At 37.9% G+C, this 144,179-nt stretch overlaps 9 protein-coding genes across 16 annotated transcripts; 3 read left to right on the forward strand and 6 right to left on the reverse strand.

The window, feature by feature from the left end:
• The first annotated feature begins 28,561 nt into the window (after nucleotides 1–28,561).
• LOC103405450 (EPIDERMAL PATTERNING FACTOR-like protein 2) lies at nucleotides 28,562–29,486 on the forward strand. Its single transcript, XM_008344456.4, has 2 exons — nucleotides 28,562–28,915; nucleotides 29,037–29,486. Exons 1-2 carry the CDS (start codon nucleotides 28,790–28,792, stop codon nucleotides 29,295–29,297), a joined length of 387 nt encoding a protein of 128 aa, XP_008342678.2. The 5' UTR covers nucleotides 28,562–28,789; the 3' UTR covers nucleotides 29,298–29,486.
• Nucleotides 29,487–48,021: 18,535 nt separating this feature from the next.
• On the forward strand, nucleotides 48,022–55,063 carry LOC103418389 (ankyrin repeat-containing protein At5g02620-like). The gene is made up of 5 exons (XM_070812084.1): nucleotides 48,022–48,595; nucleotides 51,954–51,991; nucleotides 52,729–52,851; nucleotides 53,953–54,470; nucleotides 54,632–55,063. The coding sequence occupies exons 1-5, from the start codon at nucleotides 48,357–48,359 to the stop codon at nucleotides 55,061–55,063; spliced, it is 1,350 nt and encodes a 449-aa protein (XP_070668185.1). The 5' UTR covers nucleotides 48,022–48,356.
• Nucleotides 55,064–56,208: 1,145 nt separating this feature from the next.
• LOC103405440 (cysteine desulfurase, mitochondrial) lies at nucleotides 56,209–58,026 on the reverse strand. Its single transcript, XM_008344446.4, has one exon. The coding sequence runs from the start codon at nucleotides 57,934–57,936 to the stop codon at nucleotides 56,566–56,568; it is 1,371 nt and encodes a 456-aa protein (XP_008342668.2). The 5' UTR covers nucleotides 57,937–58,026; the 3' UTR covers nucleotides 56,209–56,565.
• A 129-nt stretch (nucleotides 58,027–58,155) lies between these two features.
• Nucleotides 58,156–61,754, forward strand: LOC103405565 (uncharacterized). Of its 7 annotated transcripts, none has more exons than XM_029092678.2 (3): nucleotides 58,196–58,476; nucleotides 58,624–58,736; nucleotides 58,977–61,754. In XM_029092678.2, the coding sequence occupies exon 3, from the start codon at nucleotides 59,031–59,033 to the stop codon at nucleotides 61,605–61,607; it is 2,577 nt and encodes an 858-aa protein (XP_028948511.1). In that variant the 5' UTR covers nucleotides 58,196–58,476; nucleotides 58,624–58,736; nucleotides 58,977–59,030; the 3' UTR covers nucleotides 61,608–61,754. The 7 variants fall into 7 exon arrangements, with proteins under 7 accessions (XP_028948505.1, XP_028948511.1, XP_017191587.2 ...); XM_017336098.3 differs by having other exon boundaries at nucleotides 58,206–58,476; nucleotides 58,637–58,736; XM_029092683.2 differs by having other exon boundaries at nucleotides 58,208–58,476; nucleotides 58,620–58,736.
• A 924-nt stretch (nucleotides 61,755–62,678) lies between these two features.
• LOC103405422 (cytochrome c oxidase subunit 6a, mitochondrial) lies at nucleotides 62,679–65,183 on the reverse strand. The gene is made up of 4 exons (XM_008344423.4): nucleotides 64,891–65,183; nucleotides 64,303–64,409; nucleotides 64,143–64,185; nucleotides 62,679–62,954 (listed from the first exon to the last, which is right to left on the reverse strand). The coding sequence occupies exons 1-4, from the start codon at nucleotides 65,003–65,005 to the stop codon at nucleotides 62,917–62,919; spliced, it is 303 nt and encodes a 100-aa protein (XP_008342645.1). The 5' UTR covers nucleotides 65,006–65,183; the 3' UTR covers nucleotides 62,679–62,916.
• Nucleotides 65,184–71,486: 6,303 nt separating this feature from the next.
• On the reverse strand, nucleotides 71,487–73,084 carry LOC103405414 (uncharacterized). Its single transcript, XM_008344416.4, has one exon. The coding sequence runs from the start codon at nucleotides 72,709–72,711 to the stop codon at nucleotides 71,752–71,754; it is 960 nt and encodes a 319-aa protein (XP_008342638.1). The 5' UTR covers nucleotides 72,712–73,084; the 3' UTR covers nucleotides 71,487–71,751.
• Nucleotides 73,085–78,117: 5,033 nt separating this feature from the next.
• On the reverse strand, nucleotides 78,118–78,623 carry LOC139191345 (uncharacterized mitochondrial protein AtMg00810-like). The gene is made up of 2 exons (XM_070812088.1): nucleotides 78,279–78,623; nucleotides 78,118–78,159 (listed from the first exon to the last, which is right to left on the reverse strand). The coding sequence occupies exons 1-2, from the start codon at nucleotides 78,621–78,623 to the stop codon at nucleotides 78,118–78,120; spliced, it is 387 nt and encodes a 128-aa protein (XP_070668189.1).
• Nucleotides 78,624–97,136: 18,513 nt separating this feature from the next.
• On the reverse strand, nucleotides 97,137–99,187 carry LOC114821030 (DNA damage-binding protein 1-like). Of its 2 annotated transcripts, none has more exons than XM_029092726.2 (5): nucleotides 98,740–99,187; nucleotides 98,369–98,471; nucleotides 98,045–98,224; nucleotides 97,738–97,947; nucleotides 97,137–97,505 (listed from the first exon to the last, which is right to left on the reverse strand). In XM_029092726.2, exons 1-4 carry the CDS (start codon nucleotides 98,814–98,816, stop codon nucleotides 97,831–97,833), a joined length of 477 nt encoding a protein of 158 aa, XP_028948559.1. In that variant the 5' UTR covers nucleotides 98,817–99,187; the 3' UTR covers nucleotides 97,137–97,505; nucleotides 97,738–97,830. The 2 variants fall into 2 exon arrangements, with proteins under 2 accessions (XP_028948559.1, XP_028948565.1); XM_029092732.2 differs by having other exon boundaries at nucleotides 98,057–98,224; nucleotides 98,740–99,043.
• A 3,980-nt stretch (nucleotides 99,188–103,167) lies between these two features.
• Nucleotides 103,168–107,728, reverse strand: LOC103431407 (LRR receptor-like serine/threonine-protein kinase HSL2). Its single transcript, XM_029092740.2, has 2 exons — nucleotides 104,658–107,728; nucleotides 103,168–103,956 (listed from the first exon to the last, which is right to left on the reverse strand). Exons 1-2 carry the CDS (start codon nucleotides 107,239–107,241, stop codon nucleotides 103,577–103,579), a joined length of 2,964 nt encoding a protein of 987 aa, XP_028948573.1. The 5' UTR covers nucleotides 107,242–107,728; the 3' UTR covers nucleotides 103,168–103,576.
• Between the last annotated feature and the right edge of the window lie 36,451 nt (nucleotides 107,729–144,179).

Here is a 144,179-nt window from a genome sequence, read left to right on the forward strand (position 1 = left end):
TTCATAGCCCTCTTTATTTTTAGTCTTTAAATAAGTACTGGTTTGGTATTGAGCTGCTTTTATAAAAAATGGGTATAAAAAAAGCTGAGCTCAAAAAGTTGTTTGGTAAATACTTAAAAACAACTTATTTTCACATTTTTGGATGAAAAAAAAAAGCTGAAAACGTGAAGCAGCAAAAATGAGTTTCTTCTCACAGTACAGTAGAAGCAATTTTTTTTTCAAAGCACAGCAATACCAAACCAGCCCGAACAACAGACAAAATTAAGCAGGAATTAGTAGTATCCTAAAAAGATGTATGTTTATCATTTTTTGGATTGTGATTTCTCTTGAAGAAAAAATGGATTTAAAGGCCTCTTTCAAGAGAGTGAGAGCAACTCACATAGAACATGTTCACCTCCACATAAAGTTCTAGTCCAGGAATATCATTTGATTTCATCGTAAAAAAAACTTACGCATAACAATGATGTTACCGAAACGCCACAAAAGTAGTAATTTAGTTTTATGTATATCATTCTCCTTAATCGAGTTTTTGTTTGTTAACAAACGATATTATCACACGAGGGGAGTGAAGGAGTTGGTTAAGCCTTATAATAGGGTCATAATAATATGGTTCAAATTCACCTTTAACGTGAATCAAACTCAATACCTCTCACTTACAAATCAAGTTTTTTATTTTGTTTTCGAGAGCACCTGGTTCTGCAGTGGTGATTGGTTGGGATTGGGAGGGACTCTTTAGGTGTTTAGGTGGGTAAACAAGAATACGGTTTTGTGCGTGCTTGTTTATAAGTCCCTTAGGCTAACCATTTCCATTTGGGCCTTGGATCTTTTCATTTGGGCTACATCGAGGGTTTATGAGTGCAAACAATCCCCTCCATGACTTCAAATCAGCTCAAGATAAACTAATTGATTGTGAGATTTTGTACTATTCTAAACGACTCTAATGTACGAGGAGATTGATTTGAGTTTTAAGTCTAACAGAGAGAGTGCATTTACATTGCCCATATTCCATGTTGTATTGAGATTTGAGCATACAGGAAACTTTTAAAGATAACAAATTGTTTGGGACGAAGTGCGACCAACTTTTATCAATGGAGAAATATGAACTCACGATGAGTTGACCACATTGATTATTTAAGGAAAAAAAAAACTTGTATGTAACAAATTCTTATTCACTCTCTTTACATCGCTTATTTGTGACAGTATGTGCAGAGAAAGAAGATAATGAACCCGTTACAAGTAAATTTTTTCTTTACCCAAGGCATTCGTATATTATAATACCTCTAATCATGCAATCTATTTTATAGCAAAGTTAGCTAAAACAATAAAAAATTATTAAAGGACCTCTCTGACAAAGTTGTGCTCCAACCATACTTCATACTTTAGAGAGTTATAATTACCATGACTCAATAATTAGCCAATAGAAACTAGTTATTTATTAAAATAATAGTAGAAGTAGTTAGCATTAATTGCAGATAGCCACTAGGAGCTCATGTCTCCCTTCGTACATTTAGGAGCTTCCTAGATGTATCCATATCTTAGCAGGTGGATTAGGGAGCATGATTGGAGTTGATTTTTATTTTAAATCGTTTCAAAATTCTAGTTATGAAATTGGTAACAAGTGCATTACCCTACAATAAAAACTTTGAAACCAACTGCACTGACTAGTCAAACGTGTTAGTCAATGGAGGACAGATTATTAGGTGCTCACAAGTATATAAACCAAGAAAACTTATAAAGCTAAAACAAGGCAGTGTGATCGTCAATTATGTTTTAGCCTTAATTCTTGAGTTATGTTTACTTGGTTAACAAAGTGTCAATACTAGCAAACCCTAAAATGTTTACCTCTAACAATGGTTATTTGGTCATAAAGGATGCTTTGTAAAGTATTGAACACAAGAAAGTTTTTGGCCAGAAAAAACCCACCTCTAGGTTAAAAAACTGGGGACTCTCCACTGAATCCAATCCACTAGTGCAAACAAAGTTCATACAAAGACCACACAAGCTCAATTCCCAAATTCCATCTACAGAGCAGCTTTACCTTTGTATAACCTTGTCTTACACGAGATGAACTCTTTCGGTCTTCACGAAGTGACAGCTTCTCTTGAGCTCTTCACCTTGTGGCACTGAGATCAACATGATCGATGATAAGATGTTATGTTATGTTTATGAAATCTAGATTCAAATGACCAGTCAGATTCTCTAGTCAAACAGTTGAAGGAAGAATCTAACTTGAATCCAAATGTTTGGTCTACGAAGGATATGAAACTTAAATTTAGACCAAAACTTAATGCAAAACCATTAAAACAATGCAACCCTAATATGCAGTGATTGGGTGTTTGTGCGTGAGATGGTTTTGTGGCTAGGGTTTCGGTTTGGAAGCTTAAGAGGTAGCTCTACGCTAAGTGCACTTTTTTTTTTCTTCTGAAATGTAAAAATCCTAACTAAGAAACAAATGAAACCTCTTTTAATAGAAGGGCTGGATGTTTCAGACTAGAGGAACAAGGAGACACGTGTCACAAGCCAAGAGACCTTTTTAGATCAAGGGTGAGAAATCCACGCACGAGATAAGGTGTCAAATGGCCCATATGGGCTTTCTTAATTTGCTTGCCTAGACAGCTGGACAACAGATGAAATTTCTAACTAGACAACTGCATTAAACTAAAGGAATCTGGAAACATAAACTTGATATGGAAATGCAAATGTATGATTCAAACCTTTTGTAGTGTAGAAGGCTGATGCTTTGACAAGTTCAATCCCAGTAAAAATCCAGATCAACATTGTACTCTAACTCTAAATTATGAGCATGTGTGGTAGCATTTACAAATTTTGACAAGGGAAGCCAAACAATAAACCTAGTACTTAACAAGTTAGACTGTCTCCAACACAGGGGTGAAAATAACACCCAGATTGGGTCCAAATCATCTCCAAATGATGTACTTTGGGGGTGGGAAAAACAAGAATTGGGATTGGGGTTAGGGTTGGGTATTTGGGTCTCTTTTGGCATCCAGGTGGATAAGAAAGTGGGTGAAATAGGGGCTCTAGCAAGTAGGCAGCAGTGTGAAGACCCGTATTTAAAGTGCATATCTCTAATATTAGAAAAACAGAAGTCAATTTTAGTGTCTAAAGGCTTCACCAAAAACAATTGGATCCAAAAGCCCTTGAAAAAAAAAATCCACAAGACACAAAGAAATAAGGAACATAATTCCTACTGTATTTTTGTAAAATAAAACAAAAAAAAAAAGATTTTCTATTTCTTTTAATAAAAACACATGTCAGTTACTATTAAGAATCAACTGTTTGGAGATCGAGAAGTCAGTTACCCCCACACACCCCATATTTACGTCCTCCAAAACCCATTACATAGCAGTTTCTTAATAAAAATCCATCTCATTCTTTCATAAAAGAACGGTATCGTTCATCTCATTTCTCTAATTGCAGTCCACTAAACAATTACGACTGTTAATGTTTCGAATTTGTAATCAATTATTTGGCTTTGTGAAACTTTACAGGGAGTTAATTCCCATTCAAATGGATGGTTAGTGTTTTTATACGATGACTAAACCAAATTGCAAATTCAATTCCATGACAATTATCTTCTCTCGACAAGGATATATGATATTTATTGGATCATATCCCTGATTATACGATTAATCATAATACATTTCAAATTTCGGATTCTCCAAAATTCGGTCTTTGAGGTCAAAGAGCACCAACATATGTGTCCATAAACCAATAGCAATAGTGCAGCAACTAAGTTTCTATATGTGCCCCCTACGGGCGTCACCTTTGATCAAAGAGCACAATAAGGTATGCTGTGCTGAAAAGTGTAAGCACAAATAAATGTCCTTTTGTGCCCAGTTCTGACAAAGTTGTCAGATGACTGTTGCCACCCATGTTAGCACATTTATTATTATTGTGCCCAATATGTCAAGTATTTTAAAAAAAATTAAAAAAATTAAAAAACCAAAATCACCTACAAATTGAGATTGAGGCTAAACAAAAAATTATTTTTTTCATAAAATTAAAACAGCCAACAACCACAAACATCTATAATATTACAATTTACAAAGATATTCACAACCATTATATATAAAAACAACTATAATTTTACATGTTCTATCCCCAACTAAAATAAAACTAAAATTATAAAGGTTTTAAGTGAATATCGGTTCTCTTAAGAATAAGAACATCAAATATTAAGGTTTTAAGTGAATCTGCATAGTTCTTTTCTCATCTTCTAGTTCCAAAATTTTCTTTCCCAAATGCTGTTTGAGTGCCACAATATCGGACCCTTCAAAATTTACATAGAGCAACAAGAAATGAGTATGTAGTAGCTTCCAAATTTTCAAATTATGATTATTTATCTTTATCTCATGAGCTGTTGTATATCCTTCCTCCCACAGATTAATTGGTGTAATTCTGCTATGTATACATGCACTTGTTTGTGATTGAAACATAAAGACTTTTGCCTAACACTTTAGTAACATTCTTATATGGATGGCAAACAATCCTCACACAAATTAGGACATAAAAATAGAATCCAAAGTCCCAACAATATAATTCTCACTCTTTCAAATGTAAAGAACTAAAGAAAGAAAGATGCATAATATCTCAAAATATGCCATTTCCTACAACATATAACAAACCCGAATTTAAAGAACCTAGGAGATTAGAAGTTGGTTTGGAGTTTAATTGATAGAACACATAAGTGTAATGGAAACAAAAAATTATACACCTTGCGATGGGCATCAAAATTAACTATAAGATATAATCAAACTTTACCTTAATCTGAAAGTGCAAAGCTTTATTTAATACTCATGCCTGCAAAGGAAAGTAATCCCAAACCACGTAAGCACACATCAAGAAAAACTCAAACTTAGAAAGCTACAAAAAGGTCTACACATGGACATGCACATGGGAATAAGAAAAAGAGATTTGGTACAACTATCAAGCCCCAAACCATTACAGTGGATGTTTACAAATTTAAAATGCAGCCCTTGTTCAATAATTAACACTCAAAATTTAATGTTTTGCATGTTCTATATTTAATGTAGTATCGAAAAGGTAGTGCAATATCTTTAATTTGGCAACTCAACATAACAAAGTCAAATATAATTGAGGAAATAAAGATATGCAGAGATGTACTTACACTGAGAGAATGGAGCAATCCGATACCTGCACTTACAGAGTCAAAACTCCTCTTCTTAGAATTAAGATGTATTGCACCCAAAAAATCAATGACCTCATCCCACGTGCATATAAACATATATGCATATATATTTTAAACTTGTATGTACAAAGGGGTTCACAACACCAAACTTCAAAATGAGATACAATACCATTTGACATCTATTGTCACGCACCGGTCCCCCTGATACTCCACGCAATTAACCTAATCACAAGTACAAACCATCACTAAAAGGCATGAGTACACATAATACTAAAAGACCAATTCCGTCCTTTAAACAAATTGCTTTTATACATGTGGAGTAATTTGGCAATTGTACGTTTTCTTAAAAAAGAATTTGCAAACAGTATTTCAAAGAGTATAAGACTAACGACCAACACCTCAATCCAAAAAAGGGTTTTGCATGATATTCAGTAGTATATGGTGAACATCATATAGCCAATTCTACTTTTAAACCAAAATAGGCATGAACTATGTAGATATACATGTTAAATATATATCATTTTGAGCTATGAGAGATCTAATTCCCTTAAAGAGATCTAGTACCATAATTTTGAACTGCGAGAAAGACGGTAGCAGCAGCCTCATTCCAAGCCAATCCCAAGGCAAAGGCAGCAGGAAAACAAACCACCTTCCAGCAATAGTGGCACTAGAATCCTCTATAATACTCCCATCTCTGCTAATCAAAGTTATATTAACCAGTCCCGTACTACTAGTAAGTAATTACATCAAACTAGGCCAGTATCCATTCCATCCGGTGTCAGCTGCTCCTCAGAGAAGAGAGCCACTCTGAATTTCATGTTGATGACTTCTTAGAAAAATAGAAAGAAAAAATAACAGGCGAAAAAGGGGTCTTACTATTTTGCTTACGTCGGCTTATGATTTATGAATTATGGTTCTCTAATAAATTCGAGAAAATTCTTCACATTTAGGCTAAATGTATTGTTTTTTCTTCTTATATATTAATTTTGACTTTTGATTCAACTGGAGGAATGACAGAAAAGTGTTGTTGATTGCATTAACAACATCAAACCAAATTAGTGTCTTTAAAGTGTTCCTTGTGTTGTAGGCCTATTTGATTGAACAAATCTAGAGGATTAGAGAGAGAAGGGGCCGACAACAATTAGAGAGAAGAGAAAGTAATTTAATTGTGAGGTGTGTTTGTATCACCCCCATTGTGCCTTTATTTATAGTAGTAGGATAGGCAAAAACCTTTCCCTTTAGGATTACAACTCTTAATAGGTAAACAACTCCTAATAGGAATATAAGATACATTCCCAAAACTACTAGGATTTACACAATCACATTCATATTCTAAATATGACTGCAACACTCCCCCTTGAGTGTGGAAATACTCAACAAACCATCACATCAGATCTTCAGCAGATAAAGTAGAATAGTTGATGAAATCATCGGCACAACGGGTGAACGCGTGTCTTAAATTTAAGAAAGCATGCATTGGTAGTAAAACTCACAAAACTTTACTATGGTAAAACCCAAGGTATGCGAAAACCCCATAGACTAAGGAGAAAAGTGAGAAGTATGCATAATTTCTAAAACAAAAGTCAAACAGGACGAAGGTAGTGAACTCAACAGAGTATGATCATCCCAGGATGGGTGCCTCATCAAAACCTCGTTAGGTAGTAAAAATCCAGTGGGAAAAATGCTCCTAATCATAGGAAAAAAAGTACATTAAGATTAAGTGAGTATGCTTCAAGATACTCCTCCTGAGTTAGACATAATTTATAAATAAGAGAACTACAAGCGATTCAACTCAGATAATTTACGCATACCGATTCCTTGGACGAGCTTTTGAAAAGTAGACTTGGGCAATGCCTTGGTGAAGAGATAAGCCAGGTTGTCCTGGGAACGGATTTGCTTGACTTCAAAGTTCTAATGCTGCTACTGGTGTGAGTAAAAGAACTTCGGCGCTATGTGCTTGGTGTTGTCTCCCTTGATATATCCATTCTTTAACTACTCGATACATGCTGCATTGTCTTTAAAGATCATCGTAGGAAGGTCAACGACGGAAGTAAGACCACTAGAGCTTCGAATATGTTCCATAACTGCTCTTAGCCAAAAGCACTCACGTAATGCTTCATGCAGGGCGAGAATCTCAACATCGTTCGAAAAAGTCGCAACTAGCGTTTGCTTGGTAAACATCCAAGATATAGCGGTGTCTCCAACGGTAAAGACATAACCTGTTTGAGAACAAGCCCAATGTGGGTCAGACAGATATCCAACATCTGCATAACCAATAAGGTGAGAATCAATCTGAGAACCATAGGGGGCGAGAATCAATCTGAGAACCATAAGGGGTGGCAACAATCGGAGATTCGCAGGTATAGAACAAGCCCAAATTCGTTTTACCCTTAAGGTAGCGAAAAATGTCTTTAACACCATTCCAGTGTTTGCGTGTAGGTGTATTGCTGTATCTAGCCAAAAGATTAACAGCGAAGAAGATGTTGGGTCTAGTGCACTGAGCCAAGTACAATAAAGCCCATCTTCCTCATCCTCCTTAGGACGGAAGGGATCTCGTTTAGCATCTAGAGTCCGAACGACCATAAGAGTACTCGAAGGCTTTGCTTTATCCTCATTAACACGTCACAACACCTTTTGGGAGTAGTTCGATTGATGTACTAGAATTCTATCCGAACAATGCTCGATCTTCAGGCTGAGGAAGTATCGAGTTTTCCCAATATCTTTCATCTTAAATTCTGATTTCAAGTGTGCAGCAATTTCCTTAAGCTCTGTGAGAGTTTCAATGAGGTTCATGTCATCTACATAAACTACAACGATTGCAAATCTGGAATGTGACTTCTTTAGAACTATTTGAACCAATCAATGGAAGTCCTTCTGGAACTTTCATGTATATTTTCATATCTAGATCCCCATAGAGATATGTGGTTACCACGTGAGGCAGCGGAACTTTATAACGTCCATTACTGGGAATACATCTCTTTGTAATCAATCCTAAGGCCCTGAGAAAAGCCTTGCGCTATATGCGTGGTGGTGTAGGAACAATAGGCCCAAACATTTTACGTTTTGCGAGCGAATTGAGTTCGACCTGGATTGCTTATTTCCAGTTTGACCAATCAGTTCTACCTTGGCATTCATCGACAGAACGTGGTTCAATGTCATCGCTAAGTATGATGTTAGTAGCTATTGTGTACGCAAATGCATTGTCGATAATCATCTCATTCCTATTCCAAACCTCATCTAATACTGCATAGTGGACCGCAATCTCACGATTCTTGGAAGGCCAGGTTGTCTCGTCTAAGACATCGTTGTAATCTAGAATAAACTCATGCGTTGGAACGGATAAGTGAGCGATGGTCGGATTTAAACTAGGATCACTAGTTAGTGCCATTTTCCTCTTCCGGGGTTGTGAATCCTTTGAACCAAGGGATCTGCCACACTTCAGGGTCGGAGCAGATGATTGGCTAGCCGCCAATGTACGTTGTCGAGTGCAAAGTGCCGCCTCCCCACCTTCGGGGACTATCTGGCCTTCCCAGGCGGGTTGTGGATGTACACGGGGTACATCTATCCTTACAGGTGCATTTGTAGCCGGTATATGTGATCTTGTCACCTTTGCTAGATCATTAAAACCATCCGACATGCTTTGACCAATGCTCTGAAGATCTATAATTCGTCGTACCTCAGTTTCAAACTGGGCAATGCGAGGATTTAAATGAGACATAGTGGGAGCATACCACGACAATTCGCGGTGTTCTACAAGAACTTTAGCATGCATATCTCCCCCTAACGACGGGAACATAACATAGGGTGGTAACTGATGCCCATGTGATGATTAATGGCGATCTCATGTCAAGGGATCTAAATAGCAAATAATTAATGGCGAATCATAACCGACATAGATCCCCATTTTTCTCTGAGGACCCATTTTGGTACGTAGCGGCGACGCTATTAGCGTATAAATGGCGCACCCAAACACCTGTAAATGCGAGACGTCAGGCTCATATCCAATGACCAACTATAACGGTGAATGTGGTTGAGTAGTGATGGGCCTTAGGTGGACCAACATAGCTGCGTGCAATATTGCATAGCCCCAGGCAGATACCGGTAATTTGGTTCTCATAACCAAAGTACGAGCTATCAATTGAAAGTGCTTTTATGAAAGCTTCTGGCAGGCCATTTTAGGTGTGAACATAGGGTACAGAATGTTCCACATCAATCCCTACTGACATGCAATAATTGTCAAAAGTCTACGACGTAAACTCTCTAATGTTATCCAGTCGAATCGACTTAATCAGATAATCAGGGTGATGAGCCCTTAGCTTAATGATTTGTGCTAGGAGTTTAGCAAACGCAGGGTTATGTGTGGACAACAGGAAAACATATGACCATCGTGTCGATGCATCAACCAACACAATAAAGTATCTAAATGGTCCGCATGTTGGTTGGATAGGTCCACAAATGTCCCCTTGAATCATCTGAAGAAACTTAAGGGGGTCATGAATAATCTTTGTACGTGAGGGTTAAGTGTTCAACTTCCCTATAGAACACGCTTTGCATGGTGGGAATATAGCATATGAAGGTAACCAATGCCCATGTGATGATTTGAGGATACGGCGCATCATGTCACGTCCAAGATGTCCCAAACAGCCATGCCCAAAGTAACAAAGTGTCTTAGAACTCAGGTATAGGGTCGGCCACATTGTGGGCTTGTATGTTGCGAATGGTTATGATGTATAACCCACTCAGGAGATGTGCCAACTTCTCATGAATATGCGTGCAATATTGCATAGCCCCAGGCAGATACTGGTAGTTTGGTTCTTATAACCAAAGTCCGAGCTATCAATTGAAAGCGCTTTTATGAAAGCTTCTGCCATGCCATTTTAGGTGTGAACATAGGGTACAAGATGTTCCACATCAATCCTTACTGACATGCAATAATCGTCAAAAGTTTGCGACGTAAACTCTCCAACGTTATCCAGTCGAATCTACTTAATCGAATAATCAGGGTGATGAGCCCTTAGCTTAAGTGCTAAGAGTTTAGCAAATGCAGCGTTGTGTGTGGACAATAGGAAAACATATAACCATCGTGTCGATGCATCAACCAACATAATAAAGTATCTAAATGGTCGGCATGTTGGTTGGATAGGTCCACAAATGTCCCCTTGAATCCTCTGAAGAAACTTAGGGGGGTCGTGAATAATCTTTGTATGTGAGGGTTGAGAGGGTTGAGTATTCAACTTCCCTATAGAACACGCTTTGCATGGTGGGATGTGATGTGATGATTTGAGGATACGGCGCATCATGTCATGTCCAAGATGTCCCAAACGGCCATTCCAAAGCAACAAAGTGTCCTGGAACTCAGGTATAGGGCCAGCTACATTGTGGGCTTCTATGTCGCGAATGGTTATGATGTACAACCCACTCGGGAGACATGCCAACTTCTCGTGAATACGCTTCTGGCCATATTCATACAAAGTTATACAAAGAAATTCAGAACCATTATCTTTAGTAGTTTCAATATGATATTGATTATCTTGAATATCTCTAAAACTCAACAATGCTCTTCCGGAACGTGGAGAATAGAGTGCCTCCTTAATGGTTAAAATAGTACCATTGGACAATATGATACGAGCCTTTTCGTATCCTTCAATCAGGTTAGATGGGCCTAAGAGAGTTGTCAGAGGAGATTTATTGGGTATTAAGTTAGTAAAATAGTGTCGTTCACATAAGATGGTGTGCGTGGTTGCACTACCTACCAGACAACTAACTTTCCCACTAGACATACCTAGAAATAAATTGATTGAATTGGTCACATGCATAAATATAAGTCCATTCATTCAATTAAGTAATTCGAGAAATAATATCCATCAAATAATCAGTCCATAATTCAAGATAAACCAAAACCAAACAAATTATTCCAAAAACTTAGAAAAATTGTTCAAAATTAAACCATAAACCTAGAAAAATAGGAGAGAAGGGCCGGCCATTCCTAGTGGGTTTGGCCACTAGGGGTAAACACCCTAAAAACATGTCTAATTTATTCATCCATAAGAGCTGACGCCCCCTGAAAATCCAATATCTCCATTATGTAGTCGCATCTTCCGGATGATCCACACGTGCAAAGTTAAACTCATGACGGGAATGATACTTAGCAATAGCCTCAAGGGATACTCGGCATACGCGTGACCAATAATCCTTTGATCCATAGTGGTAGCACATGTCCATTTCAGTAGAAGCTGACTGAACGGGGAGCTTTGCCCTTATTCTTGAAGTTCGAGGCCTTAAGTGGTGGATGCTGCTAGGTCACATTTCCTCTCTTAGGTGTGGCACTCTGTTGACCTTGGGCCCGTGGTTGGGCTTGCCGCCCATTGCCACAGCCACGACGGTTCTTTCATCGTTTGTGGCTGCTAGAATTGGTAGCATGCGGTTTAGGCTCGTCGTTCTAGCCAGTGGATCGAGCTTGATAATTCTTCATCAAAAGCTAGTTCTGCTTTTTAGCGAGAAGTAAAATAGAGATTAAATCTGAAAACTTGGTGAATTTATGTGCCCTATATTACTGCTGCAGGACAATATTGGTGGCATGGAAGGTTGAATAAGTCTTTTCCAAGAGATCTGATTTGGTTAGCTCCACTTTATAGAATTTCAACAGTGAACGAATTCTACAAACTTCATAGTTGTATTCATTCACATACTTAAAGTCTTGGAAGTGAAAATACTACCAGTCGTGTCTTACTTCAAGCAAGAAGATGTCTTTCTGGTGATCGAAACGGTCGGCCAGAGCAAGCCAGAGGGTGCGTGGGTCATCTTCAGCGAGGTATTCAGTCTGCAATGCATCATGGATGTGTCTTCGAATGAAGATCATTGTGAAGGAATATTTTGAGAAAACATGTTCATTTGAATAACATCTATAGCATGCATTTAACAATTAAAAGGCGGAATCATGCTTGCATGCATTCAAAAACAAAACATTACCCATGAAATTCAAAGCCTAGTAGATTGGTGAACCAAAACTCAACTTAAAACAAAGTGAGTTGAAATCATACCTTTGTAGATTCCTCTTAGCATAAGCAAAGGCTAATCACCCAAAGAGAGGGCCTTCATTCCTTGCATCTAAAATCTATGGATTTAGATGGATGAAAAGGTTTCTCCAAGTTCCCAAAATTGAGAACCTCTAAGTATCTTCACCAAGGTTAGATTGGAGAAGAAATGAGTGACCTTGGAGTAGTAGTATGGCTAGATACACCCTCCAAGGGGCCAGCCTCTTTAGAGAGAAATGGAGAGACATGTTCTCTCCAATTTTCTCCAAAACAAACCCTAAATGAATTTTGGCTATAAAGTCATATTTATACCTTTATTCATTTGAGTGGCAAACTTGTAATTAACGCAAGTTCACTACCCTTCCTCTAAATGGCCGGCCATGGGGTTTTGTTTGGGCTTTTGGGCCTTTGTGAATTAAGTTGTCATACAACTTAAGTCAATGGACTTGACGTTCGAAGCCCATTGGGCCTTGAGGCCCAAAACTAACCCGTGGTCTTTTAACGAACTTTATTCGTTTGACTAATTAACATATTAATTAATCATTGCCATAAATAAATAATTAAACCATTTAATCATTCTTACTCATCATACACATCAAACATTTTGGAGAGCATGTGGTTTATTGTTCACTACATAGTTTACAATAAACTTAGTGAACTATAAGGATAGGGAAACAAAGGTGAAGTCCTTGCCTAATTTCCGTCTCGTTAAGTGGTTTATCACTTCAACACTCAATGATTCAAAATCATCATAAGTCCATGTTAATGGACTATTTTTGTCAACCAACCATTATGTTCTAAACATAATTACAAACTTTCAAGAGTTGTACAAGGCAACTCTCATTTCTTCATACAACAATTTGTAAGTGAAGAATCATGGCACATTAAGTGTCCATGCCTTTGTGCTTTCTTCTCAAGTTCTTTGTTCATTTAACAAAGAAACAAGCACTAGTGTTTGCATTGACTAAGGGTTGTTCAAAGCAACTCTTATTTCTTCATACAACGATTTGTAAGTGAAGAACTAATACATTAAAAGTGTTGTCCTCTTTATGATAGACTTTATCTAACATGTTCTTCCAATGATACATTATCAATAGGAAGATTGTGATGATGAGACTACTTAGGTACATTTACAAGCCATTTAAAGACAATCTATGGTTTTGTAGTACCAAGTCCAGAAACTAAACTTTCGGCTTTTATTTGTCAAGTGTGGGATAGCGTTTGCAAATATATTGGTAAATAAATACATAACGAATATAAATTGATTGATTTTAAGCCATTTGATTCGGGTCTTTAAATCAAATAGCACCACCCACTATTTTTGGCAAATTCCATATCCCTCATTGGAATTCGAGAGTTTTGGATGAAACTCTTAGTATGGTATGGGAGACTCACTACTACCAAGCCCACCTCACAATGATATGATATTGGCTAGCATTAATAATAATGAGAGAGTACACTTACTCATTTGCATCTCTTGCAAGTACCCATCTTATTTGGCCTCTAGAGAATGTAACCTCACAATGATATGATATTGGCTCCATTGCACTTAGTTAAGTCATTCCCACCATGCTTAGTTCATGAAGGGGTTCAAGAATAGCCTCACAATGATATGATATTGGCCATCCTCGTTGCCTACACTCACCTCATCAAGTATGTATATAGACTCCTCCTGAGTATAAGCATGCACTTTGCACTCCCCCATGATAGGGTGAAGGCGGTGTACAAGTCATAAACGATTGGAGCTACCATGGTGGAAGGCCACGAAAGAGTGTTCAAAGCACTCTCACGCTTATCAACTTAATAATGGTTTGGTTGAGGGTTTTAGGTCTCATCACATATAAACATTCATTTTAATCTATATTAAAACAATTTTGGTCCTATTACAACTATTGGTCCATTTGATTGTTTTAGTTGTATATAATACTCCCACTATGCTTATAAAACGGTTTTTAAAGCAAGAGTATATGATACTACTAACATAAGGTTTGCATTCATTGATGGACTATATAGTTGCCTTAGGGCCTTAGGATGACTATGAACCTTTGTTTAGATTCAACACGAGCCTTGTGTTGAATCTCGGTCTAGGGATGGAGATTGATTTTAGTTACGCGTTTAATCACATTAAGGCGTGTTGTCTTAGGGGCGTTGGACCCAACTACTTCATTTTCATGCATATCATATAAAGCAAGAAAGAAGTACTTCAAAGTAAAGGTGAGCTTATGCTCATTACAACAATTGCATAAAACAAATTACCTTAAAGTAAAGAAGGGCTTATGCCCTTTTACAACATTTGATCAAATCAAATTACAACCAAAATCTAATCTACACATTCCCATGGTTCAAACAAATTTGAAACGGCCTATCACATAGCTCAATTATCGTAGGCTTAGGTTCATAATCACCCTTTAATTAATTAACACTTTAACTAATTAAATTGAATGCAACATTTTCATTTGGTTTTTGTATCTATAAAATTGATTTAAATGGAGCTAAACAAAATGAAAATCCAATTCTCATTTAAAGAGACAAAACAATTTTGTTCTCTATCTAATTTGGGCCAATATGCAATAACCACAACTTATTTGGGCTATCTTGCAATTAACCTCAACTTTTGGGCTATATTGCAAAAACAAAAACTTTTGGGGTCACTTTGTAAAATCACAAAAGTCCACTACTTCATGAAATTACACTAGAACCCAAACTTTTAATAATGTAAAAACTTCATTAAAGGAGCAAAACAATTTGTCCTTTAGCGTTTTTGGACCTAAACGTAAAAACGTAAACTTTTGGGCCAAAGTGCAAATACACAAAAGTATCAAAACTTTATGTAATTGCATAAAAGGCCCCAAAAGTACCCCCACTAGAGGGTGGCCGGTTTTGGAAGAAGAAAGGGAGTGATGTGTGTGTTGATTTGTGAGTTTTGACATAAAGCATGCAAGTGGTGCAAGTGGTGTGTGTCAAAGGAAATTAATCCTTACACACCCACCATAATATCTCTTACATCTCTTACACCAATTAAACAAATATCTAAAACAATTAAACATTTGAAAAAACATAAAACATAAACTTTATGAAATAAATCAAAACTTTGAATCAAAACACAAACCTTTTTGTTCTTGGCAAAAATGTCAAGAACAATGAAGAACATTCATGAAAAACCCAAAAAATTTCCATGAACATTTTTCATCCAAAAACATTCCAAAACCATTCAAACTTTAGGGAAATAACATCTAACCAAACTAGGGTACATAGGAGTTCCAAAAGTCACTTGAAAACACTTTTAACAAGTCAAACAAGAACCCAAAATTTCACCCTATGTATTTGGCCGAAAATCCCCAAAATCATGGCACCAAATTTTAGCTCCAATATTCATGCTCATATGAACTACATCTACAACATTTGAGATGGCAAATTTTCAAACAAAATTTACATTCAAAGAAGCAAGAATAAAGCTTGTAACAATTACAACTTTTAAATCACAAACTATGAACTACAAAACCCAAAAGGATTCACCAACTACTAGACCTAGGCTCTGATACCACTTGAAGGAATATTTTGAGAAAACATGTTCATTTGAATAACATCTATAGCATGCATTTAACAATTAAAAGGCGGAATCATGCTTGCATGCATTCAAAAACAAAACATTACCCATGAAATTCAAAGCCTAGTAGATTGGTGAACCAAAACTCAACTCAAAACAAAGTGAGTTGAAATCATACCTTTGTAGATTCCTCTTAGCATAAGCAAAGGCTAATCACCCAAAGAGAGGGCCTTCATTCCTTGCATCTAAAATCTATGGATTTGGATGGATGAAAAGGTTTCTCCAAGTTCCCAAAATTGAGAACCTCTAAGTATCTTCACCAAGGTTAGATTTGAGAAGAAATGAGTGACCTTGGAGTAGTAGTATGGCTAGATACACCCTCCAAGGGGCCGGCCTCTTTAGAGAGAAATGGAAAGACATGTTCTCTCCAATTTTCTCCAAAACAAACCCTAAATGAATTTTGGCTATAAAGTCATATTTATACCTTTATTTATTTGAGTGGCAAACTTGTAATTAAAGCAAGTTCACTACCCTTCCTCTAAATGGCCGGCCATGGGGTTTTGTTTGGGCTTTTGGGCCTTTGTGAATTAAGTTGTCATACAACTTAAGTCAATAGACTTGATGTTCGAAGCCCATTGGGCCTTGAGGCCCAAAACTAACCCGTGGTCTTTTAACGAACTTTATTCGTTTGACTAATTAACATATTAATTAATCCTTGCCATAAATAAATAATTAAACCATTTAATCATTCTTACTCATCTCCATTGTTTCTTCAATCTCCACCTTACACGGTGTACGATCCATTAGGTTCCTTTTAGCGAGGCAGTGGGCGATTAGAACTCTTTCAAATCGATTGTGAATTGAAACTTACTTTCAATTCTCCCTTTAGTGATTACACACGTTTAGGGCTTCCACAAACCATGAGTGACACCTAGCAGCATATCATGGTTACCCAAGCTAATTAGAAGAGGTGAAGAACCTATTCAGTTTGGGATTACAAATGCAATACGGTATTTCTCTAATACAATACTCTTGACCACATTGTTTGGTTTGATAGTTTATTTATTCATGTCTATTATCCAATGTGATTCGTGTGCTTATATGATTACCTTGAATGTGATTTGGAACGCTTTCCTAAATCTCATTCATACTCTGGCCAGAGGTTCTAAATCATATCATAGAGTATTCTCCCTCAAACGGTTTGAAGGTTAGAGATCCCTTGTTGCACATTCACTTGTCTCCATGACTAAGTGGCTTAACCCCAATGATGCCGTGGACACCCCGATGGGGTGACTTTGACATAATCAAAGATCAAGAACTTAACCACAAGACAACTGTGATGCCTCAGGTCAAAGGACTACTTTGCATTATCCCAACCATGAGTTCTCATGTGACATGAATATGAGAACTCTTCGTTGATCGTGTTCAGTGAACTCATTCTCTATTGAGCACCTACGTACTTGTCTTGATGTCACACATACCAATGACTCGAGACTAGTCACTCTCCCTGAGAGAAGACACAGCACGTACTGATCTTAACGGACTGTCAATGCCCAATTGGCAATCCTATGATCAGGAACGTTTAGGATGTGTCTACGAAAGAATGGTCTCATGAATCTAACTTCATTAGATCGCATTCTCCCAATCACATATTCCTTGGACTTTATCGTTTAAGCATATAACATTTATATGAGACGGCTCAAACAATAATGTTTGCCCTTTATAGTTAAACTAGATTAGTTTAACATGTGAAATGTCCGTAAAGTATCATCATATAATTGGCTTTAGGGCACATTTCCAACACATTGCAGTAGCTTTCTTCGTCAACAACTTTGTCGTCGGTAGATGCCTCGATGGTGGCTCTAATACTTTTTGCAGTTAGATGGAGCTTCACGTCTTGAACCCACTTCAGATAGTTTCTTCCGGAGATTTCTTGAGCGATGAAATAGAGCTTGTTCAAGTTTAACATGTCCCTAAAACGGAGGGTACAAAAAAAATGTGATTAGTCATATGGTGATCCATAAACATATATCGTAGAACATACAGGTTCTATAGACATGTATTGGTTTAATTTATGCATGAAAACTACAGGTTTCATGTGGTATGTTTTGAATGAAAACTTCGGGTTTCAAAGGCACTTAATTTGAAACTACAAGTTCAATTTAGTTTTTATGAACGACTAGTTCATAAATAAGAGGTTCCTGCAAGAAATACATAATGCAATATGCTGACTTAAGTATAGTGGGTTTGAGTTTCTTCAGGAACTCAAGTATGAGAGTTTCGTTACTACGAAAGTATGTCAACGGTTCAAAGTATAAAAATAAATTATTGAATCGTTAATGTCCAAAAGTGATCTTCAGGTCAATAATTTTGGATTCATTATCAGATTAATGGATTGCAGATCACTTTTAATTAATTCAATAAATCGGGACCAAACATGGTTGATCATGGAAGCCATGGGTGGCTTCAGGACACGGGCAGTATGGGTTTTGAAGCCCAGCAACAAGTGTTGGCTTAATTAGGGTCAAGACCATGGCGTGCAAAGCAAGCCCATTGAAGCTGGCTTGCGTGTTTAGGTCACGTGAGGCCCAACCGAGGCTAGGGCCGAGTTCATTGGGTTGTGGCATAAGCCCATCAACCAAGAAGGTTGCGACATGCAGGCCGAGGCAAGGGGGACGAAGCCCAGCATGGCTGCAGACATATGGGTGTAGGCAGAGGTATTCGGGCCCGTGGTGCAGTCCAATCCAGGGCAAAGCCTAGCAGTGGTGCAGGGACAACGAGCCTAATGGGATGCTGTGATTAGTCCAAGGCGTCGGAAGACACCGTCCCAAGGTGGTCCGCAGTGGTGGTGTCGCATAATGCCCAACGCCATATATTTTTTCAACATGGTTAGGGTTTTATAAACCCTAGATTAACTTCTAATTTATGAATATACTTTGACTTACAATTCCACATAGCAATTTAATTGTGTAATGCATGAAACAAATATATATATTGACAAATATATGAACATATACAATATATATATATATATATATATATATATATATATATATCGTAAGGAAAATATAAACATAGAGGGGTTCATGCATCATGGGAAATGTTTTCATGCTTCATGGATGTTTCAAATATCTTCCTTTATTTTAAGCATACCTGATTGGCAGCAAACAAAGAGAAGCCCTTGAATTTTATGGAAGATAGCCTCCTCCTACGATCCGTCAATTCCTCAACTTCTGGCAAGAGTGTGCTAATAATGTATTGTAGGCCTATTTTATTGAACTAATCTAGGGGAAAAGAGAGAGAGGGGGGGGCGGCTGCAATTAGAGAGAAGAGAGAGTGATTTAATTGTAAGGTGTGTTTGTATCACCTCATTGTGCCTTTATTTATAGTAGTAGGATAGGCAAAAACCTTTCCCTTTAGGATTACAACTCTTTATAGGAATATAAGATACATTCTCATATCTACTAGGATTTACACAATCACATTCCTATTCTAAATATAACTGCAACACCTTCTAACTTTTATTTTATTTTATTTTTCAATTTTACCTGTTTAATCTCTTATTTTCGTTTTATTCTCTTCTTTTTTTCTATTAGAGTACGACAGGTCGAAGGATATCATTCTCTTCCACCCACCGATGGTTTATAAAAAGCCAATTTGAAACCAACATGGTTGGAGGAGCTTTGTTGAATTAGGAGGGGCCAAAGCAGAGAATTGTAGTTGGAAGCATATGTCCTTTTTTCTATTAAAAACTCACTAATATAATATTTGAAATGGTCTATTAAAAAAATTTTAGTGTTTCCAAATTTCATATCAATATATTCATATTGTCCATGCTTTTCTCAAGTATGAATGATCCAAAGATTCATAACTAAAAATTTGAAACTCGCCATGATTAAAAACAAAAACAAAATTTCGCGCGCACGAAAGCGCATGCAGATAGGCTAGTTTCTTATTAAGTGTGTGCATATATATACGTGGATGTAAATACTGCTAAACGAAACTAGCTTTCACGGCATGAAACTATACACATGTGTGTGTACTTATATATTTATTGTTTCCGCTATTTCAAGTAAAGCATGTGTTTGAAGTTGATCAACCAAAACTACTTTTGAATTAGTATTGTGAAATTAGCTTCACAAATCCAATCCTACGAGATTTCTACTTTTGCAATACTACTTTATATATATGAGTCAATTGATTTCCCAAAAAGTGAATTTATATATATGTATCTGTATACATTTGGACAGGAGCAAGCTGGTTTTCATCTTGTCAAACTATACACATTGTTACATGTTAAAAAGGGATTTTTTTTTTTTTTTTTTTTTGAAGAATTGAGCTTAAGAAGAAAACCCAAGGCTAAGAAGCCAAACAGAAGCAAGAGAGCCTACAACGAGGCAAACACAGCGAAGCAAAGCTCCAAACAAAGCAGTGAGCGGGGATACAACTACCGACACAATCACTAAGAGAAAGTGTCACCCCAAACCCACCACAAACGGCTAATGAGGACAAGGAAGACCATCATTACATAAAACATGAACTAACGAAGATGGGGGTCTGTCAACCCACACAAAATCACACATCTCCGTAAGACCAGCTGACGCCATAACATCCGCTGCCATATTGGCTGATCTGGGAACCCAAGACCAGCGACAGTTCTGGAAAGCCGAACCCAAACTTTGAGCCCTAGCCAAAATGGGGAAATCCTCCCAACTGTCATTAGCAATAGAACCATTTAAACAGGAAATAGCCTGAAGAGAGTCAGATTCAATGATAACATAGCTGAAACCCAACGAGGCACCCAATTCACAACCACGCAGAATCGCAAAAGACTCAGCCACCAAGGAAGAAGGAGCCAAAAGAGAAGACCTAGCCGCTGCCAGAAAAAGCCCACCGTCTTGCCTAGCAACCACCCCCTCAAAACCCGTCCGAGAAGACTTCGACCAGCTAGCATCCACATTGATCTTAACAAAATGAGAAGAAGGAGGACACCATCTGACTACAGCCTCCTCCCGAGAACCCAAGACAAGCCGCGCCATACCCAAAGAGGACACAGCATGCAAAAAATTCCCAAAAGCGGTCGACAACGAAAAAAGAACCTTAGAAGGGTTGATAGAAACCTGATTAAACAAAAAATCACAACGAGCTTTCCAAATGAACCAGCAAGTAAAAGCCACGTAGGCCTGGAACCACTTCCTATCAGCCAAAGATCCCCTAGGAGAAGAGAACACAGTCAGCAACCAAAGGGCCCATGAATCAATACCGGCAGCGTCAACTTTATAGTTCAAAGCTCCACCAAACCACACAGCCGCCACCCAAGGACAGCGAAGAAAGACATGCTCCACAGTTTCATCAGCACTCCGACATAGAGGACAGGAGGGAGAGGGGAATAACCTCCTTTTAAAAAGAACCACACCAGTAGGCAGGCCAAAATGCAACGAAACCCATAAGAAGTGCCGAATTTTGGGAAGCACATCCAGCTTCCAAATACAATTCCACAGATTTTTAGATATCGAGCGAACCACCGGCAGACGATGATCCCAGACAGCAATTGAACGAATTTGAAGCCACCTGTACCCCGACTTCACAGAGTATATACCATTCCAGTTAGCAGCCCAAACAAGCCGGTCCTTCCATCTCGAGTCGCCAATAAGCGTTTCCTGAATAGCCCTTTGATCCGCCATAGATAGGAACGGTCTTAGAAAATCAAAATCCCACTGCCGGGAAGAGGAGTCAATAAGGGAACTAACCCGTAAGTTCGGCGTAACTGAAACCTCACCAAGCGGCATAGGGTGCCCCGAAGGAAGAGAGGGCAGCCACTTATCCACCCAAACCCTCACATCTTCCCCACCCATAATTTGCCAATGAGAACCGCTGGCAAGAAGCTCCCTGCCCGAAAGAAGACTGGACCAAGCCCACGACGTCCTGGCCCCTTTATGAGCCTCCCAAAAAGAGCAATGCGGAAAGTATCGGGCCTTAATAACCCGAGCCCACAACGAATTCGGCTCCGTAAGTAACCGCCAACACTGTTTAGCAAGTAACGAATCATTAAATTCTTGAAAGTTTCTAAAACCCAGGCCACCCATATCCTTAGACAGGCCTAAAACCTCCTTAGACACCCAGTGAATCTTTCGATCATTACCATGGCTTCCCCACCAAAACCTCGCCACCAAGGCATCCAATTCCTGACAAACAACAGCAGGAAATTTAAAAATGCTCATAGGATAAGCAAGAATGGCCTGGACCACAGCCTTAATCAAAACTTCTCTTCCCGCCCACGACAACGCACTCTGCTTCCACCCTTGGAGCTTCCCCAAAATTCTGCCCTTCACATAAGCAAGGCCACGCTTTTTGGAGCGACCCCAGATGCCAGGGACACCCAAATAAGTGCCAGGATGATCCACCACAGACACACCAAGAATGCCACCCAAATTGGCAGCCACCACCTTCGGAACATTCGTCCCAAAATAAATACTAGATTTCTGCAGATTAACTTTCTGCCCCGAAGCATCACAATACCTTTCCAGAATAGAGAGTAAATTCCAACAGTACTTAGCCTCCGCTCTAAAAAAAAGAAGAGTATCGTCCGCAAAAAACAAATGAGAGATAATTGGCCCCGAGACCCCAATCCGAACACCCTCCAGCCTTTTATCATCAACCGCAGCTTGAATCATGCACGAAAGAACCTCCCCCAGAATAATAAACAAATATGGAGATAAAGGATCGCCCTGCCGGAGACCCCGAGAAAGAGCAAACTTGTCACCTGGCTGCCCATTGAGAATGACAGCAAAATTAACAGAAGAAACACATCCCATCACAAGTTTTCTCCACAGACCACAGAACCCCATTTTCTCCATAACCGCATCAAGAAAATCCCATTCTACTCTGTCATAGGCTTTCTGCATATCCAATTTGATACCAATTTCAAACTTCCGTTTCGCTGTCCTCCTTTTCAAAAAATGGAACATTTCATGAGCAATCCCGATATTATCTTGAATTTGACGGCCCGCCACGAAAGCATTTTGGGAAGGAGATATAAGCATTGGAAGAATCACCTTTAACCGGTTCGCCAAAACCTTGGACAACACTTTGTAAGAATAATTACACAGGCTAATAGGCCGGAACTGCGAGACCGACTCAGGGTGAGAAACCTTTGGGATCAGGACAATATACGTAGCATTAAGAGTAGACGGACTACTCGTTCCCTGCATTAACTCCCCCACCAAAGCACAAACATCCGCATAAACATGCTCCCAAAAGGATTGATATAATATACCTTGAAAACCATCCGATCCCGGCGCTTTAAGACCACCCATTTTAAAGATCGCAGCCTTAATTTCATCCTCGGAGACCGGCTTAAGAAGCGCCTGATTCATTTCCTCAGTCACCCTCGGGCTAATACAATCCAACAAAGATCCCCAATTCCGGGCTCCTCCAGAAGTAAACGTTTGCATAAAATGATCCTCCACCAACTTCCGAACACGACTAGGTTGCTCCACCCAATTCCCAAGCTCATCCTTAATTTTGAGAATCAGGTTGCGTCGTCTTTGTTGCAGAGTAGAATTATGAAAGAATTTTGTATTTGCATCCCCATCACGAAGCCATTTAACTCTAGACCGCTGCATCCAATAACTCTTCTCCTGAGCCCTCAAATCATCAACAAGCTGAGTTTTCTGCTTAATGACGTCAATATTAGAACGCCAATCCATTTGAAGCTCCTGCAACTGATGAAGGAGCTCCTGAATCAGCTGACCCCTCTTCTTGAATTTATTACGGCTCCACCGTATGAGACTGGATTTGCAATCGTTTATCTTCTTCGTCCACCTCACCAAAATCTCACCCGGATCCGACCTATTCCAGCAAGAGCTCACCACCTGATTACATTCATCCTCCTTAGCCCAGAACGCCTCAAACTTAAACGCCATACGCCCCCGAACACTCTCCGAATCAGATTAAATAATGAGAGGACAATGATCAGACCCCAAAACCGTTCCATGTGTAACCAAAGAATTAGGCCACAAATCCTGCCATAGCCCGTTGATCAAAGCCCGGTCAATCCGTTCCTCCACTAGCTGACCATGGCGCATACCGCGCCAAGTGAAAGCAGGGCCATTAAAGTCCAAATCACACAAGTTATTAGCGTGCATGAAATTCTCCAGGTACCGAGGTCGATTGTAGAGGACCTCCACACCCCCAGACTTCTCATGATCCCAAAGAAATTCATTAAAGTCCCCGGCACAAAGCCACGGAATACCAGAAGGAGTAAAATAAGTCGACATCCAATCCCAAAAAGCAGCCTTTTCCTCCCTGTAAGGAGTTCCATAAACTCCAGTGATCCGGACCCATTTACTGTCTCCATCCTTACGCAAGATAACATCAATAATATGCTTAGAAGAGAACAGAGTTTGCACCTCCACCGAATCATCCCACCACAAACTTAGCCCACCTGCCCTGCCAACTGGAGAAACATTGAAACCATTCAAAAAACCCATCCGACGCCTCACACCATCTAATCTATGATCTTTCATTTTAGTTTCAGATAAAAAAATCATAGAGGGTCGTTTGTTTCTAATCAGACCATGAAGGGCCCTAACTGCTGTGTTCGACCCTAGACCACGGCAGTTCTAAAACACCAGAATCATGGCGATCTTACGGCTGTTGAGGGCCAGCCGCCACTACCCCGAGCCAGATTGCCCGCACTAGCTGCCAAGACACTGCTATCTTTCTCTCCCGAGACTGCTTCCACCTTATCTCACATATCGTGTGCTTCCATAGTGCCTTCATGTAACACAGCTTCATCATAGTGAACCCTATCAACCAAGAGACAACTTTCCTTCAAGCTCCTAACCTACACCAATTCCACCATCTTACCTTGTCTATCAGCGTCCGGGTTAGGCCCTCGAGTTTTCTTTTGCGGGGAGAGAATTAATTCCATACTCGAAGGCTCCCCACCTCGCTTGATGCCACCAACCTCATGACGTAAACGGCTTGGACTCTGTCTAGAGTTACAAAACTCGATCCCCGTTAACCTCTCTACATCCACAACAGGTAGAGTATCAGAATATGCCTCACTGACATCCCGAATCCAAACCGAGTGTCCTCCTTCTCCACCCTGAAGATCCACTTGGTTAAGACCTGGCGGGAAACTCCCACTGCCACAATCCCATCTGAGCTGACGCCGAAGCTAGGGCACAACCACCTGAAATTGACTAGAAGGACAAGTTTTTCGCTGAACTCTACGCCATTTCTTCTTGTCACGTGTGTGAGAACCATGCTCCCCTACATTCACCCCAGATGTGTCGTGCCTACTCGGGGCTTCACTATGGATCGGACGCTGCAACCTCAACTCAGGACGAGCACTGCCCCTAACCATTCCAACCGTCCTCCTTTCACCTACTCCCACACGCGCCGGACGTACGGGCTCCATAAAATCGCGCACTGGGGGAGCTTTTATCCAATCTCCATAGCCCTCCGCCCCACCCATGTTCGCCTCATAAGAACACTCCGTATTAACATGATCCATACGCCCACAACGTTAGCAAAAGTCTTGGAGCCTCTCGTACCGAAACTCAACCCAAGTCTCACGGTTTACCTCCTTTTTCAACCAACATCCCAGAACTAGCGGGTTCTCCGAATTAACTAACATTTTTACCCTTAAGAAACCACGAGCTTTAGCTGGATCCTCCATCTCCAAGTAAACACCAGCAGTCCTAACAAGTCGAGTAACATTCTCATTGGAAACCAAACTTAACGGGACACCACGGATTTGAACCCAGAAAGGAACAGTCTTCATGTCTACTTCCTCCAGAGCGAGGTCCGGGGCCAAGTTTTCACCACAAAATTCTTCTTCATGACTGCCCACGGCACCTGCGCCAGGATTTTATTAGCCATACTCTGATCCTGAACCGAGATAATGAACAAATTCTCACGGACCCATTTAATGCTCACTTCACCAAGTTCCTTCCACGCCGAGTTAAGAATGTTTCTAATACCCCACCGATTCAATGTTCTCTGCGTCAAAGCCATACCAACCAGTTTGATACCAATCTCCATCGTAGACATATCCAACGAACTATCCAGATGAACCACAAGCTCATCCACACCGTGATTTTCCATAAATATCAGACTCCTTACCTTTGACAGCCACAAAGATACCGCAGAGTACTTTGAATACACAGAAAAAACCTTAGGAACACTCACCGGTAACAGGCGTATAGCCTTTATCTGTCTCAAATCTTCTTTAAGAATCAAAGGAAGTACAATACCAATGGCAATAAAAGCATAAACCTGAACATACCTACCATTTGGGGGCAAAAAGGGGTGAACGCCTTTAAAGCTGCCAACCAAATTCTCTCTAGACCCATAAATGCAGTTCCAGCATTCAATGCTATCAGATCTAATAGTACCCACATTGATTCCATCCTCACAGAGCCCACGTTTTTTGTCGGACTACCATTACCACATCGAAACCATTCGTACAGAGGAGTAAAACCCCAACCCCCAAATTGAACAGCCAGTGTAACCCTAACCCCCAAATAAAAGAATGGGAGGGATAAAAGCCTTGCCCACTCTCCTCCATACTAACCCCCCCCCAACCAGACTAACACGACCCCCAATCGAAGAGAATCGAAGAAGGAAGGAAATCTCCACTAACCCTACTTAGTCAAAACCCCAACAAAGGAGCCCCTCTGCAAAATCGCCTAAAAATAGATCCACCACCACCCAAGACGAACACAGATACAGCAAGGAGAGGGCAGCCCACTCCCGCACGATGACACGCACAACGGCGGATTCTCACAGAGGAGAAAAGGCTCTCACGACGGAGAGAACGACGGGAGCAGATACAACAGGACTTTTTTAGAAGAAAGGAGTAGGGAACAAACTACTTCACTTTTGATCAACCTGTAGCTTGCATATATGGGTAAACATCCCAAATTTCTTTATTCTTCTGATGACTAATTATAAGTTGTTATTTACATAATTAATATGGTTTATGGTTAAGAAAAGTAGGAAGTAGAAATTAGAGAGATAGTTGATGGCTCTTTCTATTTTGGTTAATCCTCATTGAGAAGTTACTGCCTACTTGATTACATGATTCCCATAGGTGGTTATACTTGGTTAATCCGCATTGGGGGACCATGCGCACCCTAGGGATGGTCATGCCTGGTTAATCCGTATAGGACCATATGCATTCTAGAGGTGACTTCCGCTTGGTTAATCCGCATTAGGCGGTCACTGCCTACTTGGTTAGATTAGATCCATAGGTGATCCTACCTGGTTAATCCGCATTAGGAGATCATGCTATCAGATAGATGCTTATAGTTCCGCCTAGTTAATCTGTATTAGGGAACCATATGCATTCTTGAGTTGGATTCCATTGAGTGGTCTAAAATCCCAACCCTTGTTCTGTTTCGTTGAGTTAGTCCGGAACCTTAGATTCTTGTGAATAGAAATTACTCATAAATGACACTTGCTTTATCAAATTTTGTGAATCAATACTTGACCGTAATGGTTGATTAGCATAGTTATATTATGCATCTTTGGGTCATTGATTGATTATTTTTAATGATTGTAGAATTGTGTTGGAAAAATGTGTGATATGGCTGAATGACGAATGAAAATTCTAATTCTCATATGGTTTCGTTATGTAGACTAAAATCTAGTGAGACATGCTCGTTAATGCCTCGAGAATCTCAAAGATTAGTACAGGGTGAACTACGAATTGTTTGATCCCGTCTTAGGGTACATAGGCAGTCTAACACATAAGTTAAATGCAGCTATGAAATAAAAGGAAAGTTATTGCGTGGTGGAACCATCATATTTATATCCACATGTCATGCTCTAATTGATTCTTAATGGTAAAATCCAATTTCTTTAGTGTCACAAAGTAAGTTGGGTTTTTCTCTAAGGTAATGCTAGGGAGACCAAAATTTCTAAATCAAATTATGTAAACCAAATGATGTGGATATTGGTGGTTGGTGATTGGTGATTAGATTATTAGTTAAATATTAATTAACGTGCTTATTTTCAATTGATAACATATAATTTGATTTGTAAATTTGATTTAAAATTTAGTCTTCCCAATATTATTATTTTCTCTCTAAAGTCGGGTAGGATAGCTTGGAGCCTTGGAGTCCAATACACTTCAATTCTGACCCAAACGGACCACACCCGCCACCCATTTTAGTTTTTCAATCTATTCGATACTTGCTGACGGTTCACATCTTGGCAGTAAAAAAAATAACGAATGTGATTCGATTCGAAAGAATGATGAAAACTCAACTTTTCGATTCACATCTTTTGCAGCATGCCATGTGGAACTGTGAATGTGATTACACTATCATGATTCGGGGGAGAGAGAGAGAGAGAGAGAGAGAGAGATGGCGTGATTATGTTGTGCTACTGCTGAAGTGCTGATCAGATTCAGACCCACCGCAGCAAGAAATCCCTGAAAACAACTGCCTTCGAATATTAAATAACAATTTTTTCCCACCAAAAAAATAAAAATTCCACTGAAAGCGAAAACCCCCAAAAATCCATAGCTGTAAAATCCATGTCCTTTAGCGCCAACTGATCTCATATCTAGTGGGGTTAAAATTTCAGTGAATTTTCGCTGTTGGGGTTCATTGTCCTCCATCCCAAATCTAACCCTGCTGTTTTTTTCTAGTTCTCGTCCTTTCTTCCTTCAAATTTTTATAAAACATTTTGATTTTACAGGACTCCCAAATCGAGGCTTTAAGTTATTCCCTTTTCATACCTCCTTTTTACTGGCCCCTCTCTGCCATTTTTCTCATTTGTCCATCCATCTAAGCATCCATCCACATTCACGTTCCATCAGACGATCACCTCAAAAACCCCCATTTCTGCTGCTCCTTCAGAAGCACATCAAACTTATATATTAACCTGTCTTTCTCTTTTAGGGTTTCTGACCCTTTAGTTTGTTTATTCACATCAATTTTCCCACTTAAATTTTCACAAGCCATTTCATTATTTTGTCCCTCCCTCACCTCCAAAATCTTCCTCTCCGCTTCCACTTTAATGGGTTGCTTCCACTTTTACTCAATTTCCCTTATGTTTCTCTTGATTCTGTGCCCAACCCAGTTCAGATTTTGTACCAAATTGGCTGAAAGCAGAGCAATTCACAACAAAGTTGTCATTTCCCAGGTGGGTTTTTATCCAGTGGACTTGTTCAAAACTTTCTCAGAGAACTTTCATCAAGCGCCTGTGATTTGAACCCAAAGTGATAATTTTTTTGGTTGTTTTTTGTGTGGTTTGATTTGGGTAGGCAGGGAATGAAGAGAGTAAAGTGAATCTGAGAGGTCAGATAGGTTCGAGGCCTCCAAGGTGTGAGAGAAGGTGCAGCTCCTGTGGGCACTGCGAGGCAATTCAAATGCCTGAAAATCCCCAAGCAAATGCAATTACAGGCAGCAAAAACTCTTCCAAAGTTGTATCCAGCATTGCTTATGCCAAAGGTGATGAGAACTCCAGCAACTACAAGCCCATGAGTTGGAAGTGCAAGTGTGGCAGCTCCATCTTCAATCCCTAATCATGATTAGCTTGTTAATTATTTAATTAATTATGGTTTATTTTAGGTTGAGGAGGAGTTTGCCCATTTTTGGATCCTGTAAATGGATGATATATCATATGATAATGATACTAATTCCAGAAAAAAAAAAAAAAAAACTAAATATTGGTTCCTTATGCTCTATCTAATTTCAGCTCCCCTGTTTTTTTTATCAAGTTTTAACATTTTTGTAATTTTATTAATTAGCACTATAAATATGTACTAATGCAAATATCATCGTTTGGCGGCTTGAACCCTGATTTTCTTGTCCATTTCTTGTTGTTTGTATGATGGAAAATGACAACTCCTTTGCTACTTTGGACCCGGATTTTTTATTCATTATGTTACTTTATATTTTTTTTTTTTTGTGAAAGTTATGGGAACCGGATCCCCTCCTGAGTATTCGGACCCGAGTCTTCTGAGCAACTCATTTGGATTCTTGAAATTTGATCTAACGGCTACAAACAGGGAATCTCTCTAAAAATTATAATAATTGTAGCCGTTAGATCAAATTTTAAGGGCAATGATTTGTTGTTCAGTAGGCTCTGGTCCCCATGCTCAGGAGGGGATCCGGTTCCAAAGTTATGGTATAGTTTACTTTTCTTAATCACCTTAACTAATCTAAATTGCTCTTAATTATGCATATCGCTTGTAGCCAATGTATGTATATGCCCATACATGATATTTGATAATAATAAGGCTAACTTGATAGTTTGTCAGATATTTTTGTTAAATTCTACGTCTAGTTAAACTTCATGTTGGTCCGTGCAAGTTGTCATATTGGTTAACCTCTAATGCTTATAGTTTTCCTATTTTTATATCTACTTGTAAATAAAAGATTTTATGTTCGAATTTTGTGAATGATGAGTTTGATACCAATCATTTTTCTTAATCCTTAATGTAAATATATTATTGTAAAAAACATTTAAAACCATACATTGATTAATGAGCATAGTATAGTATAATGGAAATATGAGTTGGGTGGAAGTTGTAAGCACGGAGGGTTGGAGACCTTGATTTCTCACAGATCGAATCTTCTGCATCCAGAATGCGTGTGGCATTTCTATGGCCTCAGTCATTGATTGACACATATTAAGTGTCTGACAACAAAGTTAAAAAAATGAAGTTTATAAACACAAGTCAGTCAATAATTGAGGCCGCATAGAAACCACATCTATTTTGAATGCAAAACATTTTCTTAGGGTATTTCTTGGTTTTTTGTATGATGGAAAGTGACAATTACATTTGTATTATAATACTGTGGCCTTGCTTTGTGCACAACTGGACTGAAAGGACAATACAATACATGATTTTGTGAGATTTTACCTCTTCAATAAGCCACCATTTCATCTTCTCAAGAGTTAATATGGCATTTTACATGGAGATAACTTAACGTAACGACTCACCCATTCACCACTTTAAACTGCGTTTTGTTCTGTGCTGCTCTCCAACTCCAAGTACGCTTCCCATTTCCCAAAAATGCTCGCTCTCTAATTCTTCTTAATTAAGAGTAATGATATTCATACCATATTTTTATACTATTTTAGGTGGCATTTGATGTGGACAGTCACATCATTTGAATTAATCAGATTTTTAAACCCCTCTGTTTTTATGCTGACGTAAACTACGTTGTTAGTTTGCAGTTAGTTGTTTTTTTATTTTTATTTTTTTACTATTATTAGAGGAAGAAGAAGAGTCCGAAATTATTATAATAATTTAAAAAGTAATGATAGAGAGACTAAATTCTGCAAACTAAATGACATGAAAGTAGATGATTGAATTATTACTTAAACATTAATAAACGTGTTTATTTCCTATTGGTTACACATCATTTAGTTTGTAAATTTAGTTTATAAATCTAGTCTTCCTAGCATTATTCTGATTTAAAAAAATGGATAATTTTTAACCCTGGACGCATGGGTGGCTTTGTTTGCATTCTCAACTTGCCTACTAGAAAGGCCAAAAATGCTTAGGTGCTCGGAATTTGAATAAAAGATGCTACTCTTATCATATATTTGTATTATCATTTGTACCTACCTCTATTAGTAAGATGGTACAAATTGAAGAAGTTGAGGTTCCACCATAAAACGAGTTGACAATATGGACAGTATTCCAACTACTTATAAACACATGCAAGGTCCCTCATTTCATCAATGTGGGATTCATTCTGAAAGCACCCCTCACTTGTGGCGAATAGTCAAGCTTAACATATGGACAATACAACTCGAGTAATGTGGAGTATGTGTGGATGTAGGGCTTCAAATGTGGAACAACCTTGCATTGATTGTTAGAATATGAGTATGAACATAACATTGGATCCGGTTATAGTGGTTTGAGTTTTGAGGACATGAGATTCTACTAGGATTGTGTTTAATCACATGTTAGTATAGATTGGATAGTTGAATCCTATGTTGATTCTAATAGGAGAACAGTAAGAAAAATATTTAGTATATACACACTAGACACTGCTCTTGCAATGCCCTTGCTCATATTGATTCAAAGTCCTATTCTTTGAGAGCACTTGATTATTGCTAAAGAGGATAAGGTTAAGTGTTACAAAGAACTTTCATGGCTTCATCATCTTCATCTAGTGTTGCAAGTATGTTCATTATTCGATCTTTGAAGTTATAAAATTGTTCTTGACTTTTGTGGTTCAATGGCATGTCTATGATCTATAAGAGCAATTCCACCCCTAAAGACTTTGCGCCAGCACCCAGCGCATTTATCCACTTAAGTGAACAGTAAGAGCAGTTCCACCGGAGCAAAAAGAGGCCAGCACCCAATGGAAAAAACAGGTTGGGACTCAGCCAATCCACTTCAGCCCGTGTGTTTGCCTGGCACCCAGCCCAAGATGGTCTCCAGACCAGCCCATTTTTGACAGACCTTGGGACCGGGCCATTTATGTTGTTGCGCCTGGCGCGTGTCCTACACACGCGCGTGGGCGCGAGTAGCAGACAACAAAATCAGAGGCTAGGCCCAGTGGCACAGACGCACTAACATCTCCCTCGGGTGGGTGACATGGCCCAATTTCTGTCGTTGGATTTCCAACGGCTAGTTATTCTAGACCGTTGGATTTCTAATGGTAAAAAAATTTTGAATTTCACTTTTAAACTGTACCGTCTGATCACAGATCAACGGTCCACGTTTTTCCCCCAAAAAATTAAAATTAAAAAAAAAAGGCCCAACGGTCAGAATTATGACCATTGGCCACGTGGCAGCTTATAGGCTGTTGGATTTGAATATTTTTCAAATCCAACGGTCCAGATTAATTAACTAAATTAAAATTTATTAAAAATTATGAAAAAATGTGGACCGTTGATCTGTGATCAGACGGTCTAGTTTAAAAGTGAAATTCAAAATTTTTTTACTGCTGGAAATCCAATGGTTTAGAATAACTAGTCGTTGGAAATCCAATGATTAAAATTGGGCTACGTCGCCCACCCGAGGGAGATGTTAGTGTGCATGTGCCTCTGGGCCCAGCCTCTGATTTTGTTGTCTGCTACTCGCGCCCACGCGTGCGTGTAGCACACGCGCCCACACGTGCGTGTAGCAAACGCGCCAGGTGCAACAACACAAATGGCCCGGTCCCAAGGTCTGTCAAAAATGGGCTGGCCTGAAGACCAGCGGTGCCAGCCAAATACATGGGCTGGAGTGGATTGGCTAAGTACCAGCCTGTTTTTTCCATTGGATGCTGGCCTCTTTTTGCTCTGGTGGAACTGCTCTAACAAGATATGTGTGTATGCATCTTACATGTGGTATCAGGGCCATGGGTGACTATTGCTGTTGAGTTCAAAAATTTTGTTCAAGAACTTTAACAAAATCAAATTTGGGTGTTCATCAAAGAACTGTCGAAACCTAAAAATTAGTAAAACTTGCATTTTTATTAGTTTTGATACAAACGATGTCGTTTAGACTAGATAGCCGTTAACTCACCTTTTAATTAAAAGTAGAAATATGACCATTGGAAAATCTTGGTTCTCTCTCTTGCTTCTTTCATTCTCTCTCGCTCTTTCTTCGCTCACTCTCTCTGGAGATTGCACGACTGTACACCATGACTTACGTCGATCTATGATAATCGCAGAAAAACTTATCTTAATCTTCAGAGGTATGTACATAGATTTGAAATATTGCTGCAGTCTACATAATTTTTTTTTATTTGAACATGCTTGAGAAAGATAGCAAGATTAGAGTAATATGAATTATGAAATTTTCGATCATATACCTAATTCAGTAAATTTTCTTTATTTGAACATGCTTGAGAAAGATAGCAAGATCAGAGTAATATGAAATATGAAATTTTCGATCATACCTGAGTATTAATTACTGAATCTCATTCAATATCTTTCAATCTAATCAATTGTTTCCACTGCCAATTAAATACTGCATTAATTGAATCTGTGTAATTGGAAATTTGAATATGCAGATACATGTGATGCAAATTTGGGCATCTTTTGAACATGAATCTGTATATAATGTTCATGGTGAATTGTTTGTTCTATATGTGTCTTCTTTTATTCATTGTGTATGATTTGAGTGAAGTGGATAGAAATCAGGAATCGAACAAGATTCAAAGTGCTGATTTCATTGTTGCATTTTGCAGTCTCACTTAAATCAATCAATTTGGCATTTGTGCCAATACTCACTGGTGGAAGCAACTATTAGAAGTGGATGAGAGATATAAAATTTTTATTGACACTAAATGAGTATGGCATTGCACTTGATACACCAGAACCAGCGCCTCTCACAGATAAAAGTACTAAAGTCGTGAAGGCTGATTTTGAGAGGTGGACAAGGGCAAATAAGGTTGCACTTTCAATATTGAAAAGTTGAATGACTGACAATGTGTGTTGGGGGATTAAGAAGTGTGATATTGCATATGATTATATCAAGGCTATTGAAGGCAAATTTAAGGTATTATAAAAGGTCGAGATTGCTCAGCATATGACTTTACTCACTAGCTACAAGTTTGAAGGAAGAATTTTTATCAGAGATCATATTATGAAGCTAACTAATGCTGCTGAGAAACTTAATTCTATGGATGTCAAAATCTGTGAAAAATAATTGGTGTTCATGATCTTCCAAGCTTTGCCTCAGAAATCAACCAACCGAAAGTCTCTTACAATACTCAGGACAAATCTTGGATAGTGGATAAGCTTACAACCCAGTGTGTACAAGAAGAAAATCATCAAAAGCAAGAGAGAAACAAGGAAGTTGAATCTGTCAACTATGTGCAAGTTGCTAAGAACTTCAATTCAGGTAAATTTTCTAAATATAAGCATGATGATAAAACTATTGTGCCTGCTAAGAATTTCAATTCCTCTAAGTCTAACAATTTTAAAGTGAAGACTAAAAACATAGAAAAGGTTAGATGTCATCATTGTAAGACTAAGGGTCCCTATAGAAAAAATTGGGAAATTTATAAGGACTGGTTAAGGCTTAAAGGAAAGGCTGATGTTTATGTTTGTGAAAAATCAAATCTTATTGAAATCCCTCCTAATTCATGGTGGTTTGATATTAGATCATCAATTCACATTCAAACTCATTTGGTTTCATAATGCAATTGGATGATGTTTTCCTACAATGAGAAGAAACTTAATATCTGCATCAAAACTAGTTAATTAGAATTATGTTTTCATTGGTGATGATATATGTGTTAAGTTTTTCAATAAAGGTTCATTAATTGGAAGGGCATTCATGCATGATCATTTATGGAGATTACAATGTACAATAGAGGAAAATCGAACGCATGTTTGTGAATACCACAACCAAAAGGATGCATGGTTCTGATCACACTTTCATGCTTTGACATAAAATATTGGGACATATTTCAAAAGATAGGATTTCCCAGTTGTCAAAATTAAATTTAATTCTTTCCATTGATTTTAAAAATGCATCTTTCAATGTGTTCATTGTTTAAAGGGAAAGATGACTAATGTAAGGAAATTGGATGCTAAAAGAAGTCATAGTTTACTTACACACTGATATATGCGGTCCCTTTCCTATTAAAACCATATGTGGAAATTCATATTTTGTGAGCTTTATTAATGATTTCTCCAGAAATTGTCATATTTTCTTGATTAGTGAAAAGTCCTCAGCTCTTAATTGTTTCAAAATCCATAAGTTTGAAGTTGAAAAATAGTTAAATTTAGTGATTAAAATTTTTAGATTAGATAGAAGAGGGGAATATTTTGGTAGGTACACGGAAGCAGGCCAATAGAAAGGCCATTTTGCTTGTTTTCTGAGCAACAAGGGATTGTGGCACAATATATCATCCCCTGGTCCACCTCAACAGAATGGGCTGGCAAGGAGAAGAAATAGAACACTGATGGGGATGGTAAGGAGCATGATTACCATATCCAAATTGCCTGGATTTCTCTAGGGTGAATCTCTAAAAACAACAAATTACATACTAAACAGAGTTCATTCGAAAGCAGTGCCAAAAACACCCTTTGAAATGTGGACAGGTAAGAGACCTAGCTTTGATCACTTCCATGTTTGAGGTTGCAAGGTTGAAGCCAAGTTTTATAATCCAAATAAGAAGAAGCTTGATTCTATGACTACTTCATGTTTTTCATTGGATTTTCTGAGAAGTCAAAAGGTTTCAAGTTTTATTGTCCTCAAGAACATACTAGAGTTTGGGAAGAAAAAAAAAAGAATGTATTAGAGTGCAAGAAACTCATAATGCAGTGTTTCTTGAACATAAGGATGTATCAAAATTGGTACAAGACATCTTTGTTATTAAAGAAGTTGAGCAACAAACTGATAGTACATCACAAATGAATTATGAATCTGTTCCTATATTGACATAGTTGCGTGCATCCAACTTTGATTTAGATCAAGAGATGGATGAGACTAGGCCTGGTAATTCCTGACACGACACGACACGACATGAAATTAACAAGTGTTCAGGTCAACACGATAACGAATCGGGTCGTTATCGGGTAACCCAATAAGCACCTGTTAAGATAACGGGTTGGTTCGGGTATACACGTGGGTAACACGATACACGATAAGCAAAATATTAATTTTATAATTTTATAACCCTAAAAAATACTATAATAATTATATATATTAATTTAACAATTTTATACCTCTAAAAACTATAATAATTATATATATATATATATATATATATATTAAAATAAATATTAAAAATTGGTGACCATTGGATCGGCTTAAATATATATACCATTCAATTTCTTAGGTGTTATACGTACAAAATAAATAAATTTAAATCTACTTAATATATATATATATATATATACACACTATTGAACTTGATGGGATACGAATTCTACGAAACTAATTTCAACGATCCCACCGTCAAACTTGTTTGTATATGCTTTGAGATCACATCAGCAAAAAATCGCAAAAAACAAACATTCAGAGATCAAGTAACGGGACAAAACTTTTCGACGGTTATCAACGAAAAATCACGATTTAATGGTTATTTTAACTTTGATTTTAATGATTTTTTATAGCTACACTCCTTAACCCTATATGAATACAATGAATGAACTCGATCTTCAATTTAAAATATTTACACTAGTGGATACCACAAAATCTTATTTTATACTTTGTTGATGCACAAAATCAGTGAGGATTTTGGTACAACAAAAAGTGTCAAGTTTGTGACCTTCGCTAGATTGCTCCGGTCACTAGTGTGGATAAGTATGTAAATGGATAGAGACAGGGAAGCAAACACAAGGTGTACGTGGTTCACCCAGATTGACTACGTCCACGGAGTAGAGGAGTTCTCATTAATTGTGAAGGGTTTACACAAGTACATAGGTTCAAGCTCTCATTTAGTGAGTACTAGTGAATGGTTTAGTACAAATGACATTAGGAAATATTGTGGGAGAATGATCTCCTTTTATAAAAGAGAGTTTATAGCTTTGTTCTGACATTGACACGTGTCGTGTTGTGATTAGCTTCTGATGTTGACATATGTCGCGCTATGATTGACTTCTGATGTCGACACGTGTCGCACTATGATTGGCCTCCTGGTTTGAGGGAAACTCTTTTGGGTTCTTGACGATATAACGTTAACCGGTGCTCAGTAGTTTCAAGATTGGTCAAGTATGGGACAAACAGTGCTCCCCTAAGTTCCCGAGTGAGAGAAGCTCCTCGGTTGGGGACTTGCAAGATCCAAGCTGCTGAGTAATCATGAAACTTCTAAGTACCGAAGTGTGGTATCGTTTTCACTTGCCTTATCTGTCTCATAGGTGGATGTGGCATCTTCTCTGGAAGTATTTTTCCTCCATCCAGAGGTGGTATCTTTAACCGGTGAAGATGCACAAGGTAATGTATCAATTTCACTTAAAGCTTACTTGTAGTTTCAGGCTTGGTCAAGCGCGATACAAACTATGTAGTATGAGTCTCCCAAGTCACCGAGCTAGGAGATCTGCCGAAAGAGGTGACAAACAAGGTAAGCAATCAGAGCTCCCATCAATCAGTCTCATATCAGAAGTTTGATTTCGAGTTCCGGCTGATTGTTCTCATTCTCCCTATCTTGCAGGCAGCAGAAAGGATAAAGAGAAGAAAATGGAGAAGAGATGATATGAGATACTTTTGCTTTTGAATAAGTAACTTTCCACAGGCTTATTCTTGAACTGGGCTGGAGGGTTTTCTAGTTTCCTCCAGAGTATAAGGCCGACTCAAGGATTTGAGGGTCAAAACAAGTCCATTAAATCAATAGTGCATTCGACCTTGATGATATGAGATACTTTTGTTGTTATCAAAGTAATAGATGAATCGGCACGTGTTTTGTTGTGCTTATCTCCACATGCTTCCTTATATCCTTCTCACTTGCCTTATCTGTTCCTCAGGCAGATGTGGTATCTTTTCAAGAGCAATGCCAGGTAAGTAATCAGGCAAGGAGTTCCAGGCATTCAGTTCCTGACTGGAAGCTTGATTCCAGGCGCTGACTGATTGCTCTTTTTCTCCTTGTCTTGCAGGTAAGAACAAGGGCAAAGGAAAAGACAGGGAAAAAGCATGATATGAGATACTCTTGCTTTTAACCCTGATGATATAAGATACTCTTGCTCTGGTGTGTCTTGTTTGCAGAGGTATTATCGGGGGGAAAAGAAGCTGAGTATTTCGATAGACTCTGCAGAGTGTGCCCTCTCAGATGTGAAGAAAAGTTGAGCATTTTTTTTATTTGTAGGTTTGCCTGACTGTGGAGGATGAAGGTCGACATATATAGGAATCATCCCAACAACGAGTAGTAACGATGTTCCTTTACGCTTTTCAGTCATAGCAATGTAGTGGGAGCTGCAAGATTCACGTGTTTTAACTTTGTCAGAGCATTTTGAAAAAGTGGTATGTGGTATCTGGAAAGCTGATGTTGCGTGTGAAGATTGCAAACAAATTTTATCCAAGGAATCTGGCTCTCGAAGTTCGAAGAGGGGTGCCTCTTTGGTTTTCTAACAAGCAATCTTATTGGAAATTTGGCTCTCGAGATTCGGAGAGCGTTGCCTCTTCGATTTTTGAACAAGCAATCCTATTGGGGATCTGGCTCTTGAGATTTAGAGAGCAGTGCCTCTTCAATTTTTTAGAAAACAATCCTGTTGTGAGTCTGGCTTTCGTGATTCGGATAACGGTGCTTCTTCGATTTTTGAGAAAGCAATCCTGGTAGGAGTCTGGCTCTCGAGATTCGGAAAGTGGTGCCTCTTCGATTTTTTAGCAAGTAATCCTGTTGGGAATGTTTTCTCGATATGAGTAAAGGTTGGGCATTTTTGCGAGTCTGCCATGCCACGGAGCACAGAGGCTGACACACATAGGGACTCTCCAGTTATCAAGCACTGTGATGTTCCTTTACCTTTGTGGGTAATGGTAGGGTAGCTGAACCTTCAAAATTTATGTGTCTAAACTTTGTCAGAGATCTTTGGCAAAGTTATCTATAGTACCCGAGGAGCTGAAGTTGCGTGTGATGATTGTCGACATATTTTACTGAAGAAAATCTACTTCTCGAAATTCAAAGAGTGGTGCCTATTCGATTTTTGAACAAACGGGCTTACTGCCATTTTTTATAGGGGCACCAATTGTGTGCAAGAAGTACGTTTAGAGAGTTATTGTTTGTAGGAATTTCCTCTTATTTTCGTACTTCAGAGATTTATTTGACCTCATTTTTTCTTCATCATTTCTGAAAATGTCTGGCACATCCGACCGTCGTTTTCACTTGAACTTTGGTGAAGAGGCAGCCATGCCTCCTCAAGATAACATATGGCACCCATCCTTCTTATCCGTTACTGGTCCCCTTATCGTTGGGGACTCTATGATGAAGAATGATATGACCGCTGCGGTAGTGGCCAGGAACCTTCTCACTCTCAAAGATAACAGACTACTTTCCAAACGGTCTGATGAGTTGGTTGTTAAGGATTCTCTGGCTTTCAATGTTCAGTGTGCAAGTTCTGTGTCTAATATGGCCCAACGCCTATTTGCTCGAACCCGCTAAGTTGAATCATTGGCGGCTGAAGTGATAAGTCTCAAACATGAGATTAGAGTGCTCAAGCATGAGAATAAACAGTTGCACAAGCTCGCACATGACTATGCTATAAACATGAAGAAGAAGCTTGACCAGCTGCAGGAATCTGATGGTCAAATTTTACTTGATCATCAGAGGTTGTGGGTTTGTTCCAAAGACATTTATTGCCTTCGTCTTCTGGGGCTGTACTGCGTAATGAAGCTCCAAATGATCAACCTCCAGTGCCTCCTCCTTCTGGGGTTCTGCCCAGTACTGAGGCTCCGAATGATCACCATTCGGTGCATTCTCTTTCTGAGGCTCTGCCGACTGCTGAGACTTCCCTTGAGCAACCTTTGTGAATGCTCCCTCTTATTTGTTTATTTTGATTCATGTATATGTACATATTTGTGACTTATCGAAGATATTAATAAATAAGTTTTGCTTCATTTCAACGTATTGTGTTAAATACACCAAATCCTTCTTCACTAAGTTCTTTGAATTTTTTCTTTTGTTGAAGCTTGTATGTTGAAGCTTTATGAGTGAAGCATTTAGGTTGAGGTAGTGCTCCCTTAATTTCCCGAGTAAGGAAAACTTATTGGTTGGAGACTTGAAAGATCCAAGTCACTAGGTAGTCATGAACCTTCCAAGTACCGAGATGTAGTAGCATAAGGTAAGAGTCCCCCAAGTCTCCGGTCGAGGGAGTTGACGAATGAGGTGTCTTGCTAGTAGCCAAGTTTCCAAAGTAACAAAACTTCACCGTTTTCCTTTCTAAATGGTAGCCTAAAAATCCTCTTTCATATATATTTGTTATGAAAGTTGTTAGGCCCAAAGAAGATGAGGCCTAGGCCTTTTTTTTTTTTTTTTTTTTGAATTTTCGATTTTTTTTTTGAATTTTTGAATTTCCGAAAGAAAAAAAAACAAATATATATATATATATATATTTAAACTTTATAGGTGAAGCTTTGTAGGTGAAGCTTTGGTGATGAAGCTTTGTAGGTGAAGCTTTGTTAGGTACCATGAATTGATTTTGCTTCACACTATCTTGATCAAGAGTGTGTGAAGCTTTTGGCATTTGTAGTTGAAGCATTGGTGTTGAAGCTTTGTGGGTGAAGCTTTGGTGTTGAAGCTTTGTAGGTGAAGCTTTTGTGTTGAAGCTTTGTAGGTGAAGCTTTGGAGTTAAAGCTTTTGTAGGTGAAGCTTTGGAGTTGAAGCTTTGTAGGTGAAGCTTTGGAGTTGAAGCTTTTGTAGGTGAAGCTTTGGAGTTGAAGCTTTGTAGGTGAAGCTTTTGTGATGAAGCTTTGTAGGTGAAGCTTTTGTGTTAAAGCTTTGTAGGTGAAGCTTTGGAGTTGAAGCTTTTGTAGGTGAAGCTTTGGAGTTGAAGCTTTGTGGGTGAAGCTTTGGAGTTGAAGCTTTTGTAGGTGAAGCTTTGGAGTTGAAGCTTTGGAGTTGAAGCTTTGTAGGTGACGCTTTTGTGTTGAAGCTTTGTAGGTGAAGCTTTTGTGTTGAAGCTTTGTAAGTGAAGCTTTGGAGTTGAAGCTTTTGTGGGTGAAGCTTTGGAGTTGAAGCTTTTGTAGGTGAAGCTTTGGAGTTGAAGCTTTGTAGGTGAAGCTTTTGGCATTTGTAGTTGCCCTCCATTGATGAAGCTTTTGTTGTCACCATAAATTGGTTTTGCTTCACACTGTCTTGATCAAGAGTGTGTGAAGCTTTTGAGAATTGTAGTTGCCCTCCATTGATGAAGTTTTTGTTGGCACCATAAATTGGCTTTGCTTCACGTTGTCTTAATCAAGAATGTGTGAAGCTTTTGAGAATTATAATTCCCCTCCATTGATGAAGCTCTTGTTGGCACCATAAATTGGTTTTGCTTCACACTGTCTTGATCAAGAGTGTGTGAAGCTTTTGAGAATTGTAGTTGCCCTCCATTGATGAAGCTCTTATTGGCACCATAAATTGGTTTTCCTTCACACTGTCTTGATCAAGAGTGTGTGAAGCTTTTGAGAATTGTGGTTGAACTCCTTTGATGAAGCTCTTGTTGGCACTTGTTGGCACCATAAATTGGTTTTGCTTCACACTGTCTTGATCAAGAGTGTGTGAAGCTTTTGAGAATTGTGGTTGAACTCCTTTGATGAAGCTCTTGTTGGCACCATAAATTGGTTTGCTTCACACTGTCTTGATCAAGAATGTGTGAAGGTTTTGAGAATTGTAGTTGCCCTCCATTGATGAAGCTTTTGTTGGCACCATAAATTGGTTTTGCTTCACACTGTCTTGATCAATAGTGTGTGAAGCTTTTGAGAATTATAGTTGCCCTCCATTGATGAAGCTCTTGTTGGCACCATAAATTGGTTTTGCTTCACGTTGTCTTAATCAAGAATGTGTGAAGCTTTTGAGAATTATAATTCCCCTCCATTGATGAAGCTCTTGTTGGCACCATAAATTGGTTTTGCTTCACATTGTCTTGATCAAGAGTGTGTGAAGCTTTTGAGAATTGTGGTTGAACTCCTTTGATGAAGCTAATGTGTTCACCTCCTCCCCCTTCTTTTTTTTTTTTTTTTTTTGAGGGGGAGTGGGAGTGCTATAGGTTTGAAATTTGAAAACTCCCTAGCTTGTGTGGAAGTTTGAAGACTTTCCATGTGGGGTTTTCTCATGGTTTGAATTTTGAATTTTGAATTTCTTTGGCCATGTTGAACCCTATAAGAATGATAAGTTTCCACTTTTTTCATTGTCTTCATTTGCTCATTTTGTAGTGATTTTTGGAGACAGAGTGCTTTTATAGTTGAAAGGGATTCCGGCAATCTCATCCACTTGATCTGCAGATGCTCCATATACAAGCATTTGCAAGGCAGCCGTAATTTTTTGCTCTGGAAGAAGACCTATAACACGAAAAGTATCCTCTTTTTGCACAAAATATGGATCATGGTTGCAAATAGCACTCATGATTTTGTTGAACAAACTTCGTTGCATTCTAAAATAACGTCTAAAAACATGATCAAGGAATACGCTGTTGGGAATAAAATAATCTTCCAAGAGATCTTTACCTCGTCTTTCCCTTTTTCTATCGAAGTTTGCAGCACGTCTGGGTTTGGCTATCTGACCTACAGCTTCCATGACACAACGGAAATGTGAGGCCCTCTGCCTTCTATGGTCATCATCCGAGTCCTCCTCCATTGCGAAAGCCTCATCTCCACCTCCACCTTCCTCGAGATTGATCAATTATTCTTGTTGTGCCAACAATCTTTTCTGTTGCTCCACAAATTGTTTATGCACTCTCCTTGAAGAAGACATTGTAAAAAAAAAAACTCAAGATTTGAAAACGATGAAGATGGATGTAGGGATGTATGGTTTATATGGACAAAAAAATTAAGGATGAGCTTTTTGGTAATTTTTTTTTCACACAAAAAGTATATGAAAGCTTTGATAGACAGTGTAGAAAATATTCAAATGTGGTGTAAGGTGGAAGATGAGGGTTAGGTATTTATAGAAAAAAAAACTTTTTTAAAAATATTCGATATTTTTTTTTTTAAATCTGTATTTTTTAATAATTTTTCTGTATTTTTTCATAATTTTTAATAAATTTTAATATAGTTAATTAATCTGGACAGTTGGATTTGAAAAATATTCAAATCCAAGAGCCAAGGCGCTACCACGTGGCCAACGGTCATAATTCTGACCGTTGGGCCTTTTTTTATTATTTTTATTTTTTTGTTAATTTTTTTTTACCGTTGGAAATCCAATGGTCTACAAAAACTAGCCATTGGAAATCCAACGGCATTGAGAGGGCCACGTCGCCTCCTTCCAGGTGAAGCACAAGTAGGTTGACAGCGGGCCCCGCCGCTTGCACCCTTGTCCCTTACTCGCGCCCACTCGCAAGTGAGTTGCACGCGCCAAGCAAATAGCCCAGCTCCTTGGTCAGTCAATTTTGGGTTGGCCCAAAGACCAGCTTGGGCTGGGTGCCAGGCAAGCTGTTGGGCTGGAGTGAATTGACAAGGTGCCAACCTGGTTTTTTAACTGGGTGCTGGGCTATTACACCTCCGGTGGAACTGCTCTTAGTACGTGGTCTAGAGTCTCTCTGCCCTGGATTGAGGTTGTGGCCTTTGGAGTAGTAAATAAATTCATCACATTTCCCCGGTGAAATTTTCTTTGTGTTCTTTGTTTTTAGCATCAAAAGTTGCAACAGAATTTGAAGAAGAACGCCGTCGTTGAAATTATACTGAATTTGAAGGGGGGAATGTGGAAAACACTAAAGCATTTTGAGTGTCAAGCTTCTCATTATATTTATTGCCAACACTATCAACACCTACCAGCCTTGCCCCAATATCGTGGATCTTAGTTTGCCTAAAACAATCAAATAAAATTTCTTAGATTTTCTTTTTTGAAAAGTGATCTTTAACGGATGTAGAAAAATGAACAGTTCGGATCGTGAATATCACATTCCGATATTTATAGTTAACTGAAATATGAGTTGATGTTATATAGTTTCTAAAGACTTTATAAACTTCGAGCAATATTTTCACTAATATTAAAACTCTGAACATAATATCAACAATGTGGTATGCATATACTAATTTAGTATTATGCTTTCCATTTTTTTGGGTCAAATTATGTTTTTCATTTTCATTGTTTATTAATTTAAAATATATTTTCTTCAACGGGTAACTAGTCGATTTCGGGTCAGGTCATATTACCCATTTACTTTAACGGGTGTTACACGATACACCCCGTTAAGATATCAGATATGTCACGAAAACGACACGAACATAAAAAACATGACATGAATGTTAGGTGTAATAAAACACAGATTATGACCCAATTTAAAAAGAAAGAGAAAAGATAATATGATAAATTATAAACTGTTGGATGGTTGTTTTCTATGAATCTTCTATGAATTTTCATTTAGATGTATCTTTCTTGACTCTATGGTTCTGGTCTCCTAGTCTCAAATAAGGCACCACAGAAAAGATAAAATAATAAATTATCAACTGTTGGATAGTTGTTTTCTACGAATCTTCCATGAATTTTCATTTAGATGTATCTTTCCTGACTTTATGGTTCTGGACTCCTCTCAAATAAGGCACTACATTGAATTCTTTGTGCAAATTAAGCAAGCTGCTTTCTGAAATAAAAAATTAATGAAAAAATGCTGGTAGAAGTACACAATCATCATTCAATAGGATCAGGGCTGGCTCTGAGAATTTGGAGGCCCTAGGCGAGCCTTCGAAGTGGGGCTCAAGAGTTCTCTAACTCCCGACCTTTTGTACATTGAAGTGTGTAAAAAAAATTCACTAAATACATGAAAAGTCTATTTTTACATCAAATATCATTAAAAATTAATACCAAAAAATAAGAAAGATATACAAACATTACTCAAATATTACCCGTCTCGTGTTTTTAGATGCAAATGCACTTATTAAGTTTACATAATCTAATTTTTCAACTAATTCAAACAGAAAGAGAAGTCCCTACCTAGTACGCCAAATTCCAATCATTTTTCTATTGTTACAATGTTACTTATTACATTCAATAAATGAATGAATAGTTGGATTACAGAGACAACATCTTACAACTAGGAAAAATACTAGAGTGAAGAGGATGGTAATTTTCGTATACGAACCATGGACGAGGTGGATTTGAATAATTTATTATATATTATATAAACTAATTAATTTGAAGATTAAATATGTCATTTTCAAAAAGGTGAAAGTTTTAATCTTTTAGGTACATAATAAAGATATAAGTGGTGTGATCTTAAAATAGGGTAATAAAACCTCATAAAAATAAACATAAAGGTGATATTTAAGAGAGAAGCAAAAAAGTAAAAATAAAATGGTGTGGACTATTTAAAAGGGAGAAGACGTGCAGCTATAAAAAAAAATAAAAAGATAGTTGGACCATCTTAAGTAAAATCGTGCAATTAAAATGATGTTGGAAATAGGGTTGTCTTCTTCCTTGCGCAAGGCCGACCCTGCAACAAAAAATTTCCAGATTCCGACGTTTACATATAAGTCCGCATAGCTCCCGCCTGTCTTTGTCCAAACCTTCCTAGTTTTGCCTAAAAATTAGGGGGCCCTAGGCGGGCGCCTACTCCGGCTACGCTCAAGGCCGGCTCTGAATAGGATAACTTCATTAATTGACGTAATATGTACATATCACTTATCACATCAAATAGTGCACAAATGTGATACAAAAAAGAGTTTTTTAGATATCGACCCTTGCAACTCTTATTTCTTAGACAAAAACCCACCTAATTATAAACATCCAAATAAAACCCAATTTTGAAAATGACTGCAAAGTAAAAAAGTAATTGACCTATTATTACAAAATATTTACAACTTGTACCACAATATTCAAAATAAATCAATAAATTTTATTACTCACCTTAATTACAATGAACAAATAATTACACACATATTATTACCCCTAACACACACACACACACACACACATATATACGTTCAAATGTATATAGCACACCTGTTTGCAATAAACTAATTTGGTAGTAGGGAAGGTAAATTTCTTTACAACTCTAATATGATAATATCTAGTCTCAAAGATATGGTAGAATCTTATAAAGATATCTCAGTTATGTTAGGATTTACACAATCACATTTCTAATCTAATATGACTGCAACAAAAACTACTTTCTTGAGTTTTCAAAATTTGACCTTGAATTTTTACTTTTTTATTATTTTTTATTTTTTGTAAAACTAAAATTAGTTACCAAACACGATTTCAGTTTCTTTTTTTTTTAATTGAAAATTAAAAATGAAAAAACTGAAAAACAAAATGATTATGAAATGTCCCCTTAAAATTTGAAAGTTCCTCCCCAACGTACCCAAGTAATTTCTCATATGTACCTAAATGTTGACGACGTCAACGTATTTTAGTAAGCCTAATCAAACACCGTTCACACACTTTTTCAATTTGATTCCGAAAATATGCATATCAATATAATCGCACCGAAATGACTGATCATATTATTTTCCAACAAAAAGACGAATCTTGGGCCCATTGACGGGCAATTTGCAAAAAATATTCCATCAAAACAAACTTGCAATAGACTAATTTTGTCAGATTTGTACAACGCCTCTGCCCTGTTCACACCAGTGCCTCTTCTACTATATAAGTTGACAGATAGAGTTACTAAACAAAATTTTAGTTTTTTTAAAATATAAAAATTGAAAATAAAATAATTATAAAAAGTACTGATGGATCGAAAATTTAAACTCGCTGCTATTGTGATAAAGAAGATATTGTAACATTTTTAATTCATGATTGGTTCTTAAACTTTGAACTCATTATTGTACGATATCATTATCATTATCGTTACTACATATCTCAATGTATACAATTAAATTATAACTATATATCTTCACTGTATAATTAGTTAGACTCTTTCCAGTCAATCGTTCACAACTGTTAGTTTGATTGTCATAAGCAAATACACCAACGTTTGTGAAAAGACTATTGATTAATAGAGTTTTTGAAAACTAATGGAAATCAAATAAGAAATCAAAGGCACGAAGACATAAAACTTAAGCTGAACCTAATTGTTGGACGGGACCAGTAGCAAAAATTATAAGGAAAACTAATGAAAATGGTTTGAAAACTTTGAGTTTTAATGATAAGGACAAAATAAAGGGTAAAGTGAATAGTACCAGGTTTGACTTTTTAGTGTAAAAATGTGGTTTTTCATTAAAGTGAACAGTACCGTGAGCTTTTCGTTAAAACTCCCAAAATTATATGGAGTAATACAGAGTTGTTGGGTCGAGTCAACCCATTGACCCCCCCCCCTCCCTCCGCTACTGACCGAACGGCACCTTAAATTTTGAAAATTCCTCACCAAACATACCCAAAGTTATCTCAGACATGTACGTAAATGCTGACGACCTCCTCACATTAAAATAAGCACCGTTCTTACTTCATACACTTTTTCAATTTGATTGCGCAAATATGCATATAATATAATCGCACTGAAATGGCTCATATTATTGGATGAGGATCCTTTCCGAATCCTCTTTGTGAGGATTTGGAGGATTAATCCATTGTATTCGTTCATCGTACATTATGCGGTCAGTTTTTATTAAGTATTGTTATATTTAATTTAAAATAATTTATGACTGCATGATTTATGATGAACGAACACAATTAATTGATCATCCTGATATTTACCAAAAGGATCCAACTAAGGTCATATTCCCATATTATTTACCCAACAAAAAAAAGAAGACTAATCTTGTGCCCGTTGACGGGCAATTTGCAATAAACTAATTTTGGCATATATGTACAGTTCAATGTTCACACCAGTACCTTTTCTACTATATATTTCGATACAAAGTTGAAAGATGATGTTTGAACTCATGGATCGTTCTGTGTACGAGGCAGCAAGATCGGGTGATCTTGGTTTCCTTAAAAAAATTAGAGATGGTGATCTGTCGATTAATCTTCTTCTGCAGAAAACACCTAAAAATAACAATATTCTTCACCTTGCAGCTGAGTTCAAACAAGTCAATTTTTTCAGAGGCGTCCCAATCGACAATTAATCTCCACTATTTTGGGACACCAACAACAAAGGCGACACTCCCATGCACGTAGCTGCCAAAGCAGGCTGTGATGAAGTAGTAGGGTTGCTCATTAATCGTGCAAGGATACTATACACTGAAGGAGCAGATGAAGAAAGTGCGCTGGCCGATGGCAAAGCATATAAAAATTTGCTCCGGATCAAAAATTTGATTGAAGATACAGGATTACATGTTGCCATCAAGTACGGTCACCTCAAAGTGGTCATTCTTTTGGTCGAAGCCGATCCTGAGTTGTGTTGTTTTACTAATAGTTAGGCCTGGCAATTCCTGACACGATCCGATAACCCGACACGACACGACACGAAATTAACAGGTGTTCGGGTCGACACGATAACGAAACGGGTCGTTATCGGGTAACCCGATAAGCACCTGTTAAGATAACGGGTTTGTTCGGGTATACACGTGGGTAACACGATACACGATAAGCAGAATATTAATTTAATAATTTATAACCCTAAAAAAATACTATAATAATTATATATATATTAATTTAACAATTTTATACCCCTAAAAACTATAATAATTATACATACAAAATAAATATATTTAAATCTACTTAATAAATAAATATATATATACACACACCATTGAACTTCATGGGATACGAATTATACAAAACTAATTTCAACGATCCAACCGTCAAACATGTTTGCATATACTTCGAGATCGCATACGCCAAACATTGCAAAAAAAAAAACATTCAGAGAGCAAGTAACGGGACAAAACTTTTCGACGGTTATAAACGAAAAATCACGATTTAACGGTTATTTTAACTCCGATTTTGATGATTTTTTACAACCACACTCCTTGACCCTATATGAATACAATGATTGAATTCGATCTTCAATTTAAAATATTTACACTAGTGGATACCACAAAATCTTATGTTATGCTTAATAAAAGTATGAATAAACTCTTAAGTATTAGTGAATCTATTGTTTTGATGGGATACTCATTCTACAAAACTAGTTTCAATGATCCAACCGTCAAACATGTTTTTATATATTTCGAGATCGCATACGCCAAAAATTGCAAAAAACAAACATTCAGAGAGCAAGTAACGGGACAAAACTTTTCGACGATTATAAACGAAAAATCACGATTTAACGGTTAATTTAACTCCGATTTTGATGATTTTTTACAACTACACTCCTTGACCTTATATGCATACAATGATTGAATTCGATCTTCAATTTAAAATATTTACACTAGTGGATACCACAAAATCTTATGTTATACTTAATAAAAGTATGAATAAACTCTTAAGTATTAGTGAATCTATTGTTTTAATGGGATACTCATTCTACGAAACTAGTTTCAATGATCCAACCGTCAAACATGTTTGTATATATTTCGAGATCTCATACGCCAAAAATTGCAAAAAAAAACATTCAGAGAGCAAGTAACGGGACAAAACTTTTCGACGGTTATAAACGAAAAATCACGATTTAACGGTTAATTTAACTCCGATTTTGATGATTTTTTACAACTACACTCCTTGACCTTATATGAATACAATGATTGAATTCGATCTTCAATTTAAAATATTTACACTAGTGGATACCACAAAATCTTATGTTATACTTAATAAAAGTATGAATAAACTATTAAGTATTAGTGAATCTATTGTTTTGATGGGATACTCATTCTACGAAACTAGTTTCAATGATTCAACCGTCAAACATGTTTGTATATACTTCGAGATCGCATACGTCAAAAATTACAAAAAACAAACATTAAGAGATCAATTAACGGGACAAAACTTTTCGATGGTTATAAAAAGAAAAATCACGATTTAACGGTCATTTTAACTCTGATTTTGATGATTTTTTGCAGCTACACTCCTTGACCTTATATGAATACAATGATTGAATTCGATCTTCAATTTAAAATATTTACACTAGTGGAAACCACAAAATCTTATATTGTACTTAATAAAAGTATGAATAAACTATTACGTATTAGTGAATCTATTGTTTTGATGAGATACTCATTCTACGAAACTAGTTTCAAAGATCCAACCGTCAAACATGTTTGTATATACTTCAAGATCGCATACGTCAAAAATTACAAAAAACAAACATTCAGAGATCAAGTAATGGGACAAAACTTTTCGACGGTTATAAACGAAAAATCACGATTTAACGATCATTTTAACTCCGATTTTGATGATTTTTTACAACCACACTTCTTGACCCTATATGAATACAATGATTGAATTCGATCTTCAATTTAAAATATTTACACTAGATACCACAAAATCTTATATTATACTTAATAAAAGTATGAATAAACTATTAAGTATTAGTGAATCTATTGTTTTGATGAGATACTCATTCTACGAAACTAGTTTCAATGATCCAACCGTCAAACATGTTTATATATACTTTGAGATTGCATACGCCAAAAATTGCAAAAAACAAACATTCAGAGATCAAGTAACAAGACAAAACATTTCGACGGTTCTAAACGAAAAATCACGATTTAACGGTCATTTTAACTCCGATTTTGATGATTTTTTACAACTACACTCCTTGACCCTATATGAATACAATGATTGAATTCGATCTTCAATTTAAAATATTTACACTAGTGGAAACCACAAAATCTTATGTTATACTTAATAAAAGTATGAATAAACTCTTAAGTATTAGTGAATCTATTGTTTTGATGGGATACTCATTCTACGAAACTAGTTTCAATGATCCAACCGTCAAACATGTTTGTATATATTTCGAGATCGCATACGCCAAAAATTGCAAAAAACAAACATTCAGAGAGCACGTAACGGGACAAAACTTTTCGACGGTTATAAACGAAAAATCACGATTTAATGGTTAATTTAACTCCGATTTTGATGGTTTTTTACAACTACACTCCTTGACCTTATATGAATACAATGATTGAATTCGATCTTCAATTTAAAATATTTACACTAGTGGATACCACAAAATCTTATGTTTATACTTAATAAAAGTATGGTATAGTACTATTGTTTTATTTTTTTTCATAATTATTTTGGTAAACTTCTCATAATTTGAATGATTTTTAATGTTTGGTTTTTCTATGCTTAGTTTATGCAGAAGATAGTTATGACGTGGAAAACCTTACTGAAAACATCATCAACATAACTCTTGAAGGCAATAGATCAAGCCAAAGTTCCAATGCAATTTTATGATGATCGATGTAAATCGAGGATTTTGTAAATTGAGGTTTAAACTTTTGAGAAAGATTTCACAACCTTGAAAACAAAAACTGTTTCATTTTGCATATCCTTGCACATTTAAAATTTGTAATAGATTAGTAGTGTATGTATTATTTTTTTATTAGGCTCTTATTTTCGAGTGTAGATGTAGTACTTAAACGAAAAATGTGTTTTAATGTTTTGAAGTAATATTTATGTGGCGTGGTATGTGCAAATTTAAGAAAAAAAATATATTTTTCTTAACGGGTCATAACGGGTCATAACGGGTCGTGTCACTTTACCCGTCTGTTAAGGACCCGTTAAGATAACGGGTGTGACACGACACGACCCGTTAAGATAACAGGTGTTACACGAAAACGACACGAACACGACTGACACGACCTGTTTGCCAGGCCTACTAATAGTGCCAACGAATCCCCGTTGTTCTTAGCTATTAGAGCAAGTCCACCCCTAAGGACTTTGCGCCAGCACCCAGCGTATTTATCCACCCAAGTGAACAGTAATAGACCCCAATGAACAGTAATAGGCTAAAGCAGCTCCACCCCTAAAAATGGACTGGCACCCAGCCCATCTAATATTATATTATTTTATTCATATCAATTAATATTTTATCATTTAATTTATTTTTTCTTCCTTTCTTTGTCCGGTCCTCACCCTTTTATTCTCTCTCTCTCTCTCTTTTCCAGCTCACTCCCGTGAGCTCTCTCTCTCTCTCTCTCTCTCCTTTTTCTCCATGTTTTCTTCTTCAAATGAGCACCCAGCACCTGAAATGGACCTCTTCCCCCAAAAATGGGAGGTCGCCGTGGAGGTGCTCCACACCAACGGATGGGATCTCGCCGGAGCTCCACATAAACGCTCACAGGCACCTCGTTGTCGTCTCCTCACCGGAGCTCGCCATGGAGGTGCTCCACACCCACGGAGTCGGATCTCGCCGTGGAGGTGCTCCACACCAACGCTCCTCGAAAAATGGACCTCCTCCTCCTCCGCATTACCCGGCTGGCGTCAGCATGAGTCAGATGTACCGGGCAACACCTCAGTCAATTTTGGACTGGGCTACAGACCAGCTTGCGCTGGGTGCCAGTCAATTGGGTCGGGTGGAGGGGTTTCACAGGGTGCTGGGCAGTTTTTTCAGCTGGGTGCTGGGCAAAATGCCCTCCGCTGGAACTGCTCTTACCAAGGGCTTTCCGAGGATTGCTCGCTACATGTTAGAAAAGTTTCCAACATCTTCTTTACATGGAATTAATGGTGTCACAGCTTTGCATGCCGCAATAACTCGCAATATCAGCTGCAAAGGTAAATGATTTCTGCGTACTCCTGTTTTTTTTTTTTTTCCTAAATTTTCATTTTATATATATTAAAGGAGCATTAAGATAAAGGTCCAAAAAATTCATGTACCATCGGCTTCAGTCCAATGTTTAGAAATTTGTGATTTAGGTCCACTTTATTCATTTAGTGTCAAGTGATACTCAAAATATGTTCGAAAATGTTATTTTAATATGATAGTTTAATTTAATTAACCATATTAATTCAATTAAAATAATAAATTATTGAGGGGTTATGTTTGCCTATAGCCCTTTGGCATTTTCGGTTGGAGATGGATTTTTTGTGAAGTGGCTATATTTGGCCTATGGCCTATGACCTTTTGGCCATGTCGGTTGGAGATGGTACAAAATATGGTCTAGCATTGTTAATTAAAATATAATATCTTGCAGGACAATAGGCCTGAAAATGATCCTTTAGCCCTCCTTCAGTTGGAGATGGCGTGAATGTTTAAACATCTCCCTATCTACTAAATTTCTAGAAAAAAAACGTTTTAATTCTTTAATTTATGATAAAATAAAATACTTTTACCATAGATCCACTCCATTCTTCGATTAAACACAACCAAATTTTAAATTTAGCGGAAGAAGGAGAAGAAGAAAACTGAAAAATAATACCGTAAGGCACAAAAAGGAAGAATATTAGCATAGGTAAATATTATATCCTAAACTAAGAAAAGGGCTTTGTATAACAATAAGAAAAGGGTTTTATATAACAAGAAGAAAAGGAAAGAATACAAAGAACTAAATCCAACAATTTTATGAGAATTAAATTCTTTAAACCTCGAGTCAAAACTCATCACAAACCCTAATCCTAATCTAAAACTCCAGGGATAATATTGATTAGTTACAAGTGGGGTAAATTGGTTACGGGAATGAAGGGAAACTGACATGGAATATAATTGGAATCATCTCAGAAGCAGCTCAAAAAATTTGATTCATATCAAGTTTTTTTCTAAATTTTCGAAGGCTAGAAAAAAATAACAGTGTACGGAAATCACTTCTCTTCAAAACATACTTTAACTAACTAAAACTTCTCTCTTCCTGCCGGCCTATATGTTTCCATACAATTTAGGCATCGTGAAGATGATGGTTTCCAGGAACCCTGAAATAATCAAAGAAGTTGATGCCAACGGATGGACTCCATTACACTATGCAGCATTGACAGGGAACGTTAGAGCAACTCGATTATTGATGCAACAAGATAGTTCTATTTCTTACATCTTGGACAAATCTGGAATGTCAGCTCTTCATGTTGCGGCGTACGCAGGCCGCCGGAAAGTGATGGAAGTGCTGACTCAAGTCCGGCCTGATACTTGTGAATTGGTCAATCACAAAGGCCAAACGGTTCTGCACGCAGCAGTTTTAGGTGGGCAGTTTGTTACTGTCAGATACATTTTGAGGACGTCTAAGTTTGCAGGACTTATAAATGAAGCCGACAACGACGGAAACACGCCCTTGCATCTAGCTGCTATTCAACGTAGTCTTGCGGTCATAAAAACTATGGCAAGAAACCCTAGAGTGGATAATACTGCTATCAATAATCAACACTTGAAAGCTGCTGACATTTTTCTTGGGGACAATATTGAACTGGTAAGAAATATGTAATAGCTATTTCATTTTGAGTTCTTAGCCCTCGTCTTTTGTTTAGATTTATAGTTTGGCAACATAAACACTTGTTTGGCAAGAGAACATTACTCTTTCTGTATTAATTTTTAGACCCGGTTAGCCTAACAAAGCATTATACACTCTAGGACACCTTCGGTAGACGTGTGGCTTTGAAGCTTCTGGGCCGCCCTGTTGGTGTGCCGATCTTCCAACAACAAATCCGCCTCGACTTTATGAAACTGGAATCAACAGAGAAAAACGATACACCAAACAACATTTTGGATATTGCAGAGAAGAGAGCACTGCTAGCTGATTGGGATGAATCGAGCAAGTTTGACACCCATCTAGTGGTAGCGATGCTTATTGCAACCGTCACGTTTGCAGCAGCTTTCACCCTGCCTGGAGGATTCAAAGGCAACGGAATGCCCGTCTTGTACAAAAGGGCATTTTTCCAAGTGTTTGTGGTATTCGACAGCATCTCCTTCTTTCTATCAATTTTTGTGGTGTTTAACCATTTTATGTTGAAAACTGTCTCACGAACTGCTCTAGCAACACCTTCAAGTACAAATTTGCAATAACTTCAAGTACCGAAACTACCTACTAATCAAGCTGTGGTTTCGGGTCCGTTACCATTTGCAATAACTTCAAGTACAAATTGGAGGTATAAAATTTACACCACAAAACCAATAAGAAATGCTCGAGCGAGGGTGGACGAAAGTTAATTGTAAAAGGGCTTGAGATATCTCTTACTGGTCAAAGTACAAGGAACTTTAGAAATCATTGTTAAAAATGCACTACCAATGAACTACTCGAACACTTGATAAAGTTACAATCAAACCCGTATAAATGAACTACTCGAACTTTGTATCGCATGATCATAATATACACCACAAAACACTATGTAAACCTACACTTGACACAAAATACAGCACGGTTTTGAAAAGTAAGGTTAACTGCACTGCACTCCAGTTAATGCAGAAAGACAAGTAGGAGACAGAAGGCATGGCTTCCAACAGGAGGCAATGGTCTCAGTTACAAAGATATGAAAATTCAGCAGGGTGGCCAATTTCAGGAAATTCAGAATCGACCCATGCGTCGTGTAGGGCGACATTACTAACATTAGAATTTATTAGTTGAGCCCCAACTTATTTCTAATCCCAACAGCTTCACAGAGTTCTCCTAGGCTCATACACTCTCTAAGCATGTTTAACATTTCAAGAACATTGCCAATATATCATTACCAAAAAACACAAGGGAATTAAATATCAATGAAAAAGCAGAAATACATTCACTACTTAATAAACAGATGCATATCCTAAACTTGGGGGTAACCCTAACGTATCCAAATTCCCTGGCTAACTGTTTTAAAGCAAAGCACCGTTACCAACAGCGTTTGCTTCTAAATATGCATTACACACCATCAAGAAACTTCTCACTGGGAGAAAGTCAAAGTGCCTCAAGTGTATTTCAAGCAACGAGGTTCATCTTGACTACATGTATTGCACAACTTCCTCTTGAATCAAGTAATGAACTATTTACGTGCATGAATAACACATAAACTACACTTTAACAAACAATTCAATACAAAAGCCGAAAAATAAAATGACCTCGAATTTTAACCACAACTGTTCCATGAGATACTCCTCCATTGGGATTTGCACAGATGCTCCACGTCCTTAAAATGTGAATATTATGTAAGAAAAAGAAGTAAAATTTCCAACCATTATTCAAATATTCACAACAATCTTCATATATCATATAGAAGCATCTCTGTAGAGAAACATTAACCATTCAACAAGATACAAAACCCTAGCAAAGAAAACAAAATATCAGACCAACAAACGTGTCATCCTCCCGTATTTTTGCCCATATCAAATGCCAAGAATGCACAACAGCAGGGGGCAAGTATCGAAAACAACTACGTGTTTGCAAAACTTAGTTATGGAGCAATTATGGAGAGTTGTCAAAAGCATTTACAACAAGGATAGCAAAATGAACCTCAAATTCTCCATCTACTCGATCAGCTCTCACTCGTGCATCTTTACACTCGCAGCTTCACCCGGTCCCTCTAACAAACTCCTCAATGCTGTGACCACTGAATACTCTTGATATCGATCCCTTCTTTCACCATCTCATACAGCGGGCTCAACTCCCTCAACTTCTTCACCTGCTGCACTGTCAGCTGAACCGCCCTGTCAATCTCCTCCTCCGTGGTGAACCGCCCAATCCCAAACCGAATTGAAGTATGAGCCATGTCCTCATCCACCCCCAATGCCCTCAACACATACGACGGCTCCAAACTCGCACTGGTACACGCACTCCCACTCGACACAGCCACCTCCTTCAACCCCATCAACAAGCTCTCCCCTTCCACATAACCAAACGACAGATTCAAATTCCCGGGATAACGTCTCTCCTCGCTACCATTCACCACAACCATATCAAGCTTCTCCCTAATCCCCTTCAACATCCGATCCTGCAACTCTCTTACCCTCTTCTCATCGTACTCCATTTCCTTCTTCGCAATTTCGCAGGCCGCACCAAATCCTACCACCAACGGCGTAGGAACTGTTCCGCTTCGAATTCCTCTCTCCTGCCCACCTCCATTCATTTGGGGCTCCACCCGAATTCTCGGCCTCCTCCTCATGTACAAAGCCCCGACCCCCTTCGGCCCGTAAACCTTGTGCCCCGAAAGCGACATCAAGCTCACATTCCATTTGTCCACATCAATTGGGATCTTCCCAAGCGCCTGAGCGGCGTCCGTATGGAATGGAATTTTGAACTCCTTGCAAATTTCCCCAATTTCCTCCATCGGCTGAATAACCCCAATCTCGTTGTTCACCGCCATGACCGATACGAGCCCTGTATCGGGCCGAATGGCGGTCCGGAGCTCGTCGAGGTCGATAAGCCCGTCGGACTTCACCGGAAGGTAGGTCACATCGTAGCCCTCTTGCTGCAGATGACGGCACGAATCCAGAACGCACTTGTGCTCCGTCTGGGTGGTGATGACGTGGCGCTTCTTGTCCTTGTAGAAGTGCATGACGCCCTTGACGGAGATGTTGTTGCACTCGGTGGCGCCGGAGGTGAAGACGATTTCTTTGGGGGAGGCGCCGATTAAGTCGGCAACCTGGGCGCGGGCGGTCTCAACGGCGGAGTCGGACTCCCAGCCGTACATGTGGGTCCGGGAGTGGGGATTTCCGTACCGGGTGAGGTAGTAAGGAAGCATGGCGTCGACGACTCTGGGGTCCACCGGCGACGTGGCCTGCATGTCCAGGTACAGAGGCCGGCCGTAAATTTTCACCCCTTTCATTGAAACTCCATCTGCGTCGTCGACGGGTTCGGCGACGGCGGCCGCGGTGGAGAGGGTGCGGACGAGATGGGAGGCAGCGGAGGCAGGTTTTGGGGTTAGGGTTTGGCGGCGGAGAGCGGAAGCGAGAAGCTTCGCTGCCATTTTTTTTTTTTTTTTTTTTTGCGGGTCGTCGTCTGCGTCTTTCTGGCGGTGTTGTGATGAAGTCGCAAAGGGCAAAGGACCTTAATATCGAGATGGACACGTGGTGGGTCGTGAACCCCGAATCCGAATCTGGTACGTGCCAAATGCAACGCCGTCGTATTTGGAGTAAAAAAGGTAACGGATATGTAAAGCAAAGGGTTTGGATTTGGGCCACGTCCCCACTTGCCTTAAATTTATGACAGCAAGCCCCAGTGATTTTATTAAACACCCCCCCCCCCTCTCTCTCTCCCCTCTCTCTTTCTCTCACTAGAATTTGATGGTTAAATTGTCGTTTTATCGTAGTTGCAACTTCCAAATTTGCACTACCAGATTCCAGATCCAAATCCAAGGTGGGTGGGAATAAGAAGAAGAAAAAGCAGCATTTTGGTGTCTGCATTTCTAAAAGGAGTATACCCACCTACTACTCCTAAAAGGAAAAGTTTTGGACTTTTCAAAACTTTTCATCCTTTGGCAGAATCCAACCGCCTGCAACTCCCTCTGGTATTTATCTCCTTCTCTCTCTCTCTCTTGATTGGCATTCTGACTCGGTGTTCTGATTTAGAAACTAGGAACATGATTAGATCTGATGGTAATTTTGTTAATGTCTTGGATCGGAATGTGAAAAAGATTACTGATTTGGTTAGATAGTGATCAAACCCAGGTGGGATTTCTATGGAATTTGAAAATTCTCATTGGTGATATCAGACATTAACAGTGTTGATAGCTTTTCATGTGAGAATGGATGGGACATTGATTGCTGGGTGAGTGGGTGTAGGTTCTTGTCCAGTTGAATTCAAGGTTGCTGATTTCGGTTCCATCTGTAACACTTTGATTCCTCATTCACATACTTACTGCCTTGCAAACACTTTTTTTGCAGTTATAAGTGAACATGTTCTTTTTGTACTAAATTTTGGTTTTATGACTCTGGGAAGATTTCAATTTTTGTTTACCCGTGTTTGGATGCGAATCGATGAATTAAGAAAAGTTTAATTGTTACTCAGGTTTTGTTTAAGGGACGTATTGGGTGTAGGCTTGTAGCCTGAAAGAGATTCGGGATGTTCAAGCTATCTCCTCGCAGGAACTCGAGATCTAGGGGGTTTAAGGTCAAGCATGCGCTGCAGCTGTTTCTTTTGCTGGGTGTGTGCGTCTGGCTGGCTTACCAAGTCAAGCAGTCTCATGGCAAGAAAGCGGAGTTCAGGGATAAAATAAAGGATGGTGGGGATCAGATCCTCAAGTTAGGAAGAAAGGATCTCAAGCCTGTTGTGGAGGAAATTGTCGATAGGAATGCAAGGCAGAAGGAGGAGGAAGAAGAAGAACAAAACAAGCCTGAAGAGATCGATAATGTTGGAAGAGGCACCGGAGATGATGAGGTGAATGAAAATGATGAGAACAAAATTGATGAGAGGACAAAAGATCAAGGTGATTCAGTACAAGGTGAGAAAGACAGTGAAACGAACAAGGAGGTTACTAGTGAAGAGAGCAACGTGAATGAAAATGAAGAGAGTAAAGAGAACGAAAATGGAAACAGGAACGATGAAGACGACAAAGCCAAGCAGAGTGAGGAAAGCAATGAGAAGGAGACCGAAGGGGCCAAAGAGAAAGAAAGTGAAGAAAAGGAGATTGTAGAGACTGTAGAGAAAGAGAACGGAGAGACCAAAGAGATGGAAAGTGAACAGAAGGAGAATGTAGAGACTACAGAGAAAGAAAGTGAACAGAAGGAGAACGGAGAGTTCAAAGAGACAGAAAGTGAACCGAAGGAGAATGTGGAGAACAAAGAGCAAGAAAGTGAGCAGAAGGAGAACGGAGTGACCAAGGAAATGGGAAGTGAACAGAAGGAGAATGTAGAGACTACACAGAAAGAAAGTGAACAGAAGGAGAACGGAGAGTTCAAAGAGACAGAAGGTGAACCGAAGGAGAATGTGGAGAACAAAGAGCAAGAAAGTGAGCAGAAGGAGAACGGAGTGACCAAGGAAATGGGAAGTGAACAGAAGGAGAATGTAGAGACTACACAGAAAGAAAGTGAACAGAAGGAGAACGGAGAGTCCAAAGAGACGGAAAGTGAACCGAAGGAGAATGTAGAGAACAAAGAGCAAGAAAGTGAGCAGAAGGAGAACGATGAGACCAAAGAGAAAGAAACTGAACAGAAGGAGAATGAAGAGATCAAAGAGGACAAAACTGAAGAGAAAGGAACATCAGAGGAGACTCAAAGGGTGGATAATAAAGAGGGAGAGGAACGCAATGATACAGATGATAAAGAAAAGGAGGCCGAGAAGGAAGGTGATAAGATTGAGAAGATGCTTTTAACTGATGATCGGGTTCGAGATGGAGGTGAAACTGATGAGGGGGCAAGAGAAGAGCCTTACAAGGCAGATGATGCTTCCAGTGCTATGGCCCACGAAACTCAGAATGCGACACAAGATAATGGCAGTTCAGAAAATTCTAATGAAGAAAAGCAGTTTGGAGACAAAGAGAATAATACAAATAGCACTGAAGTGGTTGATGTTGATCAAAACAAGTCTGTCTCAAATGTGGAAGTGACTGAAAAGATTGAACTGTATGGTAATGAAAAGGCCAAGGAAACTGAAGTGGGCGGTGGTGAGAGTAATCACTTGGAACCAGACAATGGTTCCACGCCTAATTCAACGGAACAGAAACAAGTGGACACCAAGACAGATGACTCTACACCGAAAAATTCAACCGATCAGCTGCAAATGGACACAAAGATGGATGAGTCTACACCGCAAAATTCTACAGATCAGCAGCACGTGGAGACTAAGTTCAATGACTCTACACAGCAAAATGTTGTATTAGAGCAAACTGAGAGATCTGATGTAGCTGCCAACAGCGAGCAACAAGACTCTACCACAACAGCTTCCACTATAACTGTGAATGGTGATGCTACAAATGGAGTAACCCCAGATACTTCTAGTAATTCTGAATCTGCTGTCTCGGATAGTCAGACGGTCAACTCCGGTACACCTACGGAAACAGATAAAAGTTCTGCACCTTCAACCATGAGCATTGTTCAGACTCAAAAGCTCAGCAGTAACACCGAGGTAGAAGGAACACAGGAAAATATACTCTCTCAAAAAACAAACGAGAATGAAGATGCTGGCCAAAAGCAAGGTGGTGATTCTTCTTCCTTTCAACAAGAGAAAGATGCGCCGTCAAACCCAGATAACAAATCAGATGCAAGCCAGAACGAAAATGGCAGTGGTGTTCTAAACAACACCAATGCAAACGCTGATACAGGTGCAGGCCAAAAGGAAGGATCAGTTGACTCGTCAAATTCTTCAGTATCCCAGGACAAAGAAGAATCTTCAAACGCCAATACTAATGTTGAGGCTGGACAGAATGAGAATGTGAATGTTGTTAAGAGCAACACCAATGACCACACATATGCAGGCCAAAAGGAGAACACAGGTGCTGGTGGAGAAGACTCTGGTAATGCCCAGAAGGAGAATGAAGATGCGTCAAACACGAATGACAATACTAATGAGAGCCAGAATGTGACAGTGGATTCGTCTAATGCTTCGATCCCCGAAGAAGAGAAAGAGGCTCGTATAGACCTGGATACTTTGCCGGAAAGCAAAACTGCAACTAATAACAATGATGATACGGCCACTGAGTAAAACATTTCAATAAGTTCACCATTCATTTGCGCAACCATATGTCATTTTGATTTCATTTTTTTTTCTTGTGAGGTGATTCGGCATAACTGTAACCTTCATTGATGGCTGTACCTTCTTGTGATTATAGTGCGAAAGTTATTTTATCAATCTTGACTCTTGAGGGCAATATTTTGACAGGATTTTTTTTTGAAATTGCATAGTTCATAACTTCATATCATCCACTCTGTGATGATGTATTTCCTCTTACTATTCTAGAGAAATTCTTTAGGTTCGGACATCCAGACCATATGACTATCTCCGGAAACACAATCCTAACGCTTGTATTTTGTTCCAACCTGCCGTCCTGCCCCTTATGTATACTACCCTATACAAGCATCCGGAAACACGAATTTTTTTGTTTTACCTGTCTTTCGTCAGGAGTAGGATTCTCTTCCCTCCTAATCCCTTCTCCTTCTCTCCCCTCCTCTCACATTTCCTTTATAAGCTATTGACATGGTTTAATCATAACCGTTTAAATAGAATGGGTGGGAAGGAATGAGAGATTAGGAGGGGAGAAAATCCTATTCCCTTTTGCCAAAGGAAACAAGAATCTCTCTTTTTTGTTTCCGTCTTTCGCCAAATCAATGCTAAGTCAGGGAAAGGAGAGGTTACCGGATTGGGGGCAGTGCGAGGAGAGGGTGGTTAGCATGACAATTCAGGGGGTGTGGGGGCAGTTGGACCTGGGATAGGGGAAGATATTGTGTCCAGGTCCTTATGAATTAGGCGGTCCAGTAGTTGGACCTTAAAATTTCTCCAGAGAAAGGACTTGAGATTATTGTTTCGGGAGGACATAATATCTTACTTGGAGTGCTATTGCCGAATGACACACTAATCTATACTCGTATTTGTTATCAGGCACTTGTTCACCACAAACCTCATTAGTGGTTTTGAGTTTTCATTTGCATCCTGAATTTTCATCCTAATCAATCAGTCAATAAATTTCTCTGAAAAAGCTGTGTCGGACATAGTGAGGAGACCGAGAGATCCCCATATTCGGAAGAAGATAGGCATAAATTTTGAAGAACAGGAAGCTGGAAAGGGAAACAAACCAACATGTCATCATCTTATTTATCTGTGTCAATGGTTACAGACAAACATAACAAAAAATTGAACAACTTGCCACAAGGTCTTGATCCCGAATTCATGTTGAAAAATAAGTGCAAGTATTCATATCGAAAGAAATTCAAAGAAGACAGATGAATCCATCCGACATGAACGTGAAACAGAGTTATTCCAAATGGTGCCTCCTTGAAATGTCCCAAATGCCAGCCTAGTGCTCATGCTTTGTTTCAAAAAGGCCATCTGGACCTGAACAACAAAAATATAAATGCTCAGATATTTGAGCAATGTTTATTAAGAAAGAGAATAAAAAGGTGAAACCTAACGAACACATAGATCCAGAAAACAATAATGCTTCAACATCTCAAATTGGTGGATGAGACAGCAGTACAGAGCACAAAAGCAATTGAAATTTCTCTTCTTGTAAGTTAATTAAGAAAATCAAAAACAGGTTATTGAAAGTACCGTTTTACCAATAAGCATACAACATGTCTACCCAATATCTTTGAAGGACAACTATCTAGAATAGCTGAAAAGGACAAAGGCTCGTAGAATATCCACAAACAACAACAATGTACCAGCTTTAACAATGACTTCAAAGTTTTGCATATACTGAAGTTAAGAATATTCAAGCATCAAATATGGCAGTCCGAACTCGATACACTGTAAGACCTTACATAAATAGGTGCCTACATTATTAAAACATGCCAGCAGTACTGCAATAAATAGTGAGCCATACTATTAACGATCATTTAGCTTATTAGCCCCCACTCAAGACAGGGCCAAACCATTATTATCAACAGTTTGAGGTTAAATACAAAAATCTTACTTATTCGTTCGACCAATCTGTGGGAGAAGAAATTTCAAGACAGGAAGATCATATCTTTCCTTGCTACCAAAAAACTTCATCTATTTCTAAAAGCCAGTGGTAGAATAACTATCAACTTGGGGCCACATCACACATACATGGTACAACATTGGTCTTCCTTTATCCTTTTTAAGGTTATAAAAACGCATCTAAGGTCATTAAAACAATTCAAACATGCTCCTTCCACTAACTGAACAACCAAAGAATGACGTTCTTCACTAGACATACTGATCAACTATAACAAAACCCACAACGATAAGTAATAGGTACGGTGAATACAATCAAATAGAATGCGCTGCAAGATGTAGAACTTTGCAGAAATATTATAGTAAAGAAAGAACAAAAAATATTCAAGTCAAACAAGTTACTCGTCCCAAAAAATAAAACCCAGACTACTTGATTCTTCCAACATAGAATCCATCTAGAGAAGAAATTAAAAACATAAAACCAGCCTTTATCACAATTTAAATTTAATCATTGTTTCTTGTAAAAAGAAAACACTGACCACAGGCATTTGGTGAATAGAAGAATATTATAAATTCAGGCCATAATGATGTTCAAAATCATACCCCATGGGAATTCCTTATTGCGGATGTGCAAATATGGGTAAGCCTGCAAACATAGACAGCAGATAACGTGGAATCACTATCAAATGCATAAGGTAAAGCTATATATAATATCAAGGAAAACAAAGTGAAAAAAATCACAATGCTTAAGAAGAAAGCTCACGGGAGGCGCATCGTAGTGAGGATGCGGCTTTGACAGGTTAACAAAAGCTAAAATAGTGCAGGAAGCGATGCCCAGGTAAGTTATCTTCTCCCACTTGGCCGTCTCACCTGAATAAATGAAAGAGAAAAACAGATCAAATACAAAGTAAAACCACTAAAATAATCGGCGACGCCAACGTATTAAAACAATGAATTTTATGCTCCAAACCCAGATGGATCTGAATCCTTAAGCTGTCACCATGGCATTCAAAATTATTCAAACTAACCGGAAAGGCTTTCCACTCCACCGAAATCCCGAAATCAAATTCATCTATTATGGCACATTTTGCTAATTTCCACTACAATATACACATATCTACAGAACCATTGAACAAAAAGAGAAAAATTATCACAAACCTAAGAAACTAAGGTCAAAACCCTAACATTTACCCGCAAATGCTAATTGGATTTTCTCAGATTAATAAATCTTGAATTAAAACTAAGAAATAATAATTATATATCAAAGATCAACAATTAAATAATCGAGTCGCATATATTCGCGTGTGTGTGCGCGCACGCGACGGAGACAGATAGAGAAATAAGAAATTACGAGCATCGTCGTGTCCAGCAGAGGAGGAGAATGAGCGCCTTGGAGGAGCAGCGGATCGAGAGCCGCCACGCAGGGCGGTTCGAAGCCCAGCAGATCGGAACATCGCCGTCGCCATTTCTTAGCAACTCTTATCTTTTACTCTTTGATGTTGTTTTGTGCAGAGAATTTATGGAAAGTGAAAATGCGAAACCCTTTTTTGACAATTTCGTTGCAGAAAATGCGTAGTAGAGGAAGTCAGAAATTAAAAAGAGAAAAAAGCCCATTTATCTAACGCCAGTTTCTGTTTACACCCAACTAGTTACAGGCCCAAGGTTGCCTATTGCAAATGCATGTTTATCAACAAGAATAATGCTAGCGAGACTAAATGTAATATATACGAAATTTTATAAACTAAATAATATAAAAATTGATGATTGGATTATTAGTCAAGTATTGATTGACGTGCTTATTTCTTATTGGTGATATATCATTTAATTTATAAATTTCGTCTACAAATTTTATCAACCTAACATTTTTTTATGAAGAAGAAATTTATTAAAGCTTAGAACCTCTAATACAACCGTTTCCCATACAATCAAAATTAAAAGCCTCCATAGCTGATATCGGAAGACAAAAATCCCAAAAATGTGGGTTGGCAACAGTGAGGCCCACATGAGCTAATGCGTCCGCCACGAAATTAGTCTCCCTATAAATATGCTTCCAATTGATATGCTGAAATTCAGAAGTCAGCTATTTGATGTCCTCTATGATAGGTTTAAGATGCCAAGGGGGCATCCAAACATCTTGCACCACCTGGATGATAAGCTTAGAATACCCTTCCACCGTCGGCTTCTTCACACCTTTGTGCCTAGCAAACAAAATCCCTTCCTTTAAAGCAACGGCCTCCACAATCGAAATGGTGGCGCCATCAAAGTTCAATGCCCCAACACCAACAGGTTGCCCCTCCGCATTTCTTAGAACAAAAGCAACTGCAGAACGATCCAAACTAACCGACCCATCAAAGTTTAATTTCACATAGCCATGGGGAGGAGGACGCCAACAAATGGGTTGTTGGTGGCAACGATCACCCCTAGAGATCTTCATACAATTATCCTTAAAAAAAGATAAGCTTACACTTGCGGCAATGGAGATACTCCTAGCCGGATTAGGAATCATACTTCTAAAAAATTTATTATTTCTATCATTCCATATTTGCCAACAATTAAAAATAGCTTTACTACGATCACTCAAATCATTGCATTCAACATTGTCAATTAGTTCCATCCAATCTAACACATTATTAAACTGAGTCAAATTATTCTTCCAATGACTTACCAGAGAGATGTTCTACATTTCTTTGGCATGCTCGCAATTAAGAAAAAAGTGATTTTGAGTCACATCCTCATTGCCACACATAGGGCACAATTTGTCAATATTTTGAATAAATTTACTCAATCTCATCCTAGTATGAAGTTTTTCATGAGTGAAAAGCCATGCAAAATTTTTTTACCTTTGGAGGTATCATTAACTTCCATAATCTTCTTAAGGAGCTTATTCCTTTTAACTTCTTGATTATTATTACTCTAAATCCAAGTTGCAGACTTGATTGAGAACTCACCAGTAGAGGAGTGTTCCCACACGAAATTGTCACTTTTATTTTGAAGGGAAATAGGCACCATATAAATTTTCCTCACAACATCCAGGTCCAACACTTGGGAAAGGCGAACTCTATCCCAACTTTTATTATCAATAAACTCACTCACTTTAGTGTCCCAATTTATGTTCTGTCGTTGATTTTTAGGAATTAGCTGGAATAAAGGATAAGGAAAAACCCAATGATGGGTCCCAAAAAAAGGATATATTCACCATTACCCACAACCCATCTAATTCCCATGTGAATAACATGTCTACTATTCAAAATCTCTTTCTAGGCCAAAAAGTGGTTCTGCTTGACTTTGCAACTAAAAAAATCATCTTTCTTTAAGTGCTTTCTTTTAACAATTTGCACCCACCAATTGTTTTCATCCTTTAAAACTTTTCATACTAACTTAGCCAAACATGCATTATTGAAATGATCCACTTTTCTTACACCCAACCCCCCCCCGATCCTTAGAAGTACACACTTTTTTCCAAGCCATAGGTTTTAACTTCCTATCTCTCCCCCAAAAGAAGTCCTTACACTCATTGTTTAAGTTCTTAGTTACTCGAGTAGGACATTTAAAGCAAGACATAAAATGGTTCAGCACACCAGATAAGTTGGACTTAATGAGGGTTAGTCTTCCTACCTTAGAGAGAGTATTAGTCTTCCACCCAACAAGCTTTTGCTTAATTCTTTTGATTAATTCACATTCATTAACTGGATCTTTTCAAAACACAATATTATAAATGCCCAGATATTTGCCAATAGTAGTTTATGTTGAATATGTAAAACATTAACAATAGCATTTCTAGTTTGAGCATTAGTAGTTTCTGAAAAATAAAGCGAGTATTTGTGGATTGACCCAAAGCTTTGGCAAACATATTAAGAACATGAAGTACATTCCTAGCACCTTTTGTAGTTGCCCTAGCAAATAACAAACAATCGTCTGCAAAAACTAGATTTGATATTATAAATCCACTAGGAGATGACAGAATACCAACATGCGATTTAGGGGTAGTGGCCATTTTGTTAAAATGTCTAATCAACGGTTCCATGCAAAGAATGAAATTATAAGGAGATAAAGGATCCTTTGCCTTATTCCCTTCTTAGGGTAAAAGTAACCATGAGTAGAATTAATCAAAACCGGGAAGGAAGTTGAAGTAATGCATTCCATAACTAAGCTCACCCATCTTTCTGTGAAACCAAATCTAAGAAACACGTACCTGATATACTTCTAATTAAGATAATCATATGCTTTTTCTAAATCCAGTTTTATTCCCATTGCTCCGGTCCTTCATTTCTTACCTTTAAAACTAGAAAATATTTCATGCGCAATCAAAATATTATCATGAATAGAACGTCCCGGAGCAAAGGCCCTTTGGTTTCCAGATATGAAATGGTGGAGAAGTGGCTTTAACCTTTTAATGATGATTTTCGTGATTATTTTATAGCTAGCTCACATTACAAATATTAATTGGTCTATAATTACTTACTACCTCAGGATTTTCCACTTTTAGGATGAGGGCAATGTTGGTATGATTAATAAGCCTCAAGGTAGTACTATTTTCAAAGAAATCCTTAACCATAGCACTCACCGAATCTTTGGTTGTATCCCAACATTCATGATAAAAAATTGCACCAATTCTATCCAGACCTAGTGCTTTCAACGCACCAATTCCATCCCATATTTCTATCTTTTCAACAAGCTTGAGTAAAAGTTCATTGGTGATGGTGGTCAATACAAGGATCAATAATATCTGCAATAGAAGAGATATCCACAAGAGCAAGGGGACTATCACAAGAAAATCGCAATTTAAAGTCCTGCACAAAAACATGTTCTAGATCCTCACCTTCATTCCACCAAAACCCACAAATATCCCTTATCTTTCTAATTTCATTTCTCTTTTTTCGAACAGTTGCCACCGTTTGGAAATACCTTGTGTTCTTATCACCTAATTGCAGCCAATTGACTTTAGCTTTCTGTGCCCACATGACTTCTTCTTGTCTTGGAATTGAATTAAGTTCCTCACTAAGCTTTATTTCTAAATCAATCTTTGAATCAACATTTTGGTTTTTCACGATGGTTTCTTGCACCTCAGCAAGGTCCCCAAGGATTTTTTTTCTTACGCTCCTTTAAATTACCAAAAGTTGTTGTATTCCAACCCTTTACCATATATTTGAAAGTCCTAGCACGCATCCTAAAAGTGTCCATAGAATTTAGTCCACTTTGTTGAATTAGGTCAATTCACTGATTATCTACCTCGGTTTTTTTCATTATCTTTTTGTTAAATTGTGATAAATGTAATCTCTTACTTATATGTTTATCTTTTACTCAATTTTAGGATTAAATATAAGAATTGAATAGTGTTTTTCCTTTTTCCTTTTCCTAATTTGTATCTCAATTTTTTACTCTATCTCCATCACACGTTAATTGTGTTAACTAATTTATATTGTAGGTACTATATATACCATTTTCATTGATGATAGGTAGATTAATTTTCATTTATTTTCATACATACTTGTATAACAGGTTAAATATATTTTATCAATCTATGGTACATGTATCATATATGATGACATATAAATTTTAGTTTAATTATTTTCTATAAAAAAAAGTGGTTAGATTTTCATATTGAAATATTCAAATTAAAAAATTCTGAAGATGTATAAATTAAGAAATCTAATTAAAATTGAAAAATAATGAAATTTGAATAAATCCAACCAGAGGTCAAATTTTTTAACCTAATTCAAAGTATCCCTTGATTAAATTAAATAAAAATAAACAACATAATTAAACAGGAGTGTGCAGGAAAGTAGAAAAACACTCTTTATTCTCAAATTGTTGCCTTTTGAGAAGATCATAACACTCTTTGTTAAGATCCTCTGGAGTTTGCTCTCTTCTGTCAAATATTTACTGGAGGTCCTCCCGCTGTTCTCGAGATCATAGTAATCTATGTTAAGCCCCTGATTTTATATCCTCACTTTGTTTAGTGCCGACACATGGATTCTACTAATGGTCAAGCTTCTTAAAAGTAGAGTACGTTGTTTGGGGTAGGAGGAGTACAGTCCTCTGTCCTTAATTTGACTACGAGGATTTAAAGGATGAAGCTACAGAGACCATCTACTAGAATTATAGTTGGAAGCAGATTCCCTGCTCTCTCAATTCTCGTATTTTTCTATTTTGTGTAATCACTGTTAAGTCACGTTAACATTTTATATTATTTTTTTATAGAGATAATAAGACAAAAAAGAATAGTAATATAAAATGTTAACGTGGCTTAATCATGACCACACAAACAGGAGAGCACGGGAGGGCACAAGAAGTGGGACGGCAGAGAATTTGCCGTCCATTATAGTTTGTAGATTGCATAAATATGAACCACAATTTGTGGTGATTGATGTTGATTTTTTTTTTTAAATCACTAGATAAGAAATCCAATCATCAATCGCCACGTCATGTAGTTTACAAAATATAATATCACTAGCATTTTCTGGATTTAAATTCTAAAAAAAAAAACCAAAAAATGTGAAATACGGGAGTTATTGGGTAGCCAAAGATGAAATTTAGAAAACATATGGTTCATAAATGAAATTTCAATATAGATTTAACCTAGTTGATATTCAGTGTGGAGACATTCTCGAGTATTGGACAATAGATTTGACGTTTTAAGATACAAATTAACTTTATTTGGCAGATCGTGAGAGTTCAAACTCGAGTTAGTTTAGTGAAAAGTAAGCAAATGTTATGAATCCCAACTCGAATTTTAAATCTATCAAATGCATTTTACGGCTACCGACTTTGGTTTGACATACTATTTAACCCAAGGGCCAAAAGTGTTGGAAGATATTAGTGTTTTAGATTTATTTTATTCTTTGAGTATTTAGGTATGTCAAGTATTTGGTCTTCTAAGGTTTCATTTCTTAAAAATATAGCTTGTATCTCAATATCAAAATTGGGTCTATCAAAATGTAAATCCTTAGTTTTTAGTCATTTTGGCAGTATATGCTGTCATATATGCTTGTAAAAAAAATAAAAAAATAAAAAAATTTCTCGCAAAATACAAATCATACCACATTTGTATTCTCTTTCTAATAAATAGAACACACACATGTTTGTGCGCTATACCTCTACTAGAGAGATAGTAATATATTATATAAAAAATTTGATAACGTAGCATTAATCAATAAAAAAATAATTCATTTAGCAACTAGTTTTTGACGGCTAAATGTGGTTATCTTGTTCTAGCAATCTGCAGCTAACTTTTCTGCATATTGGCATCAACCTGTATTATTAAGCGTGGCTTATCAGTCGCCAAGTAGGTCTGAAATTCCACTCCAACAACCAAACATTTAGACTCGCAGACTCAGATTTGTTTTGTCATAAAACAGATAGGAAAAAAAACAAGGAACAAGAACAACGACAAGATTCAAGAGCCACTGTCATATTTGAGCCAACAAGGAAAGTTGATGTTACGTATGTTTAACTACGATGGTAAATAACAATGATACCGAAACAAAACATGAAAAAAGTTGTGGCTTCAAATTAAAGACGCAACTGAACAATTACCTTTCATTTGCCGACTAAGAAATTACTTTCGCTGCATTACAGGCTGATGTTACTTCATTCTATATTCTAGTCCAACGAAATCCTTGTTAATGCATAAGTTAGACTTTGATTGGAGAAATGAATATGTAACTATGTAAGCTCTAGGTTTTATGGCTAATGAACAATTACCTTTCCATGGATGTTTGCATGCCCTTATATAGTGGCAAGTATGCGCTTGAAGTTGATTCATAATAAGGCACGTGTGACATTCTTTATGTGGTTGTTTGCACACCAAGTTATCCCGTCCATTTAACCAACATCGTTTAACTAATATATAGAGGCATGAATTAAGAGTCCCGTTTAAAGAAGACTCTTAACAAGCAAGGAAAAAAAAAAAAAAAACTGAAAGCTAAAATCCGAAAAATGAAATCATTATCGAACAACTTAATCGATCATGTGTAACTTTCCAAATAATATCAAAATATTACCAATTTCCATCCTAACTAATTAAATACAATCACATCTGGTGAGATACTTTCTATATTAAAATATAAATCTAATCTAATCTAATATCAACTGAATCTAAATCGGATGATCCAATTATGATTTGAATAATTCATAACATAACTCGGATTATAGATCTAATTATAAACCCGAATCCAATATTTTCTTCTAGAAGAAGCGCATAGCATAGTACTCATCCTGTTCCCTCGAGACCAAGGGAGTCCATCACATCCTCTTTGGTCCAACCCCCACGCAACAAAACCATAGACAGTACCTTCACGCGCCACTCCACGCCCGCCTCCTCATAACCATCTCCCGTCATGTGGGGCCCACTTCTCACCTTCTCACCACAGCCGTCCATCATCATCATCTCCTTAACCTCCTCCTCCTTCCACCCGCCCTCCCTCAGCCTCCAAAACACCTCCTCCAAACATTCCGCCAAGTCTTCCCCACTCCACCACCCGCGCGTCTCCTCACGCCCCACCACCTCGCTCCAAAACTCGATCCTCCGCGCTGCCCTTGGGGCCCACGCGGGCACGTGCACGAACCCAAACTCTTGGCAAAAAAACCGGGTGATGTCATAGCTCAGAACCCTGACCCTCTCCGCGTCAATGTACAAAACAGGATTCCCCGCCACGTTCGGCCTCGAAGGCACGTAACAGTTCCGGTAAATCGGAACGAGAACGGGCGCTTTCATCACCAGCTGGTTTGCCACGTCAGCATCACTATGACGATGACGCGGTGAACGCTTCGGACCCCACGACTCGCACCAGAGGGTTCCGTTGGAGACTTGCCTGAGGAGGCTGCGGGATGGGAGGCTGAGGAGGATCCGGAGTTGTTGGTGGGAGGAAGAGCGCCAGTTGGGGAAGGCGGGGCCCACGGGGAGGCCTTCCTGGAGGATGGTGCGGAGGTCAGGTGGGAAGGTGAAGTCAAAGGCGGCTTCGAGGGAGGCGAGCTCTTGATCGGTGAGGCCTTGCTCGATTGGGATGTTGTGGGGTGAGGAGTGGAGGTGTTTTACGACGGACTTGGCGTAGGCTGCGAAAGAGAAGCAGACTAGCGGCTGTTTGGGTGCGGCAGTCGTGGATTTGGAGTTGGGTTTTGGTGGCAGCTTGCTGATGATCGTGTGGTGGTTGGTTGGTGCTGACGGTGCCATTCGGTGGAGATGGTGAAGATGTGAAATGGAGTTTTTTTTTTTATAAATTAATTTTATTTAGTTTTGAATCTTTTGACCGGATGATTTGGTGGAGGAGCAGGACGAGAAGAGGGGAAGAAGATGCTCTTTTTTGTTTTGTTTTTTGTGATGAACTGTTTGGGCGAAAGAGTCGTCGAAGGAAGCGGTACGTTTTAACGTCGACTTCTAGATTTAGGTGGCAGAAGCAGCATATGTGCGAGTTGGATTTTGCTTAATCGGAAAACTCCCGCGTTGGATTTGCTTAATCGGGAAGACTCCCGCGTCCTGGTTTCGCTGTAGAAGGGGGGAGTTCGAGTGCATGCGTGTGTATATCTCATGGAACATGAGGCCTCACGTGCTGGTCGTTGGCATCTTATTATATATACGTATCTATGCGTTGCATTTCATGCCTCTTTTGTCTCGTAGACATTTAAAACTGTATATTAATTGCAAACAATATAAGGATAGATTTTGATGGAATGGCTTCAAAGGAAATAGTTTGGATTAATTTGGCAATAGGGATATATTAGTCAAGGAAAAATAAACCATAAAAGCGATGGGAATACATTGTATTTGCAATTGATTTAAGGTAACTAGATACAGTGACATATAAGATTCCGTAACAAGTAAATATTTTTGCAGAAGCATAATTTATTTTCTGGTTAAATACATTACGAGATGTTTTTCCATTGAAATGATTAAATACAAAGGGTTTTGAAATCCACTTGCTTGCATCTTTAACTTGCATATGTAAGAAAATCAATTTGTGTAGAGTTGGCCTTCCGCCATATTGTTTGTTACCCACCCTAGCTAGAACAAGATTATCGAGGGTTTTTTTTTTTGTAAAATAAATAATACGCCTTTATATGTCAAAAAACATAACTAAACTCAATCTTTTGAATTTTAGTTGATAACTAAACACATTCTTTTGAATTTTAGTTAAGGCAGCTAGAGCATTGCACTCTCCTCTACACCCAAATTTGTATCACCTCATTTCCGTAGTCTAAATGAATTAAGTGTAATTATCCGATCGTTTGTCAATATTTTTATCTACGCACCCTAGAAATCGATTTTAATCTCACTTTGCTCTCTGTAACTCAAAAGTCGACACTTTATTTCCTGAAACTCAAAGTTCACTTCACTTTGCCCCATGAGACTCAATTTTGATCCCAATTTGCCCTCGGAAACTTGAAAGTCGTCTTTATAAAACTCAAAATTTGCTCCACATTGCCTTAGATCTTTTAATTTCTTGTGTGAGTTTGATTTTGGGGCGCCATACTAATTAATCTTTTTTATTTTTGTCATCTCTTCAATTTCTTTTAAACTTAATATTCTCTTATTGTTGAATGTTTACACATAATGGAGATTTATAATCAAATTTATTCCAAGGTCCACATATATTTTAGGAGGTGACCTATAAGTTTCATGGAGAAAAGAGAGTCCACAAGTCAAAGTAGAACAAATTTTGAGTTTCAGAGAGTAAAGTGATGTCTTTTGAGTTACAGAGTAAATGTTAGCATTTTGTTCATATATAATCAAGGTTAAGTAGTGGTAACTATCGCCCAAGAAAAAAAATACATCATATTGTTATCCAAAGCATATAAAATGTGCAACAGGCTTATAACTCAAGCAACTAAGAAATATTACCTCTACTAGATGCCATGATCCTTCTGGATGTATAAAAATCCCAATGATTAATTAATCTAATTAGTCAATTTACAAATCACATCCTTTCACAAAAGCTAGATCGCACATGGTTTCGTGATAACGTGACACACATTCTCCCTTGGCATAAAGTGTTGAAAATGATATGAAGGCATTAAGTTTGTAAAAACGAACTCATATCCAAATAATTGCATGCATATTCGTACACCTTCTATTGCGTTTGTCGAGCACGGATATATTGAATCCCGGCTGTTTTCATACGATCTCGGTGACAAACAAACAATACACACACAAAATGGCATACAAGCGTTTGTTTGGCACACAATATTTTATGAAATTGGGGGGCCATATTGCGTATGGGACAGTACTAAATCTAATTTTCATTCAACCAAATTAAGAAAGCAACTTACAAGATGGGACCAATGCTACTGAATTTGTGGCCTCACTTATAAGCATAGTCTAACTTGTTAGCGATGATATAGCGTGTGTCCTTGTATACAGGTTGGTTGCGTCTATGTTTTTTAACAAATCTGTACCGGTGCTGTTTGTGGTAACCATTTGTGATAGCCATTTTCGTGATTATTCTTTATGCTTATTTGCTTAAATTATCTCCAGATCAATGAATTGGTTACTGAAGAAATATACTTATGTGACCAGTGTCATATCCAGGATTCGAACCTTGGGGGTCTCATGTGGGGCCAAATTGTTTTTTTTTAATTTTTTAATTTTTAATGTTCATGTGGGGCCAGATTGACACATGGCACCCTGTCACTGGTCACGTAAGAGTCATGTCACAGATTAACGGCCATTTTAACAGAAAACTTAACGGATGTACAAAAGTATCCCAGAATTATGACTTTTGGTACCAGACTTGGACGAAAAAAACTTGATATGAAATGTTGAAAACCAAGAAACTTCAGGGTAGTAAATTGAGATTAACCCTCATATTTTTATAAGTTGGTTAAGGGAATCTTTATAGCATGATTTGGGTGGGAAACTTTGGAAATTGCCCCTAAAATGAGCATAAAGACTTTTGCCTCTTTTGAAAAAGAGTAAATTATATCAATGGTCCCTGAACTTTAATCAAATTGGAGCAATGGTCCTCAACTAAAAATCCATTACCATTGGTCTCTCAACTCATCAAAATATGTAGCTATGGTCATTTTCGTCAACTTCGTCAATTTGTCAAAATAAGTTATGTTGGAAGGATCATTGCTACAATTGGGGTCCCTCAACTTATCAAAACATGTAGCTATGATCATTTTTGTCAACTTCGTTAGAATTTTGTCAAAATGAGTTATGTTGGAAGGACCATTGCTACAATTGAGTTAAAGTTGAGGGATCATTGCTCCAATTGGGTTCAAGTTGAGGGACCATTTCTCCAGTTGGATTAAAGTTGAGGGACTAATGGTAATGAATTTTTAGTTGAGGGACTATAGCTGCACATTTTGATGAGTTTAGTGACCAATGGTAATGGATTTTTAGTTGAGGGATCATTGCTCCAATTGAGTTAAGTTAAGGAATCATTGCTACAGTTTACTCTTTGAAAAATTTATAAGTTTTTGCTCTTTCTCTCCACACATTTTTATTCTTTGTATGAAACCGTTGACAAGACACTTGAACAAGCTATCCGCTACATCAAGTAATCAACATTGATAATTTGTCTTTGTATTCTAATTTCTCTAACAATGAATGGAGCCTTGCCCGGTTTTTCTTGGCGGTGTGTGATGTATGCTTGGAAAGATAAGACATAAAGCTATGTTTCTCATATTTTACAGAATTTTTTCAGAAAATAAATCGACCCCAAAACTAGCGTGCAAGACATATGACATGTTTCCCAAGCTTAGAAGGGTTCTTTCCCCCCGCTGCCGCCCATATCACTGCCACACCATACTAGCATTCACCATCTACGCAATTTGCGAAGAAGAGCTTAGGGGCGTGCCTTGCCATGGATTCAGGGTTGTATCCTTCTTTTATTTTTATTTTTATATGTAACTAAGTTATTTTCTAAGGTTTATGATGAAGTCATGATATGAATATTTGCGAAGTATTTTGTTAATTATTATTCAATTATGTGTCATGTTATATTCTTAATCTTTGTGCTTGTTTTATTCTAGGTTCGGATTTCTAATGCTTGATTACCCTTAGGAATTTTGCATCTAGATATTTAAATAAATCTAAGAGGATGACCAATCAATTAGGTTTATTGGAACTAAGATTAAGAAGAGTAGATAAACTAGTGAGCATGACCAATATCAAGCTAGCCCTGCTTGGTTGACATGATTCTTCCACGCTTAATGGGTCATCATGTATTTAATTGTATGCCTAACCAGTTGGATAAAATTATCATGTAGATATACAAGAGTTGATGCATGACCACCAATTAATTTATACATTAGAAAGAACAACCTTTAATATTGGCATGATAATTTGATAGTAGTTGGCTCTGGAAAAAGTAAATATGATTGTTGTTGGTGGCTTCATAATATTAGGCTTCCATCGTTTCTTAAATTCTTTCTGTTATGAGTTTATTTTATTTATTTTTGTTTTCTTTTTTCTTGTTAATTTTAATCTTAATGAGTTATTCAATTCAATCTATCCTTTGCTTAATTAAGAAAGACAAGAGGAGCTTTACGAGCAGAAAAATACACATCACCGTATGCCGAAAAATAAGAAATGAGAACAAGGAAGACGGCTTCTTTGCTTACTAGGATATCATTTGAGTCTAGATGTTGAGTCTTGCCGGAAGTAGCTTTCTGGTTTGTCTTCTCCATGCCATTCAAAGAACAGTCCTTATTTATTTAATGTTAGCATTTAGAGGACACTTACTATTATATCAAAAGGGCAGCATAACTGCAGAGCAGGAGGAGAGGAAGGTTGATACAATAGATATAATGCTATATAATAATAATAATAATAATAATAATAATAATGCAAGAAAGACGAGGAGGATTTCTCAGAAATCGTAATAAACTGCATTGTTATTTGTTTACAAGAAGGAAGTCTTCTCTTATAGAGGGCCAAAAACTACACAACTAGTCCTAACAAGTGGACAAGCCAAATGATGATTACATGAGGAAAACACCGAAGAGGAAAATAAGGAGAAAAGGAAAGCAAAGCAAAGTAATGATGGCTAGCTATAAAGTAAAGTAATGATGGCTAGCTATAAAGTAAAGTAATAATTACTATCTATAAAGTAAAGTAATGATGGCTAGCTAGAGGAATAATTACAAGTCTATTGTCTATACAAATAATGTCTAGTAGCTATTGTTGACACTCCCCCTCAAGTTGGTGCATAGATGTCATGAATGCCCAACTAACTTAGTGAGTTGTGAAATACTAAACTTGTGACTGCTTTGGTAAGCATGTCTGCTAATTGATCTTCAGATTTAACGAATGGAACTTCAATAAGTCTTGCCTCAATTTTTTCTTTAATAAAATGTCTATCCACCTCCACATGTTTGGTTCGATCATGTTGAACTGGATTGTGAGCAATATCAATTGTAGCCATCTTGTCACAATGTAGACGCATAGCATGCTTGGGCCTAAATCCAAAATCTCTCAGTAAATTCTTCACCCAAAGCAGTTCGCATACTCCATGTGCCATGCTCCGATATTCTGCTTTAGCACTTGATCTAGCAACAACCTTTTGCTTCTTACTACGCCAAGAGACTAGATTTCCTCCAACAATAACAAAGTATCCTGATGTTGATCATCTGTTAGTTACATCACTAGCCCAATCAGTATCAGTGTAGCCTTTAATGTCTAGATGATCATGTTTTGAAAACATTAATCATTTCCCATGAGCTGACTTTAAATACCTCAAGATACGGTTTACAACAATCCATGTGTGTTTCACTTGGTGCATGCATAAACTGGCTTACCATGCTGACTGCATATGCTATATCTGGTCTAGTATGTGCAAGATATATTAGCTTACCAACAATTCGTTGATATCTCTCTTTGTTGGTAGGTATCTGATCAGGATATTCACCAAGTTTGTGATTCAGCTCAATTGGGGTATCTGCTGGTTTGCATGCTAGCATCTCAGTTTCCATCAAAATATCAAGAACATATTTCCATTGTGATAGAAATATTCCTTGTTGTGAGCGGGCCACCTCAATGCCCAAGAAATACTTTAAAGCACCGAGATCTTTCATCTCAAATTCACTTGCTAGATACTTTTGCAGTGCTGCCTTTTCTTCTGGATCATTTCCTGTAACTACCATGTCATCCACATATACAATAAGAGCAGTGATTTAACCTTTCTTATGCTTTAAGAAAAGAGTATGATCCGAGTTGCTTTGCTTGTATCCGAAAAATTTCATCGATTTGGTAAATCTCCCAAACCAAGCTCTCGGTGATTGCTTTAAACCATACAACGACTTTTTTAGTTTACAAACGTTGTTGGTCTGATTGGGATCCAGCTTACATCCTGAGGGAAGCTCCATATAAACTTCTTCTTCTAAATCTCCATGCAAGAAAACATTTTTGACATCGAATTGTTGCAAAGGCCAGTCAAGGTTTACTACTAAGGATAAGAGTACACGAATAGTGCTTATCTTAGCTACAGGGGCAAAAGTCTCTCCATAGTCAATGCCATATGTCTACGTGTAGCATTTTGCCACTAATCTTGCTTTGTATCGCTCAATAGTGTCATCTGCATTGAATTTTGCTGTGTATATCCATCTGCAACCAACTGATTTCTTCCCCTTGGGTAGGTTAGTTAACTCCCAAGTGGAATTTTTCTAGAGTGCCTCCATTTCTTCATTCATTGCACGAGTCCACCTAGGATCTTTCATAGATCCTCTACACTACAAGGAATAAATACAGTGGATAATTGATTTACAAATGCCTCACATGATGTAGATAGTCTATGGAAGGACACATGGTTAGCAATTGGGTATTTAACCTTGGCTCTAGGATCGTGATCATATAACTGTTTAGGAATCCCTCGAGATTTTTGAGAGGGAAGTTGATAATTAGTGGACTCCTTGACTCAGGTACGATCTTAATAGAATTAGATTGATCAGTTACCTGTTGATTGTGTTCAGGGGTTGATTGATCATGTTGTACTGTTGAATAAGGCAATCCCAAGCCATCTGGACTTAACGTTGTCGGATGTACTTCTGTGTCTAACGTTGGAGTCGATGATTCTGTTTCTGCATGTATTGTTTGATTACAGTCATCTGCCGACTTATCAACATTTATCTCAGTTTCCAAAATTTCTGCAATAATTTTAATGTTGCTAATGTCTTGGGTATCCTCTTCAAACATACTATTCTCCTCCTGAAGGGGATACTCAATGTCTCCCTTTGAAAAATATGTTTCTCCTTCTTGAAACTGGACATTTGCAGTGATGTATAGAGTTTGGGTAGGAGGATGAAAACACTTGTATCCCTTTTTTGTATCAGAATAACCCAAGAATATACACCGGAGGGCACATGGATCAAACTTCCCCCATTGATGTGGATAAACCTGTACATAAGCCACACACCCAAAGACACGTGGTTCTAAGTTTGGGATAGATGAAATTGTGAGAAGGTGGTTAAGTGTTTGGAATGGTGTTTGATATTGGAGAGTACTGGATGGTGTTCGATTTATGAGATATGTTGCAGAACACAGTGCCTCCCCCCAAAACTTATGATGCATGTTGGCACCGTATAAAGATGCACGAACCACTTCTAAGAGATGTCGATTCTTCCTCTCTGCTACACCGTTTTGTTGAGGTATATAGGCACATGTGGTTTGATGAACAATACCATGCTCTTGCAAATAGTTATGTAGAGCATGATTGACATATTCTCCTCCATTATCAGACCTGAGTGTCAGAATTTTCTTGTCAAATTGAGTTGCAACATATTGATGAAAAATATTGAACTTGGTAGGAACTTCACTCTTGTGCTTCATTGGAAATACCCAGGTCATTCTAGTACAATAATCTATAAATGTCACAAACCATCTAAATCCAGAAGTGGTAAGAATTCTGGCAGGACCCCAAATGTCAGAATGAACGACCATGAGTGGCACAGAACTTTTATTTAATCTTAATGGATAGGAAACACGATGACTTTTGGCCAAAATACAAATTTCACAATGGAAATCGGATTCTTTGAATTGGGGAAAAAGTTTAGGGAATAAAAGTTTAAGATAACCAAATGATGGATGTCCTAATCGCCTGTGCCATAACCAAATCTTCTTCATTCGGGTTGATTCGTCTCTGCTTACATGATGCACTTGACCCAATCTATTGCTGCATTCTTTTGTTAAGTCCAAATAATATAGTTTGCCCCTTCTAGTACCACAACCAATCACGACCCTGGTGAGCAGATTCTGGAAAAGACAATATAATGGCAAAAAAGAAACAGAACAATTAAGGGAGTCGATTATTTAAGAAACATATAAAAGATCGTAATCTAGGGATGGTACAACTAGGACATGATCAAGATTGAGTGAGGAAGTTAGTGAAAGAGAGCCTTCTCCGGTAACCGAAGAGATTGAACCATTGGCACTGGTAATGAATGTCTGGTTGGCTGTTTTTAGTGAGTGAAGAATGTTAGCATCAGATGTCATGTGATCTGTGGCACCTGTATCAATAATCCACGATCTATTACAAGTATTAGCGGATGTAGAATTGGATATACCTGAGGTGTTCAAGGCTTTTGGGACTTGATCAGATGAGCTAACATCTTGAGAAGACTCAGAGGTGGTGAATGATGCTCTGCTGGATTCCTTCTTTCGTCCTTTGTGAACCCATCCTTCTGGATAGCCAATAATCTCATAACAGTCTTGAATAGTATGATTTTTCAATCCGCATTTGGTGCACTGCATAGGTGGTCGATTACAAAATCGATCAACTGTTGAAGAGTTTATGTTTTGAAGTCGAGGTCCTTGTAGAGATCGAGAATTTGTGGTAAAGAGCACAGTAACTTTAGGCATGGTGGCACTTTCTGACATGGTTCCTTGTCGATTACTTTCACGTTTGACATGAGAGTATGCTCTTTCAAGACCAGGTTTGGGCTCCATCCTCAAAATCACACCACGAATTTGATCAAACTTGTTGTCTAATCCTGCAAGAAAAATATAGACTTGAAGTCGCTCAATTTCTTGCTGCCTTGATAAGATATTATCTAGGCCCTTCATGTTAGTAGGACTAAGTTGATCAAGTTCTTGAAAAATCTCGGTGAGATTGCTATAATAGTTAGCAATAGGAGTTCCATTTTTCTTCATGGTAAATGATCTTTTATGAAGATCATAAATTTTGGCTTCATCAGAGCCATCTGAGTAAGTCTTTTTAATGGCATCCCATACCTGCATGGCTGTGTCGTAACGGATGAACCGCTTCATCTGATTGGGTGTCATAGCATCAAATAACCAACTTTTGACTTGGCAATTTTCAGCTCGCCACTTGTTATACAGTGGGTCTGTGACTTCAGGCTGCTTGGTATCACCAGAAAAATGCCCATTTTTTCTCGACCATCAATTTTCATCTCTATGACTTGATGCCATAGAGAATAGTTGTTCTCATCAAGTTTAATTCCTGCTGAGAAATTGGAATTATCATTTTGAATGGTGACCACTTGTGTGGTGAAGTTTGATTCACCTGGTGTGAAGGACTGAATTAGTGGGTCTGATACTTCATCATCACTAACCATTATATAGGCTTAAGCTCAATGAAGTTGAAATAAAAATAAAACTGATATGATGATTGAGATATGATATGGCGGAAGCTTTTTTCTGTTTTTGAGGTTCAAGAGTCAATCATGATCGACTGCTCTGATACCATCTCAGAAATTGTAATAAACTTCATTGTTATTTGTTTACAAGAGGGAAGTCCTCTCTTATAGAAACTACACAACTAGTCCTAACAAGTGGACAAGCCAAATGATGATTACATGAGGAAAACACCGAAAAGGAAAACAAGGAGAAAATGAAAGCAAAGCAAAGTAATGATGACTAGCTATAAAGTAAAGTAATGATGGCTAGCTATAAAGTAAAGTAATGATGACTAGCTGAAGGAATAATTACAAGTCTATTGTCTATACCAATAATGTCTAGCAGCTATTGTTGACAGGATTTTTAGAAGCAGAAAAAAAAGTGTTGAATGTCTTCAACCCCAAACATAATATGGTGGATGGAGGAATTGTCACGGGCGTTTTTTGCTTCCTATTCTGCATGCGTACTTGTCTTGTTGTTATTATCGTCTTGTTTGGACCTTACCGTTCTATTTTATGAACTCTCCTTGTTATTCTGCAGTGTTATATGATAACTTGAATTATCTATTTATAAGGTACCATATAGAGATCAACTCTGCCAAAAATTAACTAACTATATGAATGATATCCACTACCTTCTTATAAACACCTTTTCCATAAATAATCTAGACATATTTTTCCAAGAATTCTAACTCCTTTATATAATAAATTCCTAAGGTCTCACATAAATAGTTAGGATCAGGGGCCACATTTTGACACACTTGCTCAATGTCCACTCGATAATCTAAAAGGAAAATTAACGAAAAGTCCAAAAAACTTTAGTTATAATGAAAACTGACATATAAATGTGTAGTGAATAGTACCAGGAAAAGGTAAAAATGTGGTTTTTCGTTAAAAGTAAACCGTACTGCGAGTGTTTCGTTAAAACTCCCTAATCTAAATTGGTTATATTTCACTTCATTATTCATAGACCATTCTTGCAAAAAAAAATAAACAAATTCAAAACCATTAAAACAAGTAGAGAAGATAATGGACGTAAACACTAAAATAACTATCATTTAATCCAACTGTTATACGATTTTGGATTTGAGTGATTTTCAGAAGAGACAATCTTTGAGGAAAAACCTAAAAAGTAGATGGTTGAGTTCAATTCGTCTTGGAATCAAGTTAGAAAGACTTGGTATGTGATGATCGCTAGACCATGTTTGATCACCGATCAATTATGCTCAGAAATTAAAAACATCAAGTTTCTGTCTTAAGTGATCGATTGATCGTGTTTGGTGATCAGTCAGGTGTAGCCATAGAATCACAAACTCTACATGGTATTAATAGATTCATACGAATTAATGTCTCTGGGCGAAGATTTGAATGGTCACGATACCAATTCAAGGAAAGGCACATATATCTCTCGAAAAATTAGAGAGAGATTTTCTACAAGGTTCATCAAGTGTCTTCAAATAAAAGTAAGGCTAATGTGATCTTAGCACATGTAAATTTGCTTTAGATTAAATGAAGTGCTAAATGAAATTGGTTAAACCAAAGTTTAGTCACTGCACTACTTAATGAGATAACATCTAGCAGTTTTGACCAGGATTCAATCTCTACATTCATCATCCGTGCATTTACGTGCGTTTAAACAAACTTGATCATTCATGGAAAAAAAAAACTTGTATGATGTGGGTTTGACATAATACTAGTTAAATGTCAGGTAACAATTCAAGTCATAGACTTCTGAGCGCCACTCACTAAGACCACCACCACCAACAGCCAGCCACGGCTCCATGCGCACTGGTCCAGGCTTTTCACCCCCTCCTTCCTGCACCAACATTAGCCCATCAGAAACAGTCCCCACTTCCAGTAGTTTGGCCTGCAGATTCCCAATGGTTTTGCCCATATCCAAATTCTTGACAAAGCTTTCTTTCTATATGTTGTCAACAAAAAACTTCTATCTCACGACGAGTGAGGCAACCATTTCTTCATCTTCACCCATGATAATTCTCTTCCCCACCATCTGGGTGTATGAACTAAGAGCTTGTACTAGTGATTCAAAGGCATTCACTCTTTTGAAAAGACTACATCCTTTGCAGGTCCTCAATACAATTTCCATTCATCAGCACTGCGAACCCCTACATGTATAGAAAACAAACAATATTTACATAGCGGGAGAAACAATTAACTTACACAACTAAATTCATAACCGGCTACAAACCTTGTCGAGGATGGCAGATATATGGCAATACAGTAGCTGTTTTTCTGCAATTACAACTAATGACTTTCTTGTACTCGCATTCAGGTAACATGTACACCTTTCCTTTTCTTCATTCAACCTTGTCTAAATATGTGTTATCCAGGATGATATAATAATGGCCTAATTGAGTCGGTACACCACATGTCATTAAAGGAATATACTTTAGCTCAGTAACCTCTATCTGCTTCAATAGCAGTATGGTCTTTATACAGTTTTACATACACCCGCATGCAATAAACAATAGCACACGCATGCAATAAATAACTACAATAAAGTGATTGTCTAGTTGTGAGATCATGCAATATTCTTCTGCCCATCTTCATCAGCATCTTCGACAGGACTTCATGGGTTTCATTTAGAATAGTCATTTCATCATGTCAGCAGCACATGGCTTATCAGCACATGGCTTCATGTCAGCAGCACATGGCTTATCAGCACATGGCTTATCACGGCCCCTCAAGCTGAGTGGGCAGGAACGGACAGGAAGCTTGGAAACCAGAAACAAAAACCGGGGAAATGACAAGCCTTTTGTGAGAAGATCAGCTAGTTGATCAGTGGAGGCAACATAACCGACAACAATTTCTTTTCGAGTGACTTTTTCCCGCACATAATGGTAATCAACCTCGACATGTCGCATCCGAGCTTGATAAACTGGATTAGAGGCAACAACGATAGCACTGATATTATCACACCAGAGACGTGGAGGAAGAAGATGAAGATGAAGATCACGAAAAATGTTTCGGAACCAAGAGAGAGTGGCGGAGGTGTAAGCAAGCTGACGGTATTCGGCCTATGTGCTGGAGCGAGAGACTCCTCTTTGTTTCTTGGAACTCCACGAAATGAGATTACTACCAAGGAAAATACAGTAACCTCCAGTGGATCGTCGATCATCTGGATCCCCCGCGTAATCAGCATCAGCATACGCAGTGAGAGTGAGGGAACTAGCAGTGTAGACAAGGGCATGATCATGTGTTGCTTTTAAGTATCGAAGAATACGTTTGACAGCAGCCCAATGTGTGGTTGTCGGTGAATGCATATATTGGCAAACTTGGTTAATCGCGAAAGCAATGTCAGGACGTGTGAAGAGAAGGTACTGAAGAGCACCAACAACACTTCTAAATTCAGTGGCATCTGAAAGAGGTTCCCCTTCATGAAGACTAAGACGACGACCGGCAGTAGCAGGTGTTGAAGTTGGCTTGCAGTCGGTCATCTTGGTGCGACGGAGGAGATCCACAATGTATTTGGATTGAGAAAAGTACATGCCAGTAGGTGTACAAGTGACTTCCATGCCAAGGAAAAATTTAAGGGGCCCAAGATCTTTCATAGAGAATAATAGGCCAAGCTGAGCAATGAGACGTGAAATGTGAGCTGCATCATTCCCAGTGACTAAAATGTCATCTACATAAATCAAAAGATAAATAATAGTGGCACCATTGAAATACGTAAACAGGGAGGAGTCGGCAGTGGAAGCAAGGAAACCTAAGTCCTCCAAGTGATGAGAAAAACACTGAAACCATGCCCGGGGTGCTTGTTTAAGGCCGTATAAAGAACGACGAAGCTTGCAAACATGAGTAGGATATTGAGGGTCCACAAAGCCTGATGGTTGTCTCATAAAAACGTCTTCAGCCAGTGTGCCATGGAGAAAGGCATTTTGGACGTCAAGTTGACGAATAGGCCAGTGAAAGTGAAGAGCAACGGACAGTATGAGGCGAATGGTGGCATGAGTCACAACTGGACTAAAAGTTTCCCCATAATCAAGACCTTCCTGTTGATGAAAACCATTGGCAACAAGACGTGCTTTGAACCGTTCAATGGAACCATCAGACTTACGCTTGATGCGATACACCCATTTGTTTGGAAGAACATTGAAATGAGGCTGACAGGGAACAAGTGTCCAAGTACCTGTGCGTTGGAGTGCATTAAACTCCTCTGCCATTGCTTGCCTCCACTCGGGATATTTATTTGCTTGACTGAAACAAGTAGGTTCAACTAAATCATCAACAGTAATAGCAAGTAAAGCATACTTAGGATTGGGTTGTCGAATCCCATCCTTAGCACGGGTGACCATGGAGTGAGAGGAAGTAGTTAGTGGAAGTGGCAGAGACTGCCCTATATTCGAACTGGGGAAAGAGCTGATGGGTGTGGGACGTAAAGGGGATGGATCTGATATGGGAGTGGTGTTAGTAGGTAGTATATTGGGAGTAGGTTGGGAAGAAGAGGTTATAATAGGAGTAAGAGAAGTGATAGGATATTGGGGCCCTAATTCTAACGTGGCAGGAAGTGCATCAGAGGAAGAAGAGGGAATAGTAGGAATGGAGTCTTTGTATGGAAAAGACTTTTCATCAAAAACAACATGGCGAGATAAAAATATGCGACCTGTAAATGGATCTAAACAACGATATCCTTGTTGATTTAATGAATATCCGAGAAATATGCACTTTTTGGAACGAAATTGCAACTTGTTATTGTTATATGGACGTAAGTATGGAAAACATGCACAGCCAAATACTTTAAGAAAATCGAATTGAGGAGATTTTGAAAATAATTTGTAATAAGGAGAATCATTTTGTAAAACTTTTGTTGGCAACCGATTGATAAGGTAGTTAGCCGTATGAAAGGCTTCAACCCAAAAGGATGCAGGCAAAGATGCATGAGCAAGAAGAGTAAGTCCAGTTTCGACCAAATGACGGTGTTTTCTTTCGGCTAAGCCATTTTGTTCCGGATGATGTGGGCAAGTGAAACGATGATGTATGCCACGAGTTGCCAAAAATTGTTTAAAATGAGTATTGATATATTCGCCACCTCCATCCGTTTGAAATGATTTTATTGTTGTACTAAACATGTTTTCCACTAATTTTTGAAAAGTGACAAAAGTTGCAAAGACGTCAGATTTTAATTTTAAAGGATAAATCTAAGAATACCTAGAGAAATCATCAATAAAAATAACATAATATTTGAATCCATTAATAGAATGAGACGGAGACGTCCATACATCAGAGTGGATCAATTCTAAAGGAAATGACGATAAAGAAGTAGACAATGAAAAAGGTAATTTATGACTCTTACCCAGTGGACATGAGTGACACACTTCACTGTTGACTTTACCAGAAATGGGCAATTTATTTCTAGTGACAAGAAGTTGCAAAATGGAACTAGATGGATGTCCTAAACGAGAATGCCAAATACTATCTGATACACGAGTACCGATGCATGCAAAAACGCCATTATTGTTTGAGATGGAAAGTCTGGAAAAGGGGTAGAAGCCATTCCTACTCTGGCCGTGCAAAAGGATCTTCCCCGTTTGCATGTCCTGAATATGATAAGAGGTAGGAGACAAAGTTAGAGAACACTTGTTATCTGTGGTAAAACGATTGATGGAGATGACATTAGTTGTAGCATTAGGGCAATAAAGAGTGTTTGATAATTTAAAGGTGTGATGAGGTGTTCGAATATAGGAATGGCCAACTTTTGAAATATGCAAACCTGTGCCACCAACTACTATGTTCACATGATCAGTTCCATGATAGTCACGGGCAGCAGGGACTTGAGCTAAGTCGTTGGTGATGTGGGCGTTGGCACCAGAATCGAAGAGCCAGTCTTGAATAGCAGGGGTACTGCGAGAGCCTGAGGATGGAGCAGCTGCAGCAAAGGCTTGAAGACGAGAGCCAGGAACACATCCCTCATAGGCCATATTCAGACAGTTGAAACAGTCAATGGCAGCATGTCCGTGGCGTTGACAAATTTGGCATTGAACTCTCCCAGAAGAATAAAAAACATTACCTCCAGAACCACCATTGGAATGTGCAGTACCAAGGACTCCATCATTGTTGGAGCGATGTGGAGGACCTGAGGGATGAGCAAAGCGTGGTCCTCCAGGTTTGTGGTAATGTCCAGTGTGGAAATTATGACCACCAGAAGAAGATCCACGTCCACCACGGTAGGAAGAGCCACGACCCCGGAAACCACCACCAGAGCGTCCTCCACGCTGAGCAGCAAGAATAGTCGGTGCAGCGTCAGAAGGAAGAATGGAGTGACCTTTTTGGCGTCGCTTTGCGCTGAGAAGAAGAGCTTCTAAAGCAGCATAGGAAATGGCTTCATCTCGAGCCTGTGCAGATGCCACAGTACTCTCATAAGCCGGGCCAACATTGTTAAGAACGATGGCCACCAAGTCCTCATCAGATATAGGAGAACTAGAGAGGGAGAGAGTATCGGCAATGTCATTGACACGATCCAAAAAATCAGCAATGGAAGTGTCACCACGATGAGTGTTCATTAACTTACTTCGGAGCTGAAGAAGACGGCCGGTAGACTGAGAAGCATATCTGTCCCGAAGAGAGGTCCAGATAGAGTGGGAGCTCGTCTTACCAATGAGAGTGGCAAGAACAGTAGGATGAACAGAACTATTTAACCAAGACATCACCATGGCGTCTTGTTGGATCCAGGCCTCATAGGTCGGATTAGGTTCAGTAGTAGTGTTGCCTGCAGTGTCCTTGAGGAAGGCAGGAGGGCAAACACTGGTTCCATCGACAAAAGGGACCAAGTTCCGGCTCCGAAGAAGAGGCAGCATCTGTGCTTGCCACAGGGGATAGTTGGTACGGTCCAACTTGATAGTGAGGAAATTGGAGACATTGGGAAGAACTGGAGAAGAAATGGGGGGAGATGATTCATGTGCAGAAGCCATCGGGAAAAAAAAATGGGTGTTTTGAGGTTGTCGTTAGACTGGGCTCTGTGATACCATAAAGGAATATACTTTAGCTCAGTAACCTCTATCTGCTTCAATAGCAGTATGGTCTTTATACAGTTTTACATACACCCGCATGCAATAAACAATAGCACACGCATGCAATAAATAACTACAATAAAGTGATTGTCTAGTTGTGAGATCATGCAATATTCTTCTGCCCATCTTCATCAGCATCTTCGACAGGACTTCATGGGTTTCATTTAGAATAGTCATTTCATCATGTCAGCAGCACATGGCTTATCAGCACATGGCTTATCAGTCATGATACAAAAAAATATAATTTACAGTTTCCCTTCACTTGTATTATGATGTGGGTACATAGAAAAATTTCCCCAAAACTATGTCCCCTCTCTTAAAGAGAGACTCCATCTCATCTCAGATTTTGCAAAAGGCCAGAATTCCCTCTTTTCGCTGCAGTTCGCTCTAATTCAAGAAAACTTTTGGTAAACCATAAGAGCCGTTTAAATAATCAAATCCTCTGCCATCCGATGGTGCTAAGGAGTTGGGACAAAGAATTTGAAAGGTTAAAGTCGTAATAAATAAAACTCAATGAAAGGTTAAAAGACTAAATACATAAAAGTTAGTTCAATGCGATCATATGTAACCCAAAATTTGTTTTTCTTCGGTCAAAAACTCAAAAGTCTAAATATTTGATAAGGTTATATCCCAATTTGTTGATTGATGGGTCGTCTAACTGGACCACTCTATTGTGCCGCTCGTCCTCTGAAACACCCAATGGTGACAAAATCTTACTCATCTTCTAATAGCTAAGATCAAGAAACGATTTAAAAGGTTGCCGTCAACGAAGTTTTTGGCATCCAAACTCCTCTTGCCATATTACAACGAACACCACCCTTCATGGTTAAACCCTATCTCAATCACCCTTCTCAAGTTCGACTGCAGCTTCTCAAAATATGCATATAAAAGAGAAGTAATGATTCCCATGGAACCATTTTCAGTGATAAAGATATGAGTGTCGGAACTTGTTACTCAACCGAGTCTAGTTTGACAAGAGAACGAACACGACTAATTATTTCATCAAGGTAAATGGATACACAGACTTCAGTTGCAAAGCTATCATTTCTCTGAACAGTAAAGACAGCATAACAACCTTCAGAATCAAGGTATATGCCCTGCCAATTGACATGGAATCTGATAAGCATTTTGCCTTAGTGATGAAATCTCCATTAGTCTGTAGATCACGGGGAAGTACGGTGTCAACTGTCAAGGCGTTCCCATTTAGACTCCAACCTTAGAGCGACATCATCCCCAAGTTTCGAAAATTAGATAACAACCTTGAGGTACTCTAGTTGGCACTGCTCACGGTTGCTAGCGGTTGGCCATTGCATGCATTCACTAAATAAACTGCACATTTGGTTTCCTCATTACAAATCATGTCTTCTCTTCTCAGAACAAGAGAATACCTGAGCTAGATTGGGTATTAGATTCTGTGTTCATTGGCAAGGGAATTTACCTCGGGCCTTCTCTCATTCTGAGAAGAGAGATCTGATTTGTAATAAGCAAACCAAAGGTGCGGTTTGTTCTTTGAATGCCTACAAGGGTCAACTCCTAGCAACCGTGAGCGGTGCTGACTATAGTACCTCACGTTACTATACAATTGGAAACTAGGGGATGATGGCCCTGTAAAGTAGTACGAATGAGAACACCCTAACATCATACTTCCCCTTAATCTACAGACTGATGGAGATTTCATCACTAAGGAAAAATGGTTATTAGATTTCATGACCGTTGGCAGAGGCATTTACCTTGATGCTGAAGGTTGCTATGCTGTCTTCACTATTTGGAAAAATGGTAGTTCTGCAACTGATTTTGAAGTCAATGGACCCATTTCTTTTGACGAAATAATTATTCATTTTTGGCATGGTGCTCTTGTGCAAGCTAGACTTGGTTGAAAAACAAGTTCTGACGCTCATCTTTATCACTGAAAATGGTTGCCTCGGAATCATTACTTCTCTTCCTTAAGAAAAATACATATTTTTTTAGAAACTACAGTCGAACTTGGAAGGGTGAATGGGAAAGGGTTTAACCATGAAGAGTGGCGTTCATTATACCATGGCAAGATGAGTTTGGATTCCAAGTGTTAACTACATTGCAATATTTGGGAATTGAAGGGAAAATTAAGAAGAAAGGATGAATAGAAGGATGAACACAGAGATATTAGAGAGAGAGAGAGAGAAAGAGTTTAGAGAGAGAAATAGGATTTGTATTGACTGACTAAATGAAGATTACACACACTATTTTTATAAGAGAAATCCTAACTACTCTCACCAAATACTAACAAATTTACTAACTGTATTGCTACTATATTTCTAACTGTATTACTGACTTGTACCCTTAATACTCTCCCTCAATCTCAACTGGGGAAACCCAGTTTGAGATTGGAAGAACATCAGCAATCACTACTATGAAACCCAGAAAAATAGAACAAACTTGAACCAATTGCAATCTTGCAATCCTTCTGGATGATTGAATTCATCCAACTCAGATTCAATAGCTTCATCAGTATCAACATCAATCAAATTTTGCATATGACTAACATAACTATTGGGCGTTTATATAAAGCTCATTCAGCTTCAAGTTCGGCGCCAAACTGCCCTGATCGTGCAACATCCTTATCCAGATTCCGGATAGCAGCATGGTTAATTAAACCATCATCCTCACTAGCATGTATTTGCTACCGCCAAACTATCCCCCATTCATCATTTCTATGCACTTTTGAGCATCATTCCTTGAATCATAGTAAGAATGTGGCACATTAACTGCCTTCCAGACATCTCCACTAGCACATAATTATGCTCCCTCGTTTACTAGAGTATCTGCAGTATTCAAATTCTCCATGTAAATGATCTAAATGATATGCTTTTCTGAATCATTATCCAACTCTGCACTAAAATGTTCATTTGAATCTATATATGTAGGGTTGCACTCATGACCTCCAGTAAGCTTTTGTGGAGACTTGTCATCTTCTTCCATGTCTGTGGGACTCGTCACCTTGTAGGAAGAGTAGCTGTAATTGACACCCTTCCTCTACCTCTAACAGGAGCTTCTCAAAGGACAACCTTCTATAAGGTAGTCATAACACACCCTCATGTCAGTATAACAACTTCTTACGGGTTTACCCTACGTGGGATTCACTGTCAACAATCTCATTCAACTTGGCTTCAGCCTTTAATATTTACAAAAAATAGAAAATTAACAAAATATAGTGTGGCATCGGCCTTAACTATAGCACCACGGGATCGCCCTTTGTGGATTTTTACCAAAAACAACTTCTTTGAACAATGGCATCGGCCTTCACAATTTCAACAACTAAAAATCAACATCTATGTAGGATTACCCTTCGTGGGATTTACCTACTCAAAACACGGGATTACCTTTCGTGTGATTTACTGTTAACAACTTCTTCTAACCTTTGTAGGATTTACTTATTCACATCACAAAATTATCCTTCATGGGATTTACCGTTTACAACTTCTTCAAAATTCATCGTATAACCGGACTTACTGTAGATTCATGCTGACAACTGAGTTGGTTCGACTCTGAAATTATAGGCTGAGATAAGAAAACATACTGCACAAACTCCTCAATAAGCACCTGAACAATCTTCTTCGACATTACACTTCTCATTTTGGCACAAACCATAATCTGAATAACCGTTTCGCATAAAAAAAGAATCAAACCCATTAAAGAGAGAGAGATTCATTTCTGCAAGTCAATCTTTAGCCCAACAATGCAATGTGTGCATTTTAGAATGTGACCAACACTCTCTGTAAATCTTCAAATGCAGACTGCTTCAAGGCAAAAGAAAGATGGCTTCAAGCCAAAAGAAAGTGTGTTTGCTACTTTGTGTACAACTCTAAGCCAGACATAGCTACCGAATAAGAAAATTGTAGGCAGACTCCAAGTCAAAAGAAAAAAAAAACTGTATTGCTTCCATAACTAGTTTGATAATGGTGTAACGTCGTTCTTGAACCAGAACAACTTTGTGCCCAATCCTCTAATTGACATAAGCAAGAAATATGACACCATTTTGCTGAGAAAAACGCATGTTAATGAAATCTCAAAACATGAACCAAGAGAGAAAACGAGCAGCAAAACATCAAAGATGCAAAACCTAGAGAGAATAAAGAACTATCTTGTATGGAGCAATTAGTCGAAACCATTAACAACCACACAAAAAAACCTAGAAAAGATTCATTCTAATTGTTCAAGAATTTGGAGAAAAAGGACTGAAAACATAACCTTCACATGAAACTTTTGAGTTGGGCATTTCGACAAACACCTGGACTGCACCCATTGTTGTGTTCCTTTCAAGTGCAAATATAAGGATAGTATAATGGCACAAGTAAGGGTGTCGAACCACAGAGACTGATTAGAACTCTACAAATTACTAGCTTTATGAGAACTCTAACTACATAATGAAAATGCAAACTGAATTTAGACTTTTCAATTGAAAACTAAAATAACTTAAAAATGCAAGAAAGATAAAGATAAAGATAAATGATAGGCTGATTAAGAAACGATGGGAATGGAACTAGAGATACCGATTTCACCATTAGAAGTCAATTCCATGAAAATTAAGTCAAAACGTATTCAACTCTCCAATCTACAACTAGGGTTCATTTATTTATTTATGATCATCCATTTGATGTGTGGTTTTGATCAAGTACTCCTAATCTGCAACCTAGTTGTGATGTTCAACTTAGATTACCAAATAAGAATCCATTAAGAACAAGAAAACTTCCAAGAACCAAAGAAATCACATGACGGGATGTATGCATAGCAGTTTCTTCATTCATTCACATGTCCACCAAGATTAAGCATGATGTGTACTATAACCTTGATCAAATAATTCATAAGCAACCCTAATGGTGATCAAACATAAAGATTAACAAACAAATTATACCATAAAATCAATGAATGAAACAAGAACACAGATTGGTAGTTTGAATACTTTAACTTAATAACATAGAGTAGTTTTGCAAGGCTACATCGAAATCCCCAGCTATGAACTTAATTACACAACATGATTAGAGAATATATAAATATCAATAACAACATGAGTGAAATTAAAGTTCATAGAAGAAACCCCCTTGAAGCAATTCTGATGTTGAACTTCTCCAAGAACAGCGCGGCTACGTGGTTTCTTCGGTGGCTGCAGATGGTGAATGGAAATAGGGTTTTGTTTCTGGAAGAAAGGCCAAAGAAAGAGAAGAGAGAGAGCTCTGGGCGACCTCAAGGGGAAGCTTGTGTAAAAGTGGCTAAAACTCTCAGTTTTATAAGGTTAAAAAGGTTATTACAGATTGCCAATACATCCCAGTAATTAGGCATTTACCTCCCACATTTTTTTGTTGTTATTGGTCTTATAAAGAGTCATATTCATCACCATATTCAGTTTCCACTTTAATTCTTTGTCTACATCAGCATCCTTATTCAAATCTCCACTTTTAGCACCATTTTGCCTTATTTGTCCTCAACTGAGCTCCAAAATACGATTAGCTGCACACTAACACAAAAGAGGGTAAAATGCAACTCGTTTAACTCAAAAATATCACAAAGGGACTAAGGATGAATGGTATAAATGTATGAAATATATGAGTTATCACTTATGTCTGATTTTTCTTCCATACCAAAGAACAGAGTAGAGATCAAAGAATTCACTGACCCATTCTTTCAAATAGTTGGAATGCACATAATCATAACCTGAAGAGCTCCCAAGATTTGCAATCTTGAACAAACAACCACCAACTCCCGATTTCTTCCTCCTCTGTTTTTCTCTCTGGATCCGATTTCGTCCAAGTTTTTCCCGATTTCAGCCAATGGTGATCTTCGAATGGCCTCGTTGTTCGTACGTCGACCCAAGTCCAAAGCTCACATGTGATGTGACAAAAAACTTGATTCCAAATCCTCCAAATGGGCAAGAACTTTCTCTAATTTCCAATTCTCCAAACATTCCAAGAGTCACAGAAAATCAAACCCAAAGAGAGAGAGAGAAAGAGAGAGATTCATATCTTTAAGTAAATCTTCAGCAATAGTGATAACCGTGGTGATTGCCATCCCCAGTGAAGAGAGCTCAACCTCATTGTACTGCGTTATGTACCTCTTAGCAAGATTGACGTAGAAGAAGAGCGATTTCTTAGTGTTGGAGACCTAAATTATGTTCTTCGATAACTCAACTGATAACGGTGGTGGAGATATGACTCTCTGCATTTACTCTACCGCCATTTTTCTCTGAAATTTTCTCCAACTTTCGATCTCTCTCTTTTGATCGGGAACGGGGAAACTCATAAATTTGATCGGAAAGAAATCAACCCAGAAGTCAAAGAACAATCGCGAAAGCACCTAGAAACTTATCCTAACATCTAATGAAAATTTGGAAAGAAACTAAGTTAGAAACAGATGTAAAATAATGGAAAATGGAACCACCAGAATCCATGGCGTAAGCTTGGTGGCTCTGATACCATGTTAACTACATTGCAATATTTGGGAATTGAAGGGAAAATTAAGAAGAAATGATGAACACAAAGATATTAGAGAGAAAGAGTTTAGAGAGAGAAATAGGATTTGTATTGACTGACTAAATGAAGGTTACACACACTGTTTTTATAAGAGAAATCCTAACTACTCTCACCAAATACTAACAAACTTACTAACTGTATTGCTAACTGTATTACTGACTTGTACCCTTAATACCAAGAACTTCGTAGATGACAATCTACTTAAATACTTCCTTGATCTCAGCTACGAGAATATGAGTGAGATTCCATCCCTAATGGGTATTTCAAAGCACGAGCTGCACAATAAAGTGGTCGAGTTGGGACAACGCATCAATCAACTAATTGGCATCTAACCCTTCTAAAAATTTTTGGACTTTGCGCTTTTTACCAAAGGTAAACAACTTTTAGGGTTACATACAGTATTCTAAAAAGAGGGCTAGGCGACTCCTAGGCGCTAGGCGTTGGGCTGCCACGACCATTATTCCAAAAACGTTCAACAAATCAGCAAGGCGGCCTTGGTGGCGAACTAGGCAGTTCTGTTAAAAAGTATATATACATACCGTTGTTTCACAGCATCACCTAAAAGAAGAGGCGTTCACATAATATTGAAGAGAGAGAGCGAGAGAGTGAGAAAACATCATGGAAGAGAGAGCGATGCTAAATTAGAATAACAGATATGCAATTGCAGGGATAAACAAAAAATTGACTTGGATAGTTGGGATTTCTTCAACTAAGCATGCAATTTTCTTCGATGCGCTTGAGGTTTTGGGAAATTTTACAAAGGAAAAAGAAGATGGGCGAAGCAGGGAAATTTTGCAAAGGAAGAAGAAGATGGGCAGAGCAATCGAAGGCGAGGAAGAGGAAACAGAAAAGATAAAGGCCTTCGCGTTTTCCAAGGCCTCAATAACCCATCTCATCTTTTTGACCGGTGTCCACTACTTTCCACTATTAATTACCCACCTTTAGTCTCCAATTAATTACCCACTATCAACTTATAATTATAATAAAGTAAAATAAAAATAGTTACCCTTTCGACTAGTAAATATGTTGTATATTGGTAATGTTAGAGAGACTAAATCTTATCCATAAATTTCATACAAGTATAATTTTTTGTAAGTGTCAATATGCACTTATTTACAAGATATACAAGAAAATTACCTAAATTTGCCTTGACCCCTCCGCCTAGCCGCCTAGGCGCAAGACGCTAGCCCGTCGCCCGACTAGCGCCTAGCGTTTTTTAGAACCTTGGTTACATATGATGTTATTGAATTGAGTTCTATGTATTAAGGCTTTAACCTTTCATTGAGCTCTATTTTTTAAGGAAAACTAATGAAAATGGTTAAAAACTTTGAGTTTTAATGATAAGGACAAAATAAATGGTAAAGTGAATAATACCAGTATTGACTTTTTAGTGTAAAAATGTGGTTTTTCGTTAAAATGAACAGTAGGAGGAGCTTTTCGTTAAGATTCCTTATTTTTTAAGGCTTTAACCTACAATTGATACAAGTGTGCTTCAGTAGCAGTTGTCAATAAAACATGTCATATAAGTAATTAAAACATCAACAGGCCCTACCATTTTTGTAGGTGGTGCTATACAAGACCAACTTTTCCACATCCTTCTCAATTTTCGGCCATTGGATTGAATAAATTGGAAATGAGCAGAGAACAAGAATTAACGAGTGTATGAAACGTAAACATAGGTGTGTGGATAGCACCACATTTTTTAATGATGGCATCTCTAAGACATGGAAAATTACGAGGGAAAAGAAAACCTTGGAAAGAGTTGCCGTGACAACGTGAATCTTACGGCCTGCTGCTGCTGGGAGAACCCATTCTTGATTTAGCTCCCCAAATGAACTGACGAGTCTTACAGAACGTTCAGTGAGCTGAAATGTTATTTAATCAACCAGCATGAACTTAGAATCCAAATGAATCATTATAACCAGAAAGTATTGAATTCAGGACTAAACGATCTAACAGTTTAACACTGAACCCATTTCTAACGCAACATACCCCAAATCGACCAGACTAGCTGGTTCATCATAACTACCATGTAAGGGCCTAGACATGTCAAATTGAAATTTAAATTAGAAAGCGAGGATAAATTCGATAACTTACTTGCACAACTTGATCCGCAATAGCATTATGGCAAAGGAAATCTCTTCAGAACCCAAGCTCTTATCTTATATTCTTCTAAGTTACCTTGAGAATCTATTTCAAAAACTTGTGCTGTCCTATGTAGCAGCTTACAACCAGGACTGTGTCATACGGATCGATTGTGACATAGGACCACATCCCTACAATGTCTCCCAACCCACGATACGAAGCCTAGCCAGAGGCATATGATAAAGAACAAGTAATTTGTATCAGTGTGGGAACAAAATGCAGATGTTCAAAAGAAATTAAATGCTAAAATAAGACAAACCAGTTCTTTTACTTCAATTTGATCTCGAACCAGGCGTAAAGAACTATCCTTTTGAGCTCCTGAGCAAGTTACAACCCGAGATCGACCTTCCATCCCAACATAACGACACAGATTGGCATAGGTTTTTACAATTGTTATACATACAGCAATTGCATCCGTCCTTTGATGTAGCTCTACAAGCTGTGTTTGCATAACAATGGGACGTCAACATCTATTACTGCAAATTAACTTTTAATACCAAAAAAAAATTAGAATCAATGTGCTTAATTCAGTTAAAACCTCATAAATAATGGAAATAAAAACATACAAGTATGAATGTAATACCTGTGAGCCCCCAGAACTTGATCCCACATAGACAAGTCCACTGTCTAGGCATGAAATTGAAGATGCAGCAGATATCTCCCCCAAAGGCTCAGTATGGAGTCCACTACATCATACGAAAGTGAATCTTTGAGATGATCAAAGCATCAAACAAGATCCACAACACAATAATTTTTTTTTTTTTCTACTCACGTTTCATTTTCATGCTCTAATCTTACGCGTATGAGTTGGCCACATGTGGTACCAATCATGTACGCATATCCATCTCCATTCACTTTTTGCAAACGCCGTCCCATAATACTATAATTAAATGAAATACATAATTAACTAATTCTAACATGAATTTCTAATTCAAACCAATATTTGTAACTTACAGGTATCTGGTTTTCTGTATGATCTCTGGTTCGACGACAGTAAAGGATTTTGCTTTGTCCCTAAACAATAACTCCATAAAGTGGCCCAGACACTGGAATCAGAAACTGAGCTCCGTCAAGCTTATTCCAGGACCAAAGAGTGTTAGAAAATTTGTTCTCATCCTGAGTAAACTCGTATGTTCTGAACTTGATACCATCGCGCATCATTGTTGCTATCACCATTACAGTCCTGCATTAATCAATTAGAATGCTATGAAAATCAAGGACTTTATCCAGAAATAACTCAAACACCAAACGGAACAAATAATTAATTATTTCCCTAATCAATTATTTCAAATATAAGTTAAAAGCATATCATTACAACAAACCTAATAATGTTTAAAAAAAGGCGAAAAACTCTCTTAATCATATACCCAACTATGAAATTGAAACAATCTTAATTCTTAATAGCATTCAACCTAGAAAAACAATATTAAAAAGATTACAATTTTTAATAATTTTTTTTCTATTTTCCTTATTTTTTCTATTTTTTATAATTTTTTTAATGTTGGATTAATTATATCCGTTGATTATCAAATTGATTTGGAATCGGACGCACCAGATTGGGTCACGTGGCGCAATGTTAATAATTTTAAATTTTTGCCGTTGAAAAACCAATGGTTTACAATTCGCCATTTCAGCAAGCCGTTTGAGAGTTCTATTTTGTCTCCCACTCTCCTTGCCCAATGGCAATAGGCCAGGCTTAAGAAGGCTGGGCACTTGGGCTAGCAGTAGTTGGCCCACCACTTGCTTTTGGTTTATTGGACTATTGGAAAGGGTTTTTTGGGTTAGACGGCAACATTGTTGCCTTTGCCCCTCCCTGCCACCAACTAGTGAAGAAGCTCTAAAATTGGTTTGCAGCAGTACCTCAAAGAGAGACCTATGTACCTAAATTATGTATTTCAACAACTTGATGAAGTTTTGCACGAATCTAAACCCTTACACTATGTTTGGATGAGGGAAATAAATTTGAAATTTTGACAAAAGTCAGAATTTATAAATTGACCTGCACCAATTTCCTTATTTAGATTCATAGAAATAGAAATTTACAATTTCCTCGTGAAAAAAAAAAACTTAGAATTTGAGACCACCAATTTTCAAGTTTAAATTATATGGAAATAAGTGTCATTTCCAAATTTTTATGAGTGTGAGTTCAAAAATATCAAATTTCATACTCAAATTCCATTGTTTTTCAGGTTAACCACATAAGAAAATTTACAAATTCTAGAAATTAAAATTCTATCATTTTAAAATTCCTTAGTAATTTTAAATATTTTCATCCAAACAAAATGTTAAAAAACCTGAAAATTTTGTTGAATTTCAAATCTCAAAATTCAAAATTCAAACTTTCAAAATTTCAAAAGCATAATGATACAGTGTAGTGTGATCCATACAAACTTACACTATCAAGTTGACTACTACTTTTGTGAATCAAATCCAAACACTTTCTCTAACTCATAAAGAACATGATGAACATGAAGAACACTCATAGGAAAACCCATAAGAGTCTCATGACATTTTAACTCATATTTTGACCATTTTAACACGTTTAACAAAACTACCAACTAAGTAGCTACCTTAGGGGTTCTTATGTCAACTTAATTCTCAATTAACAAGACAATAGGAGCCCAAATTTAAGCAGAAGAAGTGGAGAACCTTATATAGTTTGGAATTGCAATGCAATAGGGTTCTTTTGTATATCATTACTCTTGATCACATTGTTTAGTTAATAGTTTATTCATATTTGCAATCCAATGTGATTCTCTTGTCGATATGATTACTTTGAATGTGATTTGGAACGTATTTCCTAAATCGTATTCATATATTTTGGCGAGAGATTCTTACTCATATCATAGAGTATTCTCCGTCAACTGTTTGATTGTTAAATATCCCTTGTTGTACACTCATATACCTCCATGATTAGGTAGCTTAACCCCAACGATATCGTGGACACCCTCGCAATGAATGAATATAGCAAGATATATATATATATATATATATATATATATATATATATATATATAATTTGATAATGTAAAAGCAATGAACAAAATGTATCTAAAACTAACAATAAAATACAAAAGCTGATTACAAAATACAGTATATTTAGCAAATAACTTTAAAAAAAATAAAAAAAAAACATCTGGAATTTTTTATCGAAATAAGTTCAGAAAATTTCGAATCAGAAATTCAAAATTTTTGGAATTCTAAATTCTAATTTTCATTCCACCTTTTAGAAAAATTCCGATTCATAAATTTTCAGGTTTAGATTAAGAAAGTTTAATGTCGGAATCAGAAACACCATTCTGACTTGCACACTTAAATATATAGACAATGAGATTTTGCATACAAATTCTTTAGAGCACTTCAGTGTGTAAGAGCCCCTTTGGTAATAGGTAATTCAATTCCTTCAAGTAAATAATAACCATCTTTAATAACTCTCCCCTCAGGCACTCGAGCCTTAGACTTCCGCTTGACCTCTCCCAAGGGCTCCCTTCAGCCCAATTGCCCGACTGGGCTGGCATTACTGTAGGGGGCATTCGGCTTGCAATTGTTGCCCCCAGGTCTATTGCCCACAGTGGACTTGCTAGCAGATGTGATGGAAAGAAAGTGGGACAACCACATCCAAAATCACTATTAAAAGAAAAATATACGGACACAAAGTTTGTTGGAAGTTAGAAAATGTAACTTTGAAAAGGGTTGGAAAAAATTCTCGAAAATCCCAAACCAAACCAAAAAAATTCCGATTTCAAACCAAAATTCCTAAAATTTTCGGGATGAAATACCAAACTGATCCTGAAATTTCGATACAAGATTCGGTATTGTCTACTCAATCTTTCGGTAATCCCATATTGAACCGAAAATAAATAATATAATTATATATATATATATATATATATTATATACATTTGAATTGTTGCTAAGTACTAGTAGCAATATAATTGGTGTGGTCTACAAATAGTAATCATAACCCTTTATGGCCACATCTGCCGGTACGAACCTTCCACAAATGTGTCTATTTCTTCAACACGAAATCAAAAAATTGTATTGTTAGTTTTCAAACATATTAGGTTTGTTACTTATTTTATTTTGGTTGCATGTTAATTTAACTTGGTATGAATGATTGTTATTTCAATTTGTATGAAATTTGGGAATACCAAATCATCCCGAAATATCGAAAATATTTCGGGAATCCCGAAATTGGGAATACCGAAATTTCAGTTTGGTATTGGTCTTCAAATTCTCATCCCAAAAATTTTCGATTTGGAATTCGGGATCCCATTTTCGATTTCGGATCCCATACCAAACCACCCCTACCTTTCAATATGAGCATATGGAGGACTAAACTCAAACCGTACAAACTTCACTGAGAAAAATTCCATCTGATTGTATTTGTGGAGCCTACTTAAGCTTCTTTGAGTGTTCTTTAAATTTCTCCCACATCTAAAAGGAGGAAGAAAAGAAACATACATAACACAAAAGAGTAGGTTTTATAGCCAACTCGACTAAACTCGTATTTATTGTTGCTAAAGTAATGATACTATTATATCTAATTTGACTAAACTCATGTTTGTCTAGAATGGCAAGCAAGACTAATTTTTTTTCTTTCAAAACATCCGTGGTACAAGAGGCAAAAACTTGATAAAAATAAATATGTGATCTTTCTTTTTTTCTAGTTCATACATTATAAGGGATGGCCAACGGTTACGGCAGGGTAACCGTGGTTATTTATCCATAACCGTTTATGTTCATACCTGAATAGCTGTTTATACAATGGGTGTTTGCCTAAACGGTTATACACATACCCATAACCGTTTATAAACGGTTAATCATGTACATAACCGCATACCTATTTAACCGTAACCGTTTAGTACCCGTTTACCCATTTACCCTTTTTAACCCGCTTATCCTTTCCTTTTTACCACTTACCCCTTTTTCATCTGTCTATATGTTTTTTTTAACAAATTGAAAATTAAAAAAGAAAAATTTGTCATTTGACAATCGAGGAGTCTACGTGTATTTTCAACACAAATATAATATGTTCCACTTTACTGCAGAAAATCTCATCTGACTGTTATGTTGGTGTATGGATCTAATGAATCAGACCCATCTGCATCATATATTAATTGTCACCAAAATTTGAACAACTGAATTAAACAAAAATCTAAGAGAGAGAGAGAGAGAGAGAGAGAGATAGCTTGTTGCTTACATGATAATATGAAGGAGTTGATGAGAGAGAAGATGAAAAGCAAGAGCTGTTTCATCTTTTCTCCAAATTAAAAATTTCCAAATTGCACTACACTAGCATATATCCAGACACTTGTAGTGAGATGATATATTCTCAAACTGTGCTGAGTCTATATTATATTAGCTACAAAAACCATGCACTACAGTCAATAGCATTGATTTAAGTTTTGTTTGATAGAGAACATAATTTGTGTTAATTTTACATATATAAAATAAACGGGTAAACGGTTATCCGTTTATAACTGCAGCTAATACCCATAATCACCTATTTAAATTTCACAGATAAACGGTTATACCCATAACCGTTTATTTATTTAAACGGTTACTCATAACCGTAACCATGAAATTTGTATGGGCGGATAACTGCAGTTACCCATAAGCGATGGATATTTGCCCATCCCTAATTATAACTGCTGAAAACGACCCATAATCTAAACCAGGGTGAATAATTTTTGATCCACCAATCCGGTACTACACTTATCACAATGATTGCTGAAAATTTCCCCATAGACTGAGTTACTGAGCTATGCAACAATGAATCAAAGGCTTATCATTTTGGACGGTCGGATGGTTTCTGATCTCTAAGCAATTCAACCACCCTTCTCATGGAGGGCCTGTTGATGGGGAATGCAGAGGTACAAAGAAGAGCCACCTTCAAAACCTTCTCAATCTTTTCGTAATCACGCGTCGACAGATCAATCCTTGGATCAATAATCTGGCAGAGATTGGCGCCGGAGAAACCGTTGTCATTGCTGCTTTCTTCTTCTCCTTCAGGAGTAGACATGGCAGCCTCTCTAACCCACTTGACAATGTCTGTGTTCTCACCAAAGGACGCGTCATTCGGACTCTTGCCGGTTATCAGTTCCAACAGCACCACACCGAAGCTGTAGACATCACTCTTCTCAGTGACTTTAAGAGTGTATGCGTACTCTGCAAGCCAAACACAATGTGATTTAGTATACATGTTCATATAATGTTCCTTTAAACCTAAACAATCAAATTACAATTAGTCCCAACATAAGTGATCATGAACTAAACGAAACAAACTAAAATACATCAACGGTTAACAATTGTTCACGTCAACATTTCTAATGAAAGCATACAGTAAGAATAAATGCAAAGTAAAAACTTTTTTTTTTGCCGAAAAAACAAAAACCATGTCATGATCATGTTGGTTGAGAAGCAATTAACTGTAACTCAGTGGATTAAAAGCATTAAACCGTACTCCCGAGATCTCAAATCCAGTGCCATAACACATAGCGGGAAAAGTAAAACTACCACGGTGATATAGAAATATATTTAGTTGACTATAAGTCAGCAAAGGGCAGTCACCAACCAAAGCTGTATATCCATGTTGGAAGCTAGTGTTTGTTGGCTCCCCCTAGCAATTTAGCCACTTGTATATATGCACAAGAAAGACTAGACACTAACGAAGACGACGGCCACAGGAACTTGGAGTGTGACTTTCAAATTCAGACAATCTAACCATACTTTTTCTAAGTTCAATCTTAACGTAAAAAACTATTTGGGTTGCCATCACGGATAGTGAGACACTCGGAGAATCAATCAAGACACCCAAAAAGAAAAATTTAGCAACCAACCAAATTTTTTTTTTTTTTGAAAAAACTCACCCGGCGCGATATATCCGTAGGACCCAGCAATCTGTGACATGGTACCACATCCGGCCGCCACGTCACGCTGCAAAGTCTTGGCGAGTCCGAAATCAGCCACCCGTGGGGTCCAGTCCTCGTCCAACAGTATGTTATTACTCTTTACGTCCCGGTGAACGATGGGCGGAGCACAGTCGTGGTGGAGGTAGGCCAAGCCGTAGGCCGACCCGACCGCGATGTTGAATCTTTTGGCCCAATCCTCCAAAGGCCCAACCTTTTCTCCATGCAAACAATCACCCAAGCTCCCATTCTCCATGTACTCATAACCCAAAATTCTACTTTCCTCACCACTACAACAAAACACCAATTTTACAATATTGCCATGTCGGATCCGACCCAACGTCTCCACTTCGGAGCTAAAAACGGATTCAGTTTCGGGTTTTCTTGCCCCGCCCCATAGCTTCTTAACCGCCACGGTCTGCCCCGTCTTCAGTGGCACTTTGTACACATGACCCGACCCACCCGTTGCAATCAGATTCTCCTCCGTTAATGATTGCATCACCTCCTCTTCGTTAAACCCGACCCGCTGGAATGTGGTGAGCCTGTAGAGCCGCTTCGTTTTACCGCCAAGTGCTTTGGATCGATATTTCAAAAACGAAAGAACCGACCCGACGACCAGAACAACACAAACGGATAAAATGACTATCAAAATTGGGGTAGGAGATTTGGGTTTGGAGCAGGTTGGGAAGTGATCCAGATCCGGACTGCACAAGTTCGGGTTACCCAGTAGACCCGAGCTGAAGGGACTGTAATCGAAACCCGTAGGTATTTTTCCGTACAGTTTATTATTCGAGACGTTGAACTGATTGAGCCTGAGCTTGGTCAACTCCGCCGGAATCTCACCGGTGAGTAAATTTTCCGAGAGATCCAAGTAATTCAATACCGGCAAGTAGCCGAGTTGCGGTGGGATCCCACCCGATAAGTGGTTGTGAGATAGGTTCAGCTCCGTCAACTGGGTCCACGAACTCACTGAACTCGGAATCTGACCGGAGAACATGTTCTCCTCCATTTTTAGCTTCTGCAAAATCTTCAGCTCCGTCATGCACGACGGCAAGTCGCCGGAGAATTGGTTGTTGCTCACGTCGAGGGTCGAGAGGTTCGTAAGCTTACAAATCGCCGACGGAAGTGCGCCGGAAAATTCATTGCTGGAGATCGTAAGCGTCGAGAATCTTGTAGCCGCCGAAATCGACGGAGAGACGCTGCCGTTGAATCTGTTGTTATTCATCGTCAGGAAATATAGCCCAGGCAGACCCCAAAACATGCCCGAAACGACGCCGTCGAGCTCATTGAATTCGATTCGAACGTATTCCAGAGAATGACACTTGTTTAACGTATCGGGTAAATTTCCGGAGAACTGGTTCTCCATAACTATCAAATTCCAGAGCTTTTTCCGGTAACAGAGGAACTTCGGCAGCTCGCCGGAAAACTTGTTTGTCGATACATCGAGGTCTGCCAAATCGGAATATCGGCCGAGATTTTCCGGGAGGGAGCCGGAGAAGCTGTTGTTGAAGATTTTGAACTGCTGCAAGTTGGGATTGGAAGCCAAGATCGGAGGAAGCTCGCCGGAGAAGAAATTGTCGTTGAGATTCAGAGACTCCAATTGCAATTGTGCAATTTTTTCTGGGAATTTTCCGGTGAAGCCGTTCATAGAGAGATCTAAGTACTGGAGAAAAGTCAGGTTTCCTATGCTCTCGGGCAGTTCGCCGAACATCTGGTTTGCGAATAGCTCGATCTGCGTCACGCTTGCCAATCCGCCGATGCTCGCCGGAATCGTACCGGATAGCGAATTCGTAGACAAATCGAGGTTCGTAAGAGACGCCAGGTTTCCGATGGAGTCCGGTATACGGCCTCTGAGGTTGCATTGGGGGGCAAAGAGGTTCTGGAGCTTCGTCAAGTTTCCGATTTCGGAAGGTAGCTCGCCGGGCTTCATCAATGGATTGATAGCGAGTTCCAAGTGAGTCAACTCACTGAGATTGCCCAAGAACTTGGGGATTGTGCCGGTGAGCAAGTTCCCGGAAAGCATCAGGACCTGCAAGGCGGGAAACCGGCCGAAACTCGCCGGAATGTCGCCGGTGAAGTTGTTGTCCATGAAGTTCAGGATTCGCAAGTCGGTGAACTCCGGCTGAAACTCCGGCAATGTTCCGACGAAGAGGTTGTTGTCGAGCTCGAGAACATGGAGGTGGGAGCAGAGAGAGAGGGTGTGGGTTTGGAGAGAGCCGCCGATGGAGTTGACGGACAGAGAGAGGTTCTGGAGGGTCCGAATGCTACAAAACCCGAACGGAAACCCGCCGGAAACGTTAAGCCCGGATAAGTTTACAGCAAGAACAGAGTCGATCTTCGGGTCGCATGTAATTCCCGTCCAGTTGCATGGATTGGGATCCGTGCTCGGGACCCAGTCGTCGAGATTTCCGTCCGGGTCGGACAGTTGGGCCTTGACCTGAATCAAGTGCTGAGTGTCGCCGGCCAAAGAGGCAGCGACGGTTAAAACGCATGCCAGCGCGGAAAATAATACTAAAACGGGCTTTACAGCTGCTAATTGTGTCATCCTAATAAATTTTTGGATACAGAAGTTAAGGTTTGAAGAGTGAGGAAATGAAATTCATGCTCTAAGCACAGGTAACGGTTTGAGAGATTGAGAGGGAGATATAATTTTCAAAGGGCTTCACGTGGAAGGTGCTTCATTTCTTCATCTTTTGGGATATTGTGAGAGAAAGTAGGTTTTGATTGGTGAATCGAAACTGTGAGGGAGAGATTTTTCAATGTATCGAAAATAGAGGCGGTTTAATTATATTTGGGAGGATATTATCGCTAAGTGGAGCAAATGAAACGTGATTCGATTTGGCTTTTTTAGGAGACGGTGACAACATTTAGTGTTGAGTTGGAACTTGGCAAAGTGTATTTAAAAGTGGAAGACCAAGATTGACAGGCGATTGATTGTATTTGTTCTAGAAGACGGAGAGATTTATTGGCTAGTTTGGTTTTATTTATGTGATTTCTTAATTTTGTTTTGGGAGGGACATTGGATTTGGAGCAGAGGACCAAAGGAAATTAGGAATGGGAATCAAATAGGGAGAATTTTCCATATTTTCGTGGCTCGGAAAATAATGTGATGTTTGTGGAGGATGGGAATTGATGCTTTTTGGTAAAGCCAATTAAGCATCAAGGACTACTATTTGGAATTTGTTAAGCATCAAGGACTACTATTTGGAATTTGAGACGAACAATGTGTGATATTTGTGAAGGATAAAGCCAGCTTCAGCAGCAAGCATGGCAAGAAGTTTTGGTTGAAGTCACTTATAGAATCCACACTACTCGTGGATGCTACTTAGTATTACGGTAAATAAAAGTTTATTTGCCGAAGTCAAAGGTATTTCACACCCTAGAGAGTAGGACTAATTTTTAGTAGGGTCCAGAAAGGTTAAAGGCATTTCAATTCATTATTGATCATGGTCAAATGACATACGTCCTCTCAAATCTTTCAATCAGAAAATCATCTGTGTTTTTGTCAGTTTCGTGCCTCAAACTCTAAAATAGAGAGCAAACCTGACTTGGAATTCGAACGCAATTCCACTGGACCACTAAGAGGTCACCAACCTTATTGATGTATCAACAAAAAAAAAAAGTGCGTGTAGTCACATTACCCAGAGCAAATGTGCTTCCCGTAAGAATTAATCTGATGATTAAGTAGTGCTTAATCTGTCAATGTGAACACTTATATAGATGGAGGAGGAATAGTGGAGGATCTTCTTAGAAGAATAACCTTTCGTTGGATGACAGTAGTGAGTTTCTTTGACTGAATTCCAAAAACACGTGGTTGTGTCTAAAGGTAGCAGACTTGAATTATGGTGCTGGTTGCAATAATTAATTGCTTCTAAGAAAAACACGACAACAAATAGTTACAACATCAAAGAATGAAAGCTAGTATATCGAGACGATGAGTAGTATGTATGAGACAATGAGTAGTATTTCTATTAATTAATGAAATATTTTTTATCAATCAAAAGAGGGTGAAAATACTACTTAGTTTTCTATTAAAAAAATAATGGGTAATAATGTAATTTCACAAGTCCAAATTTTACTATTTTTTATTGAAGTCTCACCTACAGGTTGTAACATCTCACATCGACCAACGAATAGGAGGTGATGTACTTTATATGTACATGCTCACCTCCTATAGCACGAGACCTTTTGGGAACTCACTGGCTTCGGGTTCCATCGAAACTCCGAAGTTAAGCAAGTTCGGGCGAGAGCAATCCTAGGATGTGTGCCCCACTAGGAAGTTCTCGTCTAAGTTCCTAGAAACAAAACCGTGAGAGCGTGACCGGGGCCCACAACGGAGAATATCGTATTACGACGGAGTTGAGACTGAGATGTGACAGAATGGTATCAAAGCCACTCTGCCGTTCAGTGCGAGTGTGCCGACGAGGATGTCGGGCCCTTAAGGGGGTGGATTGTGACATCTCACATCAACCAACGGAGAGGGGGTGATGTGCCTTATATGTACATGCCCACCTCTAATAGCACGAGGCTTTTTAGAAACACACTGGCTTCATATTCCATCAGAACTCCAAAGTTAAGTGAGTTCGGGTAAGAGCAATCTCAGGATGGGTGATCCACTATGAAGTTCTCGTTTGAGTTCCCACAAACAAAACCATAAGAGCGTGGTCGGGGCCCAAAGCAGACAATATCTTGTTACGGCGGAGCCGATCTGGAATGTGACACATGTGATGTTAAAATACCTCCAATATTAAAAAAATAAAATAAAATAAAAAAACCAAAACCTCTCACTCCCCCCACGTTCTCTCTCTCCTTCTCATTTTCTAAAAAAATATGTTCATACACACAAAGTGTGTAGGAAAATGCTAGTGTTAATAATTAAAAGCGCTTTTAGAGAATATTGTTGAGTTTCAAAATTACTTAAAGTACTTCATTCAAGAGGCGTCAGCTATGTGATTCTTATAGGAAACAGTTCAAATGTTTTTTCAGGTTCACTTGCATTTTTACTAAAGATTAGTTCTAGTAATATTTTCACAAAAACTCATTTTAAAAACAGTTCCAAACGAGCCTATAACAATTAGAAATGTTCTTATGGTTCACTTTCATTTTTATTAAAAATTGGTTCCAAAAACGTTTTTACAAAAAACATTTTCATTCATTTTAAAACTAGTTCTAAACGAGCTCTATAACAATTAAAAATGCTCTTATGGTCACTACCTGACTAAGGAACTCATTATCACTTATCATTAAATTTAATATCAAGAATAGATAATAATTGGATGTGTTTTTAATGTTTTAATCTCAACATTTGATATCAAATTCAAGTATGAGTGACAAAAATCCTTCAGTTACTAGGTGACAAAGAGAACGAAACTCCCCTATTAGTGTGGTAAAATATAAAATTAAACCGACAAATTATGTATGATATTTGTACTGTAGGAGTTATTAAAAATGGTTGTTTCTAAAATATTTAACGAGCGAGTTATATTTGTTGTCACATTATCATGTAGAAATGTATTATCAAAATGTGTTACACATATACATCTCTTATTAACTAGAAAACTTTCTTAGGCAATTTTATTAAGAAATGAAAATTTAAAATGTAAAAATTATATTTACATCCATTTCCTTTAAAGCATATCCAATGAAAAGATGCAATTTTGAAATGTTAAAATTATATTTACATCCATTTACATAACATTTACATTTTCTGGAAGTTCCAAGGATTGGAATTTCCTGGACATGCCTCAACTCAAGTTGTGTCTCAACTCAATGGGTGGAGAGATTCTTTTCTGTACACCCAAAGCACAAGTCGGTAGTCAACATATCATGATATAATCGGAGAAAAAATATATTTTTCAACATCCTTTCACTTATATTATAACACATACCAATGTACCGATCGACTCGTGTTTTGAATACCTTGAAAAATGTCTCCAACAAGTGAAGCTTAAACAACTAGGAACCTGTGTCCCGAGTCCTTCGTGACTTTAATGTTTGCTCAATTCTCAAAACCTAATGGATAGGGATCCCATAAAGCATGCACATTGTGCATGGAGCTAATTATAATTAACAAATTTTTGTGGTTCCAACTATTTACATTTCAGGGAGCACATATAGCATTTTTTGGTCAAAGGGCATATATATATATAGCGGAATGAGGTTACATTTGGATGAAAAATGTAAGGAAAACTATATTTTTAGACTATATTTTGTAAACAAAATAATGCGGCGGATGATGGTTAATTTAGGTACATATTTTGTCAACCGTCGCATGATGTGATTTACAAATATGATCTAAGATGGTCTCTCTAACATTACTCTGTTTGAATGTACGTACATACTTGTTGGATAAATTAGACATGGTTGATGCATGGGAAGTTGCAGACACCAGCAGCCATGCAGTGAAACAGGATCTATAATGTCGCCGTGAAGACTCGGTTGTTTGGGTTCGAAGCTGTCGAAACTTTATGTTTCCCAAAGTCACCCCCACGTTGAATTATTTGATGTAAGAAATCAAACCCAAGAATTTGCCAAGAGTTGTGCAAATTATGCGTGCCTTCAGAGTGACCTGAGTGAATCTGATGGCTCATCTGCAGCATTCCTCAAATTTACACACACGAAGTAGGGTTGATGCAGCTCATCTGAAGGCTCATATTACCAGTATAATATTTTAATAAAAACAACTTCAAACGATTGATGCGACTAGAAACCAAACTGAGGACTCAATTGTATTGAAATTTGAAGCTTATATAAACCGCTAATTAGATCGCCATTTGTACTACAATACATTTATCTTCTTCGGTAAATGAGATGTTTTATAGTCGATTTTGATGAATGATAAATTCATTACTAATCTATTATGTTGATTCATTATTTGACTTAAGTCAAATCTCCTTCTCCCTTAGTATAGAATATCATTACATATAAAAAAAACTGATAATTAAATTATATCCATCGGTTGGTTATTATGTAGAATTCAATAAAAAAGACTTTCATTATTTTGGTATGTTACTAAATATAATTTAGTTGAACATACATGAATGTAGAGTAATATTTTTTTGTCAAATTAATTATATTCTTAAGATGTGAATTTAATTACTAGTTGCATATACAACGGTTAAACAATGAATAAATTAAATAAATGTATGTATTCTAGCTAGGTTCGTGAATATATACAGGTTAAAAATGTCTCCCCCGATATATTATTTCCTAACGAACATATATATAGGTGGACCAATTTCGTTGGTGATCTATATAATTATATTGTATTTATCGTTATACATGAGCCATCACATTCTAGTGCCTAGCAGTGGGGGACTGATTCCTGGTGACAAAGCCAGGGTAGTTGAGCTAACACACCCATTTGGGTCTTATCCATTTCACTGTTAGGGTCCAAGTTTCCAAATCACATTATAGCTCCAGCTAATCATATTTTAATTGCAACTATCATAATGTAAATTATCATATTACTATTGCTGCTACAAACAAATATTACGTGGACAATGATGGAGGCCCACCTGGAGCAGTTGTCCCCATTGAAGTTTTGTGTAGAGGAAAAAAATCACGATGCTTATTGAAGTTAAATTTATGATATTTAAGTACTTTAACCGATCAAAGGAAATTTTCAAATATGCATAATAAGCTTGAAAAAATATTTACAAGTTGGCTGAACGAAATTTGAGAAGAAAAAGAAAAACAATAAAACTATAGAAGAAATTTTACTATTATGAATTTTTTTCTCTCAATTATAACTGAAGGTTAAAATCGCTTATACTATAAGAAATTTTTAACTCTGTCGTTGTATGTGTACTCTTTTTATTGCAACATTTTTTTCCTAGGTTTTGCGTATATGTCCTCCTTGTTTGGACTCCTCTTTTTTACTTTTTAATAAATTTTGGTAAGTTTGTTGTTTAGGTCTTACCTCTAGCTCATGCCTGTGCCGGATTAAAAAAATAAATTGTAAAAAAAAAGAAAATTAATGAAAAAGATCTGAAAACTTTGAGTTTTAATGATAAGGACAAAATAAAGGGTAAAGTGAATAGTACCATGATTGACATTTTAGTGTAAAAATGTGATTTTTCGTTAAAATAAACAGTACCGAGTTCTTTTCGTTAAAATTCCAAAAAAAAAAAATTACTTGGACTCTCTAGTCAAGCAGTCCAACTGTAAGCGTAGGGTGGTGACCCATTTGACTTCTGTGCAGAAAATGATCGATCGTGTGTACTTTATGGACTGCTTTAGCATATTTGACTGATTAATTGGGCCGGCAGCAGACAAGAGGTGTGTGGTGTCAGATGCAATAAGGTAGATAACCATTATCAATTTTTGTAATTTATGGTCGTCCTCGTACTATTTCTAATAGTTAGACTAAAAGGTCAAATATTTTAACTTAGAAAATTTAGCTTTTAGCCAAGAAATGATTTTTCTATTTCAACCGTTCTAGTTTAAAATTTTAGCCCATGATTATTAAAGAATGAACTTAAGTGATTTTTTTTCTTAAATTAAATTTAAAAGAATAAAAAAATATGTAGACTATCGTAAATTAATTTTATAAACATTTTAATCTAAAAAAATTTAAATTCCGATAAATATTGAAAAATCACTAAATTTTTCACAAAGCAAGCCTTCAACTTTCACCAATTTTTCAACCTTGAGCTAACTTTCAATTCACCAACCATTTAACACCAAATTTTCAATTCACCAACCATGCCAACCATGGCTCTCTCCAAGCTCTCTTCCATAAAGTGCATGCTTTGTTCATAGTCTTCCACTGATCATAAACACCACCACCATCCCGCCCGCCGCCATTACAGTTTTCTTGAAACTTTGCAATGATTTTATCCCACAAAACCTTCTTATTTTGATTTGTGCCAACTGCACCATCTTCGCTAACAGAAACTCATGCCAAGCATAAAGCAACATATTCCTCACATGTCCAATTACGACCTCTAATATGCTCTCTTGCCATGTTGAACAATTTGGAAATGGAAAGAAATGGTAGAAAGATAAATTAGAAGAATTGTAGGAGAAAATTGAGTTTTGTGTGGATGTTTGAACAAATACATAGGTATTTATAGAGTTTTTGGGTGAATTTTGAGTTAAATAATTTAAAAAAATTATTTTACCCATTGGATTTAAATTTGGGCCGTTAGATCTTTTTTTTTACCATTAGATTTTATTATATTCGATATCAGCATTTGGATTCAATATATTTTAAAATAACATATTTAAAAAAAATTAAATTTGAATCAAGACCGTTGGTCCGTTAAACCAAGCCCTTGGATTCAAATTATAGCCGTTGGGATTTTTGGGTGGCCGACAAACGACTGACAGCGGGACCCACCCCTGTCGGGAAAGGTTTGCAAGCGCATCGCGTGGGGCGCGTTAGAGCGTGATCGGGCCTAAACTGGCTCAATTGCCAGCGAGTCTAGTCACACGGGGGGGGGGGGATTTTAGGGGGTATTTGGCACAGCTTTAACATTTGACATTTAGCCCAATGTTTTAGCATTGGTTGAAGATTGTTTGGGAGGGAATTTGGGTGGTAATTTAGCATTTAGCTCACCATTGGAGATGATCACATAGAGTGTAATTTTTGACACCTGTATCTAAGCCTTTGGCTAGCCATGATGAGGTTAATGCTGCCGAACTGACGACGTATTTACCGGCACATTTGCATTCATCCATATAATTGTTGTTATTATTGTTAAAGTAAACTGCCGATTTTTTTTTTGAATTTTTATTTAACTTTCGATTTTTCTTTAAACATTTTAATTGAAAAATTAAGTACTTAAACTAAATTTTTTTTTGTCGATTTCCCCCTAATGTTAGCTTTTCATTCATTTCATCCAAATTTCTGTTAAATAGAAGCATGTTTATAACATAGAAGGGTAGTTCGGTCGCTTTATTCTTTAAAATAATTGAACACCCTAGATTTCTAAGATGCCGACTTGTGCAAATCTGTGTGATTCTATAGTTTTGGTGTTTGAAGGTCTAGCAAAATGACACTTTTGTCCTTAAATGAGTGTCACGTGGTGTGCATGTGATAAGAGTTAACGTTAATTTAGATGAAATCTATGAAAACCTAACAGTAAAGGGAAATTGGCCAAAAAATTAGTTTAAGTCCTTAGTTTTCGAATCCAAAAGTTTAGGAGGGAAATTGAAAGCTAAGTAAAAGTTCAGCGGAAAATTAGTAGTTTACTCTTATTATTATTAGAGTTTTTATTACAAATGATCTTTAAAATTGATCTAATTCATCATTTTTTTAATACATCGATATTTTTACACTAGGGGATGGGGAGTTCGGCTAAGCCACACAATGGGCAACCTAATTTGGTATCAAATTCGCCATCTACGAGATTCGAACCTAAAACCTCTCACTTCTAAGCGAAGAGGAATACCACCAGACCGTAGTACTGGGTGACTATCTAATTCATCATTTTGGTCACTTAATTTGAAAATCGATAATTTCGTCTCTAAAATTCACTTAACATGTCAATTTGGTCTCTTCTGTCTAATTTCATTAAATTTCTGTTAGTTTGTTGATGTGGCATGATGTGAGAACCACAATAAAACTCATATCGACACATGGATTAAACTAAAAAATTTATTTTTTCATCCAATTTTAAATACCATAGTTTACTAAATAAAAAAGAAGAAAGGTAAGACAAATAAAATCCAACAAAAATGACGAGAAAAACTAGTGTAGGACTTGACTTGCCACTATATCATATTGAGTGGCACTATTGCGTATTCAAAACTTGTCATCTGTTAAACCAAATTAATGGAGGACGCTCCTTATTAAATTTAGTTTTAAAATAAAAAAAAATTAAAAATTACAGCATAATTGATTAGTTAATTAAAATCGAAAAACAAAAGTAAAGAGCCTTTCTCAAGTGCACCGCATCTCTATCCTTCTCGTCCTCACCAACCTACCCCCATGATTTACATCAATCAATACCCAGACACCCAGAAATATATATCTTCGATTCATTAAACCTATAAAACCTGTTAAAAAAACCTTAGAAATCATACCCAAATTAAACATATTAAATCCCTAATCTTGATGCACGTAATTCTCTGTATATTTGATGAAATTTTTTTTCCAGTTAATCTCTCCCCCCTCTCTCTTCTTCTTCCTCTTCCTATCGCCGATTGATTCGTAGAGACGCTCGCCGGCCGTTTTCGATCCCACAGAAAATGCAGGAGCTTGGACGGAGGGGGTGGCTCAAGTGGGATTTTTGGGCATGGCGGCGGTCTCCGGGAAGGTGGGAGTGGGGTGGGGGGGGGGGGTTGCGTGGCTTGGGTGGGATTTCCCTTCTGTAAGTTGCTTGTAGCATGAATTATCGTTTCGATTGCAGATTTTTGGGTCTCTATTGAATTGAAATCAAATTCTAGTTTTTGTTGAGTGGATGCAAAAGGGTTCTGTTAAAGCTCCAGTTTGCACCTTTGTACCTTTTCAACGGATATGATAAACGGTTAAAATTTTGTGGGGTGGGATGTGATGGGATGGGGTGTCTGGGTTGTAAGGAAGGGGGAGGGTCGGAGGGTTGTGGGTTTGTTTGGTTTTTTCCTTTTTTTTTATATTTTTAAATAGGGTAAATATTATTATATTTTAAATGCTTAAAAATTTTTTTTTTTTTGTCACATGACATAAATTTGACAGCCACGTCAGTACAAATGTGGATCCCATATTTGCCACGTCATCATTTAACGATTTACTTAATGGATTTTCTAACAGATGTATGAAATTGAAATAAAATGATAAGTAAATGTATGAAATTGAAATGTTTGAAAGATGATGTAAGAAATTGAAATTGAACCCAAACCTGGGGGGGTAAAATGTAATTAACCCTAAAATCAAAAACAAAATTAATCAAAACAATAATAGGTCCTCAAAGCTTGGTTTGGCTTGAACTGAGATGTAAACTGGGAATTTGGTTTCTGGGTTTTCAACGAAGAACTCAAGCGATTCAAAGTTGCGAGATGGCTGGATCTCAAGTTGATCTTTGAGCTCCTGCAGGGCCGACCCTGAGAATTTGGGGACCCTAGGCGAGCCTTCGAAATGGGACCTTAGAGTTCTTTGACTCCTGATCCTTTGTACATTGACATATGTAAAAAAAAATTCGCTAAATACGTCAAAATTCTATTTCTACATCAAATATCATTAAAACTAACATCAAAAGAAGAAAGATATACAAATATTACTCAAATATTACCCGTCTCACGTTTTGAGATGCAAATGCACTTATTAAGTTTACATAATCTAATTTTTCAACCAATTCAAACCGAAAGAGAAGTCCCTACCCAATACACCAAATTCCAATTATTTTTCTATTGTTACAATGTTACTTATTACATTCAATAAATGAATGAATGATTGGATTACAGAGACAAAATCTTACAACTAGGAAAAATACTAGAGTGAAGAGGATAATAGTTTTCGTATACGCGCCTAGGCGGATGAAACGGATTTGAATAATTTATTATATATTATATAAACTAATTAATTTGAACATTAAATAATGTCATTTTTCAAACAGGAGCCTTTTAGGTACATAATAAAGATACATGTGGTGTGATCTTAAAATAGGGTAATAAAACCCCATAAAAATAAACATAAAGGTGATATTTAAGAGAGAAGCAAAAAAGTAAAAATAAGATGGTAGAGACTATTTAAAAGGGAGAAGATGTGCATCTATAAAAAAAAGATGGTGGGACCATCTTAAGTAAAATCGTGCAATTAAAATGATGTTGGGAATAAGGTTGTTTTCTTCCTCGAGCGAGGCCAACCCTGCAACAAAAGATTTCTAAATTCCGGCATTTACATATAAGCCCGCATAGCTCCCACCCATCCTCGTCCAGACCCGCCTAGCTCCGCCTAAAAATTGGGGGCCCTAGGCGGGCACCTACTCCAGCTACCCTCAAGGCTGGCTCTGAGCTATTGTGTGCACTGGAATGAACTACAATTTCTGGTGTAGTGGTGTAACACAATGGGAACAAGGAAAATTCAAAAAGCTTGTAAGTATTGTGACAAGTTGCATTATGGTACTTGTTGGTTCAACAACAAGTCTAAATGTCGTAGGTGTAAGCTTCAATGTTCTATGCATGAAATTCTGCAAAAGTGATGAAAAACAAGCCTAGTGTCTAGTATATTGAAAGTGGGCGTATTAGCCAGACAACAGCTCAAAAGTCTCTTTAGATCAATGTTGACAAGTCTGTAACATTCAAGGTGAAAATGAGAAATGGGGAACTAGTGCAAGCTACTAGTAAAGGAACCTTGGTGATTGAAACCAAGAATGAGACTAGATACTTCAAGGAACTATGGCTAGTACCAGGTTTAGAAGAAAATTTGTTGGGTATATATAGTGTAGGACATATGATTCAACATGGATATTTTCTTTTGTTTGGTGATTATGGAGCCAAAAATTATGGAGCTGACATGTGGATTATTTCCCAAGAAAGACAAGACTGCCTCTATTAAATGAGCAGGGAGCAACCTCATTCACCACGTGCAGCTGAGGCAGAATAGGCAGAAATCGACGACTGCTCAAGGCACCCTTGCCCGTAGGAAAAGTCAAAGGTATTTATGATAAAATAATCCCTTATTCTTATCATAAATACATTCCTAATAAGAAAAGACCTATTTCAAGTAAGTTATCATAATTCCATTTATTTAGGATATTTACGTATTTATTCTAAGATATTTATTTACACAAATATCTTAGAATATTCTCACCCAAATGCCACCTTGGCCACCTCTAAACCATAGAGGGCCGACCCATCTCCTAATTTTCTCTTACAAATACTCCATTTATCCCCAAAATTCAGTAAGCTTTAGCTACCCCTAAAGAGGCTTTTTGCTTCCCACAAACACTAAAACACATTATTTACATAATTCTAACTTTGACATTGGAGATTTTTCGGCCAACGCTGTCGCTCATTAAGGCTTACCATGGTAAAAAACTTCACCTTTGCCACCATGAGGTACTGTGGCCATGCTAGTAGCAGCAACCTGAATTATAGTGGCCTAAATGGTAGCCTCCACTCGACGTGAGGAAACCCTAGGGTAGGAAGCCCACGGTGTAAGCAGTCAGTAGGTGCAGACCCACATAGATGCTCGCTCTCGATAGTAGCCTTTGGTGCCTGCCACCTTCACTTGGATGCGAGCTACCCATACTGAGGCAGCCTAAGTCATGCCAACCAAGGTGGGCCAGCGTCTATGCGCCCGACCTTAAACCAAGGGTATTTTCACTTACCTTACTGCAGATTGGACCCATCATGGCTCAAGCTTCACACCCGGAGTCCATTACACTTCGACAACTTAAGCAGATGTCTACCATCCTAACTCTTCTACTTCAAATGACGAACAACATCTATCCCGATAGGTTGTCAAACTGATAAGCACCTTCGCACAATAGACTACCTTGGTGAATCAGCTCATGCAGTGCACCAAGATGCAGCATGCCCCAGACGAGGTGTCTCGAAGTAGGACAAAGGCAAGCGATAATGTTTCTCTCTAACGCATCCCGGTAAGTAACCCCTTGATCAGTGACGAATCGAGCATTCTGGTAGTGTACACTCCTGTCTGGGCCCCCGAGATAACGTAGACTCTCGTCTTAGAGCGCGGAGAAGTGTGCATTCTCAATTATGTCCCTGGACGAGCATACATTCATAGTTAGGGCCACACTCTGATAATCAACATGGACAACCTTTCAGGCAAAGTGTTCATACACGACTAGGCCTACAAGAAGCATCATTGACCTCACATTGAAGTAGGCAGCACGATGAACGGGGAGAAGCAGTTGCACAATTCGGCTCAAGTTAAACTGGCAGCCTACAAGTAATCTGCTCGCCTACCAAGAATATACTACATGCACAACAATCGCGATATAGACGAGCCGAGCATATGGAAAAGTAACCGAGACCAGCAAGTCATGATTGGAAGCAGCCGGAAGCCCCGCTGCTCTAATAAAAGCAAATTTAGGAAGAAGTAGAGAGGCTTCTAACTGAGTGATTGCGTGAATTCTAGTTCATCGAGACCAAAAAGAAACCATTCGTAGTGACGTAATTCACATAGGCAAATCACATTTCATAGACGAGATTGAGTAGACGGAGCCCCCATGTAAGTATAATACGCTATATTTCACCCTATTCAAGGGAGATGAAGACTCGAAAAGGTACTTGAAGCACTACTGCAGTGCGATCATTCTCTACAGGGCAAACGATGCCTTAATGTGTAAGATATTCGCCACTACTTTGCAGGGTGAGTAGCATGATTGGTTCCATACCATGCCTCCATAGTCAAGAAGAAGTCTGATCATCTCTTCAACATCAAGAAGAATCCAAATGAGACACCTCCAAGCTGGATCACACCAAATATTGTGCGTTCCACCGAGGTCCTAGTCACATGACCAACACTTGCTATACCTAAAGGGACTACCTAGAGAATATGGTGAAATATGGTAAATGAGATATATACTTGGACAAGCCAGCTGCACAGCCTAGAAGGAACACAGACGCAGATAAGGAACCGTTTACCAAGACTATCAGAATCAATGGCATCGTCGCTGAGTCCGAATACTTGGGGGCCACAAACAACTAGCGCACGTTATAGTCGACATAGTGATAATGGAAAATGGCAACACAATAAATCTACTTCAGTTATCCGTCATTCAGAATATGGGCCTGGAAAACACGATAATACATCGAGCAGAGGTACTCACCGGATTCAATGAATACACCTCAACTGCTATTGGTAACATAACACTTGATGTGAGAACACTACTAGTAGTCTAAAAGCATACATTCATTATAGTCAGCGACTCGTCTCCCTATAACATGATTATGGGAAGGCCCTGGCTAGTGAAACTGGGTGCCATAACCTCTATTGAGTACCAGAAAATTTAATTCTGCATCCTGAGATGAGGACTCAAAGAGATCAAGACTGACCAGACCACATCCCGACGATGCATGGTGCAAATGATGAATAAGTCAAAGAAGAAGTTCTTCACCCTCGTAGGAACTACTGAACGAGCGTGAGAAAGCATTTCAAGACTATAAGAGATATTTGACATCCCCTCTATTACTATTTAAACCGGAAGCAGCCGAGGAATTATACATCTACTTGGCAGTCTCAAAAGTAGCAGTAAGCTCTGTCCTTATACGGGAAGAGCTGGGGGCCCAACTGTCAATATTCTACATTTATAAAGTTCTCCTCGATGCGGAAACAAGATACCTGAGGATTGAAAAGCTAATTTTGGCGCTAATTGTTACAGTTCGGAACCTCAGACAATACTTTTGGGTGCATACGGTCGTTATCATGACTCAGTTTCCCTTACGATCTATCCTACATGGTCCAGAAGCTTCTCAATGAATGAGGAAGTAGGCGTTGGAACTTGGCCAATACGGCTTGGTTTGCTGACCCCGTAAAACTATAAAAGTTCAAGCCTTGGCAGACTTCATGGCAGAGTTCAATCCCGGCCTAGAAAACGTAACAACATAGCCCAAAGGCATCCCTGAAGCAGCCGAGCATACCCTGGCTGCACTAACCCTTTCTGACAAAGACTTTTGGCACTTGCACGTCGACGGTTCATCTAATTGCAATGGTTCTAGAGCAGGCTTGGTTCTCGCCACCTCAGATGGCTCGATGCTTGAGCAAGCAATCACTATAAGATTCAAGGCATCAAACAACGAAGTAGAGCACAAGGCCTTATTGGTAGGCCTCCGAATGACACTAGATCTGGCAGTCAAAAAGCTCACAATTCATTCTAATTCTTAGCTTATCACTAGCCAGACTACCGAGAAGTATACAGCAAAACATCCAAGGATGGCACAATACCTCGAGAAGGTACGAAAATAGCTTAAGGCGTTTTAGACTTGCACCCTCACATAGGTGTCATGGGCAAACAACGCTTATGCAAACGCCCTAGCAGCCTTAGGCTCCGCTTTGGACTACCAGTTTAGACGTTCCATCCTGATCGAGTATTTGGGAAAGCCAAGTATAGAAGAAGAACAAGCAGCCAAGGTGTTACAAGTCAATACAACCCTAAGCTAGCAAGATCTCATCATCGATAACCTAATCAATAAGACACTCCTTGCAGAAAGATTAGAACCTAGGAAGCTCCAAATAAAGGTAGCATGATACTACATGTGGAATGACATTCTCGTCCAAATGTCATTTTTAGGCCTACATCTCTGCTGCCAAGCGCCTCCTGATGACTTAAAAGTTCTGAGCTTGATCCACGAAGGAGTTTGTGGAAACCACTCAGGACCCCGATCCTTAGCACAGAAGGTCTTCAACGTCGGCTGCTATTGGCCCACCATACATCAAGACGTTAAGAAATTTGTTCAAAAGTGCGACAGCTACCATTACTTCAAGCCTGTACCCGCACTACCTGCCAATGAGCTCTACCTGCAGACAAGCCCAAGGCCATTCATGTAGTGGGCAATCGACCTGTAAATAAAAGTTTATTTGCCGAAGCTAAAGGCATTTCAGCCGACTATTGATCACAGTTAAATGACATATGTTTTCTCAAATCTTTCAACCAGAGAATCATTTATGTTTTTGTCAATTTCGTGCCTCAAACTCAAGGATAGAGAGCAAACCTGACTTGGAAATTGAACGCAATTCCATTGGACCATTAAGAGGTCACTAACTTTATTGATGTGTCAAAAGAAAAAGAAAAAAAAAGTAAAAGTGGGTGCAATCATATTAACTAGAGCAAATGTGATTCCCGTATGAATTAATCTGATGATTAATAATGCATAATCTGTCAATGTGAACACTTATATAGATGGATGAGGTATAATGAAGGATCTTCTGAGAAGACACTATTACAAAAAACACTTTGCGTGACGAAATAAGATTTGTTGCACAAAGCTCGTGAAGATAAGGTTTGCGCGACGAAAATTAATCTTCGTCGCACGAAGGTACTTTGCACGATGAAATATTTCATTGTGCAAAGTTTTTGATTTTTGATTTTATTATTTAATTAAATTAATTTAATATTTTGCACGACAAAATATTTGGTAAAAGTTTTTTGTTTTTATTTTTTATTTAATTAAATTGACTTTCTGTTTTATTATTTTTATTATTTAATTTAATTATTATTTGGTAGCGTAAGATTTTTTGAATTTTTACTTTTTGAATTGAATTTAATTGTATGGCTTTATTTTTTCATTACTTTAATTTAAATTGACATATTCAAAATAAAATTACATATGAAAAATAGTGATCAAATTATCCATAATATACATTTTATTAAAAATGTACATATAAATTAACAAATTACAATAATAAAATCCTAATACAAGTCTACTATGGTGGTGGTGGTGGGGGATATGGTTCGATAGCGTCATAATCCTCAACTCCTCAACTTTCACCGTCAAAGTCCCAATGATTCCCTACAAAAAAAAAAAAAAAAAAAACAAACAAACAAACATGGTCAAATAAAAAAAAAAAACAAAAAAAAAACAGCATAAAATAATACCAAAAATGGGCATAACCTCCCCTAAAATCGGCATACCCCAAATTCAACCCCAAACTCCACCCCTCACCCTACACCCGACCCTAAACCCCACCCAAACCCAAAATTAACTCCAAAAAAACATATTAATGAAAAACAAATTAAAATTTAGAGTGAAAATACCTTTTGGCAAGATTGAGAACGAGTGAGAGATAGGGAGATAGGAGTAAGTGAGAGATAGGGAGAGAGGAGAGAGTGAGAGAGTGAGAAGAGATAGTGAGAGAGTGAGTGAGAATGAGAGATGGAGAGAGGAGAGATTAAGTGTAAGAGATGGGGTTGGATTTGGGGAGATGGAAAGAGAGGAGAGGTAAGAGAACTAGAGAGATACATTAAAATTGTGGAGGAGTTATTTTGGTTTTAAAAACCGTATCACTTTTCACGATGAAAGATTGGTCGCGCAAAGTCTTTAAAAAAACTTTAAAAAAAAATTCTCGTGCCCCATTTTTGGCTTCTACCCAAATTTTTAGGGTTCTGTGTGATGAAACATTTGTTTGTCGCGCAAAAATTTTGCATGACGAAAGATTGGTAGCGCAAAGTTTTAAAAATTAAATTTCCTGCATCTCAATTCTTGATATCAAATTCAAAAATGTGAGTGACAAAAAATCTTCAATCACTAGGTGACAAAGAGAACAAAACTCCTCTAATAGTGTAGTAAAATATAAAATTAAACCGACAAATCATTTATGATATTTGTATTGTAGGAGTTATTAAAAATGCTTGTTTCTAAAATATTTAATGCCCGAGTTATATTTGTTGTCACATTATCATTTAGAACTGTATTATCAAAATGTGTTACACATATACATCTCTTGTTAACTAGAAAACTCTCTTTAGGCCATTTTATTGAGAAATGCAAACTTAAAATTTACAAATTACATTTACATCCACTTCCCCTATAGCATATCCAATTAAAAGATGCAAATTTGAGGTGTTAAAATTATATTTACATCCATTTGCATAACATTTACATTTTCTGGAAGTTCCAAGGATTGGAATTTCCTGGACATGCCTCAACTCAATGGGTGGAGAGATTTTTTTCTGTACCTGAAGCACAAGTAGGAAGCCAACATATCATGATATAGTTAGAGAGAGAATATATTTTTTTAACATCCTTTCACTTGTATTATACCACATACGTACTGGCTCTTGTTTTGAATACCTTAAAAATCTCTCCAACAAGTGAAGCCTAACCTGTTTCCTGAATCCTTCGTGACTTTAATGTCTGCTCAATTCTCTTCAGGGAGCAGATATAGGTTTTTTTGGTCAAAGGGCATATATATAGCGGAATGAGGTTATATTTGGATGAAAAATATTAGGGAAACTATCTTTTTAGACTATTTTTTGTAAACAAAATGATGCGGCGAATGATGGTTGGTTTAGGTATATATTTTGTCAACCGTCGTATGATGTGACCTACAAATATGGTCTAACATGGTCTCTCTAACATCGCTTTATTAGAATGTACGTACATATTTGTTGAATAAATTAGACATGGTTGCTGCATGGGAAGTTGCAGACACTAGCAGCCATGTAGGTGAAACAGAATCTTTAAACGTCGCCGTGAAGACTCGGTTGTTTGGGTTCAAAGCTGTCGAAACTTTATGTTTCCCAGAGTCACCCCCACGTTGAATTATATTATGTAAGAAATCAAACCCTAGAATTTGCCTAGTGTTGCACAAATTATGTGTCCCTTCAGAGTGACCTGAGTGAATCTGAAGGCTCATCTGCAGCATACCTCAAATTTACACACACGAATTAGGGTTGATGCAGCTCATCTGAAGGCTGATATTACCCGTATAATATTTTAATAAGAAAAACTTCAAACGATTGATGCGCCTAGAACCAAACTAAGGACCCAAATGTATTGAAATTTGAAGCTTATATAAGCCGCTACTTAGATTGCCATTAGTACTACAATACATTTATGTTCTTCGGTAAGTGAGATGTCTTATAATCGATTTTGATGAATAACGAATTCGTTACTAATACATTATGTTGATTCATTGTGTAACTTAAATCAAATCTCCTTCTCCTTTAGTATGCTAATTAAATTATATCGATTGGTTGGTTAGTATGTAGAATTCAATAAAAAAGACTTTCATTATTCTGGTATGTTACTAAATAGAATTTAGTTGAACATACATGAATATAGAGTAATATTTTTTTGTCGGATTAATTATATTCTTAAGATGTGAATTTAATTACTAATTGCATATATAACTGTTAAACAATGAATATATTAAATAAATGCATGTATTAGTATATACAGGTTAAAAACGTCTTCCCAGATATATTATTTCCTAACGAACATATATATATAGGTGGACCAACTATTGTTGGTGATTTATACAATTATATTGTATCTATGGTTAGAGGGGTGGGGACTGATTCCCGGTGACAAAGCCAAGGTAGTTGAGCTAACACACCCATTTGGGTCTTATCCTTTTCACTGTTAGGGTCCAAGTTTCCAAATCACGTTATAGCTTCAGCTAATCATATTTTAATTGCATCCATCATAATGTAAATTATCATATTACTATTGCTGCTACAAACAAATATTACGTGAACAATTAAGAAGGCAGCTAAGGCCCGCCTAGGGCAGTTGTCGTCCTCACTGAAATTTTGTGAAAAAAATCATGATACTTATAAAACTTAAATTTATAATATTTAAATACTTTAACCGATTAATTAAAATTCTTAAATAATATGCATAACAACTTTGGAAAAATGTATACAAGTTGGTTGAACAAAATTTGAGAAGAAAATGAAAAACGTAAAATTATAGAAGAAATTTTACTATCAGAATTTTTTTTCTTCAAATATAACTAGAGGTTAAAATTGTTTTCACTAAAAAAAATATTTAATTTCGTCCTTGTATATGGACTCTTTTATTGTAACATTTTTTTTTCCAAGCTTTTGCCTATATGTCCTCCTTGTTTGCACTCCTCTCTTTTCCTTTTTAATAAATTTTGGTAAGTTTGTTGTTTAGGTCTTACCTCCAGCTCATGCCTGTGCCGGATTTAAAAAAAAAAAAGATTACTTGGACTCTCTAGTCAAGCAGTCCAACCGTAAGCGTAGGGTGGTGACTCATTTGACTTGTATGCAGAAAATGATCGATCGTGCGTACTTTATGGACTGCTTTAGCATGTTTGACTGATGAATTGGGCCGGCAGGCAAGCGGTGTGTGGTGTCAGATCCAATAAGGTAGATAATTAATATCAATTTTTGTATTTGTGGTCGTCCTCATAGAGTGTAATTTTTGACACCTCTGGACTGAGAATTGCATGGCTGAAATGGTGGTACCCGGGCCTTTGGCTAGCTATGATTAGGTCGATGTCTGTCGAACTGACGACGTGTATTTACCGACATATCTGCATTCATCCATATGCTATTATCGTTATTGCTGTTATTATCAGAGTAAAGTGCCAAATTTCTTTCTGAATTTTTACTTAACTTTTAATTTCCTCTTTTAACATTTTAATTGAAAAATTAAGTACTCAAACTTTTTTTTTTGGCTGATTTTCCCTTTGTTGTTAGTTTTCATTCATTTCATCCAAATTTCTATTAATAGAAGCACGTGCACAACATGTAAAGGTAGTTCAGCCGCTTTATTCTTTAAAATAATTGAAAACCTTAGATTTTCTAAAATGTCAACCTGTATAAATCTGTGTGATTTACGGAAATTTAAAGACCAATTCCAAACCAAAATTTCAATATTCCCAAAGTTTAAAAATTTCGAAATATTTTCAGTATTTCAGGACAAATCGAGTCTAAATTTTGATTTTGGCAAAAAACGCAAACCGGCTAGAAATGCTGATATTGTTCTTACAGTTGCATCAATTCCTCCTTCCTTCCATGCGTCCCCACTCATGTAAAATACATGCAGACAAATGTATGAATGATCAAGAATTCAGAAATAAAACCTTTTATAAAATCTCTAGATAGATAAACATTACAAATTATCGCATATAGATGTTGTTATCACTTCAAGATAGTCAAACATTAACAAAACAATATTAAGTCGATGAAGAACATAAAGATCCCTATGGCATTCACACACAGTTAAATATGCAATCATAGTTTTTCTCCAACATCACAAGTGACTGAAACGTAAAAAAAGAGCATCATAATTCATAAAAAGAGTTAGAAGACATAATTTCGAGACAAGTCAAATCTGTAAAACTTAGAACATAAAGAATCAGAATTTTCAAGAAATTATCAGGTTATAAGAGAGAGTATCCTAAGTGAGAGGAAATCGCGAGAGAGAGAGAGAGAGAGGTGGCTCTGTGTGGAGAAGGAAGGCTGGACGGTCAGAGACAGTAGTAATAGTATGGTGTGGTGGTGGGCTGGTGACTGGCTGGAGTTGAGCTTCGAATTCGAGACGGAGAGGAGAGGACCCGGTGGTTGAGGGAGGGAGGATGGCTTCGACTGAAATGAAAGTTATGAACGAACAATGGAGAAAGAGTAGGCTGGAAAACCCTAACAATAAAGACGGCACAGATCAATTTGAAACAATCCAATGGTTGAAATTAACTGACATACCCCAACCCGGAATGTCCGCCTGGACTTTGAATCGAGCTATGCTGGTCGACACTAGGAGGGTGACGAAGCCATAAAGTGTAGTGAAGTGGAAAAAGTGAGGGAATTTAAACCTAAAAGTGCCTAAATGTAAAAGTGCGCTTATGAGTGGGAATGAACCCATTTCACACGTGATGTCAGAGCATAAGTAAAGTACAATAAGGTAGGATGAGAATTATACCATCGAAGGTAATCTTCAGCACCAAGATTGCCAAAAATCCTCGTTGATACGAAAGTACAGCTACTAAAACCTGGAGGGGTGAAAAAACAAGGGTGAGTGGGCCTAAAAATAAAGCTTTATAAAAACCTTTTTGAAAACATTATAACCCCTCGCCGTAAACAAGTATAGTTTCCAAAATATACATACTATGTATAGTATAAAAATGCTTACCATAGCCAGCAGTATTTCAAGGATGCCAAACGTCACAACCTTCGTAAATAAAAACTTGACGTCTGTAATCACATATTTTTGTGTAAATGAACATATCAAATTGAGTGCTCATTGACACATGCTGACACACGAGTTCATGCAAAGATATTTTGACATAAACAGGACTGGGTGTAACAATAATATACGCTCTAGTACTACAATCACGTGAAGACTGGCGCTATGCGCGGCACATACGAGTTCTAATTGCTTATAGCAATTTAGGACATGACTGTCACCTACAATGGATCCAAAGTGAGCATACGGTGCGATGTGCACATACACATAAAAGACTAGCCCTGGCCCCGGCGAGTACTAACAACGGTGCAGCAAACAATAAGCAGTTAACACAAATATAATCATGCCACAATGATTCGATAAATCTAGTCGACATAACATCATTCATAGCCGTAAGTTTAGCTAAGGTATCCCGTAGGATTTATAATGATTTCCAAATTCTCGTCGTCACGTCATTTTCTATAAATGTTAATTTAATTACAACAATCATATAGAAAATTCATTATTAGATGTATATATGGAAACTAAATAAATATATGTATATATCAAAGAAAAACCCACTCACAATTCATGTCGTCGAGTCAAACCTGCCTCATAGTATCGAGAGTCCTTGTGATGTGTTTCCCCTAAAAACGAAACCATTTATGTAAATACATAACGTACTAACGTATAAACGCATTTTCGTACAAAGTATGGCTAATAAAGGAACTATTTTAAAACGGTCGAATTTTGGAAAACGGATAGCAAATTCAGATTTGGTATGTCGAGAAACCTAAGGAGGAACCTTGTGTTCCTCCACGCGTCGTCACGCGTTGCCACGAGGTGGCTACACTGGTAGCCACGCTCCTCACACTCTCTCACCACGCGCGCTTCACGAAAATCATACCAAAATCAATGATTCAAAAGTCATTTTGAAGTTAGAAATGTAGGGAATAAAATCATACCAAAGTGGGGCCGAGTTAAGATCGGTGTTGGCTTGAAAAATAGCATGAAAATGGCCAAGTGGTCATAATTTTATTCTTTTCCAGAAATCTGGGGAGTCTCCTCGAGGTGTTTCCTATTACAAACAAGCCTAAAAGTAAAATATCATGCCTAGAAGTGACTCTAAACATTGAGATGAGTTCGTTTAATGTGTTTTCAAGTTCACCATCACTAATATCAGTGAGATTCGTACCAGAGGTCGTCAGAGAAACGTTGAGCAGTGGTGGTTCCCACTGAATGGGAATAAGTCCTCAAGCTAGGGTGTCATGAGTAAAACGACATGAGGGAGATGGTGGTCCATTGCTGCAGGATGGTGGTGATCGTGTGGTTTTCCAGTCACAAGAATGGTGATGGTGATCATGGTTTGAAGATGAGAGAGGGACGAGAAAGCCTGGGGGTTTTTCCCCCGCTTCTAGGTTTCGTGGAGTTCGTCCAGGCAATGAGATAGCGGTGGTGGTTCATGTGTAGTTCGTCAAAGAGGTGGCGAGGTAGTGGTTGCTGCTCGACTCCACCGTTTATTACAGAAAGAAGAGAGAGATGAGAGATGAGAGATGAGAGGGAGAAGGCTGAGAGGGTTAAGGGGAAAGAATGAGTTGGTAGCCAATGAGTGGTGGAAGTGAGGTGAAGGAATATTAAAAAAAAAAAATGAGATTGTCCTGAGAGATAGGGAACACTGGAGAGAGGTGGAGGAATGGGGTGTGAGCCCCACGTGGTACACAGCTCAAGGCCAAAAGACAAAATCAAATTATCTCCTGTAAACATGAAATTACTAAAACACCATTCACGATTGTAGTTTCGTAAAATTTTAACCGTAGTTCCGATTCCGATTCCACTTGCGCTTACATGTTAGTAGTGACGAGTTCTACGAGGATACGCTAAAAAATGAGTCATATGTCTCTCCAAATAATGGTCAACGGAAGTCAAAATCCTTGCCTCTAGGGGCATTTTCATGAATTCACACTTTTAAAATTAATAAAATCGTAAAAGTAGGGACGAGTTGTCACATTAACTCTACTATAATTAAAAAAATAATATATATAATATATATGTATAAATATATATATATATATATATAATAAATTCATAATATACATTTTCTGTTTGATATGGGATTCCCGAAATATTGAGGAGACAATCTCAAATCCCGTACCAAAATTTCAGGATCGGTTTGGGATAGCATCACGAAAATTTCAGGAATTTCGATTGGAACATTTTTGGTTTGGATTGAAATTTTTTTAGGTTTGGTTTGGGATTTTTGGAAATTTTTTCCAGCCTAGATTCTATAACTTTTGTGTCTAAACGTCTAGCGAAATGACACTTTATCCTCAAAGGAGTGTCACATGGTGTGCAAGTGATAGGAGTTAATATTAATTTAGATGGAATTTATGAGAAACTAACAGTATGGGGGAAATCGGCTAAAAAATTATTTTAAGTCCTTAATTTTCCATTTAAAAAGTTTAAGAGGAAATCGAAAGCTAAGTAAAAGTTCAGGAAGAAGTTGACAGTTTACTCTTATTATTATTAGAGTTTTCATTACAAATGGTCTTTAAAATTGATCTAATTCATCATTTTGGTCTCTTAATTTGAAAATTGACCATTTTCATCTTTAAAATTGACTTAACACGTCAATTTGGTCTCTGCCGTCTAATTTTGTTAAATTTTCTATTAGTTTGTTGATGTGGCATGATGTGGGAACCACAATAACACTCATATATCGCCACATGGATTCAACAAAAAAATTCAATTTTTATCCAAATTTAAATACCATAGTTTACTAAATAAAAAAGAAGAAATGTAGGACAAAAAAATAAAAATAAAATGTCATAAGGACGAGAAAAACTGGTGTAAGGCTTGATTTGCCATTGGATCATGTTGAGTGGCACTACCACCAGTTCAAAACTTGCCATCTATTAAGCCAAACTGATGGAAGACTCCTTATTTATTTTTATTTTTTTAATAAATGATATTATCTATACTCAGGAGGTGAGAAAGTTGGCTAAGCCTCATAATGAGTTAGCAATAATGTGGTTTAAATTCGCCTTTGGCGAGAATCGAACTTAAGACCTCTCACTTACAAGTGAAAAGAAATATCATTAGAATGTTGTAATAAGTGACAAAAGCCACCAATTATAGTTAAATTTCTTTCTCTCCGTACTAAATTTAGTTTTAAAATTTAAAAAAAAATTAAAAATTACAACATAATTAATTAGTTAATTAAAATCGAAAAACAAAAGTAAAATGACTTTCTCAAGTGGACCTCATCCCTCTCCTTTTAGTCCTCACCAACCGATCCCCATGATTTACATCAATCAAAACCCACATACATAGAAATACATATATCTTCCACTCATTAAACCTATAAAAACCTGTTAAAAAACCTTAGAAATCATACCCAAATCAAACGTATTAAATCGCTAATCTTGATGCACGTAATTCTCTGTATATTTGATAAAAAAAAAATCCTGTTAAACATACACAGTAACAAAGATTATATCAAACAAATCTAGCAATTTTTTCATATTTTTCTTTTTCAATCACATCTCACAAAACCTTAAAATTAGTCAAAGTAGCAAACCCTTGCCAAGTATAGAGACAGAGTGTATCGGCCAATAGAAGCCTTATACGAATGAAAGGAAGACCATAAATGAATGGGGAGGGAGCAAACGAGGCCGAGGTAATAAGAATAAGAAAAATCTACAGGTGCGATTCCGATGGAAAGGGAGAGGTTTGGTAGTGGGATTGCCATGGAGGTGGACTGGAGGTAGGGTTTGTGTTTCATTTTTTTTATTTTTAGTTAGATTTAAATAATCATTTTAGGTTTTTATGTTAATATTCTAAAACTTCTAATCTAACAAATGGTGAGTGTTTTTGTTTTTGTTTTTTTTTATAATTTTTTTTTTAATGCAATAACAGCTATTTCATTGAAAAGGGAGCAAAGCCAAAAAGCCTTCAACCTAATAAGCGAGTATTACTAGATGAGACAGTCCAAGGAAAAACCGAATTACAAAAGATCTTTGAGAAGAAGGTCACCAATGAAAAGCGAAGGACTGTCAAACCAGTCACACTGATCTGCAATACTCAAACTAAAATGGGCAAGGCAATGAGCTACGGTGTTTGCTTGGCGACGAATATGGGTACTAACTTCTTCAGTGATTGTGGGAAGCCAATGCTTTACATCATCCATAATATGTCCAATGGTAGACAAATTTGGAGAAGCATCGGCGAGAGCGCCAACAATCTGAAGAAAATCACCTTCAACAACAATCTTATGAAAACCCCTTATCGCCGCCCAAACAACACTGCCTTTAAGAGCTAACGTCTCCGCCTGAATGGGTGAAAAAACGTCCCTGAAATTTTTGCAAAAACCCGCAACAAACTTCCCTGTATCATCTCTGATAACAACACCAGCACCACCAATCTTTTCAGCCTCATTCCATGTCCCATCAAAGTTCATATTTAGACGTCCAGTAGGAGGCAGGGACCATTTGGTGGAGCCGAGAGTGGACATCGAGGACACCCAGGTGTGGAGTTAATTCTGGTGTACTCCTGTCACCAAGTGATAGTCTTCGCAACACATAAGCTTGGAGAGTCCCAAGTATCATTCCAAAGCTTGGAATTTCTGCACTTCCAAATAGCCCAAGTAATCTTGAGAACCATCCCAAAATTAGTTGTTGAAAGATTATCACCAAGATTGAGAGCCAATCAATCATGGATGAAGGCTCGAGAAAACGCGGTAGAGCTCCTAATAAGGAGGAGATCCAAGAGCATCTTGCAAAATGACAGTCTCGAAAGAGTTGGAGGCTAGATTCCGTGTCTGAGTTACACAAAACACCCGATGTATCCAGCGGATCCTTTTTTTTTTTGGAGAGATTTAGACTTGTAGGGATGAGCTCCCTGCACAACCGCCAAGCAAACAAACGTACTTTGGGGGTATTTTGGCATTCCAAATCCTGGACCACAGTGCCGAAGAGGAATTCACGATAGCTGAAGTGGAAGCACCTTTCATGGGTGGAAAAAGACAGCCCCTAGCAAAATGGAAAAAACACCTTTTGGCTCAAAATGCCAAATAAATTGATCATCCACATCCTGAAAACTAAGGGGAATAGACCGAATCAAGTCAATCTCAGTGTGAGAGAAAAGAGAGACCCGAGTTTGCAGATTCCACGATTTGCAATCAGGATCCATGAGCTTATAGACATACTCCACATGGCACCCGGAAGGCTTAAAAAAGAAGATCCTAAACGAGTTAGGAAAAGATATCCAGGGGTCTCCCTAAATTTTGACTGAGCTACCATTTCCTTTCCTCCATCTGGCACCACGCTTGATAACATCCCTTGCAGCACACATACTTCGCCAACAGTAAGAACAATTGGGTTTTACTAGAGTTTCCATGAATGAAGAGGATGGGAAATATTTGGCCTTTAGTACCCGGGCTACTAATGAGTCTAGTTCAAAGTCCTCCATCAGACTTAGGAGCGCAAAGTTTATCCCACACCAGCCAATGGATTTTGCGTTGTCCCTTAGATCCGTTCCACCAGAAATTAGCCACCAATCGATTCAAATCGTCACAAAAGTGTTTCGGTAGGAGAAAACAACTCATAAGGTACATGGGAATAGACTGAGCCACAAGCTTCACAAGAAGGTCCAAGGTGGCACACAGGCTAGATGACACAAATTCTGGAGAAAAATTGTATAATACATTCATCCTAGAGATAGCTCACAAGCTAATGGCTCTAAGATGAAGAAAACTTGGAAGAACAAAGATAAGAAAGGTAGTTTTAAATCTGGTGATAAAATTGTTGTAGTGGTGTAACACAATGGGAACACGAAATATTCAAAAGAAGCTTGTAAGTATTGTGACAAGTTGCATTATGGTACTTGTTGGTTCAACGGCAAATCTAAGTGTCGTAGGTGTGACAAGTTTGGTCCCCTAGCTAATAACTAGATGAATCAACTTGAAAATCATGCTAAAAATATAAAGGGGGAAGCTTCGATGTTTTATGCATGCAATTTCGTAAAAGTGGTGAAAAACAAGCCTAGTGTCTAGCATATTGAAAGTGGGCGGACTAGCCACATGACAGCTCAAAAGTCATTTTTGATCAGTGTTGATGAGTCTGTAACATTCAAGATGAAAAAAATGAGAAATGGTGAACTAGTGCAAGCTACTAGTAAAGGAAACTTGGAGATTGAAACCAAGAATGGGACTAGATACTTTAAGGAAGTATGGCTAGTACTAGGTTTAGAAGAAAATTTGTTGAGTATAGTGTAGGACATACGATTCAACATGTATATATTTTCTTTTGTTTGGTGATGATATGTTTGGCACTTTTGAACAGACACCTTGTGTACTTGGTAGCAATAGTTCCAATAAGTGGTAGTAGGTGTTTTCCATTACTCATATGGAAAATGTAAACCCACCTACAAGGAAGGCTAGAATTCAAGATGATGCTTGGAATTGGAATAGAAGGCTAGGGCATTTGAACTCTGTTGGTACCATATTATATTGGGCCTCGTTACTTGGACTTCCAGACATTGAGCCCATGATTCATGTAAAAGGGGAGGAGCCCTTAGTCTATAAAAGGACCTCATCACCCTCACAATCCAGATGTCTCATCCTCACATACAAAGCCACAAGGCTCACAAACAGAGAAACTCTATCAAACTCTCTTTTTCTCTGGGGGACTCCCCCTTACACTTGTAATCCATACATACAGTTACAGAGAAATACGATCAACATCAGTGTGGATGTAGCCCAAACATTGGGTTGAACTACGATACATCTTGTGTTCTTTGCTTTCTTGCAGATTCACGGTCGGATTTACGTTATTCCAAGACCCCTCCGGTTTTGTGCATCAACATTTGGCGTCATCTGTAGGAAATGATACGAAAAGTTATGTCGGTTCTCTTTCATTTTTTTTCACCTCCACCGTGAATCTGCAAAATCACAAAAACCCAAGAAACCAGTCCCATCTCTCTATCTCTCCGCCTAAATCTAATAGTCCACCACCAGCAGAAGCAGAGGAGGCCCAGTCTGTCCATTTAATTACTCTCTCTCTCTCTGAAAGAATCAAGCATGCTTCCCTTTTGCTCCCGCAGTTGCTCTCCCCATAAGCATCAACTGATAAGCTGTGAGCTGCGCGCTTTCTATAGCGCCTCTTCTTTTCCGTTGCCAAACCAAAGATCGTGGTTCACCCAGATCAGGCAAAATGGCTTTTGTCGACCTCTCATTAACCCGCACAGAAGACACCAAGCTCGGAGCCAGAACTCAATGCCACGGCCCAGATCGCTTTAGCTGCCATCCGTCCGATTCCATACACCTATTTTTCTTCCTCTGCCTCTTCGCCAACTCATCTCCCGAATCAGCACCAAATACGAGGACTTCCACCTATGCTCCTTCGACCGCGTCTTCAATCAAATTACAGCTCGAAGCAAAATCTGACTAATTTTTTTAGGGTTTGGAAATTTTATGGAAAAAAGATTTTGAGATGCGAAGAGAAGAGATAAGTCTCGAGAGAAGGATTTGTGTCTCTCGCCTGAACTGGGAAATGACAGATGCAGGACAATTCAGAGAGCGAGTGGCTGCCACAAACCAACCAGCTTGTTTCTCTTCGGTTAGATTCGAAGGCGCTTATTCGCTACTATTTGGATTATTCAGTTTTTGGGCTCTCAGGCCTTGCAAAGCAACATGGGTGGGCAAAGAATGAGAAAGGAGATCAAGAAAAGAAAATGGGTGGTGTCGAAAAGGTTGTCCAAGCAGCTGTCACTTTAGAGAAAGGAATATTGCTCTTTTACAGCTGAAGTATACTGACCTTTACAACCAACAAACGGAAGAGGAAAAGCAACAAAAAAGATGCCCACACTTTCATCATGCATGTTCCCATTTTCTGAGAAAGCAAAAGTAAAAAAAAAAGAAAAAAAAAGGGAAAAGATGACTGGAGATGGAGAAAAGCTGAGGAGGAAATGGAAAGCATGGCACACCCATACCCATTGTCATTGATGAATATTTTATTAAGTTGTTTTCTGCAAACTGGAGCAATTATTATATAGTTATACTGATGTGTAAAGAAGGCAGCATGCCCAAAAAAAAAAGGGCTGGAATGTTATGTGGAGGGCGAAAACCCATATGCCCAAAAGAGCTAGGCCTTATGGCTTCAAACTCCAATTTTCATCCCTTCAATTAAGGTTCACCCTATATTATCACCAACCAGGTGATCAAAAGTACGTCCAGTCCTCTAAAATTATTCGGCAGCTACCACTATTATCACCAACCAGGTGATCAAAAGTACGTCCAATACTCCAAAATTATTTGGCAGCCTGCCGCTATTATCACCAACCAGGTGATCAAAAGTACGTCCAGTACTTCAAAATTATACATGATCATCACTCATGTCAATCATACAGAAACATTCATGAGCATCACTTATGTCAACATTCATAAGCATCACTCATATCAACATTCATGAGCATCACTCATGTCAATCAGATTCGAAAGCTTCATTTACAGAGCTCTAGCTTCGAGAGCTCTATTTACAAGAGCTCCAGCTTTGAAAGCTTCATTTACAAAAGCTCCGACTTCAAAGCTTCATTTACAAAAGCTTCAGCTTCAAAGCTTCACTTTCAAAGCTTCACTTTCAAAGCTTCACCTACAAAGCTTCAGTGCATGGTATACAAAGACCGCCTCCGAACAACCGCCTCCGAACAACCGCCACTTCAACCCATACATGGATTGAATTTGAAGTCTCCAGCCAACAACCTCTATTGACTGAAGACTTGGGGGACTACACTATGTACCATATATTGGGCTTCCGCAACTGGGCCTCATGAAAAATATTTGGGGGACTTAGGCCATTATTTATGTACTAAGGAGCGAACCCTTATTTTATAAAAGGGACTCCCTCACTTTCATTAGAGAGCACCCATTATTTATGTACTGAGGAGCGAACCCTTATTCTATAAAAGAGACTCCTTCACTTTCATTAAAGAGCACCAATTATTCATGTATTGAGGAGCAAGCCCTTATTCTATAAAAAAGGACTCCATTACCATCATTAGAGAGCATCGCCGCCTGCTGAGCAATCGCCTCACCACGAGCATCAACTGTAGCCCATTACTTATGTATTGAGGAGCGAGCCCTTCTTCTATAAAAGGGACTCCCTCACCATTATTAAAGAGCATCGCTGCTTAGGGGTGGGCAAACGGGTATAGGAACCACGGGTTGGGACGCGTAATCACGGTTCAAGGCAGGTACGGGCCGCTTCTTAATATTTTAGAAAATAAATGGGGTGGGCCATTTTCATTTACGGGGCGGGTTGGGTCCAGATACTTAGAAAAACGGGTACCCGGACCGACCCGTTTCAAATTATAATAAACGGTTGAGATTGAATGATAACCTATCATTCAATCTCAACCATTAGTTTCTACTTAGGTCTACCCGAGTCCAAGCCAAGTTCCAGAATCATCACTCTCTCAAGTCTCAGCCGCCTCTCTAATCTCTATCCCTCTCTCTTGCTCCTCTTTTTCCCTCTTGCTCCATCTCTTTCCCTTTCGACTCCGTCACAGTGTCACTGGAATGGAGGCCCCGATTGCCTCGTACAGAGACTCGTCGTCGACCTCAGACTCTGAGTCGCCGGCATCACCTCCATCACCACCTCCAGAGCTTAACAACCCTCAAGAATATACCCATGTGCTGCCTGTAGTACAGATAATGTTGTCAAGTGTTTCCCCTTCCTCCTTTACTTCACTCTCTCGAATCATCGGCCCGAGTTCGAATTGAATTGAAACTGAAAGCTCGAATCTTTATCACTAATGGGTACAGTCACTATCCACCAGCTTGATCTTTTATTTATTTATTTTTTCTTGATCGGAGCTTTTTATTTATTTATTTTTTGGTTTTTTGTTTTAAATTTTGAAGTTTTGGGGTGGTTTCAGCAGCGGCGAATCCGTTTCAGAAGATACTGATGGCGCTGGAGAAGCCGGACGGCGACGAATTCGAAAAATACTACAGCTTGCCACTCTCAACAATCCCAGAATCTGTTTGTTTGTTTCTCTGATTGGTTTTACTGTATTTTCTGTTTGGTTGCCGAGAAAGTGTGGGAAATGAGTAGAAAGTTTGAATCTTTGTGGTTTATGTTTGTGGAAAGTAGTTGCTTTTGGATTACTGCAGGGAAACAAAGTGTTAATTTTGTTTATTTCACTTGAAAGTGGGAAAATTTGTGGTGAATTTTACTATGGTATTGGTGTTATATGTTGCAGAGAACCTGCCATTCCTGATTAAGATCCTTCTCGAATCCGCTATTCGTAATTGTGATGAGTTTCAAGTAGATGTTGTAAGATCAGAAAATGCGGTGCAGACAAATATGGAACTTGAGTTCCAGGGAAACAAAGAACGGTTTGGTTTTCTGAAATGGGAATCAAATGCATTCCATAAAATGCAGATCGGCGCCATTCCAAAACCCAAAAAAAAAAAAAGTAATCGGACCCGTGAACCTGTCCCGAACTAGCCCGTTTGAAACGGGCCGGGTTAGGTCTGGTTCCTAAAATCAAAATACTTCTACCCGGTTCGGCCCTGCCCGTTACATATTAAAACGGGTAGGGCCAGGTTCCTCCAAATTTAGGCTCGGCCCGGCCTATACCCAGCCTTATCGCTGCCTGCTGAGCAACCGCTTCGCCACGAGCATCGACTCTAGCCCATCATTTATGTATTGAGGAGTGGACCCTTATTCTATAAAAGGGACTCCCTCACCTTCAACGCCGCAAGCTGAGCCAACCAAGGCAACATAAGCCACAAGCCGAGCAGCCTTGCAACATGTGCTACTTCTAGTTGAGCATCATTTCACATTGAGCATCTCCCCATATCTAGTATCAGTTCTAGACGACATCTAGTTACTTCGGCCCACACATGGACTGAATTTCAAGTCTCTAGCCAAAAGACTCTATTGACTGAAGACTTGGGGAAGTACTATTGGTACCATATAATATTAGGCTTCGTTACTTGGGCTTCTAGACATTGAGCCCATGATTCATGTAAAAGGGGAGGAACCCTTAGTCTATAAAAGGGCCTCTTCACCCTCACAATCCAGATGTCTCATCCTCACATACAAAGCCACAAGGCTCACAAACAGAGAAACTCTATCAAACTCTCTATTTCTCTAGGGGACTCCCCCTTACACTTGTAATCCATACATACAGTTACAGAGAAATATGATCAACATCAGTGTGGACGTAGCCCAAACATTGGGGTGAACCACGATACATCTTGTGTTCTTTACTTTCTTGCAGATTCACGGTCAGATTTACATTGTTCCAAGACCCCTCCGGTTTTGTGCATCAACAAACTCCAATCTCCAATTATTAAAACAGAAGGAAATGGTATATGGACTTCCAAAATTGATAGAAGAAGTTGGAGTGTGTGCAGAATGTGCAACTGGAAAGCAGGATAGAGAAGCATTCGGTAGAGAATCAACATGGAGAGTAGATATGGAAATATATGAATGTGTAACAAGGTATCATCTTTGTGGTAATTGTTCAATAAAAAGAGATATTTCTAGAAGTCACTTGAAAATTCATCTCGAAAATATTTAGCCAGAGTATTTATTGTTATCGTTTTTTAGAACCACTTCAACATGAAATGCATCATGGTGATAAAAAATATTCAAATGTGATTTGGCAATTTTTTTCAAATCACTTGATCGATATAGGGTTGATGAAAGAACCGAATGGCATTGTAATACAATCAAGGTCTAAAAGAGTATCATGATTATATTACGTATACCTCTATCTAATCTAGGTAGCCATGACATGTTTCCAAGTGTCACTCATGACTTGTGAAATTAAATTAATTTCATTACCTGCTAAGGAATATTGTAAGTAAACCTTTTTTGACTTCATTCTTTGTTGCATTATTAATTTACAACCATTTGGATATGTAATTGGAATAGTAACATGTATGTTGGCGACTTTCTTAGACATGTCTGTTAGAGGGATATTGATTACCTTTGGATTGTCGGCCTTGGGTTAGAATTCTTAGGATTATCAAGAATATGTAAACTTATTTCACATCTATAACGGTTATCTGTATTTAAAAGAGAACATATTAAAGAGAAAAGGTATGACTGGATTTCGTTTGAGTTTAAGAGATGAAATGCAAGAAGGTGACGATGCTAAATTACCACAAATGGTGAACCTTCTCCTCATTCTCCCTAAAGATCTCAAGAAATAAAGGGTGGAAAAGTTGTTCCAATTGATCATGTTTAAAACTTTAAATGGTTTTATTTTAAATTAATGTTCATTTTGGTTTTAGAATGATATTTTCTTTGAACTTGAATTAAGTTTTAGATCATGATGTTTTCACATTGCCAAATTAACAATATTATTATGTGCAAACAAAATTTTATCTAGTGCTTTTGACAAATGGTTCTATTTCTAACGTTGTATATGTTGCGAGTTATATATTAGCTAAAATGTAAATATTAGTTTGTTGTCCTACATTGACGAAGTGCATAGGTAATACCAATTGTAACTCCTATATATACTCCACTTTGGAGATTAATGAATATACAAGAAATTCTCAAATATTGTCATATATTTTTGGTATTTACCATATTTAATTTTACTTGTTGTTGCAGTGTGTGAACAGTGATTTGCTATAGTGCTATGAACAGTGATCTGCTACAGTGTTCTGGTAAATTGTCTTAATTCCGATGTGTATCTTTTGTGCCTTTATTGTTTATGGTTTAGCTAAATGGCTCAATATAATCATAGTGTTGTTATGCATCTTGGTGGAACAATATATAGATAATTGGTACTAGGGCCACTGATCATGTAACTGGTGATCCCAAAGTGTTTGATGAGTTACATGACTATGTTCGTGATCCATATATTACTAGTGCAAATGGAGCACCTTCCCTTGTGAAGGGTGAAGGCATTATCTATCTTACTCCAACCTTATCACCGGTCCATACTTTACTTGTTCCTGATGTTAAGTGCAATCTTTTGTCGATAGGAAAACTACCATGTATTGTTATTTTCAAGACATTCAAACTCAGAAGATAATTGGGTGATTCTGAAGCTTCTTTGCCATTTGATTTGATACATTCTAATGTGTGGGATCCGACAAAAGTTACTTCTAATGGATTTCGTTGGTTTGTTACTTTTATTGATGACTGTACTCGATTAACTTGGGTGTTCTTGATGAAGAATAAGAGTGATATCCCTTTGCTTCTTCAAGAATTTTATGCAATGGTGTCTACTCAGTTTTTTACCAAAGTTAAGGTTTTTAGGTCTGATAACGACGAAGAATATATGAATCACACTTTGGCATGCTTTTTCCGTGATCAGGGTATTATTCACTAGATGACTACTTCGTTTACACCCCCAACAAAATGGTGTGTCCGAACGAAAGAATCGTCAAATAATGGAGGTTGCTTGCTCCTTAATGTTGGATAAATGTATTCCTAATCATTTGTGGGGTCATGTTGTCTTGGCTAATGTGTATTTGATAAATCATGTTTCAAGTAGGTTTTTGATTTTCAAACATCGATTGATGTGCTACAAAAACATGTTTCTCCTGTTTCTGTATCTAAACTTGCTCTAAATGTGTTTGGGTTTATGGCGTATTTGCATGTCTACTCTCATCAGCGGAGTAAACTTGATGCATATGCTCTCCAATGTGTATTTATTGGGTATGCTAACAATAAAAAACGCTATAAGTGTTATCATTAACTAAGTCAAAAAACTTATATTACCATGGATGTCACCTTCCATGAGGAAGTTCCGTATTTTGTAAAGCCCTATTCCTACTCTCCATTTCAAGGAGAGAAGAAAAGTGAAGTGAAGATTTGAAGAGATAGTATGGATGATGTGTTACAGGTAAAGTTGGGGATAGAACATGTTATGTTGCGTAACACTGACCAGTCGGATATAGGTAGTGATCGGTCAATTGTCATTCCCAAGACTATTTCTACCGAGGACCGATCGAATGTGCCCAACGAGTTGCCTGTTGTTGGTATGTTTAACGAATTGCCTTCTGATGACCAGTTGCCTGTTGTTGGTATGTCTAACGAGTTGCCTGATGATGGTTCATCGAGTGATGACTTTTCTAACGGTTTTGGTACAAGATGGTAACACACATGAGGTAAATTCTTGATTTTTCTACTTATCAGTTGCCTCTACAAGCTAATCGTGGAAAACCTAAAGTACAATATGAGCCTGATATGCATGCCAAAGTCAAGTATCCTATCAACAATTATGTGTCCACTCATTGTTTGTTCAAACCATATGCATCTTACATATGTCAGCTATCTAGTGTGTCAGTTCCAACAAAATTGCAGGTTGTTTTGTCTGACTGTAAGTGGGTTAATGCTATGAATGTTGAGATGGAAGCTTTAGAAAAGAATTCCACTTGGGATTTGGTTCCTTTTCCAAACGGGAAGAAAGTTGTTGGATGTAGATGGGTGTTCACTATTAAGCGTAAAGCAGATGGTTCTATTGACCGGTACAAAGGCAGATTAGTTGCTAAGGGCTATACTTAAACCTATGGGGTGAACTATCAGGAGACTTTTGCTTCTGTTGCCAAACTTAATATTGTGTGTTCTTTGTCCTTAGCAACAAACCAAGATTAGCCCCTATTGCATTTTGATGTTAAGAATGATTTCCTTCATGGTGATCTCAAGGAGGAAGTTTATATGGATCTCCCACCTGGTATCAGAATATCTCTTGAAAAATATGTTGTGTGCAGATTGCAAAAGGCTTTGTATGGTTTGAAATAATCTCCTAAAGCATGGTTTGGGAGGTTTACAAGTTCACTGAAGAAGTTTGGATATTTCTAGAGCCATTCAGATCATACTTTGTTTCCAAAGCGACAAAATAGTAAACTAACTGCATTGATTATTTATGTTGATGACATGATAGTGATTAGTGATGATCAGAAGGAAATATATGCAATGCCTTCAAAATACCTAGCTACTGAATTTGAGATGAAAGAATTGGGTGAATTGAAGTATTTTCTTGGAATCGAGGTTGCACGATCCAAGTATGGTATTTTTTTTTTGTCTCAATGGAAGTATGTTCTTGATTTGTTAGCTGAAACATGTATGTTAGGTTGCAAACCTGTTGATACTCTGATTAAGAAGAATCATCATCTAGGCATATTTCCGAATCAAGTTCCTACTTATAAAGAATGGTATCAGAGACTTTTAGGGAGATGAATTTATTTGTCACGCACTCGCCCTGACATTGCTTATGCAGTTAGTGTGGAAAGTCAGTTTATGCAGTCGCCTAGTAAAGCTTATATGGATGCAGTAATCCGTATTTTGAGGTACTTGAAAATGGCTCCTGGTAGAGGCTTGGTTTTCTCTAAGAATGGTCATTTGAATGTCGAAAGGTGTACATATATAGATTGGGCAGGTTCTATCACTGACCGACGATCTACATTTGGATACTTTACGTTAGTGGGGGTTAATCTAGTTACTTGGAGAAGCAAGAAACAAAAAGTGGTGGCTAGGTCAAGTGTTGAAGCTGAGTTTCATGGTATGTCTTATGGTGTATGTGAGTTGTTGTGTTTGAAAAAATTGTTGAGATAACTTAGATTTAAACCTAAGGGTGTTATGAAATTTCATTGTGATAACAAGGTTGCTATTGAGATTGCTCATAATCCAGTGCAACATGATCGAACAAAACATGTGGAGATTGATCGACATTTTATCAAGGAAAACTTCAATGATGGAATTATTATGTTTCCATTTGTAGGATCTGAAGATTAACTCGCTGGTGTGCTTACTACGGCTATGTCTAATAATGTGTTTTCCAACTCACTTGACAAGTTGGGCATGCATGACATCTTTGCTCCAACTTAAGGAAGAGTGTTGCGAGTTATATATTAGTTAAAGTGTAAATAGTAGTTTGTTGTCCGACATTGACGAAGTGCATATGTAATACTAATTGCAACTCTTGTATATA

The sequence above is a fragment of the Malus domestica genome, chromosome 02 (assembly GCF_042453785.1).
Source record: "Malus domestica chromosome 02, GDT2T_hap1".
Classification (NCBI taxonomy): domain Eukaryota; kingdom Viridiplantae; phylum Streptophyta; class Magnoliopsida; order Rosales; family Rosaceae; genus Malus; species Malus domestica.

Excerpts from the sequence above, each read along its gene's own strand:
- LOC103405565 (XM_029092672.2), top strand. The coding sequence starts at position 59,031 with ATGTTCAAGCTATCTCCTCGCAGGAACTCGAGATCTAGGGGGTTTAAG.
- LOC103418389 (XM_070812084.1), top strand. The coding sequence starts at position 48,357 with ATGCACGTAGCTGCCAAAGCAGGCTGTGATGAAGTAGTAGGGTTGCTC. Across the intron at positions 48,596-51,953 it reads GATCCTGAGTTGTGTTGTTT|TACTAATAGTGCCAACGAAT; the intron begins TACTAATAGTTA and ends GTTTGCCAGGCC. Across the intron at positions 51,992-52,728 it reads ATCCCCGTTGTTCTTAGCTA|TTACCAAGGGCTTTCCGAGG; the intron begins TTAGAGCAAGTC and ends CTGGAACTGCTC.
- LOC139191345 (XM_070812088.1), bottom strand. The coding sequence starts at position 78,623 with ATGGTAGTTACAGGAAATGATCCAGAAGAAAAGGCAGCACTGCAAAAG. Across the intron at positions 78,160-78,278 it reads TAGCATATGCAGTCAGCATG|ACATTAAAGGCTACACTGAT; the intron begins GTAAGCCAGTTT and ends ATGATCATCTAG.
- LOC114821030 (XM_029092726.2), bottom strand. The coding sequence starts at position 98,816 with ATGGAGTTATTGTTTAGGGACAAAGCAAAATCCTTTACTGTCGTCGAA. Across the intron at positions 98,225-98,368 it reads CAAGTTCTGGGGGCTCACAG|CTTGTAGAGCTACATCAAAG; the intron begins GTATTACATTCA and ends ATGCAAACACAG. Across the intron at positions 97,948-98,044 it reads AAATTGAAGTAAAAGAACTG|GCTTCGTATCGTGGGTTGGG; the intron begins GTTTGTCTTATT and ends GCCTCTGGCTAG.
- LOC103405422 (XM_008344423.4), bottom strand. The coding sequence starts at position 65,005 with ATGGCGACGGCGATGTTCCGATCTGCTGGGCTTCGAACCGCCCTGCGT. Across the intron at positions 64,410-64,890 it reads TGCTGGACACGACGATGCTC|GTGAGACGGCCAAGTGGGAG; the intron begins GTAATTTCTTAT and ends TCATTTATTCAG. Across the intron at positions 64,186-64,302 it reads CTCACTACGATGCGCCTCCC|GCTTACCCATATTTGCACAT; the intron begins GTGAGCTTTCTT and ends CTATGTTTGCAG.
- LOC103405450 (XM_008344456.4), top strand. The coding sequence starts at position 28,790 with ATGGGTTGCTTCCACTTTTACTCAATTTCCCTTATGTTTCTCTTGATT. Across the intron at positions 28,916-29,036 it reads ACAAAGTTGTCATTTCCCAG|GCAGGGAATGAAGAGAGTAA; the intron begins GTGGGTTTTTAT and ends TGATTTGGGTAG.
- LOC103431407 (XM_029092740.2), bottom strand. The coding sequence starts at position 107,241 with ATGACACAATTAGCAGCTGTAAAGCCCGTTTTAGTATTATTTTCCGCG. Across the intron at positions 103,957-104,657 it reads CTACGGATATATCGCGCCGG|AGTACGCATACACTCTTAAA; the intron begins GTGAGTTTTTTC and ends TTTGGCTTGCAG.
- LOC103405414 (XM_008344416.4), bottom strand. The coding sequence starts at position 72,711 with ATGGCACCGTCAGCACCAACCAACCACCACACGATCATCAGCAAGCTG.
- LOC103405440 (XM_008344446.4), bottom strand. The coding sequence starts at position 57,936 with ATGGCAGCGAAGCTTCTCGCTTCCGCTCTCCGCCGCCAAACCCTAACC.